The sequence below is a fragment of the Monodelphis domestica genome, chromosome 1, assembly GCF_027887165.1.
Source record: "Monodelphis domestica isolate mMonDom1 chromosome 1, mMonDom1.pri, whole genome shotgun sequence".
Taxonomy (NCBI): domain Eukaryota; kingdom Metazoa; phylum Chordata; class Mammalia; order Didelphimorphia; family Didelphidae; genus Monodelphis; species Monodelphis domestica.
In genome coordinates this window covers 448,067,093-448,211,271 of record NC_077227.1, presented here as the reverse complement: position 1 = coordinate 448,211,271, position 144,179 = coordinate 448,067,093, and the positions used below count along the sequence as shown (strand labels likewise).

Genomic DNA, 144,179 nt, shown 5'->3' with positions numbered 1-144,179 from the left:
TGATGTTCTCCCTCCATGGGGTTGGGGTGAGGATGGGGGTAGGGAAAGGAGGTCCATCATTAGCATTTCTCTGTGCATAATGCAGTGAATGATTCCCCCAAGCTCGGGGTGTCATCTGGTGGATACGGAAAAGGTTCTTTTGCCATAAAGACCTTGTATCTCAGTAGCTACCCCAAAAAGAGAGGTGAGATTCTCCAACTATAGCAAAATAACCACCAATTTTATTTTCAAAGCAGAACATGGAAGAATTGTAAACTAGGAAAAATGAAAGGGATTTATGAGTGTTTCTTTGGCTGAGCTTTCTGAATTTGACTGCTTATAATTGTGGAGAGACATGAAATGTAGCAGTGATATAAGTGGTTTTCACTCAAGGTGGAAAAAGAGAGATGGAGAGAGGAGAGAGACAGAGACAGACAGACAGACAGACAGAGAAAGAGACAGAGAGACAGAGACAGACAGACAGAGACAGAGAGACAGAGACAGAGAGAGAAACAGAGAGAGAGAGAGAGAGAGAGAGAGAGAGAGAGAGAGAGAGAGAGAGAGAGAGAGAGAGAGAGAGAGAGAGAGAGAGGGAGGGAGAGAGAGGGAGGGAGGGAGGGAGGGAGAGTAATGGTTTATGGACACAGTTAATGCTCTGTGACCCTATGACCACAGAAATTGTGCCTCAAGTAGGGGAATGTAGGAGAGGATGAAGTCCCAAAGGAGACCAGGTCTTGCAGAGAATACCTCCAATAAGACCCATAAATCACTCAAATCTGCTGAGGCTAAGATAAGTAAAGTAATTTAGATGTCATAAAACATCCATTGTAAAAATGTTTTCAAAATTCACTAAGAGGATAACAGTGAAAGGACCTATAGTTCAAACATCCCAACAGGAGTCTCCATAGACTCCAGGCTCTGCACTGTGGGTCAGAAGTAGAAAATGGGAGAGAATTTGACCTTCTGTGCAGAATGCTAGTTTTAGAGTCAGAGAACCTAGATTCAAATACTTGTTCTTCCACTTAACTACTTGAATATATTTGGGCAAGTGAGGATCTCTCTGGGCCTTGGACTGGCTATTGAGGCAGAGAATCTATGATCAAATCTTATCTCTGTGTGACCTTAGTCAAGTCTACTGACTTGACTTTAGTCTTTTAGCATTAGTTTCACATATAAATGGAGGATATTAGACTAGATGGCCTATGAGATCCCTCTCAACTATAGATATATGGTGCTATTAAAATTAAGGGTTTATATCTCTAAGATGCCATCCAATTCAAAGCTATGATGAAATTCCTAAAAAAGAGGCACATAGTTTCACTGTGATTCTTACTGCTTTCCCCATCAGTTCAATTAAATGTCTTTTTTTAATCTACTGTGTGAGAGGAAGGAGTGCTGGACTCAGTATAGAGAATACTGGGTTCAAATGTAGCTTCAGATACTTACAGGTTATACCATTTGAGCCCCTTTCCTTTGGAAAATAAGGATGAGAGTGCCTGTAGTACTCACCTCACAGGGTTATTGTGAAGAGCAAATGAAATAGTACATATAAAGAGGCAGCATGGTGCAGTTAATACATGAAGTCAGGAAGACCTGAATTCAAATCCTGCCTCAGATTTACTAGCCCTTTGAATCTGGGCTAGTTACTGGGTTTCTGGGTCTGAGTTTCTTCATCTACAAAATGGAGTAAGACTTCTAAGATCCTTTGCAGCCCTTAATTTTAATCCTATGATTGTTCTTATAAATATTTTTTAATTCCAGCTCTATATTATATGAGGTGATGTTCAAAGTTTGATACAGTTTTAAATTTATAAACGTATAAACTATGTATATACACACCCAGAACAGGGCTAGGTATTATAGGGTACTTGGAAGATTCCACTATATCCAAGTCTTCCAAAAGTTTACAGTCTATTTAGGCAGACAATAATAACAACCCATAATAATAGCTAGTAGTTTTAAGGTTTGCAAAGTACTTTGCAAAGAGTATCTCATTCAATCCTCACAATATACCTAAGGGGTAGATACTGTTATTATTTCATTTCACAGATAAGGAAGTGTAAACAGGTAGAGGTTAAGTGACTGATCTAGGGTCACACAGTAAGTGTATGAGGTAGGAAATGAACTCGGGTCTCCCTGACTCCAAGTCTAATGCTCTATCTACTGCATTACCTTGCTGTCTCTTTGAGGCAAGATGCACAGTCATGAACCAGTTCAAAATGAAAGAAAAAGAGGACAACATAAGAATATGTTAAATCAATTAGAATCAAGTATCAGTCTTCGGATACTGAGGAAATGAGAGAGGAAAATGGATGGACCAAGAAAGAAGGAAATACCAAGGAAGAAGGAAGGTTGTGATCTCAAAAAAAAAAAAAAAAGGAGCTCATGCTAATTTCTGAATTAGAATTTATCTTTGAAAAAGACACTCAGTGTTCTAGCCCTCACCTTCAGCTCTTTATACATGCCCAGGAGAGAGCAGCAGTAGTAACAGCATATCTATGTAGCACTTTAAGGTTTATTAGCTGTATTGTCTTATCTGATCTTCACAACAACCCTGTCAAGTAAATGTTATTATTCTTATTTTACATATTAGGAAACTGAGGCTAAGACAGTTTAAGTGATTTTTCAGGGGCATATAGCTAGAAAGTATCTGAAAGAAGAGGCAAACTTAGGTCTTTGTGACATTGAATCCAATACTCTATCCATTGTGCTGCCCAGCTATTTCAAAAGACACAGATGTCTACATAGAAAAAATGAGGTGGAGAGTGAAAACATCCCAATAAATGCTATTGAGGTAGGAGAGAGTTTGGAAACTTGGGCTAACAGGAAAGAAGTTAGTAAATTGTATGTGTGAATGAGAAGAGGGCTTGTTACTGTATTATTATTATTATTATTTTGCCATTGTTCTCTGCCATTTTCTGTTCACAAAAATGTATAAGCATGATTCTAATTTATAATGCTAGGAATAGGGGAATGAGTTTTATAAAATTGAGGTAAAATTCAGCCCTTTGAGAGGAAATCTGGAGTTTTTGCACAGAGAGATAGTTTCCCTATCTTGGTTTCAAAAGTCAGACAAGTCTCAGGGAGCTTAGTGAAGTTCATCTCTCCTCCATCATCTCTTAGTTGGGGGTCTTTAAGGACTATGTTTGCAATTTCCAATGAAGTGATCACATAATATTTTGTGTCAAAGCTATCTGTGCTCATAAAATACCTCCCTACTAATAAGCTCCATTAAAGGCAAGGACTTCATCTTACCCGATATTTATATTTCTCCCAACTGTGTGCAGTATATGGTTTGTTGAATGAATGAATGAATAATCCACAGGGATTTAGAGATGAGTCTGAAAAGGAACTTTAACTGGAGTTGTGTTTTGATGAGTTTCTCAGTGTGGAAATTCCCTCCCACTGCAGATCAATAACTTCTCTTCAACTAAGCATCTGACAGTATTTTTTGGAGGCAATAAATCAAGTCAAAGTGAATGAGCCTACTATGTGCCAAGCAATATTGCAAGCCCTGGGAAAGACAAAAAAAATACTCTTGTTCTCAATGACATCAGAGTCTTTTATAGGAAACATCTTGCAATTGACTATATAAAACAAGTTATATTCAGGATAAATTGGAGATCCGTTAGAAGTTTATTAGAGGATACATGACTTGTCCAATATCACAGGACCACTCTTTTTCAGTGACAGAACTTGAACCAAGTCTATTTAATCCAGGGATGACTCTGTCCACTAAAGTACACTTAGTATAATTTTAAAAAATCTAGTGGCATTCAGTAAATGCAGTTCTTAACTCTCCATTACCTTCCCTCCACTATCTAGTGGGGTTAGACATATCGCCTTTTGGATGTTGGGAGTTGTGAATAAAAGTTTTGGGGCAAGATCAGAGAATTATTTATTTTTTTCCCCACACTTATCCATATCACCAAAATAGATACAAAACTCTCCCTTACCTATTCTTAAGGTCATCAAACTTGTAGTTTGTTCCTTACCTTTCCTACTGGAAACTTTTCTATTAGTTTTTTGAAAGCAAAGAAAATAAGGAAATGATCCTTGAGATTTGAATTAAACTGATACACTAAAAACTAGTGATTTCCCTGGGAAAACAAAAGGTCTTGAATGCAGCCTTTGCCTCTTCCTTGCTCAGCTCTCTCCTCTAATGTGGACTTCATATTCCTTCAGGCATCTCTACCAATACCCATTTTTCAAGAGCTGACACATTCATGAGGACAGCCTCTAATGTTTCTTTAGGCACTTATTGTCTTTTTGTTTTGTTGTTCTTTTTTTCTCTGTACAACCTACCAAGTCACAGATACAACTCTTTGACACGCAAAGGTCTGAGTCACTTACTGCACTGGAAAATTCCACTGCAGACACAAATCCGGAAATTCAACCAAAGAATATTTCCATAATATGGAACTTCATTGTCCTTTGCTGGCAACATGCTGAAGTTACCCTCTTTTGCTTCCAATTAACCTGAGAAAGAACCGGGGTGGAGGAGGGGGGGGAAAGGAGAGAAGACAAAAGGCTGTAATAAATTCTAATGACATTGAATGGATTTTTAAAACATATATATTTTAAAAGGTTACAATAAATCCTTGTGAGGAAACCCACTTTCTCTCATAAGCTCAGGAATCCTAAACCTCCGGGTGGCAGGGATCTGGGGCAATTACACCTGAGGGCCAGATCTGCTATAATGCCCCAAATTACTTTCCGGAGGGTGAGGCCACCGGGGGTCCCATTATTTTAAAGGCAAGACTTCAAACTGAAGGTTTCTTTCTTTATTGATCTGCTTTCATCTCCCCTCACTGCATTTCCTGTTTGTGTTTTTTTTTCCTCCTTTTTTCTTCGTCTTGGTGGTGAATATCCTCAAATTGCTGATTGAAGCCCTTGAAGCTGTTGTTTTCAAGGGCTATTAATGCTCCCAAGTAATTTCCTGTTTGCTACCAACAAGTCTGACACAAACCCTCTTTGATAGATACTAAAATACTTTGAAAAGTAACTCACAATTCTTCACTTTACAGTGAAGGGTGATGTCTCAGGGGGAGAGAGGCCATAGCTCATTCTCCTTTCTGAATAAGCCAGTCCTAGTTGTGCCCTCTTTTTCTGGCACTCTTTGGACAGAATTTGGAAGAGAGAGGTTTCAGGAAAATGCTTGTCTTGCACTTTATAAATGAATAATCACAGTGGAAAGAAAGCTGCCTCGTGTCAGAGAGTCTGGATTCAAATCCTCATCTGACCCAATGCCTGTGTGACCTTGGACAAGCCATAAATATTCTGGCCTTCAGTTTCCTCATCTGTAAAATGAGGAGATAGATGTCCTCGATGGCCCTGGAGATCTCTCCCAAGTCTAGACCTATATCCCTATGAAAGACACTAGTATAAAGGGAAACACTGGAAATAAAAACATCTCTAGATTCAAATCCAAGGACCTAGATTCAAATCCTGATCTACTCACTGTTTATGACTACTCTGTGACCTTGAATTGGTTGCTTAATGTCTCTTGACTTCTTTGTTTCTCATCTGGTAGTGTGGAAGAGGCATTAAGGAAGAGAGAACTGGATTGACAGATGAGGTCCCCAGCTTTCTGTCTTGCATGCATGAAGTTCTCAATTCCTTCATGCCTCTTCCACAGTAGTTTGAAAAGAGCGAAATAAGTTCCCTTCCAGTTTGAAATCTAAGACGCTATTAATTCTAACCAACCAGGAGTAAGTTTTTAATCTCCCAGAATCTCCATTTCCTCTTTTGTAAAATGGGAATGACATAACTTAAAGTATTTACATCTCAGGGTTGTTGGGATCATCAAATAAAATTGGTTTTATATGTGTGTATGTATGTATGCATATTCATGTGTGTATAATACATATATAATTTGTTGTTCTGTCCATCGATGTTGTTTGAGTCTTAATGATCCCATTTGGGGTTTTCTTGTTTAGCCATTTCCTTCTCCAGCTCATTTTATAGAAGAGGAAACTGAGGCATAGGGAGTTAAGTGACTTGCCCAAGGTCATACAGCTAAGACATATCTGAGGCTTTATTTGAACTCAAGTCCTCCTCACTACAGGGCTAGTATTTTATTTACTACACCATATATATTATATCTACATTAAATACATATACACACATATATATGTCTATATGTATGTGTATATATGCATTAAAGAGCAGTTAACAACCAGGTATTCAAATATGTGTGTGTGTGTGTGTGTGTGTGTGTGTGTAAAGACAGGTGAGTTCTTGTAAATATTTAACAACCAGTTTTCAATTATGTGTGTATGTGCCCAATTCCTTCTTATGTTCAGACTTCATATTTATTATTTATTAAAGTCTATACTATCCAGAAAATAATAAAAGAAGCACTAATTAAGGTAGTTTATAATTTCTCATACTGAATATTTAACTATCTGGTCTCCTTATCCAGTTAGATTTGGCTCCAACATACTACTATATAGTAAATGTTTATATATACACATCCAAGCTATTTTCATTATTTGATATGCAAATGTGAAAATATATGTTATAGGGGCAAAACCAGAACTCAAGTATTAGAAATTTCCAAGCTTGAAAAAAAAAACAATTTGAGTACAAATAATTAGCTTGGCTACTTAAAATTACCTTGATCTACTTTAATAGAAACTACATGAGACCTTTGCCTCTTCATCCACATTGGGGTAGCTAGGAGGCATAATAGAGTGCCAAGTCTGGAGTTAGGAAGACCTGAGTTCAGATCTAACCTCAAATGTTACATACATAATTAGCTGTATGATGCTGAATAAGTCACTTAACCCTGTTTGCCTTAGTTTCTTCATTTGTAAAATAAGCTAGAGATGTAAATGGCAAAGCACCCCAATATCTTTGCCAAGAAAACACTAAATGGGGTCACAAAGAGTCAGATACAACCTAAAGGAATAAACAACAACCACACTGAAAGTGGGAAGGTGGAGAAGGAAGGTGCCCCTTATCCAACTTCAGAAGCATTTGGCCCTTGAACAGAGAAATGGACTGGATTCTTCCAAGTACCATCGGTCAGAGAACCCTGAAAAAGACTGAAGCTGCTTTCTGGGCTAAGGGAGTTTTGACTTAGAGGAGGATTTACATTCTGATGTTGGAATGGTGAGGCAGTTCTTGCAAGCTAAGTTTGTCATTCCATGTCTTTCAAAAAAGAGGAACTGTTTTAGAGACCTTTGAGGGTAAAGGAGTCACTTAGGATCAACTGGCCCAATTACCTAACCAATAACCTAAAATCAACCCTCAAACTGTCAGCTGTTCAGGTCAAACCAGGTGGCCATTCATGAGAGCACGTGAATTCCTATGAGCTATCTTACCAAGAGCAAGGCAGATAGTTCATGTGAGAGAGCTTCCTGATAATGCTGAAATCTATTTTTCTCTCCAGCTCTATTTCCTAGTCCATATCCAAAATGTTCAAATAACAACTTTTATCTTAGCTCCCCTATATATTCTTGAGAGGGAAATAAATGGTACAGTGGGCACACAGGTGGCACAGTCAACGGAGCACTTCTCTGAGAGTCAGAAAGACTCTTCTTCCTGAGTTCAAATCTAGTTTCAGATACTTCCTAGCTGTGTGATCCTGAGCAAGTCACTTAATGCTATTTGCCTCAGTTTCCTCATCTATAAGATGAACTGTTGAAGGAAATAGCAAAAACCCCAACACCTTTGGCAAGAAAACCCCAAATGAGGATATAAAGAGTTGGACACAATAGAAACAATTGAACAACAATAAGTGGTCTAGTGTATAGGGGATGGAAACTAAAGCTAGGAGAGACCTGAGTTCAAAACTAGCCTCAGATGCTAACTAACTTTGGGATCCTGGGCAAATCAGAGGTTAACCTCTGCCTGCCTCATTTTCCTGATCCATAAGTAAGTATTATAATAACAACTCCAAGAGTTGTTATGAGTATTAAATGAAATAATATTTATAAAATGGTTTGGAAATCTTAAAGTGCTATATAAATGCTAGTTATTTTATTCACCTATGAAACATTTAGTCAGTGGAGTAATAGATCCTAGTTACACACAACTTGTAACTTGTATTGCAGAAATTACCAGTGACCCATCTCTCTTTGTCTTGAAATAAATATCCTAAATAATTTCTATGTTATTATTAGATTCTTTTCATAAGATTATGAAGGACTTTTTATTTGCTTGTTTCTGGAGAGGATTCAGTTTATGAAAAACCATTATTAATAGGACTGCTTAGGGAATAACTAAATTGCATGTATCAGGTCTAGTTAAAGTGTTTTTCTGAGCAACTGAGGCTTTTGTTGTTGCTGTGTCAGCTGGTTCCAACTCTTCATTATTTCTTTTGAGACATTCTTGGCAGAGATACTGGAGTGGTTTGCCATTTCCTTTTCCAGCTCATTTTACAGATGAGGAAACCAAGGCAAAGAGGGTAAAGTGGCTTGCCTGGGGTCATAGCTAATAAGAATCTGAAACCAGATTGGAACAATTAAGGAACACAAGTCTCCAGGCCCAGCACTCTGTCCAATGTGCCACCTAATTGCCCAACTCAACTTTAACCTATTTTAATACCTGGGTCAGTTGAACTGCTTTGGTAAAGAAGAGTAGTGTGATATAGAGAGAGGAAAGCATGAGATTTTTCAATCCAGCAGATTAGGGTTCAAATGCTCTCTACTACTTTCTAATTATGTGACTTTGTCCTTGTTACTTAACTTTTTTCAATTTCAGTTTTTCCACTGGTAAAATTAAAGTAAAGATAATATCTAGCACAAAGGGTAGACAGCCTGTGGTGAATTTGTGTGAGACCACAGACAAGGGTTGGATAGGAGATAGGGGAACATAGATGAGGACATGCAAAGCAATGAGATTATAACTCATATGAGTCAAAATAAGAGCTCTGACTGATCTTTAAGATCTCTTTTAGCCCAAATTCCTATGGTAATCTAGTGAACATAATGGAATTTTCTTTTGCTTGAAAGAATCTTGTAGGGCCCCATGGACTCATTTTAAAGATGACTTATTGTTCATTGTTAAGATAATAAATCAATAACACAAAGGAGGTATACAGTTGTAGAAGACTACATTTAAAGCCTACTTCCCTAGGGAACTTTGGTTCATTTTTAAAAGAGTATTATTTAATCACTATATTTCTTTCCTTGTCATTGGCCACTTTCTCCTGTGGTATGTGAGTCTATTTGGTTTAGGCTCCTATTCCTCCATGTCAATATCTCTATTATGGCTTTTGTAGCAAAAGGTCTAGATTTGTTGGCTGGAGGGAAGTGGCAATTAGCAGGAGTGTGGCATGAAGGTTATGTTGGAAGTCTAAAAAATAGGTGGTTGGAAAGGGACATTAATGACATAATATCCTGATGGCCATGTCTCATTTGGACTTGGCTTGCAAATGTTGGGAGTATTATTGCTCTCCCTCTCTTGGACTCCGGAAAGATACTTGCCATTTTGCCTTTCCATTTCAGGAGGTCCTGGGAAATGTACAAAATTGGTAGAGACAGAGAAGACCTGTCCTGAGGATTTTTGCCCAGGAGCTGTGGCTAAAAGAATCACTGAAAATTTTGCTATGCAACTAAATTATCTTTTTAAAAATTATTTCTAAATTCTCTTTGTTCCTCCAGCCTATCCCCCACTTATTGAGAAAGAAAGAAATATAATGCCCATTATACATAAGAAGTCATGCAAAACATATTTTCACATGAGTTGTATTGCAAAAAAAAGGAAGCAAAAATGAAGAGGAAAAATGCTTTTATCTACTCTCAAAGTCTATCAATTCTCTATCTGCCATTGGATAGAATTTTTCTCCATGAGCCCTTTGGAATTGTTGTGGATTGTCATAGATCAAAATTGTTAAATTGTTATAATTAATTATCATTATAATATTGCTGTCACTTGGTACAATAGTCTCCTGGTTCTACTTTTATTTTACTTTCCATCAGTTAATATGTCTTCCCAGATTTCTGAAATTGCCTTCATTATTTCTTATAGAATAATAATCCATCACAACAATATATCATAGCTTTTTAGTCATTCCCCAATTGACTGGTTCCTCTCAGTTTTCACATCCTTGCTCCCACAAAAAGAGATACTGTAAATATTTCTGTAAATTTCAATTTTTCATTTCTCTTTGATATCTTTGGGATATTGACCTGGTAGCAGTATTGCTTGGTATGTGGGGTTTTTTTTTAGCATTTTGGGCATAGTTCATAATTGTCCTTCAGAATGATTGGATTAGTTCACAGCTCTATAAACAGCATTAATGTCTCTTTCCCCCCATATCTCCTCCAGCATTTGTCATTTTGCTTCTCTTTCATGTTAATCAGTCTGATGGGTATGAAGTGGTACCTTGGAGTTTCTGTAATTTGTATTTCTCTAATTATGAGTGATTTGGAGGATTTTTTCAGATGACCATTTATTACTTTCATTTCTTCTGAAAATTTCAAGTTCATAACTCTTTGACCTTTTATCAGTTGGGGAAAGGCTCTTACTTTTTTATATAAATTTGTGTCAGTTCCCCATATAGTTAAGAAATGAGACATTTAACAAAGAAACAATGTAAAAATTTACCTCCAGTTTCCTGTTTTCATTCTATTTTTGTTTGATTTAACTTTGTGCAAACCCTTTTTAGATTTAAAATAATCAAAATCATCCATTTTACTTCCCATAATCCTTTCTATCTTTTTTTTTTTTGGTCAAGAACTCTTCTCCTATCCATAGATTGAAAAGGTAATTTTTTCTGTGCTCTTCTTATTTGTTTATATCACCCTTTATGTCTAAATTATGTATCCACTTTGAGCTTATCTTGGTATATAGTGTGAGATGCTGATCTATGCCAGATTGTTTTCCAGTTTTCCTAATAGATTTTGTCAAAGACTAAGTTCTTGACTGACTAGTTGGAATCTTAGGGTTTGGGTTTTTTAAGCACTAAATTACTATGTTCAGTTGCTTCATTGTATTTGCATTCCTAATCTATTTCAATAATCATCTTTTTTTCTTCCTAAGTTCTTTTGCTTCTTCCTTGAGTGACTGAGATAAACTTTCTCCTCCCCTCAGAGAAGTTTAAATTCATCCATTCATCCAACAAAATTTCAGGCTTACCTTCCTATAACTTGTAATACTGGAGGGGAGAGACAGACAGACAGATAGAGAGACAGAGAGATAGAGAGAGAAAGAGAGAGAGAAATTGAGAGAGAGAAAGAGAAGAGAAGAGAGACAGAGACAGAGACAGAGAGAGAACTTCATTGGGGGAAAAGTATGTGTTGGAGAATAGAAGTGATTCAGAAGTTATGGTTTTCATGAAAAGACTGATGACATAGTTTATGTTAATCATTGAAGTTTTGTGATATTGCCTTGCTTTCCCTCTAATCTAATTAAGCTGCCTACTTGACTATCATCAGAGGCCCAGGTGAATTATAATGACTGAATCCAAACAGCAGATCTATTAGGTGACAACAAGACCATGAATGACAAGTAACCCTAGAACTCAAACGACATAATGAAGGCAGCACTAGATGCATTGCTGTCTGCCTTGCTCAGACTGAGAATCTGTCACCTGAGGGGGATTATCACCTTGCTGAGTCAACCATGGTGTAGTTCTATATTTATAATACAGAGAAATTTTTTTGTTAATTAGATTAGATACTAGTGAACTTGTGTATGTATATTTTTCTCTAAGAAGAAATCTCTCACATTTTAATTCAGAGAATTTAAAAGAATACTGGCTTATATTCAGGAAGAACTTGGTTCAATTCATGCTTAAGACACTAGCTTTATGACTATGGGTAAATCATTTAATCTCTCTGAGACTTGGTTTCCTCATCTGTAACAGGAAGGGTAAAATTAGATAATATTGAAGGGTCCTCCCTAAATCTCTGATTTTTTTAACCCTTAAGCTCTTCCACTCTAAATATGTAATCCTATTATCCTGAAATAGAGTTCTATTAAACTAAAAGAGTTCTGAATTTACCTCAATAAATAACTTTATTGAAATTTGGGAGAGCATCTGGTTCATCTACTCTAACCTGGATCTGACCAGGTATTCTTTCTATAACATTCTGACAAATGGATAGTTTTTTTACAGTGAATTATTTGCTATAAGGACACATGGATACTCCAAAAGGAGTTGAATCCCTGGAAATGCTGCTCAGCACTGGATTGCATCCTCCCATCCCTCTTTCTTATTCTCAAGCTTCAGTGCTTGGCCCACTTTCTTTGGTTTGTATTTACCCAGACTCTGATAATAGTTGTTCTCTTTCTTATGTACCTCAGAGAGAAATTAAACTTTGACAGGTTGATCCACTGGACATTATGTTCAGGCTTGTGTTCTCAGGGTTGGAAAATAAAGTTATCCCTGCTTCATCACCTGAGTCTGTTTCATTTAACTCCTAGGGGAGAAATACACCTGCTACACCTGCCCTGCAGTACTCCAAGGCATGTAGCCAATCTGTAAAGTTTAACAATAGCTCAGAAACTTCCAAGGAATAGAAGATTTGAGAAGCAACTTTCAAGGAGAAACTTGGAAGGGCTGCTATCTGAAAGAGAGATTGGGATGGTGCCTGCAGCACTGAGCTTTCTCTAATCTGTTGTTAGAGTGGGAGTGGAAACATGTGGAGGAAATAGGAATACCTATGAATGGATCACTGTAATTCCTCGACAAGGGGAGCTAATAGGCTGGATGTTCTGCAGTAGAATAAAAGTTTCAAGCCACTGATTAAAAGCCTTTTATACTTGACTTCAGTTTGGAGGTGGTTACACAATGGGAATGGTGGTGACACAATAGAAAACAATACAATAAAGATGACAACAATAAGAAACAACAAAAACCTATCATCATCCATGGAAAGCAGAGACCCTGAAAAGTAACAGCCAGCATTTATATACCTCTTTAACATTAACAAAGGGTTTTACACAGCCTATCTCATGAAAAACCCTATGAAGTAGGTACTACTTGCAGGTAGGTACTACTGGTATTATTTGCATTTTTATAGATGAGGGAAATGAAGTTCAAAGGAAGCAGGTAAATTCTCATGGTTACATAGCTAGTATCAGATTTGGAATTTGAACCCATACCTCCCTGACTCCAAGTCCAATAAGAGAAACAGTTAACAGTGATTCTGAAATGATTTTTGTAACCAGGGAATAATGTTCGAAATTGACCAAATAAAAAAATAAATATTAAAAAAAAAGACATTCAATAAAGTTAAACTGTATATAAAAAATAGTGATTCTGGCACAGAGAGGAAAGCTTCACTAAATTCACACAAGACATACAATACAAAATAGGTTCTCAAGTCAACTTATAAAGACAAATTTACTTTGTATGAAGAAGGGGCAGGGGTATTTGCCCCCATGATGCAAAGAGATACAGGGATATGATCCTGTGGAGAAGGGACAAAGACTCAAGAGGATGCCACTGAGTTATCTGCTATCAGAAAAAAGGGAAAACACAAGTTAGATTGAGGACAAACCCACTGCCATGGAAGGACTACAAATAATGTTAATTAACCACTAAATGTTGGTGCCCTGGGAAAAATAGAGATTTGCCCCATCATATTATTGGGTGTTTTGTTCAATATTCGATCTACTTTTCCACAATATTTGCTTTAATAAGTTAGCATTTAAATTATTGTGCCATTCTGGGTGGGGGAGGAAACAGAGGAGAGAAAGAAAATGAATCATGTAGATGTGGAAAATATTTTTAAAAGAAATAAATAAAAAAACTTTAAAATTATTGTGCCATAACTGTCTTATTTTAGGACCATTTGTCCAACAGGAGGACACTTTTTATCAAAGGACAATCACCAAAAACTAAGAAAAACTCCTGGAATTCGGCAGATGAGATTTCTAACCTCTTTCTGTAAATTCTTATTCACTCTCTCCATCTCCCCTTACCTCAATACTGCCCAAAAGTTCTTAAAACAAGATTATTTTTCATTTTCTTTTTTATTAAGGGCATAACATGCTGCCTTGGGCCTGGTGGTGGGAAGGGGATTGCAGAATCAGGCAGTAATAGTGATACCCTAAATCCCCTAAATCCTTCTCCTAGCATGTAGATTGTATTCTGTGTAAAACAAAGGAGAAGAGAGCATCTTTATCTGATATTTGGTAATGAGCCTGGTTCAAGGATGGTCACAAAAGTATACGTTAAGTATTAAGAGGCCAAAAAAAGTGTTCGCATGATGAGATCCTAAAAGCCTCCCAACGTGTGTGGAAACATTGCAACTTGATCTGAAGAGGGTTTGGGCTGGGACTACCATAAATTGTCTGGCTGGACTTTTGCATTCACTTAAGCTAATACCAAGTGTCTCATTTCTCCAAAGTAAATCACAGTGGCTTCGGTACTTTATTTTCCATCTTGTATATAAGTAAACTGCAGGATCAATTGGAAGGTAGAATCAATCTGCTATTTATTACCTTGAAATGTGACACCCTATTTTAAGTGCCCTATTCCCTTATGATTTCAGGGGAGTGCCACATTATGTCCAAACAATATAGAAACCAGCTTTACAGCTTGTGGGGTTTTCAATTGAGTCTGGATGGATTTACATTGCAAGAAACTTTCAGTATCTCAATATGTGACTCAGTGGACTTTGAAACAGTCACATAAAAAGAAGGAGCCATTTAATTTTCCTTAAAAAATTCTTAGCAGAACACACTACAGGTGAAGGCACTTCTATGATGACTCCTAACAGCCTGCCCCTTGTTGGTCCATTATTTGTAAAGTTTCTAATGTAAATTTTTAAAAAATCACATTTCCAGTTAATATATTCAGTCTTCATGAGAATTCTTTCATGTTTCTCTTACATATCCAATGGAGGTGACCAGCTCAGAGCCCAGGACTCTACATAAACTAATTTATGGTTTTCAGCAGGAATGCTTATTTGCCGAATGAAATACTGATCTTTTGGTCAAGAGGCCAGGGGATCTGATGTATTTTAGGAAGGAACCTCCTAGCCTTTGTGCCCCCATCCCACCCACCCACTTTCCCTGACAACAAGAGGTTTGGGGGCTGGGCAGTTGGCCAAATCATTATTCAGGGCCATCCATATCCCTGAACTGCAATTGTACTCCTTTGCTTATTTGAAAATATTCATTATTGAGTTCAGTGCTGACTACATAAAGCAACACTGCCAAACACGATAAAACGTTTAAAAAATCCCAAACTGAGTTAGATGAAATTGAAGGGAACCTAACAGTAATGAAAGGCTGGTAACAAGATGAGTCCTCATAAATTTGGGTTTTATTAGGGCTTGAACTTAAGTCTAACCAGAAAAACAGAGGGAAGGACAGGGATGGAGAGACAAAGAGAGTGACAGAGACAGACCCAGAGAGACACACAGAGAGAAAGAGAGACAAACAGATATAGAGGGACAGAGACAGAGAGAGGGGGGCATACAGAGATACAGAGAGCAAAACACAAAGGTACAGAGATAGAGAAAAGGGGGAGAGTGGGATCTTAGGGTCTTGGATTTAGAGTTAGAAATGATCTGAGAGACAATCAAGTTCAATCCTTTTACAGATGAAGAAACAGGAATGGAGAGATTAAGTTACTTGCTCAGGGTCAAATAAGTAATAAATGAATGAGATAGATTTTGAACTCAGGTCTTTCTGATTATGAGTAAAATACCAGAAATTAAGATAGAAATAGACCCACAGATAGAAACAAAGAAAGGAAGGGAGAGGAGGGGAAGAGAAAGGAGAAAAAGGGCAGAGATTAGAAGAAAAACCTTAAAAGTGATCTAAGAGAGCTCAGGGTTTCCTTACAGCTTCATGTTTCTCTCTGAATGAGATAATATTGGGAAAAGCTTTTTTTTTTTTAAAGGAAGAAAGACAAGAGGGAAGGAAGGCAGGGGAAAGGGGGGAAAAGGGAAAATAATTTATGTGCTTGCAACATACCAGTCACTGTGTATAGTACAAATATTATGTCATTGGAGTCTTGCAAAAACCTTGAGTATTGGTGCTATTATTATCCCCATTTTATATTTGAGGAGACTGTGATATTGAGAGGTTACATGACTTGCTCAAAGTCACATGACTAATAAGAATCTGAGGTAGGATTTGAACTCAAATCTTCCTGTATATTACATAGCTATTTCTACATTAAAAATAATAATAATAATTAAAAATGATTGCAAACTATATATACATATATATATATAAGAAATCTTATTTTGAACACTTCCAGAAAAGAAACAAATTATAGAGTTTCTTCCTTGAAAATCAGAATTGAAATGGAATGTCACCATCTAAAGTGTCATCTTAAAAATGTGGTTTTTATTATTCAATAAAGATTTTGTTTGGGGGCAGCCAGGTGGCAGAGTGGATAGAGAATAAGATCTAAAGATGGGAGGTCCTCGGTTCAAATTTGACCTCAGATCATTCCTGGTTATGTGACCCTGGGCAAGTCATTTAACCCCCATTACCTAGCCCTTACCACTCTCCTTCCTTGGAACCAATATGTATATTGATCCTAAGATAGAAAATAAAGATGTTAACAACCAACATACATATTATGAGCATGCATATGTGTATGTAAGTATATGTGTGCATGCATAAAAATGTACTAGGGAATATATATGTGTATATATATACTACAATATACACATATGCACATACTTATACTTTCACATGTGCTACATGAAAAGGACAGTTGTATTTAACGTGCATGTTATAATGTGTACATATGTATAATATTAAGTTCTTATTGAATGGAAAATGAATAGATAATCTTTAAGATATATATGTATATATGTTTGTCATCATTCCTCTATTGATAAGGGGCTAAAAGATAAGAATGAACAGTTCTTAAAAGAATCTCAAACTATTAATAAACATATAGAATAATGGTCTGAATCACTAACAATAAGAGAAATGCAAAGCAAAGAAACCCTGAGGTTTTACCTCATACCATGTGAATCAGCAAAGATAACAAAAAGATGGGAATAGTACATGATGTAGCGGTTGTAGGAAGATAGGTCCACTAGTGCATTATTGGTGGAGCTATGACGTAATGATTTGGAAAACAATCTGGAATTGTGGAAATAAATGAACAAAAAGTCCATTTACTTTGACCCAGAGATTCCACTATGACCCTTAGAACTGAAAGAAGTCTTTCTCAAGGAAAAAGTCTCAAGGAAAAATATTTATGGCAACACTTTTCAAAGTAGCAAATAATTGTAAACAAAGTAGATATTTATTGATTATTGCAATGGCTAAATAAATTGTAATGAAGGAGTCTAATGAGGGATCATTGTCCTGTAAGAAATGATGAAAATGAAGAATTCAGAAAAGCATAGATTTATATAATTGTATATAAAGTGAAGTAGATAGGGCAGAGAAAATAGCACATACAATGACTTCAACAATGTAAATTAAAATACCAACCACAAAGAAATCAAATGTGAGTATTAAAAAATTGTGGGTTATAAGCATGACCCCAAAGAGGAGATATGAGAAAATATCACCACTCTATTCCTTTGCAGGGCTGGGAGGCACGCGAGTGTTATACATTACATATATATATATTCAGATTCTGTCAATGTATTGATAAAGTTTACTGGGTTTTTTCCTCTTTTCTTTCTTTTTTGTCTTTAAATTTTTTTGGCTCTTTCAGTTGGTTCTCTGAGAGGATTAAGAAACAGAATACTGTGGAAAATTTTGGTGAAATAATAAAGCAAAATTTATGAATAAAATATATTTTAAAAAGTTTGTCCATTTAAGTTATCTCAGAATGAAAACACCCAAATGCTCCAAACTTAAGCTGTTTTTTAGGAGGACAAAAGACATATAAAATGCAGGAATAGCAATAGCTTCTCTGCTGCCAGAGAACTTAAATAAGGTCATCATCTATATGAGAAAAGGTGCTTCCTTTCCTATCCCCAGTCCCTCTAAAACTTGTATAAAACAACTGATATGTTCTGGAGTTTATATGAAAATTTATTATCTTAAAGATAAAATAAAATTTTATGTTGTAGATAGCCTAGAGCAGTCTTGGAGAAGAAATGTGATTCTTTAAATTATAAAGAACCATTACTTATGGGCAAGTTCTTGTACCTTTGCCATGTAACCTTCAGACAACCTGGAAAATACCAGGGACTTTTTGATTTGAAACAATAAAGTTAGAAGGATGGGTATCCAGAGAATCTAATTCATTGGCTAGCAGAGAGAGACAGATAAAGAGAGGCAGAGAGAGGCAAAGACACAGAGACTCAGATACAGAGATAGAGACAGAGGAAGAGAGACAGAGAAATAGAAGAGAAAAAGTGAAAGAAATATAGAGGGACAGACAGTAAGACTGAAAAGACAGAGACAGACAGAGGAATTCATTGTTTTATATTTCAGCTAAGCAAAGTTAAGTAAAACCTCATTACAAGGGTACATCAGCAGGGAAGCTTGTGCTGGTTTAGGGTGTCATTCCCTATAAAATCATAAAGAATGATATCTTGGTTATTTATCTACTGCTTGAGTCTTATACTTTTTCTCGACAGGCAGGATTTTTCTGGCCTGGTTTTATTACCGGCACACTGTATGTTACACTCTAAAGAGGAGGGAAGCATATGGCCCCCTGTTTGAACTCCTGTAATTAATCCTTCCAAATACTATTTCCTTCAAAAGTTATTTTTAATTTTATTGCAGTCTGTTCTTGTATTCTCCCACACAATCACTTGGGCAACATTTGTATTGATGAAAACCTGACATAAAGTGGCTCTTGTCTAAGAGGAGACCGCTGTTTTATGCAACATGTAAATGATAAGTGATAGATGTTTATGACTATTGGTGCTAGAAGTCCTCTCCCTCAAGCTTTCCCCTCTTCCCTGTATTTTAGGGAAATACAAATTTTTCCATCATTACCTCACATATTTCCAACCTAAAGGAAAATTCTTTTTTCTACTCTCTGGATTGAAGTGACAGTAACAAACAGCAAATAAATAATTCTGTAGATGAATGCCTTGAAAGGATTATTTATTGTTGATGTTTTATCTGCAGAAGGCTGGGAGAAGGGTACCTCCATACTTTTTTTCAATCCCAAATACCCTTTACAATAAAAAAGTTTTCATTTTGCATCATAAGTGTGTCTACTCCTGTATTTCCTTTTCTTCCTTTGATTTCCTGGGAGAATTTAAATGCTCATAGTTCCTAGAGATAATGTTGTTGTTCAGTCATTTTCAGTCATAATGGAGTGGTTCATCCTTCCCTTCTCCAACTCATTTTATAAATGAGGAAACTGAGTCAAAAAGAGTTAAATGACTTGCCCAGGGTCACCTAGCACCTCCAGACCTGGCACTTTTTCTACTTTGCCACTTTGATTCCCCTTAGAGATAATAGTAATTTCTAAAGAAATTTATTAGAATACTCAGAGTATTTTTTATTTTCATACTTTGCAATAAACCAACTAATGCCAAAGATATAAATGTTCCTTAGAATTTCACAATGGGATCCCCACCTTCCTTTGGCTTAAATGCCTTAGCAACAAACTCAACATTGAGATCTGATTCCACCTATTACAACAAGACTACTCATTCTGGTGATGAAGGGAAAATAATAGATCCTAATGGAAACAACATATTAAAGGAGAGGGAACTATGGACTAATCTATGATCTGAAAGGGAGCCAAAAGGTCACATCTCAGTCATGCTAGAGGTCTGAGGAGTAAACAAATTCAGAGAATAGGCAAGACTGGCATTGTGTAAGTCCAGTGGCATTATGCAATGACCTCTCTTTTTCAGGCAGTTTTTGGCCTGGATGCTACACAATTGATGATGGGTAACAGAGCAGACATAGCTCTATTTCCACAATGACATCATAGATAGAAATGAAAATTTAATTTTTAGGAGAATAATATTATTTATAAAGTAACAAAGTCTATCAGAGCAATCTGCTTCAAACAATAAGTAAAATGATGGGGGAGAAATCCCCCTGATCCATTCTATCAGTCAGGCTTATTAGCTGTCTTCATTTAGTGAATGGGGTTCCAAAACATGTATAAAATATAAACATTCTCATCAGAGTTATTCAGATGGAATAACTTTGTTTCTTTCCTCTTCTACTCCTTAAAAATAAAATAAAGCAGAAGATATTTCACTCATAGCAAAATGTGTCCAAATAGGCATTATTTTGTTGAAAATCTAATATAGGGCAAATTTATAAATTTACAAAATTTCCCAAAGATCTTGGAAAGGTTGATGTCATTGACAAATCAGATCATAAATAAAGTCCAAACTCCTCTGTTCTTTAATGCTCACTTTGGTTTGGTTTAACCCAACATTTCCAATCTCACTCATGTCTCCTTCCCTTTAGGTTCATTTTCCTCTCATTAGGTCTGCAATACACTCCATCCACACCATCTCAGGGCTTTTGCCCTGTTGATGATGATGTATATGGTTCACTTACTTATAGGCCAAAGATATTAATAAAAAATAAAGAAAAAAGTAAAAGTAAAGAAAAAGATAAATATAAGAGGAAATAAAAGAAATATCAACAAGAACATCTTAAATGAACTCTTAGGTTATCTAAATTTTCCATTACCTCATATTGCTGTTCAGTCATTTTTAGTCATGTCCAACTCTTCAGGAACCCAATTGGAATTTTCTTGGCAAAAATACTAGATTAGTTTGCCACCTCCTTCTCCAGCTTATTTTATAGATGAAGAAACTGAGGCCACAGAGTGAAGTGACTTGTCCAGGCTCACACAGCTATTGTCTTAAGGCCAGATTTGAACTCAATAAAACATCTTCTTGAGTCCAGACCAAAAACTCTAACCACTGATCCACCTAGCACCTACTAGAAGTGAAACTAGAGACACATGTAAAAATATTATGATAATCTCTTCTCTTGTATTTCCTATTTTGCTTCATTGTTATGGCACAGTGCTAATCTCAGAAGCCACATGTTTTATTCCCTTAAGGAAAGGTTACTTTAATTCAGAGAGAAAAGATGCTTTCTGTAGCTACAGATCAGATCTCTTACCTGGGACATCCATCTATTTCAAAAACATGCACTTTTTGTCTTGCTGTCAATCATAAGATGACAGAGTATGGATGACTCAGCTCTAAACACTACTGGAAAAAAACCAAATCAAAGAATGTTTACTCCCATATTGAGCTCTCTAAAAGACAGCATGATATAGTATAGTAGGAAGGCTATTTGAAGAAGAATCAGAGGATTTGAATTCAAATTCTTGCTTAGTCATATGAATCTTAAAAATGCTCAGACTCTACTTCAGAAGATTTGATTAAGCTATTCCCCATTTTTAACAATATTTGGTCAGGAATGTACTGAGAACTTTTAAAATTACTCCACCCTATTCAGACAGTGCCTTAGGGGAAGATAAAGTTGCAAACTCCTGATTGAACAATGACAAGCCTCTAACTCATACTTATAATAAAGCTAGCACCTTTTTGTATTAGATCTAAAAATAGACCTAGATTCAGGGGGGGCGGGTTCTGGGAAATTCCAAGGACTTCTGGGGATTGAAGTCCAGGGTTCAAATCTCCATTTTGCAGTCACTTTTTATTATTTGTGACCTTGGACAAGTCCCTTAGTGTCTCAAGACCTAGTTTTCTCATCTGTAAAAGGAATTGAATTGCTGTTAAGATGTTTTCCAGCTCTAAATTTTATGATCTTTAGACTATTTTCTATGTGATTTCCATTCTTTAAAAATCTTCTGGGACTCATAATTTTGTTCAACATACTTGGATTTCAAATGTCTCTATTAACTGACTATACATTTCCTCTGTGATTTTGGACAGACATGCCTGTGATGTAGCTACACAGTTGCTAGCATAATGACTTCAACACAACTGGTACATCATAGGACCATAGATTTAGAGCTAAAAAGCACATTGGAGGCCATTGAATCCAACACCCTAATTTTACAGATGAGACAACCAAGGCACACAGAGTTAAGTGATTACTAAGGAAACCTAGTTAGTTAAATGTCTGAGGCAAGATTTGAATACAGTTCTTCCTTACTCCAAGTTCAGTGCCCTTATCTATTATGCATGCTGTCTGTTTGAGCTGAGATGAACCTTGAGGAATAATAAGAGTACTAGATTTGGAATCAAAGGGTTTGAATTAAAATCTCCACTCTACCACTTTCAACCTGTGTACCCTTGAGGAAACTAGATGGCCTTTTGAGACTTGAGTTTCCCCACTGATAAAATGGGACAGTTGGACTTAATAGTCTCTAAGGTGATTTCAACTCAAAGATCCTATAATTCTTGTTTGCAACTTTTTTTCTTACTTTTTACCTTCCAACATAGAATCAATATTGTGTATTGGTTCCAGCCAGAAGAGCAGCAAGAGCTAGGAAATGGGGCTTAAGTGACCTGCCCAGGGTCACCTAGCAAGGAAGTGTCTGAAGCCAGATTTTAACCCAGGACCTCACCTCTCTAGACCTGGCTCTCAATTCACTGAGCTACCTAGCTGTCCCCCTTAGATTATGTTTTTTATCATAATCAGGAAAGTCTATATCTATTTCCTTGAGTGTACTATTCATAGGCTATCTGCTGGAGTTATAATAACTGAAAAACAGTGTGGCACCATAGATTAAAATGTTGGACTTGGAGTCATCTCTCTTCCCCTATAATTATCAGCTACGTGACCCTGGGCATTTAACTCAGCCTTTCTCAATCATAGTATTTGCAATTTTAAAATGAGAATGTTAATAACAACTACCAGTAGGATTTTTGTAAGGATCATATAAGATAACTCAAATTTGAAATGAGCTTTGCAAACATTAAAAGATGTGTGACTGTGAGGCATTGCTCCAATCCTCCTCTCTCAGAATTCTCATCCTCCTTTTCACCTATACAAATATCATTGGCATTTTTACATTTGTTTAATTATTGAGCTAGACTTTGAAATATGTATAATATCAATGTAAGAGTGACAGTTAGACTCCATGATTTGCTCAGCTGAGACCCTTGCTATAGGACCACTCATGCATTCTAGCTTTGCCAGGCTGGATCTGTGCTCTGACTCAGTGACCAATCTTCTTTGACACAGCTCCAATCACCTTGACTAATAAAAGATTGCTAGGCCATTCCAAAGCAGAAATTTTTGGGGGCAAAGTTCTAGCACAGGTCTATCCTCCCAGAACCAAGATGCTTACTTATCCCCTCAGAAAATTCCCCACTTTAGTAAATCAAAGGGGATCCTATTATTATCTCTCTTACACTAATATCTCCTAGTCTTAAAGGTCCAACTCTGCTCAAACAAGCAGCATGGCATAATGGTTAGAGTATTGAAGTTGAAGTTGGGAAGACCTGTGTTCAAATCCCACCAGGGACATTTAAATAGCTAAGCAACCCTGGGCAAGTCATTTAAACTCTTATGTGGCTCAGTTTCTTCATCTGTAAAATTTGGGATAAAGTTTGTATTCAATTGACTTCAAAGAGCCTTTCAACTCTAAATCTATGATCTTATGATGCACCAATTATATTGAATGCACTGTACTAAGAACTCTGTGATGCTCCATATTTCATAAACCCTGGAGACCTGGAGTATATAATCAAGGATGACAAAATATGAATTCCCCCTGGGGGAGGTGGTCCTGGAGCTGGGCTATGAACAAAGGAAAGGATTTCCAGAGGAGTTGGAAGAACAGGCTCCTATTCCAGTCAGGTAAGGGCTGGTGTTCACAAAACTCCAAGGTGAAAGAGCCCTGAACAAGCCTGAGGGACAGTCAGTAACTCAGTTTAACAAAAACAGAGGATGGGTGAAATGATACCACTTCCTTTAGGAAAAATTCCCTGACTCTTCAGGACCTCTTTGTTCTCCTGATTGTTGGCTATGGAGCACTGGAGAGCACATAAGCTTTGTGTCTCAATCCTGCTTGCTCTTATTGCTCTGAACAAGCTTCTTTTCTCTAGGTCTCAGGTGCCTCTTTGTTAAAATGAGCAAGTTGGAGTGGATTGTTGTTGTTCAATTGAGTCTGACTCTTCTGATTCCATTTGGGGTTTTCTTGGCAAAGATATAACAGTGGTTTGCTATTTCTGTTTCCAGGTCATTTTACAAATGAGGAAACTGATGGCAACAGGGTGAAGTGACTTACCCAGAGTCATAGAGCTACTCAGTGGTCGAGGCTGGGTTTAAATTCAGAAAGATAAGTCTTCTTGACTTTAGACCTAACTATAAGATTGACTTTTACAGTTTAGTCATCTGCACCACAGATCATAACCCTTAATTATATTCTATTTTTACATTGTTCAGTTATTTTACATGTGTTCATTTTATCTCTACAACTTGAATGTAATCTCCCCAAGGGCATAGGCTATGATTTATTCTTCTCTTATAATCCTCCAAAGCACTAAACACTGATTGGATGCCCAATAACATCTGCAAGTTCTCCATTTGATGGACTTTTGTCCTATTGTTAGTGGCTCAGAATATCTTCTTTGTATAGCAAGGAAAGGAGGCACATTTCTTTTTTTTTTTTGTTCTTTCTCTACTTTCAGTAACACCAAGCACCCAAACAAATGATACAGGCAACAGTTATTTATAGCTATTCAAAGTAAACCAAAAAATAATCTTCTTTCAACAGCATCTTTTAAAATCTCCAAGAGTCTAGGCTCTTTTACTGAGATATTATCACCTCCTAGGACTTACTGTGACATACCTCTTTCATAATTGTGCTATTGAGGTCAATAACACAGTTCCGGTTCATGAGCCTTGCCTAGAGGGGAGATTCTTAATCTCAGAAAGATGGAGAAAGGCCAGAATCCAGAGGCAGAACTCTAACCCTTATTTCTAGATCATGAGTGGAGGAAAGGAACATGAATTTTACCCCTTCCTCCAAAGGACTCAGACAGTTGATTTCCTTACTTGTTAAATGACAATTCTGAAATACGTGTTCTCTCCTTGCTACCTTTCTAGCACTAACTTCCCATGCCTCTCTTTGCCATGTCAATGATGTGCACTAGTTACAATGGAGTCCTATTTCTGTAGATTCAGTGAGACTTTGGAAAGACTGCCAGGCTATTACTTAGAGGATCTAAGGTCAAATCCCACTCCTGCCACTGAGATCTGTGTTATTTTGGGGAAGTCTTGGACCTCAGTCTCTGGGTGTCAGTTTCCTCAGTCATAAAAATGGGGCCTTTGGACCAAATCTTCTTTAAATTCCCTTCTTGGTATAAATATGATGATCTGATCTGTAAGCTATGATCAAGATAGAAGGAAAAAGTAATTGCAGAAGCAACTCATCTGACTTGCCTAGAGGGGATAAGGGCAGAGAGACAGTGAGACACAATGGTAGAAAGCTGGTTTTTCCTACTCTGTTCAGCAGCTGGTACCTTCTTTCCTAAACCAAGTCATCAGCTCACATTGACTAAGCATTTACTATGTGCCAAGCATTGTGCTAAATGCTGCAGATGCAAAGACAAAAATAGAGTCACTGCCCTCAAGTGGCCAGCATTCTAATGGGAAGGAACAAGCATTTTTAAGGACCCACTAAGTGTCAGGCACTATGCTTGGCACAATGGGGTATACCACATGCAAATAACTATGTACATGAGGGATCTATATACTGCATGCACAGAGGAGATAATCTCAGAGGCAAGGGCCTGGCAGTAGACAATACTCTAAAAGATCTTCTGCACAAGGTCCCATTGAGACCGAGTCCTTGAGGAACCCAGGGGGACTAGGAGGCATCTGTATCTCTTCTGAATGCTTCACCTCTATGTTATTGCTATCCCCTGGGTTCAGAGATGAATCCCTTCTGCCTTTGTGTCCCAGGGACCCAGAGCAGCCACAGAGGCAACACATGCCTGATCCATTCCATGAGTTATTACTTGAAAAACTTAGGTTCATGTTCTAGCTTTTGTCTGATGTGTCCATCCCATCAGTAAATCCCTCCAATTTTCTTCAAAATGAAGATAATGAGCCCTGTCAGACCTCTGGAGATGAAATGAGACCGTGTCTGCAAAATGCACTGCAAAATTTAAAGCACAATACAAATCTCTGCTGTTACCACCACCACCACCACTACTACTACTACTATTATTATTACTACCATTACTACTACCACCACTATTACCCCTATCACAACCACTATTATTACTACTACCACTACAACTAATACCACTATTGCTACTATTGCTACTATTCCCACAACCACCATTGCTACTACCACTACCACTACTACTATTACAACCACTATCATTACTACTACTAATACCACCACCACTACTAAACCTTGTGACGGTAGCCATCAGGTCATCGACCCCTGGTGAACTAAGGCTTTGCTCACCCAGCATGTGAAGACTGCTTCGGCCAAACAGATGGAAGAAACCAATAAGAAGGTTTCAAAGGCTGAGATGGCGACGCAGCAAAGCACTGTGGAGTGCTTAGGGCATGTTGGAGCACAAAAGACAACACAGCCATCCAATGCAGCTGAGGAAGTCTCCAGGTGTAATGACTTTTCTTGCCACTGGACCCAGGCTTCCAACATCGAGAGAGTGGGACTGTCTCTGTGCATCGACTCTTTCACTTAAATCTCCTTCATGCACAAGTGTCTTTGTGCACACTCATCTATCATGGAGGAAAACACACAAAGACAATCATCATCCTTGGTTCCTGAGAGACTACTACTAACTAACTAACTACTATTACTACTATTGCTACTACAAACACTACTATCATCATTGCTGCTGCTACTACTACTACTACTACTACTACTATTACCATCACTACTCCTACCATTTCTAATACTCACTACTATTTCCTACCTAGTACTAGTACTAGTTTTACTATACTAGGACTACTAGTACTAATATGACTACTATTGCCCTTTCTCCTTTTTTTCCTCTTCTTCCTCATCTTGGAAAAGAGAAGGCAGTGAGATACAATAGAAATATCCTGAAATCTTGAGAACCTGAGTTCAAATCCTTCCTCTATAGTTAAGTAAGTCACTTAACCTCTCATTGTTATAAGTAAGTCTCCCAGTTATAAAATTGATGCCCATTTGTATTGGCAGAGGGAATTCTTTAGATCAATGTAGTCATTGGTCTACTTCCTATCTTCTAGATTCAATAAAAAGGAAAAGGTCAGAAACAGAGCTCTGAGCCATATTTGGCTCACAGTCCTGTAAAGGAGCCTTTCCCTTTTGTTCAAAGTATTCAGACACTGAATCCATATAAAGAAAGGAGGTAAGTCTTCCTCTCTGCTCCACCAACTCCGCCCCCTCAAAATACACACTCTGAAGCCCAAGTATGCTCAGAGACCATGAAGGGGGGAATTTATTCTCAGGAAAAAACAAATCAAAAAGCCAGAAGTCAAAGACAGAACTTGGACTCATTTCTGTCTCTTAATTGGATGAAAGTGAAAAAGTATTGCTCCTCTCCTCCTAGGACTCAGGTATTGGATGGATAGAGAGGAAAGGAGATGCTCCTTACTCCCATCTGGTCCCTTCCCACACCCACTTCCCCCATTTGTAAAAGCAGTTTATCTACAATAGAGGTCAAGTCCAGTGGCAGTGAGTAGATGTACCTTTTAGGAGACTGGCTCTCCCTTAAAGTTCATCATTCTTCTTTAATATGTTACATACAGAAGCTTTTTTAAAAATTTCCTTCTGATGTATGGAGTGTGCAGAGCTTATGAAAGAAGCAATTAAGTGGGTGGAATCTGTAAATCAGACCGATATTTTAAAATATGCTCATTTACTGCAGTGGCTTGGTAATTGTTTGTCTCACCCCCCTCCTCCATGACTAGTTCCCTCCTAATCCCTTTATACTCTTCAGGAAGAGGACTTCTAGTTCTGTTATTACCCCTGATCTCTTCTGACACCCAAACACACCAATCCCTGACCCTTTAATCAGATCACTGGAGTCTAATGTTCCACCTTGGGTACTACATTTTAGAAAAGATATCCATGAATCAGGGAATATGCAAGAAATGGGATGCCACGCCATTATGTGGGTCATTTGGAGAATCTGGAGATATTTAGCTCAGAAAAAGGAAGACTTTTTTGAGGTGCAGGATATCTGTCTTCAGATATATAAAAAGTTGTTATGGGATATAGATATTATAAATGGATCTCTTTGGCCAAGAAATAAGAGTAAAGGATAAAATTTGCAAAGAGGCAAATTGGTTTTATGTAAGGGAAAAATATCCTCACAATTAGGGCTACCCAAAAGTGGAATGGTATACTGTAAGATTTAATCATGTCCCTATATTTTAGGTTTTCAAGTAGAAGTTTCATTGGATGAAGTAGGAAAAAGATTAGATTTATAATCCGAGAAAATGGGTTCAAATTGTAGATCAATTATTTATTCCTTGTGTGACCTTAGGCAAGTCCCTCAAACTCTGGGTCTAAGTTTATCTGTAAAATGAAGGGGTTGGATTAAATAACCTCTGAGATCTGTTGCAACTATTAGTGTGATTCTTTGGGAGAATCTGGTTAGATTAGTTAGATGCCTTTAGATGCCTGGTTAGACAGTTAGATGCCTTTGATTTCTCTATCCTCAATTACCTATGGGATTCCTCTAAGCCTCCTCCTCCATCTACTTCTACACACATGAATATACATACCCAGAGGATAGCCTAGTGATTTTCTGTAGCTACCTATTTAATCAGTTTCCCATATGATACCCTCTCTCAGCTTCTACAGCAAGGTAGTACAATGGAAATAGAAATGGATTTGACATGAAATTCAAATACTGAAATTCCATCTCAATTTACATTTGACTTATGTGACTTTGGGCAAGTCATTTCCTTTTTCTCTAAAAAATAAAATATAGAGACTAAATAAGATTAAAAATATTGAGGTCACCAAATAGCCTTTGTTTATGTGAGTTTTCTTGGCAAGGATACTGGAGTGGTTTGCCATTTCCTTTTCCAGCTCTTTTTACAGATAAGGAAACTGAGACCTAGTTAAGAGACTTGCTAGCTGTGTTTTGGTTCTAAGGCAGAAGAATGGCAAGGGTCAGGGGGTTAGGTGACGTGTACACAGTTAATAAGTGTCTGAGGTCAGATTTGAAGTCAGGAAGATGAGCCTTCCTGACTCTAAGACCTGGCTATCTATGCTACATGCCGCCAAGTATGTGGGTTGTAGTTATAGATATTTACCATATTAGAAATGCAAATGGATAAAGTTAAAAAACCTTAATTCGCTTAAAGTAACAACAACCTCATTACATATTACTAAAAATAATATAATTTATGAAAAGACAATACAATTTCTAAAAAAATACTAATGAAGTTTGTGATATTGTTTTACACATTTTTCCAAATATCATTAATGTCTGGATTAATTGGTTACAACTGGATTCTCATATCTATTTCTGTCTTCAATTTGCTGCAATGTATTATTTTGGTTGAAGTGTATGAAGAAAATCTGATTTTTATGCAGAAAAATAGTTGGGAAAGGGAGGAGTATTTTAATAAGCTAATAATATCTTAGTAGTATTATAAAAATCGCTTTAACCTTACAAATCCCCTGAAAGAGTTTTAAGGTCCTCTGCCATCGATTCCCTGGACTAGATGATCTCAAATTCCTGATATCCTACTGAGTACTCTGTACTCTGTTTCCACCCTTCAAAATCAAAGTTCTGCAATTCTGTATGAGCTTCCCTCAATTCCTCACTAGAATGATGATCCTATACCATACTCCATTGTTAATGACTCAGTGCCCAATGGTCAGTATGCAGTAAGTACTCAATAAATGAATACTGATGCTGATGCTATTTGCCCATCAAATGAATTAATAATTAGCCTTGAATGGCTTAAGTGTTCTTTATCTTCCAACAACTGCATTTTATTAGGAATTCTGAATGCTCCAATCTAAAAAGGGGAACTAAATCATAGGGATTTCAGAGAAAAAGGCAGGCTAATGGTGGAAGTATCTTTGAGCAGGAGGTGTTCATGGTGTCCCGGTTAAATCACTCCAAGGTGGTTGGTTACCTACTTTGTGGATGTTGGCTCTGCCTTGGAGCATATACCCTATGAGAGAATAGATCTGCTTGTTTCTCACACTTAGCACGTTTTGGCCTCTGGCACCATAGCAGGCATGTGGAAATCTACTTAGGCACTTCGATAGCAGACTGTTTCTGGGAACAGGCAAACAGTACTTTACAGGTGGCTTAATTGAAACCTTCCATTATGTGGAAGGAATAGACCACATAATGCCTCAGACATGGAACATGGGTCAGGGAAAAAACAATTGTCTTTATGCTCAGTTGTTTTTAATTACTTTCATTTCCAAATATAATATATCCCTCTCTCATCTCCCACCCAGACAGCAATCCCCTGGAACAAAGAATTTTTAAAATGGTGGTACGGAGCGGAGAGAATCAGGTTAGCAAAAACAACCAACTTGGCAACTGAATTTGCCAGTATTCCTCACCATTAGTCCCTCACCCATGAAAAGAAGGAAGGGAAGTACATTTTCTCAATTCTTTTTTGGCTAAATTTGGCCATTAGCCTTTTTTTTGTCTGCTTCATTGTTGATATTTACATTTACATTTTGTAATTTATATATATATATACAAATATATGTATATATTTGTATATATCTATATACACATATATAATATATATGTGTATGGGTGTACACACACACACACATACACACACACATATACACACACACACACATACACACACACACACACATGAGTTTTCCTGCTTCTCTTTGCTTCAATTTTTTTAAACCCTTATCTTCTGTCTTAGAATAAATACTAAGTATCTGTTCCAAGACAGAAGAGCAGTAAGGACTAGGCAAATGGGGTTAAGTGATTTGCCCAGGGTTACACAGCTAGGAAGTATCTGAGGTCATTAGAATACAAGACCTCCATTTTCTAGGTCTGGTACCCTATCCACTGAGCCATGCAACTGCCTCTCTATTAAATTTGTATCAGTTTGTATAAATCTTCTCATATTTCTAGCATTCTCTTTTTAAAATCAAACTCTATTTCACTTTATTAGCTTTACCAAACTATATAAATCATGTTAGTTTTCTGTGTCAGTAAAGTTCATTTAGAAGACAACGAGGTAGATTCCACAAGCTTTGCTTTGTACACATCCACATAGGAGAAAGAGAAACCTTGAAACCTTACATCTCACAGGTTTCAAAAATACATATTTTGTTTTACTCACTTTGAAGAGAATGACTTATGGATAGGAAAAGCTAAAACTCTAAATCCTGCTACTTTTCCTATAATTTCTCTTGCTAATCATTCTGTGATAAGCACATGTACACCCAGAAAATGTCTTCAAATTCATCATTTCTTACAGAATAGTTATATTCTCTTTCATCCATTTACCATAAATTGTTCAACCATTCTCCAATCAATGAACATCGATTTGTTTTCCAGTTCTTTGCTACTATAAAAAATACTGAATGTTGGTGTATATAGGGAATCTTTCCTTCTGTCTCTGTCCTCAGATTATGTTCCTAGCAAGAAGTTTTACACCATTTTCACATGGCTGAGTCTATCCCACAAGCCACTCTTTTTTTTGCCCCACCCAAGCAACTAGTTTATTAGAAAGTAGTTTCATTACAAAGAAAATGTTTATTAGATCCTAAATGATTCATTTAGAAGTTATTAAAACACCTAAATTCTTGCCCTATGGAACATTTACATGAATGAATCCTTAAAAGGACTACCAGTGGACATGTGGTTCAAGAGGACAATAATGCTTACTCACCCTTATATAGTCCTTTAAAATGTGCAAGCCTCTTTCCTATATTTTCTTCTTTGATCCTCACAATAACCCTATGATGGATGGAGGTGCTATTATTATCATCCCCATTTTAAGAAAATTTAAGAAATTTGTCCAAGGTCACTCATCTGGTAAAAGGCAGAGATAGCATCTGATCCCAAGCTTCCTCACCTCTAAGTCAAATGCTATTTCCATTAGGTCAAAACCAGGAGACAAAGGACAAATCCCTCACCTTTGAAAAGAAGGGAAAGAAGTATATTTTCTCAACTCTTTAGAGTTGAGAGTTAGAGTTGAGAATTAGAACTACTTCTGGTCATTATAACAGCAATTATTTAGAAGGTTTTATTATTTTTCCATTTTATATTCTTTCTCTATATATTTATGTATACATATAGAGATCTCACCTAGATGTATGTGCATTTTATATGTATAGAGGCATATATTTCTCTGTGTGTATGAAACCTGGTTAAAATTGGAGTATTGGTCATGGAAACCTTGAATGGCTATCCCTAAGAGACTATAATGGAAAGAGTATTCAATTAGGAATCAGATAGCTTGGACTCTAGTCTTAACTCTATTCTTGATTTCCTTTTTTCACCCTGGGTAGCTCAGTTAGCCTCTCTGGGTCTCAAATTAGTGTAAACAAAACTGAATCTGGAATCAGAGGACCTGAGTTCAAATTCCAGCTGTGCTACTAAATTTGTATATCATCCTGGACAAGTCACCTCAACTCTGTGTCTCAGTTTCTCTGTCCATAAAATGAGGGGTTTGGATTATACTACCTCTAAGGTCCTTCTACTTTGTTTGCCCCTGGTTTTCCTAATCTACAAAAAGAGTCAAAGGAAGTAATATATAAAGCACCTCCAGTTCTAAATCTTATTATCTAATGAGCTTTAGAGTGTGTAATCCTTGTCTTCCCATTTCTTGTTGGTATTGTGATGATCAGTTGAAGAGAGGGATGAATGTTGTTGAAAAAGTGTCAGGTATTACACAGGTGTAAAGGATTAAAGGGCTCAAAGCCAATCATCCAGCAAACTCTTTTTTGCCACTGTTTTTACCTCAAATAGTTTGGTACCAGATGGTACAGTCAGAAAATCTTATCATTTTATTTCCAATCCTCTTTGGAGTCAAGAGGGCAGATGGGATGAAAATGGTTTTCTCTTCTCCAAAAGACCTTTTCATTATCCTACTTTAAAATTTTCAGTGAATCCTTATTACACGTAGGATAAAATATAAATTCCTATTTGTCCTTAAAAGTCTTTCTTCAGGGGGCAGCTAGATTGAAAGCTAAGCCAAGAGAAGGGAGTCAGACCAGGAGAGAAGAGGTCCTGGGTTCAAATTAACCCCTGGCACTTCCTAGCCATGTGACCCTGGGCAAGTCATTCATCCCAATTGCCTAGCCCTTTCTGCTCTTCTGCCTTGGAACCAATAAACAATATTGATTCTAAGACAGAAGGTAAGGGCTTAAAAATGTACTTATCCGACTTTAGCCGCCTTAGGAGACTTATTGCCTACAACTCCTCTTTATACATATACTCTGGTCCATCAAACTGCCCTTCTTGTCATTCTACAAACTTGGCATTGCATCTCCCACCTTTGTGTCTTTACACAGGCTGTCCCCCATGCCTGTTGACCTCCCTTATCACTTCAACCTTTTAGACTATCCAACTTCCTTCATAATTGAGAGGATGTGCCACTTCCTATGAGAAGTCTTAGCTGATCTCCTAATTGTCAATTTTCTCTCAAATTATCACACATATATATATCTGTAGACATGTTATATAACCTTAAAAAAGAGCAAGTTCTCTCCTGGCAAAAAGCGCTGTGGATCCCTAGCATGGGTATGTGGAAAGGCTTGAGAAATTTGACTGGATTAAATTGGATTAGATTGGATAGTGAGATTGTTCATAGTACTTGTGAGCAGTACACAGTGGGTATGCTGGTAAAAGTTTAACAACTGGCTCTCTCATATGCATATCATATGTTAAACCTATAATATTTTTTCTATCACCTTATTAAGTGGAGACAACAAAACAATAAGCCAAGCTCTAATTTGTATTTGCCAGTTTCTGAGGTATAAATGTTCACACTGAACGTTTTAAAATCTTCTCACAAGCTGATACAAACAGATGCCAGCATACTCAAACCAATAAGAAAAAATGAAATTATTGACCCAAATTAATTTTCCTTGACATGAACCTCTACACAATTTAATATACAGTATATGAGGACACATGGAAAGGTATTTATAGTTGTACCATGAAACCATTACTCCCTTCTCCATCTCTCTCTCTTTTTTTTTTTAACTTTGAAGGTATTTGCCTTCTGTCTTAAGATCAATATTATGTTTTGGTTCCAAGAGAGAAGGGTAGCAAGGACGAAACAATGGGGGCTAAGTGAACTTACTCAGAGTCACACAGCTAGGAAATGTCCAGAGGCCAAATTTGAATCCAGGACTCTTCCATCTCTAGACCAGGCTCTCAATCCAGTGAGCTACTTAGTTGCCAACTCTCTCTCTTCTCAGATGACTTGACAAATCTAGAGATAATTGTTCAAAATAACTTCTGATTGCAAACTACTGATAGCTATGTGGAAGACTGAAATTGTTAATAATGAAAGAAATGCAAATCAAAACTATGAGATTTCACCTCACATTTAGCAAATTGGCTGTGATGAAAAAACAATTAAAGAAAGAGTTGATGCTGGATAGAGTCTGGAAGGACAGACATACTAGTACAAAATTGATGGAGCTATGAATGAGTCTAATAATTTTGAAGAGCAATTTGGAACTTTACTGAACAAAACAAATGTTATTTTACCCAAGGATTCCACTGCTAGCCATGTACCACAAGAAAGTTAATGAACGGAAATGAATATCCTATATACCCCAAAACAGAGAGCAACACTAGGTGCCAAATAATTAGAAAATTAATCATAAAAAGGGCATGGTATTGTGTGTCAATTTGGAACCAACGAATCTAGAATTGGAAGGGGCATTCAAGGTTATCTAGTTCAATACCCTCATTTTACATGTGAGGAAACTGTAGCCCAAGAATGTTAAATGACTTCCCTAAGGTCACGAATATATTACATCATAATAAACAATAAATGAAGAATTCACAGAAACTTTATATGAACTAGGTAGTTCAGTGGTGAAGGAAGAAGAACACTGGGCCTGAGGTCAAGAAGACCTAAGTTCAAATCTGAACTTATCATACCAGCTCTGTGACCTTCGTCAAGTTTCTTAACTCAATTTGCTTCAGTTTTCTCAACTATAAAATGGGAATCAGAATAGCCTCTAATGTTGTGGGGATCAAATGATAAATGTAAATTTGTTCTTAACACAGTGCCTCCTATGTAGCAGGTCCTTAATAAGTGATCGTTTCCTTCTTTCCTGATAGATAATGAAATAAGTAGGACCAGGAAAACAAAATATAAAATTACTTCAGCAATGTAAATGGACAGAATAAGAAGAAAGAATCTGAATGCTTTGCATTTATAATGACTTCGCTTGATCAAAAGAAGAGATATTCTCTCTCCATTCCTAAGCAGCAAGATGATACAATGGATAAAGTGCTGGACTGGAGTCAAGAGGTATGAAGTTGAAATGCAATCTCAGATACTAACTTGTGCAAGTCACTTAATTTCTGTCATCCTTCAATTTTCTCAACTGCAAAGTGGGAATTATAATAGGATTTACCTCATATGGTTGCTGTGAAGACTGAAATAAATATTACCTATAAAGCACTTATGTGCCCGGTACATAGTAGGCACTTAATAAATGTTTATTCCTTCCTTTCATTCTTTTTCAGATATAGCATGAAACCGAGAGCAGAACAACACATATACAATCAGAGTCAGTTGACATGTTAGCTGCTTTTAGTAACCTTGATTCTCTGTCTTTTTCTCTTTCTTTTATTCTTTTATACAGGTTGGATATCTGGTTAGGGAAGGGGAGGGGATGATTAATTGAAAAATGAAGGTCATATATAACCAGAAGATATCAATATATTTTTTAAATCTCTCTTAGTAAAGTGCACAATCAACCACTGGGGTGAATGAACTGGGTGCATGCCCCATGCCACATCCACAATTTAGTGATTTAATGAATTAAATGAATTTACATGTGAGGACCCATGTATTAATCAAGCATGGAATAATGGGAAAAATGATGAATTTTGGAAACAGAAATCTTATTATTTGAAAATTGAATTGGCTGTTAACTAGCTGTAAGATGTCAAGTAAGTATTTAAAATTCCCTAAACCTCAGTTTCTTCCTTTGTAAAATAACTGAGCTAGACAAGGTGATCTTTTCAGGTCTCTTCCAACTCCAAATTCTATGAATGACGGTATATAAGTAGAGATCCCTATGCCCTGACATTGTTCTCTAGGTGATAGCCAGGTTGATAGACAAGCCAAATAAAATGCTTCATTGTCTTTGTGTAGAACAATCTGACTGATATTATTATAACAGTATTTTATGCTCATATAATGCTTTTAACTTTCAAAGCACTTTCTCATGTATATATAATTTTCATATGTATATATGGCACATTATTGCTTATATATCTTTCCAAAGTATTTTATATTTATGAAAGCAATTTAATATAGGAATATAAAATGTAATAAAAACATATATGTGTATGTACATGCACACACACGCATATTCATGATTTTAATTTTAACAATCCCATTGTGCCATTGGTAGGACATTTTTTTTAATCCCCCATTTCTTAGATGAAGAAACTGATGCGCAGAGAGGTTCAGTGCCAGCCCCCACTCACTCCTGTCACCCTGAGAGTTAAGGTTCATGACTCTGTTGTGTCTCAGTACAGAGCTCCCAAACCCTAATAGCAGATAACCTTAGCCCGCTGCTAAGAATAAACCAATCGACTTCACACCCAACAACACTGTTTGTGGGGTCCAGTTAAGCTCCTTTCGCCAAAAGGGATTGGAAGTGATGACTTCATCCTTCCCTGACACACAATGGGCAGGCTAGTGGTGGGGGTGGGGACCAAAGCAGGGTCTGGCCTGTGCTCTTGGAGCCAGAAATCTTGCATCCACTCAATCTGGTGCCCCCCAGACTCTTTGCACCTCCAACTCTCCCCTCTGGCAAGGCTGTTCCCCTTCAGTTTTTCAGTCTGGCTTTAAAGTGCCCACCTCCGGGTCAGCTCCTAATCCCTCCTGTGGTAATTGGGCTAAACGAGGTGAGGGGTGGACAATTATATGGCAGCTATTCTACTGCCCTTCCATTGCCTAATGTGCCTTACAGAGCTAGCTTTTATTTTGTGTTTTACGGGATGCATTTATTGTTGGCCTACGGGTTACTAGTGTTTCCTATACCAGTATGGGGGTTTTATTTGGTTGCCCAGCTTGATTGCCCTTTGGAAATGCTCTGGTTTTAATTAAGTTTCTTTCCCCTTCTTTTTCTTGCAGCAGGGTTTTAGGGCACCTTGCTTTTCAGCACTTTAAAAATAAATATTTATTATCCATTTTTATGATCTTTTCATTATAAATTCATAATCGGACCCATATTTGTGACTGGACACTCCCCTCTGCAGCTGCCTTACTTGTGGAACAGGATGTTGGGCATGGTGCCCTGGTTATTCGCCCTTCAGTCTCTGGGAGGGCAGAGACCCACACTCAGGCATTACCACCCACTCTTTGTTGAGATTATGAACAGACGAGAAATGGGTGGTAGAAAGGGGGAGAACACTGGATGTGGAGTCAGAAAAGCTGGGGACTGGTCCTTGCTCCTCCATTTAATTGCTAGTGTTTTCTTCAAAGGCAAAATGCATTTACTCTTTCTTGAGCCTCAACTTCCTCCTTGGTCAAAATTAAGGGATTGGAATAGATTGTCTAAGTGCCACGATGCTTGACTCTGGCACTTCAGTGTTCCCTATTTTAATAATTGTTGAGCAGGATCCCTCTTCCTAATCAATTCAATTCAGTCCTTCTCTTCTCCTTTCCCTTCCTCCAGTAATCCATGGGGCCTCTCTGATTCTGTGAAATTCATATCAAAATTCCCTTCTTCCAGTAATCCTGTCCCATCCCACCATCAACTTGGGGTCAATGAACAACCAAACATTGAGCTTGTCGATATTGCTTTGTAGTTGTTCCTTGGTGGTGTGGCACCTCTATCTGAAAGCTTTGTCAATAACTAGAAAGTGAGCACTTGGGAGTCAGGGACTGAGTCTTTGCAATCATCCTTACTGGGAAGGCACTTTTCTGACTACAAGGGGGAAAAAAGCCCTTTCTTTGGGTTCTCCCTCCCTCATGTGAGAAGGTACTTCCTGAATACTTGCACAATGTATTTTCAGAGGCAGTTCTTAGCAAAATAAGTATTTAGATCCTGATGTCTAGGTGAAATATTCACTCTCTGTCCTTTAAAAGGAGGCTTTGCTTAACCCTGGCCATTTTCCTACTAAGATACCCTGAATCTTACAGTTGCAAAGGATCTGAAAAATCCTCTAATTTAACTCTACCTAAGCAGGAGTCCAGAAAATTGCATGTAGAATAAAATGATCTTGGTTCAGAACCCACTTCTATCATTTACTGCTTTGATCTTGGTCAAATATCTCAACCATTCTTAGCCCCAGGTTTCACAGTCAGTAAAATAATGGCATTAGATTAGTGACATTTAGGTCCCTTCTAGCTCTAAATGTATTGCTTTATGATCTTTGGCTAGTGATCATCCAATCTCCACTGGAAAGCTCTCCAGTAATAGGGAATCAACTTCTTCCTCCTGGTGAAATAGCTCATTCCTCTTCTGAACTGCTTGGATGATTAGGAAAGATTGAATTCAGATGCAAGATACATGCAAGCAAAGCATCATTTTCCTCACTATACTGTCTCCTCTACCCATCTCTGATCTTCTAGTATGGTCTCCTGTCAACTTGATAAAGCAAGACATACAAGGAACAAAAAAATAAATGAAAGAAGGAACCAGTGAATGAATAAATAAATGAATATTCCAGTGTTTGTATGGAACTGAAATAGACCTAAATCACTAATAATAAGAGAAATACAATTGTGCAAATTGACCATGCAATGGAAAAAAAAAAGAAATGGTTAATGTTGAAAGAGGCTGTGGGAAGACAGTCACATCAGTTACTCTATTGGTGAAGTTTGACCATATAAAAGAATAATAAAATTTGAGATGGTGGTTCAGTAATTCATATTAACAAACAAATATATGGAAATGCCAGAGGAAGATCTAAAATTAACTTTGAAAAGAGTTGTGTTCTGAAGATACTTCCCCCACCCCTAACACTTATTTTCTTTTTTAATTGATGTCTTTTTTTTTCTCTAAACCCCTCCCTCTGTTCCTCTCAGAGAGGAATCCCTAAAAACAAATGATATTTTAAGGGAACAAAAGACAGAGAAAATCAGCATAAGTAATCAATACATCAAAAAGTCTGAAAGATATACAATATAAAATATTTCTATTCCTCCCATCTATGAAAGGGTTTGGGTGAGAATATCTTCTCATATCTCTACCTTCCATGCTTTGTGATTCTTTACAATGTTGTAATATTCATGTTTGATTTTTTTTCCCTTGGTAATCATTCTGTCGTTTATTTTGTTGTAGTTATTGTGCATATATATTTTTGGCTCTGTATCAGTTCATGTAGAACTTTCCATATTTCTTTGGAATTGTCAAATAAAATTTCTTATAGCACAATAATCATCCATTTATTTAACAAAAATTGTTTAATTGTTTCCCAATCAATAACTGTATACTTTATTTAAATTTCTTTGCTATCTCAAAAAGTGTGGCTATAATGTTTATATGAAGATTTTTTTTAAAATCAATGACCTCCATGGGGTATAAACCTAGTGACATAATCTCTGGGTGAAGGAAATAAACATTTTTATCACTTTATTTGCATAATTCCAAGTTGCTTTCCAAAATGGTTATACTAATTCACAACTCTATCAACAATGTATTAGTGTATCTATCTTCCTACAATTCATGTAACATTGATTATATATGTCTTTTTTATCTCTGCAAATTTGCAAGGTATAAAGTGAAACCTTAGAGTTAGTTTGGCTAGTATTTCTCTTTTTATTTGTGGCTTAGAACTTTCTTTAATGTGTATGTATAAATATCTATACCTATATTTGTTAATTGTTTATATAACTTAGATACCAATCCCTTATTAGAGAAATCAAATTCAAAGGTTATTTCTTTCTCATTCGAGTATTATATTCTCATTCTAGCTGCTTTGATTTTGTGCAGAAGCTAGTCAGTTTCATATAATCAAAGTTATCTATTTTATTTCATGTAATTGTTCCTATCTCTAAGGAATGCCTCTGTTTCCCATAAGTAGTACATGAGAAGTATATGATCTGCTTTCTTCTACATTTTTTAATATACTATTTTTAAGATCAAGGGCTTGTATCCATTTTTAAAATGGATTATGGAAAATGGTGTAAGGTATTGCTCTAAGTCTAATTTCTGCCAGACCTTTTTCTTCTTTATCAAAGATTGTTCTTTCTTAAGTAATTTATATTTATGTTTATTTATATTTCTCTTTTTAAAAAGAAAACCTGGGTTATTGGCTTCCATTTTTCTCATTCTCCCATTTTTATTCTTTCCATTGATCTATCTCTTTTTTTAAAAACTAATGCCATATGGTTTTTATGACTGCTGCTTTATAACATAGTTCAAGGTCTGAAACTGCTGCTCCCTTTCTCTGTCTACCTCTTTCCATTATTCCCCTTGATACTATAGAGCCTTTCTTTTCCCTAAAGAATTTTGTTATCATTTTATTGAGCATGCCTTTGAAAATTTGAATAGTATAGCATTAAAAGTGTAAATTAACTTTGATAGTATTGTCATTCTATTGTATTGACCTGTCCCACTCATGAACACTGAATATCCTTCCAGTTATTAAATGTATTCTTTATTTCTTTAAGAAGCTCTTTGTAATTAGATCTTTCAAATATTGTATGTGCTTTGATATTTAGTCCCCAGATATTTTATATATTTAAACTTATTTGAAATGAGATTTCCTTTTCTATTATTGCTTCTTGACTTTTATTATTATATAGAAATGCTATTGGATTTGAGGGTTTATTTTATAGCTTACAACTTAGGTGAAACTGTTGACTCAATCAGCATCTATAAATAATCCATATTCTTTTTAGTTATTTTCACTAAAGCAATCCTATTCTCACTAGTTTGCTCCTCCTTGCCAAAGTGCCTCCCTCCCTTTTTTTCTTTTTGTTTGTTTGTTTTAAAACCCGTACCTTCCTCCTTGGAATCAATATTTTCTATTGGTTCTAAGGCAGAAGAGTGGTAAGGGCTAGGCAATGGGGGTCTGGGAAGTATCTGAGGCCAGATTTGAACCTAGGACCTCCCATCTCTATACCTGACTCTCAATCCACTGAGCTACCAGCTGTCCCCCTCTCCTTTTATTTCTTAAAGCATTCCCTAATTTTAAAGTTTAGCTTTTCTTTTTACCTATGTATCTAATTTCTCCCATTTTTTCTTCTAATATAAGTAGTCAAGTAACATACTCCTTATCCTTCCCTTCAATTATTTTTATTTGTTGGTCTTATAAATTTTATTTTCTGCACTTTCTTTCATAAAATATTTCTTTTCCTCCATTCTCTTCATTATTTATCTTTTATTTCTATCTAATCTGGACATTTATTCCTTGATTTATGGTCATTATACTTTAGCTCTTCTTTTTTCTCTGTTATTCTCAAGAAATTTAACCTTATAATGCAACTCATTTAATAATTTCCACGTTTTTGCCTTATAGATCTTGATCCATGAGCACCTTTTTTTTTCTTATATATTGTATTCTTATATCTACAAATTCCTGGAGGTGATAAAGAAGATGTTACTCTATGGTGAGAATTTTCCTATGTTCCTGAGCATGCAGTTCTTTATCAAGCTGTGTCCACCTTTTGGGCAACTTTCCTCATTCTCCATGAAATTCATACCCTGAATCCATATCTTCCCTCTCTTCTAGGTGTCATGTCCTGAGGCAAAATGAAAGATCCCTCTGATTTCCATGACTCTGTAGATTATGCCAGTTATACATTGAAAGGTCTACAATATCTCTCCCTTGGAAACAGTCATTGGTGGTGGCACCTCTCACTACTGGTAGAGTAAAATAAAGCATGATCTCCCAAAAAGCATAATGTACTAATCTCAGAGAGAGCATGACCCCTAAAGCTGCTTCAACCTCCTCATATATTGGACAATTCATTTTTTACTAGCTTTAGTTTCTGCCCCAAAAGATTCCTGGGCAACTGTGCAGAGGATAAGGTTAGCCCAATGTGATGCTCGGCTCTCTCTAAGGATTAGTGGAACTACACACACACACACACACACACACACACACACACACACACACACGGACACACACACACACACACACACACACACACACACACACTCACACACACATACCCTTCCCCAGTATCGGTTCTTTCTCAATTCTCTGGTTGAGCTACGTTGTAGCACAGAGCACTGCCATGCTGCTCTATCTACAAGTTGTTACCTTATTATAATTTTTGTTGTCCTAGATCATAGAGCCAGTGGAAATTTCTGTAATTCATGATCATAATTTCCTTGTTAGAGAGGTTTGAAAAGTCAGATAAAATCAGATATCAGATAAAATATCTAGTACTCCATTGTTTGTCATGTGATCTGGAAGAGTCTTACTACCAATTCCATTCTACCTCCCCCACAACAATTGAAAAGAAAAAAGAAAAAGAAAAACTTCATAACAATATGCCTCGTCAAGCAAATCAAAGTCCTTCACTGCTGGCTTTAGAATTTGACATTTAGAATATAGGCTTCTAGAGAGTAAGACTTGTATTTTTTGTTTTTTTTTTGTTTTTTTGTAGTTGTATCTTCAGCATTTAGCATGACTGGCACACATCAAGTCAATCAGTAAGCATTTGTTAAAGAAATCCAGGGCATAGCTTAAAGTGATACATAAAGAGAAAACATGGATGAAGGTTTCTAAATAACAGACTCCTAATGTGGGACTGAAATTTATTCCTCCATAGAAACTAGTTCTGGAGAGAATGACTCTGTTGACTTTCTTAAGTCCTTAAAATAAATCGCCTGGAAGTAATAGAATTCTTATAATTTACTGAGTTCATAGTCAGAAAATGTCATTTACCTTTCCTTGGGGATCATGTTATCCAAGATCCTCTCAGTGTCCAGGAATTTCTCTTAAGAATTCTATATATCCCAGTATTGATGTTTAAACACATCATAATTTTGGCCATCAAGTAGGTATGACAATTCTATATAATAGATGAGGAAACTGAAGTATAGAGATGCAAGTGACTCACCTAAGCTAACACAGTCATAATGGCAGATTAGATTCCAAGTTTTCCACATATGAAATATAATACTTTATTTTGAAAGAGATTTTGATGTATTCATTATGGCTGACTGGGAAGGAGTGGGGGTTAGAGACACTGAGGAAACCCATGAAAAACAAGGAATTCTGTTGTATTCAATGATCCAGAGATGGGAATGGGTGCATTATATGGACAACTAACTAAAGTACCAAGGAACTTGTAGAAGGTAAGTGAAAAAAAAATCATAGAATTAATACCTAATGTATCTTGTCTTTGGGGTTGGGGTAGTCACTGAGAAGCAAGCCATATCAATTCCCTTTGGCATCAAATGGACTTTACCAAGCCCCAGTTCTCAAAGTGAAACCAGTACCATGTGATGAAGCTTGCTTCCATACATGAAGGCAATCATCATCATATTAAGTGCTTACAGATTAAGGATCCCATGTTTTTAAAAGCTCTTTCTTCATAAGCTAAGATTTCTGATCAAATATGCCTACAAGGTAAGAGTGTCTGCTGCAAGCTGATTTAAATACAGTGTCTGGGAAGCTTTGGTCACAATCTGAGTTGCCTCCTATTGAGAGAGATAATGAGGCAGCACCAGGACTCTGACCTCCAGCTCCATAAACAATAATAAATTGCCCCCTTTGGCTGGGAAGAATATTTTTATTCATCGATTCCCTTTGCAATTCAATAATTTGGATCACCATTTGTATTTAATCTTTCACTTTACAAGGGCATGACTGTCCTCACAGATGGGGCCCTCCATGTATTTCTCAAACTTTGTACTCTATGGATGGCAATTCAAGGAGATAAATTCTTGTGCCCCCCCCCCAAGAAAAAAAAAACATGTTAGTCCCCAAATAATTAAACTCTGCAATGCTAACATTCACAAAAGAGTACATATGTAACTCCAGACAGGTAGATAGACAGGCAGGAGACTTGACATCAGGAAAACCTGGGATCAAATACTGCCTCTTACAAGAAATGTGACTTTGGGCAAGTCACTCAATTTAACAATTCAATTCAATAAGCATTTATAAGCCCATTCTTTGTGGAAAGCACTATGATAGGCCCTGAAGATACAAAGTCAAAAATTAAACAATCCCCTGTCATTAAGGAGTAAGCATTCAACTAGAGTGAGATAACATACATGTAGATTAAATAAATACCAAGTTATTTGGGGATAATTAAGAAAGTACTAATGAATAAGTGGCTCTGAAAAGGCCTCCTATAGGAGGTGGCATCTGAACATAGATTTTTTTTTTTTGAGAACCAGGGATTTCAAGAATCAGTGGTGAGATAGAGAGCATTCTAGGCATTAATCTTGCTGAACCTCACTTTCCTCGTGTGTGAAATGAAGATGTTCATCCTTGTAGTAGCTTTCATGTTATCTAGATATGGATTTAGATTCAAAGTATCTGAATTCAAGTATCTTCTCTGATACTAGCTAGCTATCTAAGCTGTAACAAGTTACTTCTCTCTGAGTCTCAATTCTTATTATCTCACAGGGTTTTTATGAAGTTTAAATGAGATAATGGTTATTGACTGCTTTGCAAACTTCAAAGCCTTATATTACTGCCATCTATTTTGCCTGGATTTCCTTTCTAAAATTCTTTCTAGGCTTATCTGGTAAATCAAAAAATTTGACTCACCCTTCTTGATATGGAACTCTAAGGTTATGAGAATGAAAACAAAAATTATTTTTCTTATCTAAGCAGAATAATAATCCCAAAATAAACATTGCAAAACAGCACTGATCATGGCATGGTTGTACTCAGAAAATGACTATTGGCAAGTATATATACACCAAACAAATTGAAATGATACAAGAGAAATTGGCTTGGCTTAAAGCTTACTATTGGGAAAGGTAGGTAACCCTGGTAAGGGTTGGGACTGGGAGGGGGTGGCTTATCACATCTCAGACATTGATTAAAGTCCCCATTAAACTTCCATTATGAGTTCCACAGATGTGTCATTAGATGTCACACAGTACTGAGCTCCCTTTTTGAAAGGACATTGTGTAATGGAAGCTGGATTACAGAGGAGAAAGTGAGAAATGATTCAAAGTATCTGAATTCAAGTATCTTTTCTGATACTAGCTATCTAAGCTGTGACAAGTTACTTCTCTCTGAGTCTCAGTTCTTATTACCTGGTTAAATAAGTAAATGAGTAGTTTAGACTACAAATAATTTTTTAAGGTTTCTTCCAGGTTTAAATCCCAACACCCTAAAAAATATCATACTCCTAGTGCCTGCCTTCTTGGATTGCAGGCTGTTTCTGTTCTGCAAATTCACAGCACCCAAGGGGTCAGATTAGACCTGGTTTCTGCCAGAGATACTACACTTTACGGTTTGAGAGGAAACTGATGCACCTGGTGGGAGCACTATGAAACAAGTCAAATGTACAAAACATGGATCTATCAGCAGTAGAGGAGATCAATGAGCAAATTTTAAAAATAAATTCCAGAGTTGGAAAGTTGTAAGGGTCTTAAGGGATCATCAGGTCCTAACTTTTCATTTGTCAAGTAAGGAAACTGAGGCCAGAGATTTAAAGTCATTTGTACCAGGCCAAAATGCACAAAAGAATGATGACATGAACTTTTATGGTGTTTTTCTTTTTTACCTATAACAATTAGTATTTCCTTGAATGCAGAGGACAAATTATGTAATAAAAACAACATAAAAACAAATAACTTAGAAGCCTTAAGATCAACCCAATGACTAACCAAATTTCCAAAACACTAAAGATGAAGCAAGGTGCCCACCTCCTAACAGAGAGGTGATGGACTTAGGGTGCAGATTGAGTCATGTATTTTTTACCAGGCCTAATAATGGAATTTGTTTTGCTTGACTATACAGATTTGTTACAAAGGGTTTGTCTTTCTTTCTTTTTTTTCAATGAGAAGTAGTAGTGAAAGGGAAAGAAAATTGATTTTTTTGTTAGTTAAAAATGAAAGTTAATTTAAAATTAATTTTTGAAAGATTACTAGCTGCTCAATCAACAAACAGTCCATCAATACTTGCTTGAAAGAATCAGCAATGATACCATTTTTCTTTCCATGACAATTCCAAGAATATAATTTTCAAAAATATTTTCATAATGATTATATTTAGATTTTGCTGCTTTAGAATTTAAATTTTGGTGGTGGCCAAAAATTGGAAAACGAGGGGACGCCCAACAATTGGGGAATGGCTGAACAAATTGTGGTATATGTTGGTGATGGAATACTATTGTGCTAAAAGGAATAATAAAGTAGAGGAATTCCATGGAGACTGGAACAACCTCCAGGAAGTGATGCAGAGTGAAAGGAGCAGAACCAGGAAAACATTGTACACAGAATCTGATACATTGTGGTACAATAGAAGGTGATGGACTTCTCCATTAGTGGCAATGCAATGTCCCTGAACAATCTGCAGAGATCTAAAAAATACTGTCCACAAGCAGAGGATAAACTGTGGGAGTAAAAACGGATGAAAAGCAACTGTTTGACTACAGGGGTTGAGGGGATATGACCGAGGAGAGACTCTAAATGAACACTCTAATGCAAATACCAACAACAGGGAAATGGGTTTGAGTCAAGAACACATGTGATAACCAGTGGAATCGTGCATCGGCTATGGGAGAGGGAAAGGTGGTGGGAGGCGGGGCAGGGAGGAAAAGAAAATGATCTTTGTTTCCAGTGAATAATGTTTGGAAATGAACAAATAAAATAATGTTTAAAATTAAAAGAAAAAAAAAAGTCAGAAGGTAGAAAGATGGAAGAAATTTCAGAGACCAGAGTTCAAATCCTTCCTTTTTACAGATGAGACAACTGAGGGATGAAGAGAAGTGATTTGTTCAAGGGGAACAGTAGAACCAGGATTTGAATAAATCATCCAATTCTAACCCCCCCCCAAAAAAAAGAATTAAAATTTTGATTTTTCTTATCTATTTTTCTTAACTATGATAGTAGAAAAAGCAATGATCTTAAGATTTAGCTTGACATTTTCAGGTTCTCTGATGCTGAATTAGTCACTTAGGTTTTTTAAAATAGTAATTTGCTCATTTCTAAAATGAGATACTTTCAGTATCTACATCATAAGATTTTTAGCTACCTGAAAGTATATATTTATATACATATGTGTACATGTGAATTTGTGATAGAGGCTGGCACTAAAGAAAAAGTGCCAGGCTGAAGAGTATGTGAAATTGATCACCTCAATGGGGCCCTACTCTAGTGCCAGCCTCTATCACAAATTATTGTTATAATTGAAATAATAGCATTTTGACATTTTTCTAAAATTATTTATCATAAATCTTCTATACACATAGTGCTTTTAACCAACAAACTCAAAGAATCTTTCAGCAGTACAATTTATTCTTTTACATCTTAAGAATTTTATTGAAGTTTGAACTTCATAAAAATGAGTTGGTCAGTCAAATAAATAGTGTAAATATGCCTAACCTACTGTTCCTGTGAGAACTATGATCATTTAATTATTTCTTTGCATTCTGCTTTCTATGCCAGCCACCTTGAATTATATAGAATGTGTATATTATTAAAGTAGATTATTTTTTCCATTACATTCTTGTCAATTTTCTTCTACTTTTAGGTTGTTTAGTTATAAATTATCCTTTTTTAAAAAAAAATCTCAATGGTTTTGGAGAGAATCTCCAACCTATGTACTACATTTCCTGCTTTCTTGGTTATTTGCCTTTTTAATTTATTTTTAGAATATTTAGTCATCCCTTATTCCCTACTCTTATTGCTTCTTTTCATATTCTCTTAATTCTTATTTTTAGTCTGAAAAATCTTGAAGTTTCTTGCCATTGTTGCATTATTGTTTGGGGTGTGCTTTATAGATTTGATTATTATAGCTTTTCCTTTCATTGGGAATTTTCTCCACTAGATCTGAGATACAGTGGAAAGAGATTTGACTCTAGTCAGAAGACCTATGTTCAAATCTGCCTCTGGAATTTATTGCTTATGTGATTACCCTGAACATGTCCCTAAATCTTCCTGTGCTTTAGTTTTCTTATGTGTAAAATGAAAGAGTTGGATTATATGACCTCTGAAGTCTTGTCCAGCTCCAGATCTACAATCTACTTCCTTGTATTCTAATCTATTCTTCATTGGTTACTGAATTTTTCTTCTCTACTTGTCTTAGAGCTATTTTATGTGGTTGAGAGCTGGTCTTATACCCAACCTGGGATCAGATTCTGACTTGCCATATTAGAAACATAAATATTGTGGTTAATCCAATAGAAGATCCTTTATAGAACTTAGATTCTTGTATGCTAAGTTAATTTATTCACATGGTTACAGCATGATTGTCATAAAGTATTTAGCAAATAATAGTACTAATGATGATAGTTGTAATAATAATAAGAATTATTATTATAACATATGCTTACCAATCACTTTAAGCTTTACAAATAATTTTCCCCACATCTATCCTATGTTTTTCCCATTAAAAAGATGATAAAATTGAATTGAAAAGGTTAAAGAGATTTACCTATTGTTCCACAGATACTAGACACCAGAGCTGATATTGGAACCTAATTCTCTTGACTCCAAGTCCAGAAATCCCTTCTATTATACTTGATTTCAAAACATGGCATTATTCCTATTCCCCTAAATATTCCCTGACCCCCACCCAAGAACTGGAGACAAAGAGCCCTTAATCTTGTTTGGAAAGGTGACCATATTTGGCATATTGCTTATAGGTCCACTAATGATGAAGAAAGAGAAATGCATGGTAGATATTTTTCCCTTTATAGCTACAATTTAGGGAAATGGGAGGTTTGAGCTGAGGCAAGCAAGGAATTATGATAGAATGAACTATCTGAAAAGATACTCAGTTTGTGGACAGGGTGATAGTAGAAGGAGCATGAAAATGGGTGAGGGCTAGTGAGGTAGAGAGAAAACATGTAAATAAGAAATTACTCCCACCTACTTTACCATGTGGCATTCTAACAGAGAGTCAGAGAGTGAGGAATGTGAGTAGGCTAAATAAACTTCCAACCTCCAGGCACCAAGTCACCCTATCTGCCAAATTCCCAATCTGATTTAGTTGATTGGGAAAAGGAAGGCTCAGAGCTGCAGACGTGAGCAGTCTTAAGGGACAATGTGCCAATAATGACTGTCATGCTTGTAAATAGTCTGCTCCTAGGAAACAGTATGATCAGTGGAAAAGTCAGAGTAAAGGGTTGGAATTCCTCCTAAGCAGGGAGGAGAAACTCACCATTTTGTGTAAGAGAACAAAGTGGAAATGGGTTAAGTTAGCTCAAAAGAGGCTAAAGTCCCTCCTCCACTAATTGCATTTCAGTATTGAGAAAGAGATGAGATTTTGTGACTCTCTGTTGGCTTCCACCATTAACTGAAAAAGAACTGGAGGGTTTTTTTTTTTTAAATGAAGGCTCTCCTGTAAAGAAAGTAGGAAACAATAGCTGCTGTCACCACTAGCTGATATCTACCTTTGATCAGCCAAATGAATGTTGCAGGCATTTCTTATAGAAAGGAGATTGCTTATCGATCTATATCAAAATATGCATGCTAATCCCAGACAGCAGAGAGTATTTTCAAGTGGAGTTAATAATCTGATTGCTGTCCTGTCTGGAGCAATTCTCTGAACTCGGAGCTCTAATCAGTCTCGGGTCTTGCAGTCAAATGTACTTTGCTGTTTAAATTTGGATTTGTGACATTGATTGAGGAGCCCTTGTAAAGGTGTTGACAAATCAAATTGTTTGTTCCAGTAGTGTTTTGCCAGAGATCAAGTCCAAAGTAATACACAGTGAATTTGTTCATTACTAGTTGGGTGAAAGGAATGATAAAATTCACCTGCATCATTATCACAGACACAAGCCCAATAAAAGATATGTCCTCTCTGAAGAAAATGTAGTTTTGTGGGAGCTTCCTGTAAGTATGCAGGGAAGATTGCTAGATCAGACTCTAAGGATATTAAATATACACAAATATATATGTGTATGTATGTAAATATGTATATATGAAAGATAGTAAATATATATATATATTCAATATTTGAAACACAAACACTTTGGTGATTTGCTTGAAAAAAACAAAGAAATAATGGATTCCAGAAGAGTTTTCAGAAACCAGCCCTTCGTCCGGCATCCAGATGTGTGAGATTCTGGTCCTGTAACAGAAGTAGGAAAAAAAAAGTAGACAGAAGTCAAAAAGCTTATTTACTACTTAAGGGTTTATTCTGACATTTATTCTTAAAACTTTATATGAGATCAGCATACGGTGTACAATACTTATGGGTTGCGTAGGCACTAACATTTGACATCTCTTTTTGGTCTTGAGATTTGTGGACCTTCTCTTATACTCACCATTCACACACACAATCTGTGGGCACACTGGGTTGAAGCAACTTTGATTATTCTGAGGATTTAATGACATTCTCTCAGCTACATGGATTACTTGGTGTGTATCTCAGGAATAAATAAAGCATTAAGGGACCTCACTCTCCCTCCGTATATTTCTTATTACTCAACTAAGTTCTAATCTCTGTGGAGCCTCCTCAAATGAGCAGAACTTGTGCGTATGTTTGTGTTTGTGTATCTGTGTGTGTGTGTGTGTGTTGGGGGGTAGGATTGTGGCCTCATTATCACAAAAGGAATTCTTGTTCTAAACTAAAACGTGACTCAACAGAAGTCACTTGAAACTACAAGAGCATTTTTTGCATCTATTAGAAATTATTATTCAGACAAGAGGGGAAGTAGGGGGAGTAATGAGAGAAAAATATATCAGATGAATTCCATGGAACACTTCCACTTGAAAGAGTTGACTATAATCATTGTCTAACTTGCTTTTATGGGTCATTCTTCATGACAGGAAGCAACCAAGAAATAAACAAGCATTTATTAAGCATTTATGTTTTTAACTTTATGTTAAGCACTTTGCTAGGTACTGAGGTACCATGGTCGGTAGTGAAATTCCTTGGTCATACTGAACAGAAAAGACAGATGTTAATGATTTCAGAATTTTAAAAAACTTGAAGGATTATCTAGTGTATTTTCTCATTTTCTAGATGAAGAAACTGAGACTCAGGGATCATAAATTGCCCAAGATCGCATGGGTAACTAAGCAAAAATATTTAAATCCAGGTCTTCAAAAGACTCCAAATCTAGGAAAGGTTTTACTATATTATATTCATTTATCTTTGTATCTTCTCTAGTACTTGGTATATAGTTGGAAACTATTGTTGAAATGGATTGAATTAGAAGACTACACTCTCTTTACTATAGAAAATTGGTTTTCAAGGGCTTACTCTATTAATGCACATCTTCTTACCCAAGAGAGCCCCCAGCTTCAGCTTTTCTAAGTATTTGGCTAAATGAAATTTCCATTCTTCTTTAATTCTTTCTAGTTTCATACAAACAATTTAAGGTTGAAATCTTGAAGTAAGTGCCAACTTACTTTTGTAGGTTTAATTTCATACTATTCTATACCTCAGCTAAATGGAATGATTCATTGTCTCGATGCTTTACCTTATACTTTCCTTCCTTATGCCTTTTGGAAATAGCTTTCCTTCCATATGGAATGCCCTTACCCCTAATCTCTCTGTTGAAATTCTCCTTCCCATTAAGGCCCAAACCAATTGTCTCTGACTTTATATAGTCTACTCTGATGATTTTTGTTCAATAGTGATGCTTAACTCCAAGATCTTTGATTGAACTTGGGTCAGAGTTTTCTTATAAGCTTAAGGTATATCTTCTTATCTAATCCTAAACTTCTCCTAGACAGGGAGATCCATAAGCAATAAGGACTATGTTTTATTTAGTTTCCCCTTTTATCTACCTCTGTATAGTGGAGTAGCCTGGCTAGTATAGTGCTTCTCCCACAGGATGAATGAATGAATGAAAAAGTATTTATCAGATTAAATGATGGAGATATAAATACAGAAAGGAGATAGTCCATGCCCTCAAGCATCTTACATTCTAACAGCAATCACATGTCCAAGGATTTTAATTGGAACAAAGAGGAGTTGATTGATCTCATTCCAGAAGTAATAGGAATATTGATTGCAAGAGCAATAAAGGGAGTAGTTTGGGTGAGAGAGATATGCATAGAGGAGAAGACTAGAATATGGTCTAGTGAAGACAAATAGTTTGGTTTTACACTGGCCAGAAATAGAGGACTCTTGCCAATCTGGATAATATAGCCCCATGGCAGGAGTTGTCCTGGGGTAGGGTAGATTTGAGCTACCATGGCAACAGCAGCAGGAGAAGCAGCAATAGGATCACACTAAATAACTAAGGAATACTTGTGGAAGTATAAAAGTATAAGGCATGCACAGTTTCAACCCTCAAAAGACTTAAAATCTAGTTAAAAAGATAGGATGTATAATCTATCATATAAGTGGCCAATGATCAATACATATAACAAATGCTATATGAGTTCAAGAAAAGAGAGAGAGTAGGTTACAAATTGGAGAAGGCTTCATGGTGTAGTTGGAACTCAGCCAATCTTGAAAGACATCATAGATTTTGTGGTTTTCTCCCTCTTCCCCCTGTCATATTTTGCATTTCTCTCTTAAATATTTTACTTTTTTATGTCTAACTCAAAGCAACTCTTCTAGATTTTGTATAGAATTCCTTCCCCACCACTCCACCCAAACCCCCAACCCTCTAAGTGACTCTGACATAGCCCACCATCCTACACAGTTCTTTATGTCTATAAGAAATATAAGACACATAACTCTCCCAGAGACCAAATTTCGGAGCTACAGTGACCATCTGTCCCTCCAGAAGGCCTGCTGTTCTCTGAATGTTTGCAAGAAGAGTTTGATAACAAACTCATCTCATATAGAATTGGAAGACAACAAAGCAGCCCTCCTTGGCATTATGACATTTTGATGTTTTCCTAATTTATAACATTACAAATGGTTAAAGCAGATGGGCTTGAATATATTCCCAGATACAAACATGTGGCTTCAGTTGTATACAGTATCAGTTCCTGGGGTTCTGTAAACTCCATAGGAGGTAATTCTGTCTATTTTTTCTCAGTCTGCACACATGGACAAGTTTTAACTATTCACAGAGTTCGAGAGGCATACAGGACAGGCCCTATGCATAAGCAGTTTAGGAAGCCACCAAGGCAATGTGATTTGCAAACCAATAATGAATTACAACCAGTTGCAAAATTGGTTCAAAATAAATTAATGAATGAGAAAATAATTTATTGAGCACTTATTATATGTTGCTCACTTGAGGTAAATATTAGTATTAGGAGGAAGTTATTAGTCCAATGCCCTCATTTTGTAGATGAGGTAGCTAAAACCCAGAGAGAAGTGACTTGTTCAAGGACACAGAGTTAATAAGTGGCAGGGATGGAATTAGATCTTAGGTCTTTAGATCCCCAAGTCCAGGGATCTTTCCACAACACCAAACTTAATCCCCTGCTGAGCTGTCAATATGAAAGTTACTAATGGATTAAACCAAAGAGAGAGGACACTCTCTTTACAGGGAACCCATTAAAATACATGTGTTATGCTATCCACCTCCTGAGAAAGAAGGGATGGACTCAAGATGCATCCTAAGACATACATTTTTGGTCAAAGTCAATGTGGGAGTTTGTTTTGCTTGACACTGAGTATTTGTAACAAAGGCTTTGTTCTATTCCCCCCTTTTTCTTTTTTTACCAGTTGGGGTTGGCGTGAGAGAGATGGGGGATGAATGAGAGAAATGAAGGAAAGAAGGAAGGAAGGAAGGAAGGAAGGAAGGAAGGAAGGAAGGAAGGAAGGAAGGAAGGAAGGAAGGAAGGAAGGAAGGAAGGAAGGAAGGAAGGAAGGAAGGAAATGTCAGGCTCTGTGCTAAGCATTTTTTACAAACATTATGTCTAACCATAAGTAAATCAGGGGAACATAGAATCGTTTACCTGGCAGATCTATGAAGATGGGAAGAATTTATGACCAAACAGGAAACAAAGAACATTATAAGATATAAAATGAGTCATTTTGATTCTATTAAATTAAAAGGCTTTTGTACAAACAAAACCAATGTAATTAAAATTAGAAAGGAAACAACTGGAGAAAATTATAACAAATTTCTCTGACAAAGGTCTAATTTCTCAAATTTATAGAGAACGAAGTCAAATGTATAAGAATAAAAGCCATTCCCCAGTTGGCAAATTTGAACAAACAATTTTCAGATAAAGAAGTAAAAAATCAAAGCTATAAATAATCATATGAAAAAGTGTTCTAAATCACTCTTGGGTACAGAAATGCAAATTAAAAAAAACTTTTTTAAATTTATTTTTAAGTTGAAAAATTGCATTTAATTAATTGCTTTAGAATATTTTACATGATTACATGATTCATGTTCTTTCCCACTCTTCCTCTCATCCCCCTCCCATAGCCAACAAGCAGTTCCACTGTGTTTTACATGTGTCATTGATCAAGACCTACTTTCATATTATTAATATTTGCATTAGCATGATTGTTTAGAGTCTATCTCTGGATGTAGATAGCATTCTTTCTCATGGGTCCCTCAGAAATGTTTTGGATCATTACAATACTGCTAATAGAGAAGTCCATTACATTCAATTGTGCCACAGTGTATCCATCCCTGTGTATAAGGTTCTTCTGGTTCTGCTCCTTTAATTCTGCATCAATTCCTGGAAGTTGTTTCAATTCATATGAAATTCCTCCAGTTCATTATTTCTTTGAGCACAATAGTATTCCATCACCAACATATACCACAATTTGTTTAGCCATTCCCCAATTGGAGGGCATCCCCTCGTTTTCCAATTTTCTGCTACCACAAAGAGCACAGCTATGAATATTCTTGTTCAGGTCTTTTTCCTTATTGTCTCTTTGGGGTACAAACCCAGCAGTGATATTGCTGTATCAAAGAGCAGACAGTCTTTTAGCCCTCTTAAGGCATAGTTCCAAATCACCTTCCAGAATGGTTGGATTAGTTCACAACTCCACCAGCAATTTTACCATGTCCCCTCCAACATTTATTACTTTCCTTTGCTATCATGTTAGCCAAACTGTAAGACGTGAGGTGATACCTCAAAGTTGTTTTGACTTGCATCTCTCTGATTGTAAGAGATTTAGAACACTTTTTATGTGTTTTTAATAGTTTTGATTTCTTTATCTGGAAAATGCCTATTCATGTCCCTTGCCCATTTATCAAGTGGGTAAGGGCTTGATTTTTTTTTTGTACAATTGATTTAGGTTCATATAAATTTAAGTAATTAGACCTTTGTCTGAGGTTTTTGTTATAAAATTTTTTCCCAATTTTTTGCTTCTCTTCTAATTTTGGTTGCATTCATTTTGTTTGTATAAAACCTTTTTAATTTAATGTAATAAAGATTATTTTCCATTTCTAATATTTTTCTAACTCTTACTTGGTCTTAAAAATCTTTCTTTTCCCAAAGATCTGACAGGTATACTATTCTGTGTTCACCTAGTTTACTTAAAGTTTCCTTCTTTATTTTCAAGTCATTCACCCAGTCTGAATTTATCTTGGTGTAGTGTATGAGGTGTTGATCTAAACCTAATCTCTTCCATACTGTTTTCCAATTTTTCCCAGCAGTTTTGGTCAAATAGTGGATTTTTGCCCCAAAATCAGGGATCTTTGGGTTTATCATATATTGTCTTGCTAAGGTCATTTACCCTAAATCTATTCCACTGATCATCCCTTATGTCTCTTAATCAGTACCATATTGCCTTGATGACCACTGCTTTATAGTACAGTTTAAGATTTGGCACTGCTAGGCCCCCATCCTTCACTTTTTGTTTCATCATTTCCCTTGATATTCTTGATCTTTTATTCTTTCAAATGAACTTCATTATAGTTTTTTTTTTCTAATTCAGTAAAAAAGTTTCTTGGTAGTTTGACAGGTATGTCACTAAATAAGTAAACTAATTTGGGTAATATTGTCATTTTTATTATGTTAGCTTATCCTACCCATGAACAATTAATGTTTTTCCAATTGTGTAGATCTAGTTTTAATTGTGTGGACAGTGTTTTGTAGATGTGTTCATATAATTCCTGAGTTTTTCTTGTCAGAGAGATACCTAAATATTTTATATTGTCTAGGGTGATTTTAAATGGAATTTCTCTTTCTAACTCTTGCTGTTGGGATGTGTTAGAAATATATAGAAATGCTAATGATTTATGTGGGTTTATTTTGTACCCTGCAACTTTGCTAAAGTTGTTGATTATTTTGACTAGCTTTTTAGTTATTCTCTAGGATTCTTTAAGTAGACCATCATGTTGGCTGCAAAGAGTGATAGCTTGGTCTCCTCATTGCCTATTTTAATACCTACAATTTTTTATTTTTCTTCTTTAATTGCTACTGGTAGTGCTTCTAGTACCATGTTAAATAATAAAGATGATAATGGGATTTTTGTTTCACTCCTGATCTTATTGGGAAAGCTTCTAATTTATTCCCATTGCAGATGATGCTTGCTGATGGTTTTAAACATATACTGTTTACTATTTTTAGGAAAGACCATTCTATTCCTCTACTTTCTAGTGTTTTTAATAGGAATGATTGTTGTATTTTGTCAAAGGCTTTTTCTGAATCTATTGAGATAATCATGTGATTTTTGTTGGTTTGCTTGTTGATATGGTAAATTATGTGGATGACTTTCCTAATATTGAACCATACTTGCATTCCTGTCATAAAACTCAGCTGATCATAATGAATCACCCTCATGATCACTTGCTGAGGTCTTTTTGCTAGTATTCTATTATGATTTTTAAAATTATTCTGTAATTTTCTTTCTGTTTTTGATCTGACTAGCTTTAGAATTCGTAGCATATTTGTATCATGAAAGGAATTTTGTAGAACTTCTTTCCTTATTATGTCAAATAGTTTGTATAATATTGGGATTAGTTGTTCTTTGAATGTTTGATAGAATTCACTTGTGAATCCATCAGGCCCTGGTGATTTTCTTTTCTCAGAGAATTCTCTGATGACTTGTTCAATTTATTTTTCTGATATTGACTTATTTAAGTATTCTATTTTTTTCTGTTAATCTAGGCAATTTGTATTTTTGTACATATTCATCCATAGCACCTAGACTGTCATATTTATTGCCATATAATTGGGCAATATAGTTTTTAATGATTGCTTCGATATCCTCTTCATTAGAGGGGAGGTCTCCCTTTTCATCTTTGACACTTTTAATTTGGTCTTCTTTTGCTTTTTTTTATTAGATTAACCATTACTTTATTTTATTTGTTTTTTTCCAAAGTGCCAGCTTCTAGTCTTATTTATTAATTTAATAGTTATTTCACTTTTAATTTTAATTTTATTAATTTTCCTTTAATTTTTAGTATTTCTAGTTTAGGGTTTATCTGGGAATTTTTAATTTGTTCTCTTTCTTGTTTTTTAATTTGCAAGCCCAATTCATTGATCTTTGCCCTCCCTAATTTGTTAATATATGCACTCAAGGATATAAATTTTACCCTGAGTACTGCTTTGGCTACATCCCATAGATTCTGACATGATGTCTCATCATTGTCATTCTCTTCAGTGCAATTATTAATTGTTTAATTATGATTATTAATTATGATTTGTTCTTTAACTAACCAATTTTGTAGAATCATATCATTTAATTTCCATTTAATTTTTGATTTGGCTCTCCACGTACCCTTAATAATTATTATTTTTATTGCATTATGATCTAAAAGACCCATTTATTATTTCTGCTCTTTTGGGCTTATTTGCCATGTTTTTATGCCCTAGTACATGGTCTGTCTTTGTGAATGTACCATGTGCTACTGAGAAGAAAGTAAATTCTTTTTTATCCATATTCAGTTTTTTGGGGATATCTATTAACTCTAATTTTTCTGAGATTTCATTCACATCTTTTACCTCTTTCTTGTTCATTTTTTGATTTATCTAGATCCAATAGAGTTAGGTTCAGTTCTCCCACTAATATAATTTTACTATCTATTTCCCCTTTAAGTTCCAATAGTTTCTCCTTAAAAAATTTGAATGCTAAACCATTTGATGCATACATGTTGAGTACCGATATTTCCTCATTGTCTATACTGCCATTTTTTAGGATGTAATTACTTACCCTATCTGTTTTAATTGGATCTATATTTTACTTTGGCTTTTTCAGATATCATGATTGAGACTCCTGCCTTCTTTTTCTCGGTTGATGCCCAATTGATTTTGCTCCAGACTTTTACCTTTAACCTATGTGTGTCTTCCTGCCTCATGTGTATTTCTTATAGACAATAGATGGTGGGATTTTGGTTTCTAATCCACTCTATTTGCTTCCTTTATGTGGGTGGTTCATCCCATTCACATTCAGAGTTATTATTACCACCTGTGTATTCCTCATCATTTTTATTTCTTCTCTTAGTCCTGCCCTTTCTTCTTTCCCTATTTCCTTATATACCAGAGTTTTGCTTTTAATCAGTGCCCCTAATCCCCATCCTTATTTAACTTTCATTTCCACCCCTCCCTTCTTATTCCCCTCTTATTTTTCTTCATGGTATACTAAATTTCCTTCCCCCTCTCTTTCCCTCCCTTGTGGTACTCCCAGTGCCCCATTGGCTCTTGCCTCTCAACTTTCCTTTAGGGTATGATAGATTTTGATACCCCAATGTATCTAGATGCTCTTCCCTCTTAGAATTTATTTCACTGAGAGTAAGGTTTAAGTATTACCTATTAGCACTCTCTTCTTTTCCTTCTAATACTATTCTTCCCCTCCCCCTCCCATGTGCCTCTTTATATGGCATACATTATCCTATTTTTCTTATTCCTTCCAGTTCCTCTTGATGTCAGCTTCTATACCCCCTTTTCCTTTCTTGTATATCAACTTAAACCATTTAGTATCCCAATCTTTACCTATGAAAAATTCTTCTAACTACTATAATAATAAATATAATTTTGATAATTACAAATAACATTTTCCATATAGGAATATAAACAATTTAATCTTATTGAAGCCCTTAAAAAAATAGAAAAAAAACTTCTCTCTTCCTTCTTTACCTTTTCATGTTTCTTTTGATATTTCTATTTGGACATCAAATTTTCCATTTAGCTCTGGTCTTTCCTTTACAAATACTTGGAACTCTTCTATTTTGTTAAATTCCCATTCTTTCCCCTGGAAGTATATAGTCAATTTTGATGGGTAGGTGATCTTTGGTTGTAGACCCAATTCTCTTACCTTTCTGAATATCATATTCCAAGCCTTGAAGTCCTGTACTATGGAGGCTGACAGATGTTGTATAATCCTGATTAGTGCTCCATTATATCTGAATTGTCTCTTTCTGGCTTCTTGTAATATTTTCTCTTTAGCTGGGAAGCTCTTGAATTTGACAATTACATTTCTGGGGGTTGTCTTTTGAGGATTTAATGCAGAGGGTGATCTATGCATTCTTTCAAGGTCTATTTTGTGCTTTTGTCATGACAATTTTCTTGGATAATTTCTTGTAGTATGATATCAATGTTTCTGTTTATTTCTAGGTTTTCACGTAGACCTATGATTCTCAAACTGTATCTTCTAGACCAATTTTCTAGGTCAGTTGTTTTTTCAATGAGCTATTTCATGTTTACTTATATTTTTTTCATTCTTTTGACTTTGCTTCATTAATTCTTGCTGTCTTGTGAGATCATTGGCTTCTACATGCCCAAATCTGGCCTTTAAAGACTAGTTTTAAGCTATGATCTTTTGATTTTGATTTTCATTTTGGTCTATCCTGCTTTTCAATGCTTTCAGCTGTTCAATTCTGGTCTCCAATTTGCTTATCATTTCAATTGATTTCTAGGCTTCTTTTTCTAACTGGGAGTTTCTGTACTTTAAACTGTTATGTTCTTTTTGAACTATTTCCCACTTTTCTTGCCAAGTTTCTCCTACCTTTATAATTTGGTTCAAAATCTCAAATCTGAGCTCCTCGTGACCTTGTGACCAATTTCAATTTTGGGGGGGGAAGGTTTTGAATGCGTTTACTTGTTTGTCATGTTTGTCATCTTTTGTTGTCTCCTCTGTGGTCTGGAATTTTATGCATAAAAATTATCAAGGGTCAAGTCTTTTTTCTTGGGTTTTTTTTTTTTAGTTGTGGATTGTAGTTCTTGGTTGTTGTTGGCCATTGCTTTTTTCTTTCCTGGTCAGAAGTCTGAGTGAAGAAGGTGGGTGATCTTTGTATTTAGCTCCAGAGAAGTTTTTGCCCTGTGGCTATTTTTTGTGTCTTTTCATTGTCTGCTGTGTGCTGCCCCTTTCTGGCCAATATCTGCACTCAATCTCTGTTTTCCTCAGCCTCCTGGGATCCCAAGTCTTGCTGCTCTTAGGGGTAAGTCTGTTGTGTCCTCAGCCAGCCCCAGAGAGCCTAGTGATTGCCCTGCAGAAGTCTGGGTGAGAAGGGTAGGAAAGTCTCTATATTAAGCTCCAGAGAGGTTTTTTTCCCTGAGGCTATTTTTCAAGTTTCCACAGTGTCTGCTGTGAGAAGCCCCTCTCTGACCAATCTCTATGCCCAATCTCCAAGTTTTTTCAGCCTCTTGTGGTCCTAAGTCTCACTACTCTCAGAGGTATGTCTGTGGTGTCTTCAGCTAGCCCCTCCCTACCACCAAGAACCCAGAGGTTGCCCTATGTTTGCTTTGACTCTGGCACCTTAGGTGGAGTGGGGAGGGATAATGAGCTTGCACTTTGGTGGGAGTAATTTTGCCTCCTTTTAGCATGAAAATGCCCAAACTGTCTATCTTCAGTGTTGTACCCTATGGTGGAACCCCTGTGCTCATCTGATCTTAGTTATTGTCCTTCTGAAGCACTTTATAGTAAAGAGGAGAGGAAGAGCCTTGATTCTACTCTGGGGTCATCTTAACCTGGAAGTCACTGTGCTGACTGTTCATCAGTCTCTGGAATCTTAGAGAGAGGTCTCAAGCCTAAAGGGAGTGCCTTGCTGCCACAGCTGTGCCAGGCTCAGTGTTCTGACCACACCTGGCAGGGAGGCAGTTAGAGGAGAGGAGGGAAGGGGAGGGCAGCCTGGTCCCAGCTACCACTCTCCATCTTGGGCCTCCACTTCTTCAGGTTTTGGCCTCAAGGCACATCCAGCTCACCAGATCAGCTACACCCACAAATTTAAAAAATTCTGAGCCACCACCTCACACCAATCCAAATTGACCAATATATAGTAGAGGAAAGTGATAAATGTTGAAGGGGATGTGGTAAAATTGGGACACTCAAAAATTATTAATGGAATTGTAAATTGATCCAACCATTCAAGAAGGCAATTTGGAAGTATGTCCAAAGGGCATAAATTGAGCATACTCTGTGATCTGGTAATGCTATTACTAGGTCTGTATCCCAAAGAAAATTTTTTTAAAGGGGGAAAGGACCTACTTGTATAAAAACATTTATAGAAGTCCTTTTTATGGCATCAAAGAATTGGAAATTGAGATGTCTTTCAGTTGGGAAATGGCTGAGCAAATTATAGAATATGATGGTGATGGAATATTGTTATGCTGTAAAAAATGATGAACAAGATGCTTTCAGAAAGAATTAGAAAGACCTACCTGAACTGATGCAGAGCAAAATAAGCAAAAGTGAAAGAACATTGTATGCAATAACAGCAATACTTTATTATGATAAACTGTAAAAGACTTAGCTAACTCTCAACAGTACAACTATCTAGGACAATTCTGAAGGACTTATGACAATGAATGCTATTCACCTCCAGAGAAAGACCTATTGGAATTGGATGCAGATCAAAACATACTATCTTCTAAATTAATTTATTTATGGTTTTATTTTGGGGTTTGTGTTTTATGTGAGTATTCTCTTACAAAAATAACCAATATGGAAGTATGTTTTGCATGATAACATATGTATGATCATGATCAAATTACTTATCATCTTGGAGGGGGAAAAGGGTGGAAAGTAGAAAATTTGAATCTTATTATTTTGGGGAAATGTATGTGGGAAATTGTTACTGCATATAATTGGAGAAATAAAATATCTTTGAATAAAAACATTTAAAAAAACTAATATATATCTAATTTGTAAAGGGTGAATACTATGGTTGAGACTGAAAAAATCTAAATTTAAATGGTCGCCAAGGGAAATCCCAAATAATAAAATACCCAAGTCAGCTGCTAAATTTTTATGGTGATTTAATTACAACAGGAGAAAGAAAATATTAGAGGGAGAGAGAGAGAGAGAGAGAGAAGGAAAGAGGGAGTGAAGGAAATAGGGAGAGAAGGAAAGGAGTTTAACTCAGAACCAAGCTGGCTCAGGCTGAGCCAAAGAGGGCATTAAGGACTTGGAAAGCCAAGGCAGAGAAAGGGGTCAGTCCTTATCACTCATGTGACTGGTCTGAAGGAAAGCTGCCTGCGGGGCTCCTCCAAGCTCAAGCTCCAGGATCAAACTGTACTCTAGCCCTCTCCACAGTAAGTTACGAGAACTCCAGAGGCTGTTCTCTACCTCACTTCCTGTGTCTCACATGTGCCAATGGTGGCTCAAGCTTGACTTAGGACCACCCAGAGGTTTGTCCTTTTTTTGCACATGCCTGTTGAAGGCCATCTCCTCAGATAATTAAACCTTGAGTTTAATGCAGACTTTCCTAATCTTGTTAAACTATGAAGGGAGGAGAAATGTAGTTTCGAAGACCTGATTCTGCTATTCCAAGTATCTCTATTGTTATTGATCAGAAAATAGCTAAATCAGATCTTCTAAAGAATGGTCTGATTAGGATGGAATAGTTTTTGAAATTCACAAATTCAATTCTTACAATAACCCTATGAGGTATATACTATAATTATTATCAGTTTTGGGGAGTTGAGGAAAATGAAACAAACAGAGGCTGTGTCTTGACAAGGATCATACAATTGTAAATATCTGAGACTAGATTTTAACTTAGGTCTTCCTGACAGAAAATGGAGAAGGAAAGGAAAAGAAAAAAAAAGGAAGAAAGTTAGAAAGGAGGAAAATTTTTTAAAAAAGAAAATGAAAAAAGTAATTAAGACTTTTTTTTTCCAGTAAAGAGAACCAAAAGAAGACCAGAAAGAAGCTGAGGCATATAGGTCCATTTTGATAGCTATTGGTTGAACTTTTAATATACTTAAGAAAGGAGAGCTATATTGAATAGAGATCTGAAATTCCAAACACAATCTTCTAATTCTGTTGTAATATGTATCAATGAATGCTCATGTATTTATTGTTTAATTACAGGGGAGAAGTAAAATGTAAAAAAAAAATTAAAATGTGTGTTTCCTTTCAATCATATCCTTTTCATGTATTTCTAGATTAAATTATTAATTTATATTCCAAAATGGAAAGGAAGAACTTCACTAGGGCTTCAGAATACCAGCTGTAAGATAAGTATGGGATTAGTTCTTTAATTCATGCAATTTCATTTAGTCTATTTATTGATCCTCACCTCCCCTGTATGACCAGAATTTTAAGATTTCTTGGTTATGCAGTTGGTACTTAATAAGTGCTTGTCAAATTGTAATCTTGACCTGGTTTTTTAAATTAACCCTTATTTTACATCTTGGAATCAGTAGTATGTATTGGTACAAAGGCATAAGAGTGAAAAGGGTTAAGCAGTGGGGGTTAAAGGACTTGCCCAGGGTTACCCATCTAGGAAATGTTTGAGGCTGGATTTGAACCCAGTCTCTAGATTTAGCTCTCAATCCACTGAGCCACCTAGTTGCCTCTTCTTTTGATTCCTAATCCTATTTTTGGTGAAAAATAATTAAAAATATTTGTGAAAATGTATGCTTTTGAAGGAAATCCTTTGTGATAGGGCCATTATCTACAAAATTTTCTCACTTCCTCCTCCCACCTAACTCTACCTCTCCCATATGTTAGATAGAATAATTTTCACTAAAAAGTTACAAAGTCAAGATTGGATTGACCAAGAAGCCCACAATCAAATTGACTCTTCCATGAACCAGATTCCTGGTAGCCTTTGATTTTGTTGATTTGGTCATATAATGTCAATAAAAAGTGGAACTCACAAGGGATCTGTGCTTATTCCTGCCTTGCTGACCAGACCCATTTATTTCCCTATGCAGAAAAGGCCAGGTCTACTGATGCTAAATGCTACACTCTTTTAAATAGTCTTACTTGTTCAATAAGCAATGAATCCTTCATCTCATCCTAACATCAAAACCTAAGTTAACAGTGTGCTGGTGTCAAGTTTGCCCCTAAGAAACCTCACATCTTTAGACATTTGAGTATATGTTTATTGTTTTCTAATTTATTAAATGCTACACTTGGATTTTTATTCCCCCCCCCCCCTGACTTTTAGAGGACATTTTCTTCTCCTTTTGTTATGGGTATTTCTTTTGAAGGATATATGAATATGTTTGCAAGTCTGTTTGTGTATTTCTTTTTTTTCAAACTAGACTTACTATTCTGTGGTATTTGAATATCTCATTGGGAAAACTTCCTTCATCAAAACAAAGCAATAAGCACTCTATAACTTGTAGTCTTAGAGAATTGCCAAGAGGCATTGAGAGGATAAAAGGATTAGCCTCACAAAGGAAAAAAAAGAGAGAGAGAGAGAGAGAGAGAGAGAGAGAGAGAGAGAGAGAGAGAGAGAGAGAGAGAGAGAGAGAGAGAGAGAGAGAGAGAGAGAGAGAGAGAGAAGTATCTGGGTCAGAACCCTGAAAGCAGGACTTGAAACCAAGACTTCCTGACTCAAAATTGTCTTTCAACACTATATGACATACTGCCTCCTATTTAACCATATTATTGCATAGATGCATTTTCTTTTTTATCTGGATTTTTGTGTACATATCTCTCTCTATGCACATATGTATATGGGTGTGTAATTTTTTTCTTCCCCTTTTTTCCTATATCTCTATTCATTAATTACTGGCTACTTATTTTATTGAATACTTACTACAATTCTGCCTTCTCCAAACACATATACACATACATACACACACACACACACACACACACACACAAGCAGAGAGAGAGAGAGAGAGAGAGAGAGAGAGAGAGAGAGAGAGAGAGAGAGAGAGAGAAAGAGGGAGAGACAGAGATACCCAAATATTGTTATATTACAAAGGAAAGTCTATCTGTAAATCTTTAACATCATTTTGTTTATTTTTAGGCAATAAACAAAGGATCAGCAAATATATTCCCGAGGAATGACATGTAGAGTATTCTTCAAAAACAGGACTATTTTCCATTTTTCTTGTAAGCCAGAGCTTTTTGTGTGGATGGTGAAACACTCAAGAGTTCAAAAAATCTCAAGCTTCATGTCAAGATGAGGAAGGTACAGAGAAAGATGGGTTCTGAAGGGAAGGAACATCAGAAACATGAATTAGGTATCAAGTGAACATAACTAGAAAAACAGAAGCAAAGAACAAGTTGGAAATTAAGTGGATACATTTGAAGAGAAGATTTTAAAATAATAATCATGTCCCCCTTTCTCAAAAGCTACCTGTCAAAAGGAAATGAAAACCATTGTTGCTGAGATGCAGAATTTTTTTTTTTAGTTTAGCTTGAATGAAGAAAGTAAAAACATAGGGCTCTTTTTGAAATCACTTGGGGATTTAGCATATAAATATCAAAAATATACTGTCCTTGGAGGTGGTGTCCTTCACAGCCGGGTCTACAAGCAGACTCCATGGCATTTAGACAAAACTTTGATTACCTTCATGGTACCACTGAAGACATCTTAGGTCTTGAGGGAGTCATGGGAGTAACATTTAATGTTTTCCCAGGTCTGAATGTTTAGATGATCACAAGTTGCTTTTAAACCAATAAGTATCAACCTAGTATTTAATATCTGCCCTCCTATACCCCCATAATTTCCATCCTTGGTACTGTGGAAGACATAGAAAGAAGAAAAAGATACTTCTTTGGTCCTAAGAACTTATAATTCAGAACTACACATAAAATATCTCTTTGTTGATCACTTTGTCACACCTTTGCTGCCTTGACTCAGCACATTCTGATGTAGGCAGAATCCTGGGATAATAGTTTAGTGGCTGGAAGGGACCTGAGACATCATGTGGTAAACCTTTTATTTAGTAATAATTGTAATGGCTAAAATTTATAAGCTATTTTAAGGATTATAGAGTGCTTTACATATATTATCACACTTGATCAAATGGAGAAACTGAGACCCAGAGAGGTTCTGAGTGGCTCAAAATCTCCATTTCCCAAGTGTGGTAGGAAAGCATTTTCCTGATACAAACTCCCTTATCCTGAAATAGCTTTCTTCAAACACCCCTACTCCCAACCCCAATTCCTCATCCTCCCCAACCCCAACCCCTACTGCACAATTTCTTCCAACCTAGTGTTGCTTCCTTCCTACACAAAACTCAATTGGTCCAATCTTCTCTGACATCTGCCCTAAGGCCAACAAAAAAGTTGAAGCCATGAAGACTCAGGGCTTTTTACACTTGATGGGTGTCATTAATTATACCCTGACCCATTTCCAGATGAAGGCATGTTCAGAGAAACTAAATGCCACTGTATCCTCATTGCATATCCTTGCTTTATTAAGACAAAGTAAACTTCTTCCTTTGTTAAATATTTAGTGATTTGCCAGAATTTCATTTAATTCCAACATGGAAACTGAACTAAGATGACCCTTGCTTTAGAGCCACACCTATAAAAGCAAGTAGTAAAGAGTCAAATGCAAGACTTCTGCCCCAACACCAATGATTTTCCAACTTCTCTGCTTCCCTCTCCTCATTGCCACTGAATTATTTTCTTTTGCTATCCTAGTAATGTTTCCTATTTTGAAATCCTTGGCACCTTCGGGTCATTCTCAACTTTCTCATTGCTTTTACTACAGTCCTTCTCTACAACTCTTTTTCTGTCACCATCTTCAGGAACTTCAATATGTACTTTGATTATCTTTTCTACAGTATAAATAGCATGATTCCTCACCTTGTTTATTCCAACAACTTTTTTCACATTCTTGCATGGCCATATCTTAATCATAGCCACCTAATGAAACTGAGACCACTATGTAAGAATTAAAATTAATCTCAAATAATAAATATATATTTTAAGATATTTATTAATGATCATTAGAAATAAAGAAATAAAAGGGATACAAAATAAAAACCACATGCCCATGGCTAATCACTCTGTTCAAAAAACCCCATGCTTACCACCACCAAGACAGGAAGCCAAAGAGGCTGGGACCCTCCACATTACTGCCTAATATCCCCTGTCTATAAGAAGTACATAATGACAGGAAGTCAGTGGGCTACCCGGAAATGTAGTTTTTTAGGGTAACACATTTTCAATTACACACCTACCAGATGCAGGAATTTAAAATTCTGGTCCTTGACTATAACATCTTAAGACTCTTCCTTCACTGTCACACTAAACTAAAAGCTTTTCTTATTGAGACTTTCAGTCCTTTGACCCACTGCAAGGTCATCTCCCTTATTCTGTCTTTAGTTACACTTTTAGAACCTATGTGCTCAACCCTTTAGTTTGCCCCAGAAATGCTCTAGTAGTTACTATCCTAGAATTCCATGCTGTTCAGATTTTCTGCTGCATTAGGTCTACTGTTCTTTTCCCATCAACTCTAACATCAATGTAATAGAGCTGAGGGAAAATCAAAATGATTATGTTGAGACGTTGTGGATTTTCTATTTTATGAAGCCTTCTAACAAATAACTGGATGGCCACTTCTAAGGAATGTGGTAGTGAGCATTCCCATTAAGGTACAGGCTGGGCTATATGGGATCTGAGCATTCTTCTAACATTAAGATTCTATGATGTTTTCACCTCTGCTTCCAAACTACTACCTGCCACTGGGGAAAATCACAAAATTAAGTTGATAAGAACCTCTTCAAAATCACAGAATTTCAGAGTTGGAAAGTCTACCTAGCCTAAGGGTGTGCTGGAACCAACTCATGCCAACTTCCAATTGTTAAATTTTTCCTGTAATCATTTACACCTCAGTAATCAGGAAATGCTATACATCACAGTGCACTACAATTCTACATATTGATTTGTTATTATTTTTTAATTTTCTGGAGTTAAGAAAGTGATATTGAAAATGTCAATAATACAAATTAAATTTAAAAGCAGGTTGTGTGGGGGCAGGTAGGTGGCTCGGGGGAGAGAAAGTCAGGCCTAGAGAAAAGAGGTCCCAGGTTCAAATCTGAACTCAAACATTTCCCAGATATGTAACCTGGGCAAGTCACTTAACCCCTGTTGTCAAGCCTTTATACCCCTTCTGCTTTAGAACTAATACATAGTATGGATTCTAAGACAGAAGGTAAGGGTTTTTTTAAAAAGTGCGTTGTACTCTGAGGTACTACCTCTCACCTAGTAGATTGGCTAACATGAAAGCAAAGGAAAGTAATAAATGTTGGAGAGGAGTGGAAAAATTGGGACATTAATACATTGCTGATGGAGTTGTGAATTGATCCAAACATTCTGGATAGCAATTTGGAACTATGCCCAAAGGGCTTTAAAAGACTGCCTGCCCTTTGATCCAGTCATACTACTGCTGGGTTTACACCCCAAAGAGAACATAAGGGAAAAGACCTGTACAAAAATATTTATAGCTGCGTTCTTTGTGGTGGCAAAAAATTGGAAAATGAGGCGATACCCTTCAATTGGGGAATGGCTAATCTAATTATGGTATCTGTTGGTGATGGAATATTATTGCGCTAAAAGGAATAATGAACTGGAGGAATTCCACGTGAACTGGATCAACCTCCAGGAATTGATGCAGAGTGAGAGGAGAATAACCAGAAGAACCTTATGCACAGAGACAGATATACGAACTATTGCAAGAGACTTCTCTACTTGCAGCAAGGCAAAGATCCAAAACATTTCTGAGGGACTTATGAGAAAGAACCCTATCCACATCCATAGGAAGAACTGTGGGAGTAGAAACACAGAAGAAAAACAACTGCTTGATTGCATGGATTGATGGGGATATAATTGGAGATATAGACTCTAAATGATCAACCTAGTGCAAATATCAATAATAGGGAAATAGGTCTTGATCAATGACACATGTAAAACCCAGTGGAACTGTTTGTTGGCTACAGGAGTGGGGTGGGAGGAAGGGAGGGAAAGAACATAAATCATGTAACCATGAAAAAATATTCTAAATTAATTAAATAACATTTTTCAAATAAAAAATAGGTTGTATATATTTTTCCAGAAAGCCCAGTTGCCAAACATTTATACCTTTGTTCTTTTCTCATTCATTCCTGAAAAAAGAATTCACTTTATATCATTGTCAAGTAGTCATACCACATCTAAATGATGCACTCCATTGAGGAGAAAGCCTATACCTCCTAAGGAAGTCCTTTCTTCTTTTGGACAACTTTAATAGTTAGGAGGTTTTTCTTTTAGTTTTAGTTTTTATTATTATTTTCTAACATCAAGCCTAAATCAATCTGTCTGCAATTTCTATCTGATGTTATTAATCTGTCTTCTGATTGCAAAAAGAACAAATTTAATCCATCTTCTACATTGTTCTTGAAATACTTGAAAAGAGGTATCATGCCTCTTCTAAATGTCCTCTTCTCCAGGTTAAATACCTATAAACACCCATCTTCATATGACACAGGGTTCAGTGCTTTCCCCATCCTATTTGACTTCTTCTGAAAACTCTTCAGCTTGTCAATTTCTCTCTAACTCAGAGAACCTAGAGCATAATATTCCATATGTGATGTGATAAGGGCAGTCAGTATACAGTGGGAATATCACTTTCCTTTTTCTCAGCCCTATGTCCCAAATGAAGTAATCTAAAATTATATTAGATTTTTGAATTTCTTTATCATATGTTTTGAGCCTTCAGACAAAATCTCCATTTATTTTCCAAAGGAACTATGGCTAAATTACAGGTCCCCGATCCTGGACTTATGAAATCTCTTTTCTGAACTTTTACATTTTTCCATGTCGAGAATATAGAATTCAGGACTTGGAGTCTTGAAAAAAATATAAATCCTACTTCAGATATCAACAAGATGTATAACCTGGAAAAAATCACTTAACTTTTCCTAAACCCCATTGTCTCCTCTCTCTGCAAACTGAGAGTAGTAATAGCATCTATCTTTATGGTTGTTATGAGAATCAGGTAATATAATATGTGTTAAAGGGTTTGTAAATTTTGAAGCATTGTGCAAATATTAGTAGTAGCAGTAGCTTCACTAAAGTCTAACTTATTTGATATGGCCAGTCATTCTAGCCTCTCAAGATTTTTATTAAACATTAACTCCATCAAGCAAAGTATTAGAAGTCTCTCCAAATATTGTATCATCTTCAAACCACCAAAATATTGACTTTCTCAAGTCCTAAGATTGGATTGGATACTAAGGCAAAGAATTCCCTGTAAATTGACACTGACCCTTTAATATCTGCTCTTTGGAGTTAATTATTTAACCAAATATGAACTTATCTAATGTTATAGTCATCTAGACTACAGATTCCACCTCATGTAATATAATGTAGCTTTTCTCAGCTACGCTATATTTGATAGTGAGGGTTACAGTCAAAAGAAATTATTTATCTTTCTTGCTTCTAATAAACTTTCTGAGAAAATATAGACCTATTTTACCTATCACCAAATTATTAACTGAAAAACTGATGAAACCCCATTATGCCTACTGTTCATGGACTATGAAAAAAATTTCATTTGATTAATCAGATCAAAATACTATATAAAAATTCACTTCCCACAAGGTGTCTCCCATGGATATGATAAAATTATACAAGATTCCTTGAAAGATAAAACAGATAACTTTGCTTAATTTTTTTCTGGTCATTTATATTGAATAAAGTATAAAATAAGCAGGTATAACATTCATCAAAGATGTTGGTTACTGTCATGTATGAGAATCAGCGCATTGTCCACATCCAAAAAGAATTCTCTAAAGATGATGAGGTCCTCTAGATTTTCCTCTTTGCAGATGACCTTGCACACCAGTTATATTAAGCCCTAGAACACTGAAGGGCCTCTGGGATGAAATAGATATCAACTCAAAAGAGCTTGACCTTAGCCATTTTCAGGGGGTGGGAGGTGGGGGGAGAAAGAGAAGAAGAATGATTATAGGGTAAATTATGACAGTGATATGGATAGCCTGTATATGTGTGTATGTATATATACATATATATAGAGAGAGACAATCTCTATACATATTATTCATATACAACTATTTAAATGCATGTATATACTGTTATAGGGAAATTTACAGGAGCAAGAGCAATACTGCAAGGCAGAAGCAGGAAGGTTCCAGAACTCTGGAGAAGTGGCAGGGCTGTTGCTGCTACTCAGAGTTAAGCAGGCAGGAGGAGTATTTTCTATATAGTCTCCTGGGATGGATCTAGAGAGCTAGATATTCTCTCTCCTGTGGCTCTCCTTGTGATCCATCCTGTTCCTGTGTATCCTGTGGACTGTCTGAGATATTCCTGAAGAGCTGCTTGAGACATCTAAGCCATTTGTCAGTGAGACCTTTCCTTTGAGCCCTGTTCCAGCTACCTTCAATTCCTTACCACTTTTATATATTAACTTAGGGGGGTTAATTTAGCTAGTAGTAGGGATTAGATTTGTAGGTAGAAAAGTATTAAATAGTGTAGGTTATCAATTTGATTTTGGGGGGAAAGGTTATTTATAGTTTTTAGATAGACCATCCCAATTCCCTTTCCCTCCTTCCCTTATCTTAAAATAAATTATTATTTTAGTTATATATATATACAATTTCAGTATAGTATTTCAATACCTATACACATTCTGGTAGGTATATGGGCTTGCTGTCTCTCTTAATTATAAACAGAGAAAATGTTATGTGTGTACACATATTTGGTGTATCAATATATTTGCATATATATATATATATGTCTGCATATATATATTCTGCCCAGAAATTCTGAGATTTTGTCAATGTAAAGAGTTCCCTGTGAAGAATTTTCCTTAACAAAGCAATTCAGCATACTCCTTATAACCTCAAGAATTAGAAGATTTACTGTAATACTAAATTTAAATGATTTATTCAGGTTTACCCAGACAGTATATGTCAGAGGTGGCAGCTGGACTTACATTTCCTTAGTATCAGGTGGATTCTTGATTTACTCTTCCACAGATATGATTCCCCATCCCTGTTCTCTTTTCGGTGTGTCTATCTCTGTGTGTGTTTTTCTTTCTCTCCTCTTCATCTTGATGTTTAGTTTTGGATCCATTTGTAAGATTTTACACTTAATTCCTTCAAATTTTATCTTCCATTTCAATCAGTGTTCTAGCCTGCCAGATAATTTTTCATCTTGATTGTGTATACCAAATAGAGTAGAAGGCTTGCTGAGCAATACAGAGAGTCTATATATAAGGTTATATACTATAAAAACAAATTGTGAGGAGCAAATGAGGTGATACATATAATCACTTTGTAAATTTTTAAAGTGTTATCTATATAAATGCCAATTAAGTGTTGTTGTTGTTGTTCCTATTAAATAATTATAGAATTTGGATTGGGAGAAGAAAAAAGGGAGAGTACTTGTATTCACCTATTTTCCCAAATAGATTTTAAACTTCTTAAATACAAAACTTTGTGGGGTTTTTTTGTTTTTTTTTTCTCCTTATCCACACTCCATGCCTAATCAGGCTCAGGTCCAAAGCTTTGCATATAGGGAACCTTTGGTATTAATCACATAGGAAGCCACTTGCTATACCGGGTAAATTAATGGCCCCCATGTTAGAAGTCCTTTAAGGAAGAGTCTATGGGAGCCTTGACTCAACCCTAGCAGAGGCTCAATCCTTGCACTTGACACTGGTTCTTCCCAAATCTGGAGCTCTTAAACATCTGTCTCCAGTGTGATTTATTCTATTTTAAAATGAGGTTTTCAAACAACTTGCTATCTTAATTTTAGCAGTTCAGCTCCTTTGTATGCTAACAATACCCAACATGCAAATGAGCTACCACTTCGCTTTCTAGCAAAAATGTTTCTGTGCAAACACTTGATTTTATAACGCACTTCACAGCTTTTTTCCTGTAATTAGTTGCTAAGTCTATATTTGACTTTGACTAAATTGTTGTATTGCAAGCCTGTTTTTGTTGCTTCTCCATTTTGTCTGGTCCCACTTACACCTCCAAGTGGACCTACTTAGGCAGCCTCATGGTTTCCTTTCTTACTTTTGGATAGAAAGAAGCTTGTCAGGCTATTGGGGGAGGGGGGGGAGAGAGGAGGGTGTTACATTTCTAGGATAAAAGTCATCAGGACGATGAAACAAGGACCAACTTTGTCATTCCTTGGTCTTCTACAGCACCTGCTGCATTTGCCCTCAAGTGTTCTCTTCTGTTATGATATACTAATGATCCATTTTCCAAAATTTGGAGATTCATAATAATTCAGTTCAATTAAAATCAGAAATGGCCTACTATGTGCTAAATATTATGCTACGAACTTGAAGTAAAAAGGCAAAAATGAAAACACCTCTTGCCTTCAAGGAGGTTTTTTGAATGATTTTGCATCATATTTTGGAGGCTCTACAGTTTCCTGAGGCTTGATTTAAGAGGAAAAATATTATCTGCAAATGGGAACAGCTACATAACCTCACCACTTAGAAAGATTCCCTTTTTCATTTGAACTCTACACTGGATGACCTTTATTAGTGTGACAACAACCTTTAATGACCATATGTCTGCGACTTTTATGATTTTATTTTATTGATAGCAATAATCACCAGTCTTCAAATTTATCTCAGCTGTTGGATCTATCAAAGAAACTTATTCAAGTTCAGCTTTTACAAGGAAGACATCTTGGAGAAAAGCCTTTGAGAATGTACTTTGCACTAATGAATGGAATGCTTTTTCATAGGCTCTAAGTGATAAGTACAGTAGCCTCTTAAATTTTCTTCACCTATTAGTCAAATGTTTGATGATAAAGATGTGATCTGATATGATTCAACCTTTTTTCTGAAATCTCATTCATTCTTTTTTCCCCTAATTTCTTGAAGGATTGTTATACATGTAAAATATTTTTTATATTTTTGTTATTTAGTCATTTCACCCTTGTCCAACTTTTCATGACTCTATTTGGAATTTTCTTGGAAAAGATATGAGAGTGGTTTGCCATTTCCTTCTCCAGCTCTTTATAAAAGGAAACTGAGACAAATTGGGTGTAGTAACTTACCCAGGGTCACACAGGAAGCATCTAAGACCAGATTTGAACTCAGACAGATGGGTTTTCCTGACTCCAGGTCCAGCACCCTATTCACTGACCCACCGAGCTGCCCCTATGTATATCCACATATGCATGCACACAAATATGCCCATAATAAAGTAAATAGGTGGGTCAGGAGTTATTTTTATAAGGAAGGACATCAATACTTTGCTTCTGTGTTTTTTGGTGTCTTCCTCTCTTCTGGTAATCTTGATAACTGTTCTTTCAGCTCCCTCAAAATTGTGTCACTTCAAGCAGGGACCTAAATACTTGGTCTGACCTATCTGCTCTTATTAACTTTGTTTCTCTTGGAATCATTCTGAGTCTTTATGCTGCATATTAGAGACTATGGTATTAGAGTTATAAATGTAGTGATTCTACTGTCATTGATGGATAAAATTGTTTGTTATAGAAATTTTGACAGATCTTTTCTTTTTTAACTGCTTATTATCCTCCTTCCAATTTCATCCTTAAATGCACTCTGGAAAACCTGATTTAATTGAGACTCACCAAGTTTTCTATAAACTTGTTTTATCTTCTCCTGTTTCCTTCTGTTTTATGAGTCAATCCCACTCATAACCTTCCTTTATGCTTCAAAATAAGATTTTACTAATTAATTTACATTCAAAACCAAATTTTTCCATAACTACCACAACTATGTTTGACAAAGAGATTTAATATTTGCTGACTCAATAGTCTTTTCTTTTTTCCACCTCCTTTTTGGTGTAATTGTTTTTTTTTTACTAGTTAACTTGTGTTGGAAATGGCAAAAATGCTTATTGTTGTCTGTTCCCTTAATTTTCATAAATGACAAAACAAATAAGTATATGCCACAGAGTTTCCCGACACTGAAAACATCATAAAGAATAATTTTCCATTCTCATTCTTCCTTGAAGCCCTATCAGGTTGTAGAAGTAATGCTAGGTCCTTACAAAACAATTACAGTAGAGAACAAGATTTTTGAGTATGGGCCCAAACTGGAAAGTATTTTAAACATGAGACTGTGTGATCCTGCAGTACAGTGAAGAAGCTAGTGTGGTGGCCTTGGGAATCAGGAGACCTGGGTTTCATTCATTGTCTTCCTCCAATATATAGTAAGCTCCTTCAGGGCAGGGTCTATCTTTTTCTTCTGTGTATTCCTCCACTTTAGCCTAGTGCCAAGCCAGATGGGTGGATGAGACCATTTCTTCCAGTGGTCAGGAAGGCAGCTGAAGCAGGCACTGTGGAGAGGTTAGAGCTTGGTCAACCATCAAAGACACCAGAAGTCATCCACTGCATCCCAGGCCATTGCCAGTAGTCCTTTCTTCTGTCTTACCACTGGACTTCAAATGAAGCTGATAACTTTGTATAACGCTACCTCACTTAAATCCAATTTTTGAACAAGTCAAAACACCACCCTATGATGTCATTGATCCTCTTTGAAAATGAAGGACAAAAAACAAAATCCCTAGAACTTGCACTGTTGGGTTAAAATTAATATCTCCAAGTTCTTATTTTCTGTGAAGTTTATTAATAATCACTTGAAATAAAAAGCAGATTAGCATAGATTTAAAGTCTCTTACTTAGTTTAAGTCTGACCACATACAGCTCATCCTGCAGGATTCTCCCTTCCCTCCCACCTGCCTGCTCAGGGAAGTAGAGACCCAGGTGGGGTCCACCCACACCCTTTTATTTATGTTCATGGACTCAGCACTGGCATGTAAAAAATGGGATAGTGGCATGGATAGAATTCCTGGAGTCAGGAAGACCTGAATGCAAATTCAGCCTCAGCTACTTCCTACTTGTGTGATCCTGAGCAAGTCACATAACTTTGCTTGAGTTTCCTTATCTGTCAAATGAGCTAGAGTAGGAAATAGCAAACCTACTCCAGTATCTTTGCCAAGAAAACCTTAAATAGGGTCGCAAAAAATCAGAACATGATTAGTATAGTATAAATAGTACATCACTGAATAGTACACATGCTGCCTAGTATTGTTATCTTTTTGTTTGAGTATGCCTGTTTCTCCAACTCGGATGCAAGTTCTTTTTAGGGAGGGGATAATTTCTTTCTTTCTTTTTAAAATTCTCTTGATCCCATTCAGATTCTAACATGAGACCTTGCAGTTGAAAAGAGATACATGGGATAGGGACCTGACCTGTGATTTATTTAGTACAGGAAACTCCCAGATGACAAAACTCCCTCTACCAATACAGGTTAGTATCTTAAGAAAATAAGAACTAAAGTTGTACAATGGAATAGGATAATAGGCTTGAAAGGTAGGAGGGAACCCTGGGGAGCATCTATTCCAAACCCTTCATTTTAGAGAGGAGAAGTACAAAGGAGGACAAGAAAAGACAATTGACTTGGCTATTATCACATGTATAGGAAGTTACACAGCCAGAATGTAAACCCCTGAACTATTGTATGATGTTGAATTCACTAAATTTTCTGCTCTGCCACTGCATATAGCTGTCAGAAATCAACTTCAGCCATTATAACCTGGCATATTTAGATGGGCAAGTGTGGCTATTCATATCAAGACTCATCTCCTAAAACAAAAATATGTTCCATACTGTAACATAACCTATAAAGCTTTAGTGTGATCTCCTGACATCAGGGTTATAAAATGTGTCTACCAATATTATTTTTTAAAAGCAAGTGCATATGAGGTTAAGTTTAAATCCTAGACTCCCATTTCAAAAGTTGCCCAAATCCTTTTGAGCTGCCTGGTTCCACAAGGAAAAAAAAAATAAAACCTCCCAAGGTCCCCCTGGGGGCTTGGCAAAAACCAGGAAAGCAATGTGGGTCCAGCTAGACTTATGTGCATAAATTCCACAAAAATTCCACAGGCAGCTGGCCCTTCTCTCCTTTGTAGAATTCTATCTCATGAATCAACAAAAGTGGTGGCTGGTTTTCCCAAAATCTGTGCTGATTGGTACTTGCCCTGTGAATAGTATTCACCTTGCCAGGCATATTCTGTGACCCAAGTTAGAACTTCTAGATATTGGGATGCAGCATGGACACACTGTTCTTCTCAGCCTGAGGAAGGCACAAACAAGTTCCTGTCATTGGTAGGGAGGGCCGACCTGCAAACCTGCAGCCAACACCTTCAGGTTTATATTCCAGACCACCAGCCACTCTAATTGTATATTACCATGTTACCGAATGGCCCAATATATCTGCTCTCAGTCAGGGTCCCCTATTGTAAAAGGCTATGGTATTGGTTGGTTATTAACTATACTGTATGAAACCTCATAAACACCTTTTTACACATACAGTGCACACTTCAATGCAACAATCAAATGCTTTTCTAGAAATTACAATCTCATAGAAAAGAGAACTGTTGATTGCAGCCTGGGAATGAGTGGGCTGAAACCTCAGATTGGCCTCATTAGAAGTCTAGTACTTTAAAAGTTTGGTTGGGCTTTAACCTGAGAGGACAGGTCTTTGGCAGTTTTATCTGCAAGTAGGTGAGACAGCATGATCAAGGTTGAAAGTGCTGAATCTAGAGTCAGGGAATCCCAGTTATTATCCTGGCTCTGTATCTTATAACCCATGAGACTGTGGATAAATCATTTCACTTCCTTAAGACTTAGTTCCTTTTCTGAAAAATAAGAAAATTGGAAGGAATAACTCACACAGTCCTTTCCAGATCTAAGTCTTTGATCAAATGATCCAGGCACAGATATAGAAGAAATCAGACAAACAGAGAAAGAAGGCAGTGGGACTAAAGAAACTGAAAGATCTTTAGGGCTCCTTTCAATTTAAAACGGAGTTGTACCAGGGAAGGATTTTGAGTGAATGGATCAGACATAATAGAAAGGGAATGAAGAGCTTCTTATGTAAATGACAACTGTAGTAGCTTACATGGGCTACAGTAGGGAGTGGATGGTGTTCATTGGGCAGGAGGTACAGAGGTACAGAGGAAAGGGAGAAAGCATGTTAGATTTGGAGTCAAAGGACTTGGGTTCAGGGGGCAGCTGGGTAGCTCAGTGGATTGAGAACCAGCCCTAGAGATGGGAGGTCCTAGGTTCAAATCTGGTCTCAGACACTTCCCCGCTGTGTGACCCTGGGCAAGTCACTTGACCCCCATTGCCTAGCCCTTACCACTCTTCTGCCTTGGAGCCAATACACAGTATTGATTCTAAGACAGAAGGTAAGGGTTTAAAAAAAAAAAAAGGACTTGGGTTCAAATGTTGACTCTGCTATTTACTACATTTGTAAACTTGGCAACCTTCTCCTTGCTGGTCCTCAGTTCCCTCATCTGTAAAAATTAAAATTCAATTAAAATTAAAATTCCAGCTCTAAATGCAGCACCTGTTCTACTGTGCTCAAACTAGTTTGCAAAATTGTTTTTTGGGTGGCATTTGCCATGGACCATATCACCAAGAAAGTCTCTCTTTATCAGTTACTTTAGTATCATCTCAAGTATATTTTTGTAACTTTAGTCATCCAGGCAAATATTTCAATTGGACATTTTTTTTCAAAAACATGAAATAAAGAAAAGATAACAAAGAATCCCCCACTATCTAGGCAGACAGCTCTTCTAATGTATTCCTAAGCATAAAGAGAACACCATCAAAATAAAAAATAAAAAGTTCATCTTCGAAGGAGAATGTAGTTGATTTACAAGGGGGCAGTTGAGTCATAAGGTGGGATAGGAGAAGGGATGCTTGCATTCAAGGTGCTATCTGATAAAAGCTAGCCTTGAACAGATTGTCAGAATGCCCTTCCTCCTTGCCTCTCTGTGACATGGGCACTGTACCCCCAGAAACTCAGGCAAACTATTATGGATAGAGAGATGCACCTCCAGGCTACACCTCAATCCTATCAGGCTACATCTCAAGATATCTGTTTGTTAAGGAATGTTTATGCCTCCAGGAAGACCCAGTCAAATGACCACCCCATCCCACCAAATGCCTGAGGGACTAACACTCTCTGTAGTAAAAAGTGTAAAATCCCCAGAACTAATGAACAGTCTTTCCATGCATGCTGTCCTCCCAAGGAACTGCTCCCCATCTTGCTGTTCCACCTTGTTATCCTACTGGTCATTTTCAACATTACCTCCTAAATTAATAAATTTCTCTTTTTGTTTTTAAGCTAAGTTTTGGAGTCTTGCATTCTTGCAAAAGGTATCCTTCCCAAACCCCAGAGGTACACATCTGCACCCCCATAACATCTGTTCCTGATTGGCATTTGTCATGGGGCACAATTTCTCTGGATCCTAGTTTATGTCTGTAAAACAAGGCAAATGATGCCAAGCTTAAGAGAAAATGTGGAAATAATAAATTATATCTGTAAAAGTCTTGAGTTATTTTATTTATTTCTTTATTTCTTAAATCCTTTACTTTCTATCTTAGAATCAATGCTGGATATCAGTTCAAAGGTAGAAGAGAAGTAAGGACTAGGCAACTGAGGTTCAGTGACTTAGCCAGGGTCACACAGATAGGAAGTATCTGAGGTCACATTTAACCCAAGGACCTCTTTTCTCCAGGACTGGTTTTTTTATTCCCTGAGCTAACTAGCTCTCCCAATCAGGACCTTTCTAAAGGAATGATAATATGTAAAGTCATTATGCCATGTTTTTCTCAATTCAAACCTAGAACCTTTTTCTTCAATGAAGAGAAGCATATCTGTGTGTGTATGTGTGTATGTGTGTGTGTGTGCATAGTTCTAAATCTAACCAAAGGTACTTCCTAGTTGCAATACTCTGTACAGATCACATAACCTCTCTGAGCCTCAATTTCCTCATCTGTAAAGTGGGAATAACAATACTTTACAACTTTATGCTGAGGCCTTTGGACTTCAAAGCCATATGAGGGTACACTGTAGATGAAAATGCACAAAGACAATTGTCATTCTCAGTTACTGAGAGACTACCACTAGTACTTTACAAGTTGTTATGAACGTCAAAAGAGATAATGTATATAAAGTACTTTGCAGACCTTAAGGTGCTATATAAAGTTAGGCTATTATTTTATTAGTCAATGAAAATGAAATGCTCAGTTCAGATGTGGCTGGGATTTAGAATTGGGGTAACACATGCCTCCTCTTCATTTGCCTGTTTTGTCTCCTCCTCATTTAGGAAACTGGATAAAAAGAAAGTCAGGAAAAGGAAAGGAAAGAGAAAAAGGATTTGCCTGACTGGGAGAATATCCTAAGTGACAAAAGGGTTGAATGGCGTGCATTGCAGGTCCTCCCACACTTTGGGTTTCTGAATAATTGCCTGACCTAAACCAAGCTGGAACAGCCAGAGTTTCTTCCTTCTCCTCAGTACCACCTCTGATTTTAGGAAAATGATAGTGAATATGATAGAATGGACATAGAGCCAAACCAAGATGTCCTACACCTTCTTGGCTTTATGGTCTGAAGGATGACAATGGATATTTGGAGTGACAGTATTTGGGCAGGGCAAGATTATCAACCAGTCTAGAAAGATAGAATTTTCTTCACTAAAACAGACTCTGAATCAAGAAAAATAGATCCTAATATTGGGATTTTTAACAGGAGTTGAAACTAAAGGTAACTCTTGTATAAAGACTATGGAATTGGGACTTAGGGGTCCTGATTTCAAAACCTGATTCTCTGTCTATGAGACTTTGAACAAGTCCCTTTTCTTCTTCTGGGCCTCAGTTTCCCCCTCATCTTGATCTCTAATGTGTGCCCCAGCTCTAGTTCCTGTGCTGCCCGCTAGTAAAATGTAACCTTGATCCTTATCTAGTCTACTCAGTCAGATCTGAGGCAAGTCCCCCAGAATTGTCCTTGGCAGTCACATCAAAGTATATGAGCATAGTAGGTGCCCCATAAGAATTTCCTGGATGAAAAAAAAGGAGAGTATTTTCCTGGCTAATCCCCAAATAGTCCAGCCCACCCCCTGAATGTCCCAACTAATAGGGGTTTTGTTATACACACACACACACATATATATATACATATGTACATATATATAATGAATAAAGAACATGAATAAATGTTATAGACTGACTGAGAGACTGACAGACTAAATGAATGAACACAACATTGGCGTGAGAGCGTGGCTCCTGAGAACAGCCTTTCCTAAAACAAAACAAAAATCGTGGTGGAGGTAGGGGGTGGGGAAGGCTGGAGACAGAAAGAATTTCAGACTTTCCAGAGCTTTTTCATTTATGCTCAGATTTTAAAACTCCACGAGACAACAAGGATACTCTAATTGCAGCCTGGAAGGAGGTACAGAATAGCTCCTTGCTAGTAAAAACCTAAAGTATTTATTTATTATTTAATTTGTTTGCTCAAGAGACTTCACCTCTGAGGTAGCATCTGTTTTCCATTGAAACCTGACTTTTACCTAATTGTACAGCTGGGGAGATTAAGGCACAAGGGGTTAAGTGAGTTTCCCAAGGTCACTGGCTTTTAGCCTATGTTAGGACCCAGGCCCTGCAAGGGTTCTGCTCTCTGCTTTAGGTAGGGGACCACACATTGCCTCTGGTGCTCCGGTGGAGACCTATAAATATGAAGTGAATTATTCTTTCATGTCCTCACTCTCCCTGCTTCTGATTCTCATTAATGGGGGCGAAGGGGGGGCTGTGGGAGGCTGCAGGCTGTGGAGCAGGGAGAGGGAGAGGAGGGAAAGAGGGAGGGAAGCTGTTATTCTGCAGGGCCTTTGTTTAGGCCTGTTTTTTCTCTCCACAAATCTGCTGTGAGGAGGTAGGCTGGAATGGAGCTGGCATGTTGGGCTACTTGTTGGTTCCCAGTATTTCGTTCTCATCTGGGGATCCAAGCTTCCTTGTCTCCATTAAATAGCAGAGAAGAGGCAGACGCAAGCTACCTAAGGGCAAGGGTTGAGCCCTAAGAAGGAACTTTCTGAGCAGAGGGTGGCATTCCCTAGGCTTCTGCTGGCCCGGGATGTTATGGATGATTCATTTCACTCTATTTTCTAGACATTTCCTAGACAGTCTGAACAATTTTCTTGCCATTCCCCAAATGCTCTCTCCTCCTTTCTCCAATTCTTGTACTTCCGGATCTATGATCAAATCAACTGTACCGTGGCTCTTGGATGGAGCGTGTCAATCCCCCCCCTCACCAGGACCAAGTTCTCTGACCCAGTTGCAGGGCTCTCATCACTAGTCTCCAATGTGCGTTGTTTCCTCTGGCGTAAACGTAAGCTGTTTGAAGTCAGAGACGCGGCTTTTATATCATCACAGCTGAGCACAGGACTTGGCACATAACATGCCTTTAATAAATGCTTTTCCACTCATCCCTTCCCTGGTGAGCTCTAAGACCAAAATAGGCATTGATCTGTCTGAACTGTTAGTTGATTGATAGAGGCAATCACAATCAGAGGAAGAAAGGCAGACCAGTAGCTTCTGAAGGCTCTTTCTCACATTGTCATCTTTATCATGGTGATCTTAATCATTTAATATCATGAGAAAAGAAAGTAGTAAAGACCCATTCCATAAAGTAACTGAGGAATGCCTGCTTTGCTTCTGAAAAATGCCTGGTTCTCCCCAAGAGCTGATTTTATTGTACTGGAATTGGAGTCAGGAAAGAGACTGGAATTCAAATTCTGCCTCTGAGGATCATTTGTTGAGTGACTTTGAACAAAGTAATTAATCTGTCTGAGACTTAGTGTCTTCATATGCCAAATGAGTATCATAAGGCATTTAGTACCACCCTTCATAGTGAGAAAATGTCCATGGCTCATAGCTGGATGTTCTTCAGCAGTTCTATGGGGGAGTTAGCTGTAACAGAGGCCAGTCACTACTTCATTGCCTCAGAAAACCAAATTTAGTCAGCCTATTATCTACAGCTGAGATAATTTCTCATGTGCTTGGGGAGGGGGGGAATAATTTATCTCTAGTTAAAGTTGAAAGTAAGGTGGTCACAGGGATGTCTTTCATTCTCCTTTACAAAACTTCCAAATCTCTATTATTGAGGGGCAGGTGTGACTGGGTCATTCCTCTGCTCAGAAAGATTTTTTTAACTCTTATCTTTCAACTTCAAAACAATACTAAATATTTATTCCAAAGCAGAATGGTGGTAAGGGTTAGGAAACGGGGGTTAAGTGACTTGCCCAGGGTCAATTGTCTGCTGGGAAGTGTCTGAGGCTAGATTTGAATCTGGAACCTTCTGGCTCTAGGCCTGGCTCTCTATCCATTGAGTCACCTAGCTGCCCCTCAGTCAGTTTTAGTGGCTCCCTATTATCTCTAGGATAAGATACAAACTCTTCTGTGTCATGTAAAGCTCTTCCCAGTCTAAATCCTACCTATATTTACAGGATACTGCCCACCCCTTACTATACATCCCAGTCAAAATGGTTCTCTTGCTTCTCTCATCTCTGGTATCTTTGTAGTCTGATGCTCATGCTAGCAATGCCTTCTCTCTTTCCCTCTGCCTCTTGAAATTCTTAGCTGCCTACAAGGATCAGTTCAAATGAAACCTTCTTCCAGAAACTGCTGATTTCTCCAATTTTTTTTTTACTTCTGTTTTCTTATTTTGGTTTTGTATGTGGTACTTACATGCAACCATTTGTATTCCTCTCAGTAGAACAAAAGCTTCTTGGGGACAAAAACGATTTCACTTTTGTATTTGTGTCTTTATTGCATTGCATCCTGGGCCATCATCAGCCACCTAGCTGCCCCACCCTTAACATTTACTTCTGGAGTACCTATCCAGCACAATGCTAACTGCCTTAGATGATGAAGTTCTTATCCATTAGTGTGGCATAGTGGGTAGAGCCCCTGATCTAAACTCAGAGGACCCTGATTCAAGTCCCACCTCTGATATTTATTAATTTTGTGATCTTGGCAAGTCATCTAATATCCCTAAGCTTCCATTTCTTCATAAAATGGGTGGAATAGACAGTTTCTGAGGTCTTTTTCAGCTCAGAAACTGAAATGCTAAGATCTGAAGCTTCAAGTCTATTTGGAAGAGACAATGTCACAGATAGAAGTTCAAGAACAAGCCTTGCGTAGTATAGGAATGACAAAAGATTTTTAAATGCAATCTGACTTCAAAGCTAAGAGAACTTATCATACGCTAAAGCAGTGAGAAGGTCTTTCAGGGATGAGTGTGACATGCCGGAGGAAAGGATGCCTAGCACTGAATATTCCCAGGACAGAGAGAAGGACCTTTCTGGAGTCTACATGGCAGGAGGGAGAGGAGCACTATAGATGGGCATAATGGATCTTCACCTAGCCCAGTAACTAGCAGATGGTTGGTGGTTGTCCTTCCATACCAAAATGACATCCCTGGTGATGTTTTTTGACTGGAGCATAAACTGGATTTAAGTGAGGCAGAGCTGTACAGTCATCAGCTTTACTCTCACTTCCAGAGTCATCAGTGACAAAACAGAAGTCAAGAAGACTGCTGATGGCTAAGGATGCAGTGGATGACCTTGATGCCTTCAATGGGTGACCAAGCACAGTACCCTTCTGCCATCTTCATGACCCTCAAAAATGTTTTCATCTACCCCTTCCTGCCAGGGGAACTCTTCATATGGTGGACACTTAATTCATGATAGGTTTGAGACCTGCTAATTACTCTTAACCTAGTTTAACTCACCTGCTAATATGGTTGGGAGCTATGTGGCCACTGTGCATGCTACCATTTCTCTGAGCTGGGTGGCAAGTAGACACCAAAGGAGCAAAGCATCTCTGAAAAGGGCTCTGCAAGCCCTCACAGCAGAGGTACTAGTAGCTACTTAATAAATGCTTATTTGGGAGTGTTGACTGTCCAATTAGTTAAGGAGGGCCTTGAAAGATATACTGAGATGTTTGTACCTCATCCTGCAGGCAGAAGGGAATAATTTTTGCTAATTGCTTTTATTGCCAACATTGCTTAAACAGGGATGAAATCCTAGTTTAAAAACTAATGAAACTGGGACTTTAGTAATATTCATGGGTTAGCTGTGAGATAGATGTGCCAGAGAAGAATTTGGAGGTAAGAATGAATAGTCAGAAGGATAGATAGAACCAGTGTTTCTGGAAGAGCACACTTGCCCCACTCATAAAACTTTCTCCTAGTAGACAATGCCTTGGAATTGTATATCACCTCTGGCCAGGTGGTATTTCTTGATACATCTTGACTGGAATGTGTGAAAACAGGTGAGTCATTCATGAGCAATCCATTTGTTGGATTGAACTGAGCGGAACTGAACCAAGAGACAGTGCATAATACCAGGTTCAACTATACCCTGCTTGTAACTCAGCCCCTGGCTGCTTTGAGGGGGTCTTGATTCATCAGTCAGATAGGGTTGTTTAGACAATAAGACTATATTGTGGGGGAAAAATCAGGTCAGGAACTAGATATTCTCTTCAACAACATGCACATCCGCTGTGTCAGATTACACTTTAAGGTAAGAGATAAATCCACAGCTGGCACAGAAGAAATTGGGAGGAGAAGGAATTCTTAGGTTTCTAGGATGAATCAGTGTGTATATAGGGCATGGGACACTGATTATGATGAAGAGGCTCTCTTTCCTCCTGTTTAGAAATAACTCAATGCTTCTCACTAAAGTACCTGACTTCTGGACTCTGTCAGGAGCTCTGTTGATGTGTTAACTGCTCCCTAAAATGTCTATTCCCCCCTTCTATTCCTTTCTTAAAAGAATTGTCCTAAATTGGTGATAGAATGAAAATAGCACCAAACTAAGGGATGAAAGGTCTGACTTTTTTATCCTTTGTTCTGTTGTTCTTTAACTCTGAGATCTTAATCTCTCAGAAATTCAATTTATTCATCTCTAGAATGAGATTGATAATTTCTCTATTTACCCCCAGAAACTTTTTTCCAATTAAATTGAACAGATACTTATTAAATTTAAATATTGTTCTATTTAAGGCATGGTACTAAGGCACTGGGCATACCCTAAATCTTCTGTTCTATGTGAACTGGTATTCTACTGAAGGAAATGTAGTATATGTACTAATAGGAAACTACTAGGTAATATGAGGGGGAAAAGGCCATTAATAATTGGGAAGGCTTCACATTGTAGGTGTTGCTGAACCGTCTTAAGGAATGATGGATACAGAGACTTGGAAAAATTTTGGAGGAAACTGAAGCAGGAGTATGCTGAAGCCAGCTTGGAGTCTTGAAAGAGGAAATTGTTAAATTTTCAATACAAATATTAAGAAATCAGAAAATGCTATAAATCACCATCTGAGTTATTTTATTAATTTTGGAGGGGTTTTGATTGTCTACACTTGTTAAAAATTTTAATTAAAAAAATCTTTACCTTCCATCTTAGAATCAATACTGTGTTGGTTATAAGGAAAAAGAATGGTAAAGTCTAGGCAATGAGGGTTAAATGCCTTAATCAGGGTCATACAGCTAACTGAGGCAAGGTATGAACCTAGAACCTCCTGTATCCAGGTCTGGTTATCAATACACTGAGCCCCCTAGCTGCCCCTAATTGTCTAAGCTTAAGAAAGGGATAGAGAAAATGTTAACAATTATAGATTAAACGTTAACAGTGTGCCATGCATGCTTTTTTTTCAGAGTCAATTGTCAAACACTTACAGTACATCTTAGGGTTCATATTAGGTCTAGGGATCAGCTTCTTTGAAAATAGGCACAAGCTGGAAGGCTGAGTTCAGGGAAAAGCTAATCCTAAACTTTGGCTGGAACATAAAGTTCAAAGGAAATAAGAAAGGCAAAAGTACGAAAGTGCCTTGAAAAATATAGGCAGTCAGGTGGTGCCATAGTGCAAAGAATACTCAGCCTGAAGTCAGGAAGGCTTGAATTCAGAACTAGCCCAGGATTCTTTACTAGCCTGTGTGACCCCAGTCAAGTTACTAGCTATCTCAGTTTCCTCAAATTTAAAATGGAGGTAATAATAGCATCTACCTCCCAGAGTTGTTGACAATCAAATAAGATGATATTTGTAAAATGCTGAGCAGAGTACTTGGCACATGGCTTAGTAACTCTTCTTTTACTTATTACCATTACAAAAAAAAAAAGGAAAGCTTAGTCATAGAACCTATGGCCTTCCACCAAAGTTCTAAGCTTTTATAAACCAAGTTCTCTCTGGAGGAGTTTTTGCATAATTATAAACTCAGAATGAGACTGATCATCATCCTTAGAAAAGCCAAAGAAATTCTGCAAGGTCACACAGACAATAAAGACTCAGTACTGAAACTCTAACTCAAAATTCAATGTTATTATGCACTCTATAGCAATGTTTCTCCACTCTTTGTTTCATGATCCACCTAAGGTTTCCCTTGAGGAAAAAAAATCTTGTTAATAGCTAAGCTTCCATAATAATAATAATAATGATAAGTTCCTCTGTTCTCATGCAAGCATCTGGGCTGATATAACATCAAATGAAGGACAAGCTATATTTAACCCAACAAAAAATACAAAAGGCCTCACACCCAAGTCAATAAACAGCCAGGAAAACTCTGCATCCCTCATGAATGCACCTCAACTTCCTTCATTGACCTATGTTATCCTCTCAACTTGTGGGACTACCTTGAAGTTCACAGATACACACACAGAAAGTAATTTAGGTTTGCTAGAGCAGAGGTGTCAAACACAGGGGCTCATAACATTCCCAAGTGAACTGGAACTAGATTAGACGTGAGAACTACTTAATGAAATAAATAAAAAAGCAACATAATATAGATAATGTTAATATGTGGTTTTCTAAGTCAATCTAGAGTCCTCAAGGGAACCTTATGTTTGTTTTTGTGCCCCGGTTTCTATTTGAGTTTGATACCACCAGAGAAACCAAAAATCCTCCTCTCTGGTAAGTCATTGACATCAATTCAAGCATCCAAGAATGAGCTGCACCAACCTCCTAGTCCCAGAAGGGAAAAGCTCTTAGCATCACAAAATTTCTTTTCTCTGGGTTTGAACAATCTGACACTCATGGTATCTTTGAAGAACAAAGTCCAGGTTTACCCTTATGGTTCTATTTCTTGTTGCTCCTATACTCAAGCTCCTGCTTGAGAAACAAATTTGCTTGACCTAAAATAAATTTACAATGGCCAGTAATTCCTCCTTTGTGTATAGGGATTCCTTTTCTCATCCAGGAACTTTTCCATCATTCTACTGCTAAGGCGCACTATGGCTAGTTTGTGTTCCTACAACTCCTGGCTTGACCCAGGAATTATTTACTTCTTCACCACTGCTTGTTATTCCATGAGAGTTGTTTTTCATGAGATGGATCCAAAATGTGAGTTTTGTCCATTTCTTGTAAGGCTAAATAACGCCTAGCCTACATGGATGTTATGTTAACATGAACGCTTGCATGGATAAGGGGATGAGGGGGAGTTCCTATTATTTTGTTTGGAGAACTAGACAGCAGGCAAATTCTTATATTCCCATGGGAAATTCTGGTTGGAAGAATGAACCAAATACCAAGGTCAAATAAGATACTATTCAGTTTGAACCCAATGAATCCAAAGTTTCAATCCTCGGTCACAAGTTATAGTTGATTTTAGCCTCAATATTCCCCTGATAATACAGAACTTATCACAGCAAATACCTCATAATGACTTTTTGATTGATTAATCAACCAAAGCCATTTTGAAGTAAGGAAACTAATTTCTACACTTTCAGCATGCACTTTGCCAAGCTTCCTAATCTCTCCCCAATATTCTAGGCTGGGGTTGTCAGCAGCACAAAACTAGATGAAATTCTTTACTGTTGATTCTCTCTCTTACTTACAAATTATGAAAATTCTTGGCCTCTTGCACATAGGCCCACACAGCTTTGTAGGAGCTGCCTTGCTTAACAAGAGATGCCAAGAGATCAACAATTGCCACTGATGTTTCCACATTACACCACCTGAGTCACCAATTATCTCAGGATGTTTTAAGAGTTTCAAACTAAAACCAGTTCTAATTTAATCTAGATTTTAAAATAAAACCTAAATTCAGACATAGGGACACATTCCTGGATCTTTGACAATGAGGGAGGCTGAGACTGATGGTTTTCTTTGAATTCAGGAATAGCTGCAAGGAGAATTAAAGAGTCTCTATGATGAGCCCCTGGGAGCAGAGACCCAACAGATGCATGGAAAAGGGAAAACTAGCTCAAGCTGGATAAATGGAGCATGTTAAAACTTTTATACCTGTATTGGGTTCAGGTCCCTGAGTGGCCACAGAACTTTCAGCCTTGGGAGAGACAGAGAGATCATATATATATATATACATAAACTCAAGCCTATTTCATGTAGCATTTTCTCTTCTGAGTTATTTCAAATTTATAAGTACTATCAAACATAGACAATATTGTTGTTCTCAGTTATGAAAATTATAAAAATTAGGTTGTAAATAAGCACAGCAAACAACATCTGAAAAGTTTGGGAACTCTTCCAATAATAACAATAACAATAAATGGCATTTATATAGCACTTTAAAGTTTGCAAAGTTTTGGACAGATGTTATCTTATGTAATAATCCTCACAGCAAATCTATGAGATAAGTGCTATTACTATCTCCATCTTATAGGTGACAAAATTCAAGTAGATGGCGGTTAGGTTATTTGCATAGTCACACAACTAGCAAGTGCCTGGGGAGAGATCTGAACTCATATCTTCCTGATTCCAAATCCAGTACTCTTGTCCACTATTTGACCAACATGCCTCAGAATTAATCACCATCTGAACTCTGGGTAGGACATCCCTATGATAACTATGTACATCTTTGAACAGTATCCTGCTATGTCCTTCATCATTTGCTTCCCTCACTTCACTCCAATCAGTAAACAATAAAAGACACCTGAACCTCTATAAGGTTCAGATATTTGTACGACTCTAAAGATATAGAAAATTATTTGGAAGATCATATTTTCCCCTCTCATATTCCTATTAATATATCATCTAAATATGTACAGATCTTTCACATAAAATTTTTATATAGATGAAAAAGCAGGCATATGGGTCAGTAGTTGCTGATTTCCTTGTTGTTGACATTTTATTTTTTGTAATAATAACTGCACTGATTGCATTAATCACTAGGATGTTATATGAAGTCCTTTCTATAAGACCCAGCCACTCAAAAAAGACACACACACACACACACACACACACACATGAAACACAAAGTGGATGAACTATGGAATAGCACCTCTTTTTTTAAATTCATATTATCAGTTCATCTGTTAAGGGAACTAAGGAAATTCGCTAAATTAATGGAGATTAATACTCCATATCTTATAGTATTAAAGAATTGTCAGGGCCAATGAAAGGTTTCTCATATTGTCCAGATGTAGGAATAGCTTATTAAATGAATGACTTGAGCATAGGTCTTCCCAAATAAAGGTTGGACCTCTCTCCACTATGCCAAACTGCTACTCATAAAGAAGGTTTGTTGCCAAGAATGTAACATATGAGTAATTCCATCAGTATTTAGACATGGGATAGTTACTGCAAATAGAAAATGACATGGGGCCCAGAATTGAATAAGGGAACAAAAGCATTGGTATTTGCATCTGGGTAACTGTATCATATTTTCAACCATCTCAGTCTGATATAAAAACTCATCATTTCTATACCTATATCGGCCTTCCTATTGATGTGATGGACTTTGAATTATGGAATACTATTACTGTCAAAGAATCAAAATTCTCATTGACCCAAAGGACAATGGATAGTTGCATGGTAAAGATAAAATCTTGCTTCCAGTAAAGAGGTATAAAAGAAATCATCCAGGAAATCTATTATTAGAAGAAAAAAAAAAGATGTGAGTCAATTTTAGAGTAAGGCAAGGAAAAAGAAATTAATTGCAAATAAAATAATTATTTTATTTTTATATTTTAAATAATTGCAAAGAAAATAATTAATATCCATAAAATATCAAATATCTAAAAGAAAGCCTTTAGAATCAGAATTCTTAGTCTTTTTTTGTACCATGGACTCCTTTGGAAGTGTAGAAAAATGAATAGATCCCTTCTCATAATGTCTTGAAATGCTATATGCATATAATATATATACATATATATATATATATGTGTGTGTGTGTGTGTGTAGGTAGGTAGGAAAAGGAAACCAATTATATTGAAATACAATTATAAAAATAAGTTCACAGATTTCCTGAAATCTCTTCATGGACCCTTTTGGCATCTATTCCTCAAGTTAACCACCCCTTTGATAAAATATACTGGATAAATCCTGTAAAAGAAATTTGTCATATGTTTTAAACAAGAATTACACATGAAAAATCAATCAGTCAACATTCATTTATTAAAGTGCCTACTATGTGCCAAGGCCAAGTGCAAGGAATACAAAAAGAAGCAAAAGATAGTACCTGCTTTCCAAGAATTTACAATATAATGGGAAAGACAGCATGCAAACAAATATATAGAGAACAAGCTAAGTCCAGGCTAAATAGAAAGTAAGAATGAAAGTTCTGGAATTAGGAGTACCTAGGGTAATATTTTAGTTGAGAATTATAGAAAGCCAGGGATGTTAACCATCAGAACAGGAGTGTTTCAGGCATGGGAGGAGAGTGAGAGAAAATGCCCAGAGCCAAGACAGACGAAATGTCTTGTACATGGAATAGCCAGGAAGCCTGTATCAAAGGATCAAAGAGTGCATGTTAGCAAGGTATAAGAAAATTGGAAAGGGAGGTGTGGGCTGGGCAATGAAGGGCTTTGAATGTCAAATAGAGCATTTTGTACTTGCGCCTGGAGATAATAGGAAGCCACTGAAGTTTATTGAATGGGGATAGGGGCATAGGGGTGACACAGTTGAATCTTTGCTTGAGGGAAAATACTTTAGTGATGATGGATTGAAGTGAGAAAAGACTTGAGTTGGAAAGATCCATCAACAGGCAATTGCAATAATCCAGACATGAGATGATGAGGGCCCACACTGGAGAGGTAGCAGTGTTTGAGGATGGAAGGGGACTTTGGAGAGATGTCGTGAAGGTGAAATTGGCAGACCTTCACAACAGATTAGATATGGAGAATAAGAAAAAGTGAGGGATACAGGATGACTGCAATCTACTCTAACAGAGGGAGCATCCCAGGTGATAACACAGATTTTTCAGAGTATCAAAGCATTGAAATAGTAACAGCTAGAATTTATATTGTGCTTTAATGATTGCAAACCATTATACATACCTTATCTTATTTGATCCTCACAACCACCCAAAAGGTACTTGTTATTATTATCCCCACTTTGAAGGTAAAGAAACTGTGACTGATGACTAAATGAAATCCCAAGAATCATATAACTAGTAAGTGTGTGAGGCAGGATTCAAACTCTAAATGCAGTACTCTACATAACTAGCATCCTAGGGTGCAATAAAGGCCACCAGATGTATTGCCTGCAACAGAAGACATTGAATTTAGAATATCACAGCCGGAGAGAATATTAAAGACACTCCCTGCTTTGATAGTAGAGGACACTGAGACCCAGAGAGCCCTCACACAGTCCTGAACTTTAAGTCTTTTACAATGGTTTTTCTAGACCCAAATGATATGTTTAAGCTACTCCAATGCATCAACCCAAGCCATGAGGAAAAGATAGAGGAAGTTTGGGATAAAAATAAGAACAATTCAATTTAACATTTTTACTAAAGGTTTGTTATGAACAAGACACATAGAGCTATCAATACCTCACCACATCTTATCATAAGGAGTAAGAGATGAAAGTGAGCTCAGAGATCATGTTCTCCAGTCCTCCTTATATTTTACAGATGAAGATGCTGAGGCACAGAGGTTTTCAATGACCCAATTATGACCATTAAGAACAAAGATTTGAACTAAGCTCCTTCTTCAAAGGAAAACTATTTCCTTCATCTAGTCAGGTATCTGCCCTTATCCTGATTTTTAAATGTGCCAATGTGTAAAGCAAGAATGCTGCCATGAATGCCATAGTTTCATCTTCCATATCCTGTGTCTACTCTGGGAACCAACAACAAAGATCCAGGTCAGAAGGACAGAATTTCCCCCTCAAAATCCTAAGTATTGATTGGGAAGGAGGGTGGCAGAAATGCAAGTTCCTGTATTAAATATTTGATGAGGTTTAGAATGGCAAGGAGAAAGGTTAGACTGCATTTGAACCCTGCTCCCAGCAGAGCAATGGGTCTTATTAAATACATCCATTACAGTGGACAAATGAGGTTTGTGGCTTGGAAGTTTGGGCCATAGTTCTACTCAGCTGGGACCTCTAGACCTCTGAGACCTCTCCTTGGAAATCTTTGTGGTCATCTTAACTGGTTCTTCTCCTTACTATCCTCTCCCTGTTTCAACCAGGTTTGAGTGCATTCTCTCTGAGTTAAGAAAGACACAAAATCTCTCTTCAATATTTCGTAGTTTGGGTCCCTGGAAGCACTTGCGGAAACACAAAAAATGCCTTCTTCAATAGAACATCTCTTAAGATTTTCTCTGGACTGTTTATATTGTCATGTGGAGCAATCCCGAGTTTAAGGAAAACTCTGTCTAAAAAGAATATTGTTTTAATTAGATGGAAAACTCTCAAAGATTCAAGATTACGTCTCCTCCTTCCACTGTATCTTCCTACCACTTCCAGGAAACATTCTTTCTTACTGCAATGTTCTCTTTCTTCCTCTCTGCTAATCTATAATCTGTTCATCCTTCAAGTCACAACTCAATTTCCTCTTATTCATGAAAACTCTTTTCCTATTCAAGCTCAGAACATCTCCTGTTCCTCTCAATTTCTGCTTTAATTAGAGCCAGTATCATTACTTACCAGTACTATTTCTAAGATTTATAGGCTGAATGGCCCTAAGTAAGTCACTTAACCTCCTAGTGGTATAGGCAACTCTTTAAGATAAAACAAGTAGAGAGAAGGTGCCTATCTGTTTAGTTGGAGATTTCCTTGTCTAAGAGTTCCCTATGTCCGTGAAATCTCAGGTTCAGGCTTTATCCCTATCAGTACTTGTTTTCTGCTTTTTCAGTCATACCTTTTAAATTTGTCTGCTCAGCTAGACTGTAAGCAACTTGAGGGCTGAGAGTCTGTGTTAGATTTGTGTCCTCCACATCATCTAGCTCAGCACGAGGGATCTCATATTAAGAAATTGCTTAGTTATTGATTAATTGATTGTCTATAGGGAGTGGAATATTGAGTCATTGCAACCAGTCTTCCTTCAGCTATAATCCAATATGTACAAGCATATCACAGAAATCTTAAACTGGGAGAAATCAAAAGAGGTCATCCAAAATGTTCCTTATTTGATTAAAAAATCCCTAGATAAAGAGAACTTCCTACACAAACACACACACACATACACACACATACACATGCCCACATGCACATGCATACACAAACAGCTAAACTAAGAAATAGAAGCAGTCATTTTTATACTTTGCAAATATCACTCTCTCAGATACTGGCACTTTTGATTTCATAATGGAGCCAGAGAATGGGTAACTCATCTCTAGTTGGTATTGATATTCCTTTGGGAGAAAAACAAGGGAAAAATCACCCACCAAGGGGAAAAGAGTTAGATATTTTAGATTTTTAAAAAAGCACCAAATTTTGTATTTTAAACATCTTTTCTGAGTGATGGAATTTTTTTTAAAACACACCAAATCATTAGTCCTTTCATTATTTTTGACATTGATTTACCATTAGGAAAATTTATTAGACTCTAAATTAAATTGATTTGGAGAATCATTAATTCATGGGACAGAGTCATTAGAGATGTTTGTCCTTCCCATACTGAAATAGGGTGATATCAATAAAACAAAGGAAAATGGTAGAAAGTATTTTAAAATTCTTCTCCACATCATCCATTGCCAGAGTTATATTTTGTATGTCATTTCTTGTAACATTTGGATATTTAACCTAAACAACTTCTCCCTGGAATTCTCTTGGTACCTATTTAATCAAGGTCAAATCACTTAGTTTCTCTGAGTCTCAGTACCTTTATCTATAAAATGGGAATAATAAAAAACTTGTACTCCCTACCTAACCAAATGAGAGAAAGTTCATAAATTACATAAATGAGTTGGTGTTTTTTTGAAGAATTCAATTTTAATGGCAAAAGGAAATGTTACTTTGAACAATTTGAGAAAAAGACAGCAACATGTGAACGGAATTAAGAACAGGCCTTATTTTATATCCTGCCTCCCATCCTTAGTAGACATGAAATAAATCTTTCTTTACTCTGACTATGCTATACCCAGCAAGTCATCATCTAAATCATGGCAGAAATAGCCAAGGTATCCCCAAAGACATATCCCAAACTCCCAAATTTATGGATCTTCAATATGTTCTGACTGTTCAATTTCTTGGTTGTCCTCTAGTTACCCCCATTTGCATCCTCTATAGGTGGTACAGAGAGGATAGAGTACTAGACCATGAGACAGGAAAACCTGACTTCAAATCCAGTATCACACACTTATTAGCTGTGTGATCCAAGATAAGTCACTTGCAAATGAACACTTTACTGATTTTTCCCATCTGTCATTTGATCACTACTGACTTTTATTTTTCCACTATATTAAAGAAGGATCTCAAAGAGCCTTAATACATTTCCTCAGGGTCTTTTTGTAATGTCCCCAGACTTCCAGGCACAGATATTTTTAGAGCAAGATACTGTGGAATTAAGAAATGATAGGGTCTCATTGGCCTGCTATGAAGAAATTCTTCTAGAAATTCTGGGCAAGCCTAGCCCCAACCTTCGATCATCAGGCCCACAGTATAGATGTGCACATCGTCGATCAGTGCCGTTATTCATCAATATGGTGCTCCAGGCTCATAGATGATCAATAGTGATGCAGTTGCCACAGATTCTCTTGCACCAAGGCAGGAATGTAGCTTCTTCCTGTGTTTTTCCACAGTATGCACAGTATGCTGTGTGGCTAATTTCTGGTCTGGCCAGTAAAAACCTCCGGGAGCCTTCCTTTAGGTCTTTAATTATGAACTGTAGGGGACACCACAAAATAAATACTTAAAATGTCTAGACAACCAGTCATCAGAGTAGGATAATTAACTTCAAACATGTTAAATTGTTTGAAGAGTCGTTATTCACCTTCTGCAGTTCCTTTCTGTATCCTTTTCTAGCCAAAATGTTAAAAGTGAAACAAGAGTGTGGAGTTAGACAGAGTCTTCTCCTGGTACTGAGCCTTTTCTTTTCCCAGCTGTCAAATCGAAACGATACCAAGACTAATAAAGCCTATGGCATAGACTGAGGAAGTCCCAGTTCTGCTACCTTCTCCTTATAAAAACAAGGAGGCAAGAGAGGAGAAATATGTAAGAGGAAAGAAAACATAACTCTCAACCTCTCCTTCCTTTATTATTTGTTGCTACTAGGAAAAAAAATAATAAAACACTCCTGGCTGCCTGATAACTTATCATGGAATAGGCCTCCTGGTGTCTTACTTCTGATTAAGTCTTTGTTGATATTAGGGTGTTTCTCCCTAGAGCCCTCTTCACCTCTCACAAACTTCCTCCAAGGAAACATTTTTAGTATACAAGGCACATTAATTTTGTCTCAAGCTAAAACAAAACACATCCATGAAAAAGAGAAAACTTGTGAGGGAAGCCTGCTGGTGTGAGATCCTTAATCCTCCCTCTCTCCCCCTAATTTGAAGGGCCTTACAGTAGACTAGATTGATGTCCATTGGCTTCACTGCAAGTAATTCTTGGATCTTAACTCTATCATTTAGAATTATAGTAGGTTAGAGCTAGAAGAGACCTTTATGTCAGGTAGTCCAATGGCCTAACTATGTGGATGAGGACACTGAGGCCCACACAAGGAGTCCACACAAACTGAACTATTACTGCTTCCCAGGAGACTTTATATCTCACACTCCCATACATTCTCATGAGCTATCTTCTATATCTAGAATTCACTTACCCATCAGCTCTCTCTGTTAACTCTTATTCTTCAATGTTGAGCCCAAATTCTACCTCTTTAAAGACTTCTCTGATTTTCTCTCCCTACTCCAAGTTATTAGTGTTTTCTGCTTCCTCAAATGATCAAATTCCTTTTTTTGAATGTTGCACGTACAACACCTCCCCCAACTCTGTCCCAAGAGTCTTGAGGGCAGAAGCTGATTTTGTTTTATTTTTATAGCCCTGATGCCTGACACATAGTAGGAACTTAATAAATGCTTCATGTGTCATATTATATTCATATATTGGATTCTATTAAAACAACTTGTGTACATTTGATGGGAAAAATAAGTTCTGCCTGTAGGGAGGAGAAACTCAGGGAGAAAGGGAGTAAACGTGTTTAGAACATCAGATACTTTCTAACCACCCCTCAAATAATTTAAGCAGACAATCTTATAAGACGCCAAATAATTAATAAAAATCTCATTGTTTGATTCCAATGTCACCTACTTTTAAATCAAAGATATGTCAGAAAAATCTGTTATTTAATGAATATTTTATAATATACCATTTATAATGACCATATTTAATTGCCATAGCTCTAATTAAAGGTGATATCTGATTGCATGCATGTATTTTTTAAAACCATAATTGTCTTGTGCAATCTGCTGAATAGATTTGAAAATCTTCAATAACAAAATTACATTAATAGCATATGCTATTAAATATGATTGATGGCAAAATTGGACCCCTCCTGGTTCCCTACCACACAAAAGCATACACTGCTTCTGAAGATGGTACAGTAAGTGTCAACAATAGAGAAGAGAAGAAAAACAGATTGGCAGCATGGAGGTCTTCCTTTCCCTGCAGAAAGGATATTTGTGCCTGGGCAAGCAATAGTACTTCTAATTTCGAACAAAAGGAACTTTTTGTATTTTGTCTCTGATCCATATAATCTAATGGAAAATCAACACACCAGTATTTTGTCTCTGTTCTGTGCAAACTAACAGAAAATCAATTCAGAAGGGACCTTAGAGGCTATTGAGACCCATTCCCTTAATGTTATAGATAGATGAGGTAAAAGAAGCTGAGGAAATTTATGTGACTTGCCCACAGTCACTCATTATTTGAGACAAGATTTGAATTTAGGTTTTCTTAACTCCTAGCCTAGCAATCTATCTACCACTACACCTGGTAGAAAGGGTTCATTCTTTCTAGTTGGTGTTTGCATTAGCCATGACTTGGAGTCATGCTATTGAGCAAGAAGAGGTTTGTTCAGGGATTCCAATCTATCCACCACCTTTGAAGATGAATGACGTTGACGTCTTGCCCCTACGTGTGAATGCCGACACCAGGCCACAACCGCACCTCCCTGTAACAACTGGCGTCCCATGCCCCATGTGCCACAAACTCTGTGCCTCAACCTTTGGACTTTAAAGCCATATGAGGGTACACCATAGATGAAAACGCACAAAGACAATTGTCATTCTCAGTCACCGAGAGACTACTACTACCAAACTATCCATTCTCTGTAGCCTCATGAATTTTTTGTCTATGATTCCCTCAGCATATGAGAATTCTTTCCACCAATGAAAACCCAAGATTTATTCATATATTACTAGCTATGTGACAAAATATTATTTGCAGCATATGGAAATGAAGTGCTTCTCTGGATCATAGAGCCAGGAAATATCAAAGGTAGGAATTGAATTCTCTTCTTCCTATGGTTCTCTACTCTAGAATTAAAGGTAAACTTCTCCATCTGGCATTAGAAGCCTCTCTCAACTTGGTCCAATCCTACCTTTCTGGATGTGTTACACAATGCTACCTTTTTTATACTCTAGGATGCAGTCAAAATTACCTTGCTGTTTTTCACACTCTGCCATGTCCCATGACTGAAATTCCTTCCTTCCTCACTTCTGACTCACTTCTTAGAAAATGACTTGTTTTTGTGAATAGCTCATCTAGAGGGCCATCTTTTTTATTTTAGCCCTTATCTTCTATCTCAGAATCAATACTAGGTGTTGGTTCCAAGGCAGGACAGTAAGAGCTAGGCAATTGGGATCAAGTGACTTGCCCAGGGTTACATAGCTAGGAATTATCTGAGGTCAAATTTGAATCCAGGTCCTTCTAATTCCATGCCTACCTCTGATCAGTTGTGAGACCAGCTGCCCCTCAAGTACCGTATTCTAAATAAGTTCTTCCCAAGTTTCTAGTTTATCCTCTCCCCTCCAAATATGTTTCACATATATTTATATATGCATATCTTATCTCCCCAATAAAATGCAAGCACTTTGAGAAAAGAGTTTCATTTTTGTCTTTGAATCTCAATACCTAGCAAAGTGCCTGGTTGTAGGTGCTTAGTAAATGCTTAATGATCCATTCATTCATTCCTGATGCCAAGCATGGTGAATGTGGACAAAAGGGAAAGAACACTGGGTTTGGAATTAAAGGCTCTAGGTTCAAGTCCCCACTCTGTTACTTACTCACTCTGACTTCCAGGATTCCAATTTCTTATTTGTTACATGAGGGATTGAATCTGAAGAACCATAAAGTCCTTTCCAGTTCTAAATTTATGCTATTATGGCCACTCTGACTCTGTGCCTGTCCACACTCCCAATTGTCCTGATCCCTATCTTCCAGCATAATGGCACTTAAGCTACCTCTTTAGCATTTCTAGTGGAAAATGATGTATATTCTCCCTTGTTAACCTCTTTTAAAAGCCGGAGAGTTAGCAAGTTCTTACCATGTCTAACTTCAATCCCTTCCCCCTCTCCATTGTAATGCATGGCTATTTCCTGAGGTTTTATCTTTAATGGGGATGAAGACCAGATGGCTGCTGATCTTTATGAGGGCCCTCCACTGACCAAGAGATTGTTATTGAAGCAAAGCTGAGTTACCTCTTGAGGGCATCTTCTCTTCCATTGGGACCAATTGGCTTTGTCACCTTAGTGGTTTTCCCAAGTGCTTCCATGTGGCTAATGGCTTAATGGTCGTAGAAGCTATCATCTTCACTCTCCATCTGTGGATGGGAAAAGCCAGAAGAACTGAAGATTCAATACAATGATCACTTCTCCTATTCCTCTCATGATTCTACTTTAGGTTAGGGTAAAATTTTACTTTCAAAGGTACGCATGAGAGGAAGCTTCCCCTTTTAATCATCCTAAACTAAGGAAAAGACTTCAAAGTCATTATTATTCCCCAAATATCCCCTTACCTTCTTCCCTAACCAGACTAGGAGCAGTTTATTTAGATTCCCTAAAATGAAAATGGTAAGAGGGAAAGTCTGATTTCACAATTGTGAAACTATCAGTAAGGTCTTTATGTTATGGCTCTTAAAATACTATAAAATAGTCAGTTATCAGTTGAATATAGAGCTACATGCCTATTGTCTATTCTGCTGGGGAGGCTGAAACCAGTCAATCATTTGGCAGGCTAAAGCTGATTAAATGTTTGCTCTAACTCAAGCACCCACATGTTGAGCCCATGGAAGATCAGAGTCATCAGGTTGTCTAAGGATGAACAAATAAATCCATGCTGAAAAAAAACAGAGCATGTTAAAGCTACTGTTCTGATCAATATTCAGATCATTCCTATAACTAGTCATTGCATTTTCAGGCTAAGCTAAAGGAGAACCAGTCTCTTTAAAAAACAAACAAACATATTCTCTCTGGAATCATTCGGAGACCTATGATATTTTTAGAGTGACTATTCCTACAGAGAACAATCACGACTTCTCTACTACTTAAAACAGTGATTCTCAAAACTTTTTGCTCTCAGGACTTCTTTATAATTTTAGAAATTATTGAGGTTCCCCAAAAAGAGATTTTATTTCTAAGAGTTAGATCTATTAGATTTACCTTATTAGAAACTGAGCTATCTCAATATTATTATGAAAATAATTGTGACTACTATCTTAGGAGATGATCTTTTGTTTGGACAAAAAATTCATTACCATATATTCAAGTGGGTGGTAAGATTCTCTGATCTTACAAGCTGATCTGAGATATCTTAAGATTCTATGGTTCTGCTCTGGGCTAGATGCCATGTCCATATTGATTTCACACCTGATAATCACTTATGCTAAATATAGTTTGGCCTTGGGAAAATATTCATATTAAAAAGAATACATTCATTCACTCTACAAACTTTTAGTAAATACCTACAATATCTAAAACCCAAAGGCAGATGAAGAGACCAATGAGACATAACCTTTGACCTTATCTAGCATACAATTTAGTTGGTGAAATAAGACATGCACCCAAAGCAACTGAAATTTAGAATAGAAAGCAAGCATTAATTCAATTTAGCAAACATATGTTAAATACCGACTGTGTACCAAGCATTGTAAGAGGACTGGTATTGAGTATTGTAAAAGTTTCAGGAAAGGAAGATAATATCATTCTGGTGGATAAAAAGGGAATTTTTCTCAAGTCCTCTTGAGAGTGTCTTGATAGCCGATTCTTTAGAGGTAAACTTGGGGAATTTTTATGAAAAATGCTTTAAGCTGTAGGTCAGGGAGATAGATCATGTTTCCACAAAACTGAGCTAGATAGGTATAATAATATATGCTTTTGCATAGAGCTAGCGCAGACCCTGAACAAGGAAATGTGATATAGATTTTCTCCTCCATTGCACCTGGTTTCTTTCTCCTCTTTACGTGATAGTTCCTTGGAAAATCTACTGGGCCCATTGCCACTGACCTATTTATTTTTCCCTGTGGAGTCAGGTCATTTGTACCAGTAGGACTTTTAGACAAACTATAGAAGCCTAGTTTAACTTTACATGAGGACAGTGTAGATGGTTGCCTAAACAATATAACTGGAGGGATACTATCACTACCAGTCTAATATATGCTTAAAATTCCTTGTCTTAACCTCGTTTATCAATGGATATATTAATAAGCCAGGTATTTTAACTGTGTTCAGATACTTTGTTCCTTTGGATGGCTTTACATTAGCTGAGTTGAACCTCATTTAATTCTTTCACCCACAAACACTAATTGTCCCTGGAAGGGAAGAGAGAAGATAGGATATAACATATCTTCCTGGACAAGAGACAAACAATATGGAAGTGGGACCATAGTAAGGAAAGGATCATTGAAAAGAGAGATGGGCAGAAATGATGGATAAAATAGAATAATCCAATAGTTATCCCAGGGGCGGTTCCTGGTTCCTTTATCTTGTACTGGGATGGATAAAGGGGAGAAGAAAGCCAACATAAGTGTCCAGTTCAAACGAGCCTTTCAGAATTGAGCTGTGGAATGCCAGATGTTACTGATGAGAGAAAGATGGCTGAGAATTTCAAAAGAGGGACTGGTTTCCTTGGCCTGGCAGGTGGATGGACACTGCCTGGAGGGCCTATTTTGCCAGCATGAAACTGGCCCCATAAATGTTTATTGATACAAGCTCATTACTCTTCATTGTATTGGTTCTGAGCTGAGTCAGAAGGGCTGTTCTCAGCATAAAGAATAGTCTCTAGCTCCTACTGCAATGGGTTCAGTGACCTCATCCCGGGAGGGGGTTCCCAATAAATACCAACAAATGATGCCATGTGGTCTATCCATCCCCAAGTGTGTGGGAAGGCAGGTAGCAATCCCTTTAAAAGAACTCTGAGCAATTCCTCTCCTAAATGTTTGGTGAAACTAGTTAAGGCACCATTGCTGGAAAAAAAAAAAGGAGGGGAGGGTAAGAATCTGTGAGGTAATAACTTGCCAGGAAAGGGAAAAGTAGGAGAATTCAGTGTTTTCATTTCTGTTTCTCACTTATTGGAATCCTGTCTTCTTTTTTTCAGAAAGGTCTTAGGTCCAATACTGTCAAGCCCTCTAATGAATTTTAAGATTTAATTTAGAGGAAGGAGAACCTCTTAATAAATCTCTCTCCATTAAGAGGGAAATTAGTAGCTTCATTTTCATCTCTAGTCAGTGTAAAGAAATCCACTTCACATTCACCATGTCTAAAGCAACTTATTCTCTTGTCCACTGACTACTTCTTTATCAAATGATGAAGATGTTGGTTTCAGAAAAACCTGAAAAGACTTGTATAAACTGATGCAGAGTGACATGAGCAATAGGATAATTTATAAAATAGCAATATAATAGAAAAAAAAACCTTTGAGACACATAAGAAACTCCAGTCAAAATGATGACCAATGATTTTAAAGGATTGATGATGATATAACCTACTCACCTCTTGACATAGATGTGATAGATTCAGGGTATAGAATTAGACTTATGTTTATTGAAAATGGCCGATGTAAGAACTTGTTTTATTTGACTACAAATATTTGTTAGTGTGGTTTTGTTTACTTTCCAATGGAGGGATAAGAAGAAGAGAAAATGGAATTTTGTTTTTTGAAAAAAATTGAAATGTATACATAATTATGTATGTAGGAGAAAGAGGGAGGGAGGGAGAGAGAGAGAGACAGAGACAGAGACAGAGAGACAGAGACAGAGACAGAGAGACAGAGACAGAGACAGAGACAGAGACAGAGACAGAGAGACAGAGAGATTTCTTCTAAGTTCTCTATTTCTCCCCATGGTGCCTCCATTCCCCAAGTCACTCAGTTTTATAATCACTGAGTCATCTCTGATTCTTTCCTCTTTCTTCATTCCCTACTTTTATCACATTATCATCCATTCAGTTCTTTCTTTAAGTCTTATCTCCATTCCCACTGTAATCACATCCTTCTCTTTTTGTCTAGACTGTTGTTTTAGCCTCTTAATTCATCTTCCAACCTCTATTTTATGCTCTCTTTAATGTATCCTTTATGCCATTGCCCATTTAATGTTCTTAATGCATTCCTCTGATTACATTTAAAAAATCTCTGAGCAGTTAGGAGGATCAGTGGATAGAGATCCAGGCCTGTTGACAGGAGGTCCAGGGTTTAAACCTGGTCTCAGACACTTCATAGCTGTGCAACCCTGGGCAAATCACTTAACTCCAATTGCCTACCACTTAAACTGCTCTTCTGCCTTGGAACAATACTTAGTAGCAATTATAAGATGGAAAGTAAGGGTTAAAAAAGAAGTTTTTAGTGTCTCCTTCCCTTTTGTCTATTGAACAAAATATAAACTCCTAATCCTGGCAAAATTTAGTTTCAACTTGCCTTCCCAGCTATATTATTCTTATAGTATCACAGGCTTGCCTTCCCATATGTTCATGGCAGCCAAACCTGGCTACTTACTCTCTGTCCTAGAGTCTCATTATGTCCTCTATTAAACCCATGCCTTTTGCTCATGTCAGTCTCTGTGATTGGATTGGACTCTTGTTGAGTTCTATATGTCAATACCTTTGCTTTCCTTTAAGTCGCAATATAAGCCCCGCCTCCTCCATGAAACCTTTTCTGGTTCTTCACACATTTCTCCTAGGACTTTGTATGAGCTTGAACTGATTTTCTTGTTTGCTTTTTTTGTTTGTTTATTTGGGGTTAAAAAAAAACCCAACATTTTGTCCTTCCCTACTTGATTATAAGCTCTTTGAGAACAACATCTTCATTGTTCTTCTGTTCTTCTGAGCCTGGTGCATACTGCCAGTACAACACTCAGAATGCAGTACACTAGAAATCATCCTATACTTTGAGTCATGGGACAAAAGCTCAAATCCTGGTTCTGTCAGTTACTCCTGTGGCCTCAAGAAAATCACTGAACCAATTTGGTCTCAGTTTCCTCATTTGTAAAATAAGGAAGTTAGACTATAGGATTTCTTAGTTCCCTTCTCATTTTAAATGTATCACTTCTGAATATATAAATTTATATTCATCTGAACAACTCATATATTTACATATTCTCTGAATAGATCACTCTAAATGGATAGCCAGCCATGAGTTCGCCATCTCCTCAGATTTTCAAACATTGTATAGTAAAATCACAGTAATACCAGCTAATGGTATGTATTAGAATTAGTGACAAGTCTGATTCATTGAATGATTTTAAAATTGTATCGTTATTATCGCTTTCAAGTACATTTAAGAATTCAAATTAGGTTAAAAGCATTGATAAATTGAGGTCTTTGGGGATCTACTTTAACAAAGTACTAAATAAAATTTCATAATTAACATATCAAGTTTGGTATGTAAATATGAGGACCTAGGGATCTAGAGCTAGGAAGGACTTTGATGGGCCATCTTGTCCAACTCCTTCACATTACAAATGAAGAAACTGATGCTCAGTTAATTTTAGCGACTTGCCCCAAATCATACAGAAAACCAAAGATAATATTTGAGGCCAGGTCCTCTGAATCAAATTAAATACTCTTTCCACTGTACCATACTGAAGTGCTTTTGATTAAGTTAAATAAGTATGTATTGAGTATCCTCAGGGTTCTAGTAATGTACTAGGTACTATAAAAATTACAAAAGTAACAATTTATATATATGTAGTTGTGTATGTATATATGTATATATGTATATATATTATGAAACCTGGGAAAATTACAATTAAGAAGATAACATTTACACACATAAAATGACCATGTTATATATGAAAACATTTATTTCTGAAATAAATGAAAATGTTATATTATGAATATGTTAGATAGGACTGAAAAAACTTAAACATAGATGTCAAATATCCTGGTTTACTCTATCCATTTCCTTAATAAGCCCTATCATTTTTTATAAAGAAAAATTAACTTCAGCCCAACCTCTTTCCAAATAATCTTAAATGTTGAATTAGGATAATATAGAATATTTAGATTTTTTCATATAATTAGGCAAAGGCAGGGCTTATTTGCCACTCTTCTGAACCTCTCTAGTTAACATTTCTCTGAGTGCAACGGATGCAGTTATCAACTTTGAGGAAATATCCCTTCAGGTGGTGTGGTGTTTGTTCATTAAATGTGTAAGCTTGTCAGAACTCCACAGCATTAAGGGTTTTTTACAGCAGTGTGGTGAGAAAAGTACCTTTATAATAGTAACTTGCTGACAACATTTAAAGTGAAAATTGCCAGCATTCTCGAATCTTTACACGTTTCCGTGACTGATCATCATTTCCTTAGAATGCCAGAGATTTGTGTGAATCATGCCTAGAGGCTACATATGTTAAAAGTTAACAAGAAAATGCGTACCAGAAATCAAATCTAAGATGCTCAAAGAGAGCTTTTAAAGTATACCTACACATAAAGTTAGACTCAAGGTTTAAACCTGGAAAGAGGAAGAAATGAATTTACCTTATAGTTGTTAACAACACATGCATTAATGAGGTTGAGGCAGGGAGGGGGTACAGCATGGTCTAATGCAAATTTGGCTTTGCCTTTGGAGGCAGCAGACCTGTATTTGAATCCAGGCTTTGTCCCTAACCTTGACCTCGGCCAGATGAATCTCTAGGATGAGGTATGTATGTTTCCATATATACTTTTATGTGTATATTTGTATATTTCACATCTATATAATACTTGAAGTACTTCTCATTTATCTAATATACATATAATGTTTTTGAAGTATTTTATATACATTATCTCACTTGATTCTCATAATATTCCTGGAAAACATTATTCTCCCCATGAATCACATACAAGAATTTGGGGCTCAGAAAATTTGAGAATTCCTTAGGATCACACACAATAAGTGTATGAGGTGAAATCTGAACCCAGGTCTTCTTGATTCTATATCTAGTATTCTATCCAATGCAAACTGCTGCTCTATATGCATATATAAACAGAAATATTTGGAGCTAGATTGCATTACAAAAAATACAACTGAAAATTATCTTTATGGCCAAGAGAGTGTCAAGGTCCAACTGATGGCCCATTTATTCTGAACAGTATTTGATTTGTGCTATATAAATGTAAAACCAAATCCTTGGCCATTTATTGTAAGGGATTTTGACCTGTATGACACTTCTTTAATCACTGATACTCCACATGGACACTTTAATTTAAGCAAGTCCAAGATGAGAGGCCAATGATAGTGACACAGAATTCTAGACAGTCACTTATTGGGCAGAAAGACAAATAGGGAAAAAAAAAAGAAAAGCCTCCAATCCTCTAATATCTCAAAAAGAGAAGGGAAATAAAAGTTGCTTGAAAGTAACAGAGCCAAGATTTAGCTTAAATTTCAAACTGCTCTGCATATATACAGAGCCAGCTCAAAGTCCATTGCTATCATATATATTTCAGCTAACTCTGTGATTTCAAGGCACAGTATACCCTTGAAGAAGAGAAAAGGAATCATGCCAATAAATACCTGTGTGGCCATCTCTTCAGGTCAGCGGAGAAGGGGTCTGCTGAAATGTGAGGAGAGCTTTGGCCCACTGCGCCCTCCTTCCCAGGTAGCCCTTAGCCTTTGAGCCTCATCCAAGGTATGAGCCATTAATATTCATGACTTTCTTGCTGTTGTTTGTAACTAGACAATGGATTTAGACGTTCCCATTGATAGAACAGAAATAGTGCACAGTCTGTAAGCATGCAAAGGCTGGCAAAGAGAATCCAGAATGCCGGATATACAGAAGGCCATCTGCTGGCCTGGGAATCTTCCAAACCCAAGTGTCTCCATCTTGCCAAACTGTCACGAGTACAAACACTACACTAGCCCGGGACACAAATAAAGTATGCCAATGTCGGGTGCGCTGCCTCTGTTGCAATCTCAGGTCATTTAAAAAACAAAACAAAACAGCTTCACTGTTTGTTATTAAAATCCAGTGTAAAGACATAATGATTTCATTTCAGAATTTTACTGCAAGATATTATCAGTCATCAATCATTTAGTGCCTAGTCTGAGCCAACGGCTGTGCTAGATTCTAGGGCTGAAAGACCAAGACTTATCAATTCCTTTTATTGAGAAGGCTACATTCTATCACAGGGAAATGATCTCCAGCAAATGATAGTAAATACAAAGTCATTTCAAGAAGTGGGGAAGGGAGGCTTGGGAGCTACAGTCACCAGGAAAGGCTTTGTGTAGAAAGTAGCACTTGAACTGAACCTCGAAAGGAGGAAGGGATTCTAAAAGGTAGAGGTGAAGGCAGAGAACATGCCAGGTGTGGGAGACAGCTTTTGTAAAAGCCAAAGCACTGGAAATGGAAGAAAGAACAAACAGGCTGATTTGCTTGAACTGTAGAATGTGTGAAGGAAAGTTTGTTATAAGCCTGGAAGGCAGGCTAGAGTCAGACTGTGAAGGACAATATCCCAATGGCAACAGGAACCCACAGGAGCTTCTTGAGCAGCAGGTAACATGGTCACATCTAGGTTTCTAGAATATCACTTCAGCATAGCCATGTGGAGGAGAGATAGGAGAGGAGAGATAGTGGCAGCCTGGAAACCATTTAGGAGGTTGCATGCAACACTAGAAGCATCATCACTAATAACTTTATGTCTCACTCACACAATATCAATAAAGAAAACTTACATTTTGTAAAATGCTTTAAGGTTTGGGAACATACTTTATATATATTACTTCATTTTGACCATCACAGCAAATCTAATGAGGCAAGTACTATAATTACTCCCATTTTACAAATAAAGTAATACATTCATAAAAATTCAGTGACTCACACATAGATAGTATCTGAGGCAGAATTTGCTCTCAGATCTAGAATCCTGGGGAAGCTAAGTGGTGCAGTGGGTAGAGTTCTGGGTCTGAAGTCAAGAAGACACACCTTCATGAATTCAAATTTGACCTCAGACATTTATTAGCTTGACCCTGAGGAAGTCGCTTCACCTGTTTGCCTCAGTTCCTCATCTGTAAAATTATCTGGAGAAGGAAATGGCAAACTACCACAGTATATTTGCTAAGGAAGCCCCAAGAAAGGTGATGAAGAGTTGGACACAACTGAAAACAACTAAACAACAACAACATTGAACCCAGATCTAACACTATAACAATAATACTTATTTGAAGGATGATCAATACATCTTTTTATAGATCATAAATGTTCAACATATAATCATATGGAAGAGGGAGATGGTTCATTCTATGTGGTTTCAGAAGACAGAACTAGGATGAATGAATAGAAGTTAGAGGAAAAAAACATCTTGACTGATTGTAAGAAATAATTTCCTAGCAATTTGAACCTCCCTGAAAAAGAGTGGCTCACCTCTTAACATAATGACCTCCTTTACATTGAGAGTATTATCTAAGACTGGAAAACTGGACTAGATAACCTCTGAGGTTCCTCTTAACTTCAGACTCACTGGTGATTTTAGGGAGGATTCTTTAATTTAAGGCTCTCTACAATCAGACTCCCATCTACCTTTCTAAGTTTGTTGTCTATTATTATTTCCTTTCATACATTCTACATTCCAATGAAATTGACCTTCTTGCATTGCCCACACTTGGCATTCCACCTCCCTTCCATCTCCCTGTACAATACCCCAATCATCCTCATGGCTGGGATGCATCACACCTTACCTCAGCCTCTTGGAATCCCTAGATGCCTTCAAAGGCTAGCTCATATGCCATTTCCTATGAGAAGGTTTTCCTCATTCCTTTAGACTTTAATGTTTAATTAACTCTCTTCTCCACAAGTGATTACATACATACTTCTCTGTATACATATTATATCCTCTCATCCTAGTAAAAAATAAATCTCTTGAAGACAGAAATTATTTTCCCTCTTTTTTTATGCCTCACACCTAACATAGTACCTTATAAAAAGTTTGCTCCATTAGATTGGATTGAATTAGAAGCTGTACTTGGGATAAGAGAATAAATTCATTTGTGAGAGGCAATGTGGTATTGTTAAAAAATTAAAATGTTTATTAAAATAATATTGATAACAATACAATCAACTAAATTTATTTGATAATATATTTATGTATTTTAATGATATTGCATATTTTAAAATTTATTCATTTATCTGGGAGTGATGCCACACATCTGCATTCCAAACAACTGAGAAAATGAGGCTGATAGAAGTTCTGAGCTGCGGTAGGGCTACCCCTAATAAGATGCTATATACACTATGCCCAGCACCAATAGCAGGGAACCACCAGACTGCTTAAGAAGGTCCCAAGTCAAAGATTACATTCTAATAACCAGTGTGATCAGGCTTGTGGATGACAGATGCACTTCCAGCCTGAGGGAGGTAGAAAGATCCACTCTTATTATTAGAATCATCATAATCATTATCATTCATTCATTCATTCATTATTTTATTCACTCACTTAAACACATAAAATATCTTTTTTTAACAAAATTCATTTCCTCTAAGTTTCCTTATCAAGATTCTTTATCCCTTAACTCATTTACTTTCCCTCCATATATAGTTATGGCTAATAGATACTCTTTTCTAATTATTATTTTTTTCACTTGATATTATTTCATAATGATCTTCTAAGATATATTTTCTATGTCTATTTTTTCTATATCTCTATATCTATAATAACTATATATTTCTCATAATTGAATAGCCTTAATTAAATTATGACATTCTATTATATTAATGTATCAACATTTATTTATTCATCCTCTCTCATTTTAAATTCGATTACATACAAGTTTTTTCACTTAAATATAATTCTGCTATGTCAATCCTTGAACAGATTCTTCTTATTGTCATTTTTCTTAGTATATTCACGATATTCTCAACCCATGGAATTAAGGGATTAGAGGATCTGTTTATTTTTATGATTTTTACAATGAAAATCAGGGGGATTTCCAAAAATATTTTACAAGTTTGCAATTCCACCAACAGTGAATGAAAAATGTATCTGTTCTTCCACCTTCCCATCAGCCTTGACTGCCATAGATTTTATGTTTGCCAATCTTGTGGGCATGAGAGTTTAGAACCTCAAGGTTGCTTTTATTATCATCTTTTATTATTAACAAAAATGAGCATATTTTCAAGTGATTATTAACAATTTGTGCATTTTCTCTCACAGAATTGTGGGAGGAGAAGCACTTTTAAAAGTTTTAAGTGTTATAGAAACATGACATTTTGGAGGGTGTGAATTTTCCAACCACTTCTGCTTGACCACCAGGTAATAATATACCTTTCAGCATCCATTATCTAAGACCAAGCCACATATTTCTTTTCCATAACCATCCCATGGTAAATTAGACAAGTCAATACTGCATTGTTTGACATACTTTATAATATGGAAGCAAAGAAGGAGGGAAAGAAGCATTAAGCACCTGTTACATGCCAGGCATTGTGCTAAAGTTTTTATAAACATTATCTCACTTGATTCTCCCAGGGAAATAAGTAGTAACCCTGTTTTACATGTAAATAAACCAAAGCTGACAGAAGTTAAGTGACTTGCCCAGGGTCTCACAAATATCAAGTATCTGAGGCTGGGTTTGAACTCAGGTCTTCTTGACTCCAACTCAGCTCTCTATCCACTGTGGCTCCTAGCTGCCCCTCAATCTAACCTAGCTGCTAAGGGCATTCATATGGAGAGAAGGAGGTAATGATGTTAGTCTTTGTTCTTTCCAGGCTTGCTAACAGGCAAGTGTCCTCATATGCAAGAGACTGGGGACATCACCTTGAGATTATATTTCTAACATATAAAATCTTCTGGAAATGGAAATAGATTTGTTTTGCTGAATCAAACTTTCCTGTGCCTGAAAATTAGATACAACTTGTACCAGAAAGGAGCATCCTTTGTGTTGTCTGGGAGTAAGGAGGGGATCTCAGGAGATGAGGAGAGCATCATTCCATAGAAATCTTGAGGGAGTCTGGGATGCTAAAAATCAAGGAGTACAATATATGAAGATTACATTTAATCTGAGAAAATGTCCCACATGGGATGCTATTTCTCACAGTTCAGAATGTCTTCTTGCCTCTCTACCATCCAAACTATCTTCTAAGAGTCAGGTTCCGCTCTCTAAACAGAACCTTGACAAAGTACCCATGCTCTGTCATCTCTTCCATCTTCAGTTCCTATTGCATAGATTATTTATGCCACTAAATTGACCATTCTTACATTTAGGCTTTTATTTATTTATTTATCTGTTTGTTTATTTATTTATTTACTTACTTACTTGTTCAGTTAGTTAGTTATTAGAAACCCTTACCTCCCATCTTAAAATCAATACTATGTATTGGTTCTAAGGCAGAAGAGTGGTAAGGGCTAGACAATGGGGGTTAAGTGACTTGCCCAGGGTCACACAGCTAGGAAGCATCTCAGGTCAGATTTGAACCCAAAACCTCCCATCTCTGGGCCTGGCTCTCAATCCACTGAGCCACCCAGCTAACCCCACCCCCACATTTAGTCTTGTATTGAAGATTTTGTTTTTATGTGTATTACTCTGATCATTTTCTGCATAAAGCTTTGCCTTTGTAGCTTGATATAAGCTCCTTGTGCTCAGCAAACATATTAATATATTCATTTGAATCCCCCAATAGTACTTAGTACAGAACCTGGCTGAGTGACTAAAGCATTGAACTTGGAGTCAGAAAAACTAAGATTCAAATCTGGCCATCACATACAAGCTATGTGATCTTGAGCAAGTCATTTAACATCCCTAAGCTTCACTCTACTGTAAGTTGGGAATAATAGCTTCTCGTTCACAGGGTCATTGTGAGGTAATGAGATAAATGAGATGAGATAAAACATGGAAGCTTTAAAATGTTTTATGATGATACATAAATGTGCAATTGAAGACATTAGAGGTGGATTCTGGTCCCCAAGCACAAGTGCTCTTTTCCATCATTTGGAAGGGCTCAGTCTTCTATGGACAAAGCTCTTTTTCACTCCCCTTCTTCCCCCACCACGGAAGAAGCTCCCTCAAGGCTAATGGAAATAATACAATGAAAACACTAGTGACTTTGGAGTCAGATATCTTGGGTCTGAAAGCCGTCTGTGTTACTACCTGGTGACCTTAGACCGCTAAGTTTCCTCATCTGTAAGATGAGGGAGTTGGCCAAGAAGAACTCTGAGCTTTCTAATATCTTTAGGACTGCGAGGATACAATGAACTCACCCTTTCCCAGGCTTTTCCCTAATGGTCCAATGTAGGCTGAGGTGACATCTCTGAGCTGCCACAAGGTGGCAACATGCTAGAGTGTTCCCTGGTGGGCCAGCCCCTTCCTTTCCTCCAGAGGCTTTCCCTCTGGGATCTAGCAGGTGAAGAGGGACCAAAGCTTGTGGCCAGAAGCAGAGCAAAGAAAGAGACTGCTGTGGGTGGCAGCCCCAGGCCAGAGACTGTCATCACTCCTGAACGCTCAGTCTCAACAGCTACTGTCCAAGGAACACTCTGTCTCAATTCTCTCTCTTTTCATCATCCCTGATTCTATCTGTAGGCAAAAGACCTGCTCTAGTGGAGGTCCTGAGAGGGAGCTTCAAAAACATGAGATTCTCTTGTTAGAGCTGGAAGGGGCCTTCAAGGCCATCTTGTCCAAAGCCCATTGGTGCCAGTTTCAAAGAGAGGGGGGAACGGTATATAACTTTGGGGAGATCATGTCGCTTGGCCAAGATTACCCAGAGATTCAGTAGCAGAGATAGGATTTGAACCTAGGTCCTCCGATGCCATGAGGTTGGTATGCAGTCCAAAAGAATATGCAACAAGTAAAAGATTAGAGGCAAAACAGTTAAATGCTGAGGATATAACAGGCAAGAGGAACACAGGCTGCTTGGGAGAATCTAACATTATTTATGAGTCTCAGAACCTTTAGTTTCCTATAGAGTTTAGCAAAGGCAACCTCCTTCAAGGGTCCTTTTTTGTTCCCCAAGCTGCTAGTATCCCCCATATTATCTTGACTGTCTTTACACATAAAATATGCTATCTCAAGCTAGAATAGCTCCCTAGTGTTTATATAGCACTTAGATTTTAAAACTATTTCATATATTTTATTTGATCGTCACAACAACCATAAGAGATAGGTGCTGTTACTTTTACAGATGAAGAAACTGAGTCTTATCAAGGTTAAATGACTTATTCAGGGATTTGGCTTTAAGTCTCTCTGACTCTAAGTATAATGCTCTATCTATTACACCATAACCATGGAGAATGGCAACTGTCTGAGTGAAGAGATTACTCTATTTTTGTCTTGGTATCCTCTAACACTTAATACAGTGCATGGAACATAGTAGGCAATTCATAAATCGTTATTTACTAATGATTGGTTGAATACAGTGTCCTTGTTGACAGAGAGCACATCCAACATATGTTATCAATGAATAGTCCTAATGAGCCTCCTTGGGAAACTTTTTTTAAGAAGGTGACAGCAGCATGGCTTACTGTTGGCCCTGTCTTAAGTAGAGACTTAAGTAGAAACTAGTCTTAAGTAGAGAGCATATCCTGCTTCTTACAATTCCTGGCATTGGGGCCACGAGGCAAATCCAATAATTCCCTTGAGTCTCAATTTCCTCATCTGTAAAATGGGACTAAGACCAATTATGTAAAGTGGTATTGAAATGTGAACTACTATATAGATTCTTGCTCTTGTTGTGAACAAAAGAAAAGGCAAGAACGCCCTCTACTCAGTTGTGAAAAGGATGTGGCGTGAGTTCTTAAGAATCATCATCATCATCATTATCATTCTCAATTAGTTTTTGCTGAGTTTCTTGGTGGATCTTAGTGAAGAATGATTCTTTTCCCCCTAGGAATATTTGACTTCTCAGAGGGCCAAGGCATGGGCTACCATCAGGTGTTTTTTAAGTGCCTGGGAATAGTGGAAAGTAGATTCTCTGGCTACAGAATGAAATGACAACCAATTCTGCCTCCTCATGTTGGTTCAGTGGTATTCCCCATTTGCCCAGGCACTGAAAGCAGGTCCAGTAACCATCACCTAACTGGAAACACATGAGCAAAATTAAGTCCCAACCTCCCTTAAGAGTGTTTAAAAACAAATTTATTACTGATATATATATATATATATATATATATATATATTTTGGTTTTGTGTTATCTATGTCTCTCAATGTGTCCCTCCTGCCTTGTACTTCCAGAAAGCTTCCCCTTGGAGGAATGGGGACACAGTTAGGTGTCTGAGGCCAGATCTGAACTCAGGAAGATGAATCTTCCTGATTCTAAGCCTACTACCTAGTGTTAAATTTAAATGGTGGTTGGACTCTGAATATTTATATAGGCCAGTTAGAAATTCTAAGCCCCCGCCAGGAGAAGAGAGTCTCAAGAGGATGGGCCTTTCCTGGAGACTTCACACCTCCAGAAAGATAGGGTCTCTAAGTCAGCCTTTCACTCACCAAAGGTGACCATCTAAATGGAAAGAAGTCTGGGTGTCTGTCTTCCAGTTGCTCCTCAAGTGTCTGTCTTCCAGTCTCTCCTCAGAGTCAGAGAGGTCCTCCATCTTCTCAAATCAAATATCAAATTGAATATCTCTTGTTCTGACCACTGACACTCTTTTTTTAAAGATCTTTTTCTCTTGTGTCACCTCCCCTAAATTTCACGTCTACCAGTCACAGCAGACGCTCCTCTCCAGGACTGCCCACTCTTTAGTTCACACCTTCTTTGGTTAAATTATACGTTTTGGGGTTACTTAACACCTTTTTTGGTTAGTTCACCTTTTGTAGTTACTTAACACCTTTTTGTAGTTAGAATGGGTAGATCAAAAATACTGAGTTATCATCTTTTGGGGATTAAAATCTAAAAATAGATTGTGGATTACAATTCAATCTTCCCAATAAGGGAAGAGCTAAGTATCTTCATCAGGAGATAGCTAAATCCAGTCTTCACAATAGCTACCCCCATAATCATTATCAAGAGTATTTTTAAAAAGTATAGAGTATGTTTATGGTCTCCCTCACTTCTATTTCTTTCCTATGCTGGATTCTGAGATGAATTGGGAAAGTATGTCTTTAATGAGGGGAAATCAGAAGTTCTAGCCCCATTTCTGCCACTAACTTCATATGTTTTCTCGATGTGCCTTTGTTTCTCAGTTTCCTCATTTGTCAGATGGTAATATCTAAGGTTCCTTTCAATACTGAAATGAGAAGAAAAGTAGGATAGAAAATGCTGCAATTGACTTTCAGTACACAACTGGGTAACTAGGTGGTATAATGAATGCAGTACTTGGCCTGGAGTCGGGGAAATCTGAATTTGAAACCTGCTTCAGACATTTACTAGCTGTGTGACTACAGGCAAATTACTCTATAGCTGTTTGCCTCAGTTTTGCCATCTGTAAAATAGAGATAATAGTTGTATCTATCTCCCAGAGTTATTATGTGGATCAAGTAATATAATATTTGTAAAGCATTTTGCAAACGTTAAAATGCTATATAAATGCTACTTATTATCATTACTGAAGATGAGTTTGAATTCAGCCTTTCACATTACTCTGTCACCATGAATTAGCTAGTAATTTGTAAAATCTGAACCTTCATCTCCTCATCTATAAAATGGACTTAATATTTCTAGTATCAACCTCACAGCTCAGCCAAGCTTTGTATACTTTGAAGTTCTATATAAAATATTATTATAAAATTTGATGAGAATTTGTTCTTTTCTCTAAGGGGGAGTAAATGTACCAAAACTTTGCCCATGTATGAAAATTCCTGCCTCTATACTATAGAGCTGAGTCACTAGTTATCTCAAGGAGGTAGTCAATAGAGGAACCATTAGGCTTTCCTGTCCTGGTATATTCAGACAACCCAGATTTCCTCCCACCCACCCCCACTGCCCCAAGCTGTTTTAAACCAGCCTAATTCATCTCTGGCAGGTTTCCTCTGCAGGGAGGAAGAAAGACACCCATTATCTGCAAGGCTGGTCTCTGTAGTCCTGTGACAAGAAGCATCTGTTGCTGCTCCGCATTGTTTGAGTTGTGTTTGTGCTGTGCAAATGCTAATTGTCCCCGAAAAAGTTGGATCATATTCTCATGCCAGCGGAAAATTACGGACCCTTGTTCTGTGTGTTCTGTCCCCTGGGCAGCTGTCAGCTGAATTGCACCAGGAGGTGCAGGGCTGATTGGGAGGATGGAGACTGCTCCTTGAAGCCTTCCCGGCATCGAAAGGAAAGAGGAACCCAGCCTTGTAAATACCCGCCTGTGATATCCCTTCAATGGGGGCAGGCTGAGGATAAGAATATCTTTCATTTGTGTCCAGGGGGTGCTTACCTGGCTTGAGGTGTCATTGATCATAAAGGGGAAATGCTCATGGAATGAGATGTAGAGAGAGCATTCTTCCACATTACACAGTTAGTCTGTCAGTCAAAAATCAGTTATTCATCCCAAATTATATGCTAGCCACTGACTTAAGCATTGGGGATATAAAGAAGAGCATAACCACGCTTCTGCCCTCAGAGAGCTCATATTCTAGTGGTAAGACAATATTTCAATAACAAGGTTCCGAATTTAACAAATACTATAAAGCAAGCACTACTCAAAGTGCTGGGTGGAGGAAAAGACAGCCAGACAAAGACCGAAAGATAGACATAGATAAGGGGGGAGAGAGGGAAGGAGAGGAGAAGGTAGAGGGAGAGATTGAGGAGGAAGAAGGAGACAGAGAGAGAGAGAGAATTTCTCTGCTCTTAAGAAAAGTATATTTTACTGAGTGGAGACAGAGAGATCATGGTATAAGAGAAGTGTACAGGGAAAAATTAAGAGGGATAAATATCCAGAGCTATCTGGAGAAATTATCATATGGTTTGGTAGATAGGGTTTTTTTAAACTATAATTCAACTCAATTCTGATCCCTTTGTTATAAGACATATCATGACAATCCTCCATGTTATAGGTCATAGGATGCTAGCAATCATAAGGTTACAAAGTACTTTATCAGTACACTTTTATAGGCATCATTTCATCTTTGCAACCCTGTGAGGTAATATAGATGGGTATGATTACCTTCCTTTAACACATGGGGAAAATGAAGCTCAGAGAAAGGATGTACTTGACTTGCCAAAGATCACATAGAGAAGAAATAGATAAAATAAGGCTCAAATGCAGGGCTTCTGACTCCCAGTTGAGTAGTTTTTCCAAGAAAAAATATAGTTCAGTATTTTCCTGGTTCCTCCCAACAAGAAGAGTTTGGTTTGTTTTTAACTTGATGCTTCACATTTGCAAGAACACTACTTTTGAAGTTAGAAAACCTGTATTTGATTCCTATCTCTGAGATTAATAGCTGTATGACTCTGAGTAAATGACTTCCCTTCTCTGAACCTCTATTTCCTCATCAGTAAAACAGATTTTTAAGGTAATAGAATTTGGAGTTAAAATGTAATCATTTTACTAATGAAAACTAAGTCTCAGAAGAGTTAAATGGCTTGTTCAAAGTCACACAGCTAAGAAATGGCAGAGCCAAGATTCAAATTCAGATCATCTGCCTCCAAATACAGGGTTCTTTTCATGATGCCACTCAATTATGGTGGTAATAATACTTTGAAGCAAGCACATTGAGAGAAATGTAGGTCTTGTGGGGAGTTGTTCTGAGTTGAGAAGACTACAAGAGAGGTTGTCTGTTCCTAGCTAAAGTGGCGTCAGGCCTTCACAAAAGTTCCAAAAGTCCAAAAGATAATATGTGTTGGAAGTCCAGGAGCCTGGGAGGGGAATGAGAAGAACATAATAATAAAAATAGCTGGAATTTTGGGAGTGCTTTTAGTGACTTCGACAAAGTTCTTTATATTTGAAATCATATTAAGCTCATAATGACTCTTTGAAGAAGATAGTACATGTAGTATTTTTGTTTTATAGATAAAGAAACTGAGGATCAGAAAAGGGAGCAATGAGACTTGCCCATGGTCACATCCCTGGTATCAGAAGTAGAATTGTAAATCACATCTTCCTTACTCCAAGGCATGTCTCTTGGCATGCTCTCCTCCGGACCACACTGCCCTTCCATCCTGTCACAGTCTATCAAAGCTAGGAAGCATCACAGAGATCTCCTCTTTTAACCTCATTACTTCACAGATGAAGAAAGAATCCCAGAAAAATGGACTGACTTCTCCAACATCATTTCACCCCAGTCCCATCTCATATTCATTCCCTTTCAGGGTCATTAGCTGATGTTGAGTTCTTTCCTGAAGTTAGACTGTGATAGTTTACTATAGAGGAAAGGTTGTTAACCTTCCTTGTGTAATCTATTACAGATTCTCTGGACAGTCCGCTGGAGTCTCATGCTATGGTGGCTCATTGCCTGCAGTTATAATTAGAGGGGATTCTAAATTTCAATTAGAAATCTAGATATAGATATATAGATATATGCATATAGATTTCCCCCCTCCATTCCAAATTCACAGATGCTGCCCCTCAAAGAGGTCTGTAGACCCCAAGTTAAGAACTTTCCACTTTGGAACAATCATAAAGTCTCAGGGCTGTAGGGGACATTTGAGCTCATTGAATCTAACCTCATTAAACAGATCAAGAAAAGAGTCCTAAAGTTGTATGCTCATTTACTTCTGCCACGGCTCCAAGCTTTTAACTGGTACTATAAGCCAGGCAGAAAGACTCCAAAAAACAGCCACAAGGAAATTCTCCAATATAAGTCTCCTCCTTTAAGCTTGACTTTGGAAGTGTTCAGAGGGACCATAATTGGCAGCAACTCCTGGAGGAGGTTAAAGTTGAAAAAAAAAAAGGCATCATTTAAACACATCCAATGAAATTAGATAAAATTATCTGCAAGTCTTTATGAAAAAGATCTAATGCCCTCATTTACAATAAAGACTCTATATGGCTCACAAGATACAGTAAAATTAATTTTATACTGGGCTGCCAGACACACAATAGCCTGTTTATATAAGGAGTCCTAGTGCTTCGAGTGTTGAGTCGTAAAGGCGGAGACAGTATATGTGACTTGTGGGGAAGAGGCCCAGGACTCAAGCATGAAGCCTCATGTAGCACCCCCCACCCCACCAAGGTGAGAGCTGGGAGATCTTTATGACTCTACACCCTGTTGTGTGTTTTTCCTTAAACACTCTCTTATGACAACACCTGGCAGAGTCTCAGGACTTTATGGCCTAGTATGTCTCCTGGTTTCAGTTCCATGAAAAAGTTAAAAGGAAATGGAAGCAACTGGGTCTATTCACAGAACAGAGAGAAGGACATTCCTCTTGTAAGTGGTGCATGGACTAATTGAAATCTACATCCTAGAAATGAAGGATTAAGTTTATTAATAAGCTAAAGAAATTAATGACCCTTTAGCTGAGTGAAGCAGAGGGTCCAGAGTGGTGGATGCCATGCTCAATGTCTCGATCAATTAATGAACCACCATTTACTAAGCACCAACTTTGTTCTAGGCACTGTGCTGAGTTCTGAGAATACAAAGAAAGACAGAACAATACCTGCCTTTATTAAGAAGCTTATCTTCTAATAGACAAGTTGGTATATAAAAATGAGGACGTATATACAATATATACACAGAATAGATGGAAGGTAACCTTAGATGAGGTAAGTGCTCTAAACACTGTGGGGAGGGGGGGTATGTAAGGATCCATATGCTTCTTATTCTTTTCTAACTGGATCATCATTTTGCTTCAGGAAAATGTATTCAGTAAAATAAAGAAGCAACCATCCCTCTGAAGACTGAATAAATATCTTACACAGATCTGTTTTAATGTTTCTCAAATATATGAAGGTACTCTTGATTAATAAAATGTATATTCCTTTAAAATATAATGAAAATAGTAGTTTTGTTTTTTAATATTTTATTTTCCCAATTACATATAGTAATAGTATTCAACATACATTTCCCAAAATTATAAGATAAATTGTCCCTCTCACTCCCTTCCCTCCCCACCTTCTAGAAATGGGAGGCAGTTTGATCTGGGTTATATGTGTATGATCATGCAAAACATATTTCCGTATTGGTTATTGTTATGAGAGAATCCTTATATAAATGCAAAACCTCAAAATAAAAACACAAATAAAATAAAGTGGAAAATGGTATGGTTTGATCTACACTCAGACTCCAACATTTCTTTCTCTGGAAGAATTGTCTTGAAAGACTACTTTTTTTTTTTTTGAAACCCTCACTTTCCGTCTTGGAGTCAATACTATGTATTGGCTCCCAGGCAGAAGAGTGGTAAGGGCTAGACAATGGGGATCAAGTGACTTGCCCAGGGTCACACAGCTGGGAAGTGTCTGAGGCCAGATTTAAACCTAGGACCTCCTGTCTCTAGGCCTGGCTCTCAATCCACTGAGCTACCCATCTGCCCCCTGAAATACTCCTTCTTGAGGAAAGAAGATATTCCGTTTATGTCTTTGTATCCCTAGCACCCAGAACAGTGTCTTGCATATATTATATGTTCTCTGAGGTATTTAATAAATGTTCTTTGACTGATATGGGGTGGGTTCTTTTTCAGGTATGTTTTAGCACTGGATGCTAAATTTAACTTTTTTTAATGAAAAATTTTATTTAATTAATTAATTTAGAATACTTTTCCATGTTTATAGGATTCATGTTTTTTTCCCTCCTCTCCCCCCCCCCATAGCAAACACGTAATTCCACTGGGTTTTACATGTGTCATTGATCAAGACCTATTTCCATATGATTCATAATTGCACTAGGGTGATAGTTTAGGTTCTACATCCCTAACCATATCCTCATCAATCCATTTGAATTAAGCACTTGTTTTGCTTCTGTGTTCCTACTCCCACAGTTATTCCTCTGAATGTGGATAGCGTTCTTTCTTATAAGCCCCTCAGAATTATCCTGGGTCATTGCATTGCTGCTAGTAGAGAAGTCCATTACATTTGATAGTACCACGGTGTATCAGACTGCATATAATGTTCTCCTGGTTCTGCTCATTTCAATTCCTGGAGCTCATTTCAGTCACATGAGATTCCTACAGTTTATTATTCCTTTCAGCACATTAGTATTCCATCACCTACATATACCACAATTTGTTCAGTTATTCCCCAACTGAAGGGCATTCCCTCATGTACCAATTTATTTTTGCCACCACAAAGAGTGTGGCTATAAATATTCTTGTACAAATCATTTTCCCTATGATCTTTTTGGGGTATAAACCCAGCAGTGGTATGACTGGATAAAAGGGCAGGCAGCCTTTTAAAGCCCTTGGGGCATAGTTACAAATTGCCATTCAGAATGGTTGGATCACAACTCCACCAGCACTACATAAACCTCAGAGTTGTTTTGATTTGCATTTCTGTAATTATAAGAGATTTAGAACACTTTTTCATGTGTTTCTTGATAGTTTTGATTTCTTTATCTGAAAATTGCCTATTCATGTCCCTTGCCCATTTATCAATTGGGGAGTGGCTTGATTTTTTTGTATAACTGATTTAGTTTCATATAAATTTAAGTAATTAGACCATTGTCTGAGGTTTCTGTTATAAAGATTTTTCCTAATTTGTTGCTTCTCTTCTAATTTTGGTTGCATTGGTTTTATTTGTATATATTTTTTTAAATTTAATGTAATCAAAATTATTTATTTTACATTTTGTAATTTTTTCTAACTTTCTTGGTCTTAAAATTTTTCCTTTCCCAAAGATCTAATGAGTATACTATTCTATGTTCACCTAATTTGATTACAGTTTCTTTCTTTATATTCAAGTTATTCACCCATTCTCAATTTATCTTGAGGTAGGGTATGAGATGTTGACCTAAACCTAATCTCTCCCATAATGTTTTCCAATTTTCTCAGCAGTTTTTGTCAAATAGTGGATTTTTGTGCCAAAAGCTGGGATCTTTGGGCTTATCATAGACTGTCTTGCTGAGGCCACTTACTCCAAGTCTGTTCCACTGATCCTCCCTTCTGTCTCTTCTAACTTTAACGTTTAACAACTACATTTCTGGGTCTCAGTTAATAGATGCTAATTCTCCAAACTCCTCCTGGAAACAGAGGCCCATTATACAAGTACCATATTCTACTTCTCCAGTTGTGCAGTTGGGAATTAGGTGAAATACCTGCAACCTCCAAGGAGATAAAGAACTCTTGCACCAGGCAATGGAGAAGAGCATGGTGGGTATAATTAGGGTAGCATTGGTGGCAAAGGATTTTAACAAGGATAAGAATACTTAAAAGAAATATAGGAGCAAAAGAGAAGATGGTGACAGAGACAACAAATGAACTGCCTGAATCCTACACTGGCATCTTCTCAATGTCAGAAGAAATCCTTGAAGGTACCTGATAAGTTGGATGGCCCACTTGAGGTGAATTGATGGGAGGATATGGACATGGGTTATATAGGTTTGCTGTGATTAGATGGCATGAAATTTCTCTCATCAAAACATACAAACTGATGAAGTCACATTACATTTGAGAATTTGAACACTACCATTGTAGAAACAACCTGGCCCAGTCGAGTAGCATGCCATTGATGGAGTCGAGAAAACCTGGGTTCAAATTCTATCTCCAACTGCTAACTGCATGGCACTGGCAGATCACTTAACATCTAGGAGTTTTAATCAATTCCCTAGTGCTTGGCCTTTAAGATATTGTCAGATTAGGATATGTTGGTAGAAGGAGTTACAATATCAAAAATTCTGTACCCTGATGGAAATAACAGACCCTTCTTGTATTTTTGAAATAGTACTAAACTCAATCATGTCAAAGTATCGATTTTTTTCCATTAAAAAGGGGTCTTCATTATTACAAAGACTGGGAATTATTGACTAATGTTAACACTCTGACTGTGTATGTCAATAATCTACAGGAATAGAAAACTGAACATTCTAATCTATAAAGATTATTTTCTGACTCTCCTTTCAACTCTGTCTCTGTTTCTCTTTGTGTTTCTGTTTCCCTGCCTCTTATTCTTTCTCTTTCTCTCTGTGTTTCTTTGTCTCTTCCTCTCTGTCTTTCCATCCCTCTCTTTTTTCCTTCTTTCCATAGGGCTACACTAACTAATGGAAGTAAGGAGTTAAGGCTCCAGTTAGCTCAAGTTCAGAATTTGCATCTGAAAAAAGAGGGATTTGAGGCCCAAATGACCAAAGTTATTAGTTATTAGTCTACCATAAATCTACCAGTTAAATTCTGAATCTCCCTTTATTTTCCTTATGTAGTCATAGTGGAGCCATTTGGGTCCTTTCTGGATTGCATGTGTGTTTGAAAGGAATTCTAAACAAGTTAGCAATATCTATGATGACTGAAGTCACAAAGCTATCTAACCAAGAATTCCTTCCTTTGGTGACAGAGAAATGGATTCTATTGGGAGAGGAACTTAGGGACAAAATGGGCTTGAATTCTCTTTGAGTCCATTAAAATTATTAACATTTAATTGAAGAATATCCAATAGTAAATCATCATCATCATCTATACCATTTGTATTGCTTTTAATGATGTTTAAAGTATCTTTTGTTCATTATCACATATGATCTTCCCATTAACCTTCCCTATTTCCAATGCCAGTGCTCCATATGCTTTGCTGCCATGATGCTTTTCAATGTAGACATGATATGGTTTAGGGTACTGTTCCTAAAGTGAGGAAGACTTGCTAGGGTTTAAATGACTCCTCTGACACTTACTAGATATCTGACAAGAAGCAAGTTATAACTATATTACTGTCTCAGTTTCCTTGCCTGAAAATTGAGGGAGTGGAACAGAGGAACTATAAGGTCGCTTACAGCTCTGAATTCTGTGAACCTACTAGAAATCCATGTTAGGCGTGCCCAGGCATATATACTAATATTTTTAACAATATTTGGTCGCACATTTTTGTTTATACCTTAAAGTAGTTTATATTTTTTTAATTAAGTTTAGTTAAGTTTTATATTCCTTTGTTTGGGGAATAAAAATAATGCTCTTTATGACTGAGTATTCAATAAATGTTCACCTTAAAAAATAAATGAAATTCCCTGGGTACACAATCTAATGAAATATGCTGCTTACATCTGGGAGGAATATGTGAACACATGAACCTATATTTGTAAATCCACGTAGCTTCCTCTTGCTATGTCCCCACATGCAAACGTTGAGGACTTTGATAGCCTAGGATCCACATGAGCAAGGCTTTCTGATATAGGAGATATAATGAGAAAGAGCATTTAGCTCCAGCCCTGTGTACCCATCACAGGTGGATGGTTTGGGAGGAAATATTGAAATTATCTGAGCATGGGAATGGAACTAGTATATAAGGACATAGAAGGTTGTCAATAGCTCTCTTGCCTTGACCTTCAGATTTAGTTTAAGGGAAGTAACTTTCAGTAATGGATACAAGTCCATAAACACCATAAATCCAGCTTTCCTACTACAAATCATAATATTGTCTGAAATAATCATGGCCTAAACTTGTTTGGAGCCACACAAGTATTTTTGGATATGTAGTTTGTATCCAAAGAGTTGTTTCTCTTCTGAGTCATTCTCCATAACCAAGAATGAAGCTTGGAAATATACTTCCTAAAGTAGGCATAGAAACAACTGAATTTCTTTTTGATTTTTTTAAAATTTACCTTCTGTCTTAGAATTAATGCTGTGTATTAGTTCCAAGGCAGAAGAGCAGTAAGGTCTAAGCAATTGGGGTTAAGTGACTTGCCCAGGGTCACAAAGTGTCTGAGGCCAGTTTTGAACCCAGGACCTCCCATCTCCAGGCCTAGCTCTTGATCCACTGAGCCACTTAGCTGCCCCCTAGAATCACTGAATTTCAAATGAGATATCATCTTAGAAAGTATCTGGTCCACTACTGGGTCTATATCCCAAAGAGATAATAAAAGGGGGGAAAGGACCTACTTGTACAAAAATATTTATAGTTGCTCTTATTGTGATGGTAAAGAATTGGAAAATGAGGGGATTCCCATTAATTGGGGATTGGCTGAACAAATTGTGGTACATGTTGGCAATGGAATACCATTGTACAATAAGAAATGATATGCAAGATGATTTTAGAAAAAGCTGTAAAGATCTGTGGTAACTGATAGAGTGAAAACAAGCAGAACTGAGAGAACATTGTGCACAGTAATAGCAATATTGGATGAATTATCTGTGAAAACTTGGCTATTTTCAGCAATGCAATGACATGGGACAATCCTGAAAGATTTATGACAGGGAATGCTATCTACCTCCAGAGAAAGAACTGCTGGACTTGTCTGTCACATCAGTGTATTTTTGTTTTTATTTGGGGGTTTTGGTTATGTATGAATGTGCTCTTACAGCAATGACCAATATGGAAGTGTATATTGCGTTACAATGAAAAATGAAAAACAAACAAAAGAAAGAAATCATCTGGTCCAACCCCTTTATTTTACAGGTAAGGAAACTGAAAGCATTTTGCACACCTTCAAAATGTGATCTAAATGCAAGCTATTATAATTAGTAGTGGTAATTATAAATAGTTTTGCTAGGATCTGAACCCAAGTGTTCAGATACTGAAGCCAGAGATTTTTTTACTATATTTTTTCAGTGACTACTGACAATGATCAAAAGTGTCCTTGCCTTCAGAAGAACAAGCTAACAGCCCAATGATCGAGATTATTCATTTTGGACAGTGTTAGGCTCTAGATCAATACTTTTTGACTGATTACAGACCCTAAGGGGGGAATGGAACCCTTCTGATTCAACAACACCGGCCCTGGAAATGAGGCTCAAAGAAATGAAAAATTATGTATTATCAACGAATAAGGTTTTAGAGATCTTAGAAACATGTTCAGAACAGCAAGAGAGGAGGACAGAGAAAGATATCCTCAGAAATCTTGATTTTAAACCACCTATAAATTAATTCCACCTTCTTTCTCAGCCTTATTCCCCACTCTTTACATACACACACATACACACATGCATAGAGCACTATCCTTGAAACCAGGATGACCTGCCACAAAACATACATCCCCTTACACAAGTTACTACACTTTTCAGTTAAGCTTACTAAGTCTGTAAGATGAAAAGATGCTATTGTCCTCCACTGGCAAGAAATTTTCTCTCCTGAGAAATCTCTTGTCCAATAAAGACTCAAATTCAGTTTCTATCCTTTCAACTCATATCCTCTTCCCAAGTTAATCCAGTTTCCTCAATGTTCACCTAATATGCCATACCCATTTTTACACATATAACTCACACTGATTTCTCCATGTGAAATGCAGTCTCCCTGTATATTTAAATTCTGCTTATCCTTTAAGATCCATCTGTGACCATATACTCCTTTAATGCCTTCCTTAACATTTCCAGTCCACAAGGAAGTTGACGTTTCTGCTCTGTTACAGTATAAACAATCAGCAATGCACAATTTAGCACAATATGAGTATTTGTGGCTCTATAACTGCTTTGGGTCAAGTTAAATCAATAACCATTTATTAAGCATTTACTAAGGGCCAGACATAAGTAGAAAGAGAAATAGTCCCTGTTTTCAAGGAACTAACATCCAAATGGAAAAAGACAATGCAAAAAAAAAAGATGAAGCTGAAAAGGTGTGGTGGGGAGGGGATGAGGCAGGGTATTTATAGACTATGGTAGAGAGAGTCCAAAGAATCAGAGAAATAAAGACATAGTTGGCCTGGACATTTTCCTTAAAATGGAGGTTCTGAGTGGAACCAGACAATCTAAAAAAGGTTCCACAGATGCAGAAAGTATTTCCATTTTGAGAAATACCAATATCATCCCCCACCCCCAAATGATACTCATTCTCCACCCTAAGGAAAACCAAAATGCGCCTTGTGTCATTTACCGTACAATGAAGATAAAAACTATGCAGTGATACTTACTCATTGGTTTTATTGAAGCCAAGGAAAAGGCAAAATTGGTTTCTCATGGAAGAAATTAAATATGATAAAGGACAGACCTAAATTTCTGACCTATTTTTGTGCCTAAGTGAATTTTCCTATCCCCTATTTAGCTTTGTACTACCTCTTCACCTGGGTCTCTCCGAATCCCTAGTTTTCTCTAAGATTCAGCTCAAGCATGTATAGCTTGAAAACCTTTCCTGAATCCCCTGGCTACCCTCCCCAAATCACCTAGTATCTCTTGTATATACAGTTGTAAAGCAGAGGCTGAGAGCTCTTTTACCTAAGATTGTCTTCACTGGTAGAAACTGATTATTCATTGATTCACACCTGCATATATGCCTGAAGGGAAGGATTGGAACTTAAAACTTCCAGAAGTTTTCAGATTCCAGAAAGAAAAGGGTCCAGATTCTCTTCAGGTCCCCGATGGGACTGTAAAGATACTGGCATGTAAAGGAGCCAGCATTTCTCTCAAGTTTGCTTCTTCCCAGAGTCTCTTGCTTCAGGAACTTGAAGAAAATCTGTAACCACACATCTTCTTTCTTGAAGTGGTAAATTAGAAGACCAGAATCTCTTCTCTTAGTTCTCACTAGCTTCACTCCTCACTCGGATGTGGACTTTTGAGTAATCCATTTTCACCAATAAGGAGATTCTTGAACAAGTGGAATGACAAATGAGTCAGGTTACACCGTGTATTTATATAGTTCAATAGGTACATACTCTCTCCCCCAGCTAAGCTGTAACATCCTTTAAGGTAAAGACTGTTTTCACTTTTGTCTTTGTAACCTCATCAATAGCACAGTACTTAGCATAGAAGAGGCATTTATTAATGGTGTGTTGATTCAGTGATCCTAATGTATATGATTATTTGAATTCAACACTACTTAACAACCGTTTATTAAGTGTCTAGGCACTGGGGACACAAAACCAAAAACAAAGCAGTCTCTAACCTCTTGAGTGTCATCTTTCTCTGGAGGAGACTTTTCACTTACAAAATTCAAAGGGCAGATTTGAGGAATACAGCCAATGTGTGAAGATAACCAAATGTAAGAGAGAACATATAAGGTTTGACAGTGGGTGGTACATTTGCCTGAAAAATCCACCAACTTGTGAAAAGGATCAGAATCCATCAGATCCCATTTCTATTACATTCTGGGCTGTCTCTGAGACACAGGCAGGCCTCCAATATTAAAATCAACAAGCTTGATCTTGGCCACAGTTTGTTCTCCCCCCTCCAAAAGAGGATTTCCGTGCCAACACCATATGCTGAAAGGACCCAAGCACAGTCCTATTACCATTGCAGGAGGCATTAAATAATTACATTAATTTACCTAAATATGGAAAAAATCTTAACAAATCAGGGACACTTGGCAGATTTTTCAGTTGCACATTTGTTCCTTGGCATAGCACACTGTCCTGTTGAATTCCCATTGCTACTTAGAGTGTTTTCTTTCATTGTGGAGCACATGGCTCCTCTTGTTCTGTTTAATTTTCTCGGAGCTGGTCCCACATTTTGGCTACAAACATATTATAGGAAAAAATGCCCACAAAAGTATGGATTGTGCTTGACTGCACCCTAAGGGAGAGTGCATAAAAATAGTAATTTATTGTATATGAAACCTTCCATTGGACAAGCTTTCATGAGACTGCTATTAAAAAAAAACAGAAAGAAAAAAGAAAAGAAAAAAGGCAGGGTGGAAGGGAGAGAAGGAAAGGATAGGAGAGAGAAGGGAGGTACATGTTCTGTTTTCATGACTGGGCATCTAAGTTTTATGCAGAAGTTAGGTTAGTTTTAATCTTCATTTTCATTGCAAAGGTCCATTATTTTCTCAATTATATTCAAGTGCAATGGACTTGAGTGAGATTTGAGACCTGTAGCTTATAAGATGTATACCTTATGGAATCTGATCCATATGCTTGAAAAACCTGGGATCTGGGGAGCCAAGATGATAGTGTAGTAACAGGAGCCTTCTGAATCTCCTTCCAAAAGATCATTTCAAGGCAGCTCAAGAGGACAGAAATCAAAACCAAATGAGGAAAGGGGTTCTCCCACTGGACACAGCCTTAAAGGCAAGAAGAGTTTAGGGATTCCCACACTATAAGGGGGTAAAACTGCACTAATCAAAGCTCAAGCTAATCACCCAATCCCCACACTAACTACCACACCAGAGTCAGAATGAGGGCAAAATAGAAATTGAAATAATTCACAGATCACCCCCTATATTAAATTCCCCAAAACAACCCCCAGAAATGTTATAGCCAAATTTAAAAGCTTCCAGGACAAGGAGGAAATACTGCAAGCTGCCATAAAGAGATAATTCAGATATGAAGGAGCCCTAGTCAGGATTTCACAGGATCTGGCTGCCTCCACACTAAAAGACCTCAAGACGTGGAATATGATATTCAGAAAGGCAAGATAATTGGGTCTGCAACCAAGAATCACCTACCAATCAAAAATGACTATATATTTTCAGGGGAAAATATGGGCATTTAACAAAACAGAGATTTCCAAGCATTCCTAAAGAAAAGACCAGAAATAACTGAAAAATTTGATGTCCAAATACAAAATTCAAGAGAACCATAAAAAGGGAAACAAGAAAGAAGGGGGAAATTTTTAAGCGCTTTAGTAAGGTTAAATTGATTACATTTTTATATGAAAAAAATTATATCTATAACTCTTAAAATTGTTTTCTTTATCCTAGTAGATAGAAGAATTATTCATAGGCAGAGGTTGTGTTACTAAGTTGTTTAATATGATATGTAAAAAGGGTGGCAGATAGAGGATGGCACTAAGAGAAACTTGAAGGATTAAGAAAAAAGAAAAATAGGATAAATTATACCACATAAAGAGGTGTGTGAGATGGGAGGAGAATACTATTATAAGAAGGAGAGGAAGAGAGTTGTAATAAGTAATACTTAAACATTACTCTCAGTGGAATCAGTTCTGAGAGTAAGAGTAACCAGATCTATTGGAGTACAGAATTCTATCTTACCCTACAGGGAAGTTGAGAGGAAAAAATGAATGGGGGAGTGGGGCAGGGAGTATTAAAAGGGTAAGAAAAAGTTGGGAGGGTGATTAATAGACTTTAAAAAGAAATAAGAGGATAATAAGAAGGGAGGCAATGGGAAGAAACGTAAAGGAAAAGGGGGACTGATTAAAAGTAAAACACTGGTGTAGGAGGAAATAGAGAAAGAAAAAAGGACAGGACTAAAAGAGGAAGTCAAAATGATAGGGAATACACAAGTGGTAATCATAACTGAATATAAATGGGATGGAATCATCCATAAAACAGAAGCAGATACCAGAATGGATTAAAAAAACAAAATATTTCCATATGTTGTTTACAAGAAACATATATGAGGCAGGCAGACACACACAGAGGATAAAGGCAAGAGGCTGGGGCAGATTTTATTGGGCATCAACAGAGAAAAAGAAGTCAGGAGTCACAATCTTATTATCTGACAAAGCCAAAGTAAAAATAGATCTGTTTAAAAGATATACAGAAGGTAATTACATCCTGATAAAATGCAGTATAGGTAATGAAGAGATATCAGTACTCAACATGTATGCACCAAATGGCATAGCATCCAGATTTTTAAAGGAGAAACCATTGGAGTTTAAGGAGAAAATAGATACTAAAGTTATACTAGTGGGAGACCTTAAACTTCCTCTATCAGATTAAGATAAATCAAATCGAAAAATAAATAAGAAAGATGTAAGAGATGTGAATGAAATCTTAGAAAAATTAGAGTTAATAGATATATGGATAAAAGTAAATAGGGAAAAAATGAATATGCCTTCTTTTCAGCAGCACATGGTACATTCATAAAGATTGAACATGTACTAACACATAAAAACATTGCAAACAAATGCAGAAAAGTAGAAATAATAAATGCAACTTTTTGAGATCATAATGCAATAAAAATTATAATTAGTAAGGGCATGTGGAGAAACAAATAAAAAATTAATTGGAAATTCAATAATCTGATTCTCTAAAACTGGTTGATTAAAGAACAAATCATAGAAACAATTAAGATTTCATTGACGAGAATGATAATGAGGAAATAGCGTATCTAAACTTTTGGGATAAACAAAAGCAGTACTTTTTATATCCCAGAGTGCCCATATTAATAAAAAGAGAAAGAGGAGATTAACAAATTGGTCAGTCACCTAAAAAAAATAACTAGAAAAAGAACAAATCAAAAAACCTCAGATAAAGACCAAATAGGAAATACTAAAAATCAAAGGAGAAATTAATAAAATTGAAAGTAAAAGAACTATTGAACTAATAAGTAAGACTAGGAGCTGGTACTTAAAGAAAAAACAAATAAAATAGATCAAGTATTATTTAATCTAATTAAGGAAAAGAAAGAAGAGAACCAAATTAACAGTACCATGAATGAAAAGGGTGATCTCACCTCTAAGGGGAAATCAAGGTAGTTATTAAGAACTATTTTGTCCAATTATATTGCAATAAATATGGCAACCTAGGTGAAATGGATGAACATTTATGAAAATATAAATTGCCTCAATTAACAGAAGAGGAAATAGAATACTTAAACAATCCCATATCAGAAAAAGAAATTGAATAATCCATCAAAGAACTCCCCAAGAAAAATATCACCAGGGTCAGATGGATTCACAAGTGAATTCTATCAAATGTATAAAGATCAATTAATCCCAATATTTTTACAAACTATTTGACAAAATAGACAAAGAAGGAGTCTTATCAAATTATTTTTATGATGCAAATATGGTACTGATTCCGAAGCCAGTACTACCAAAAACAGAGAATGAAAACTATAGACCAATATATTTAATGAACATAGATAGAAAAATATTAAATAAAATACTAACTAAAAGGCTACAATATGTTATCAAAAAGATTATTCATTATGGCATTTATACCAGGAATGCAAGGATGGTTTAATATTAGGAAAACCATCCACATAATAATGTTGACCATATCAACAACCAAACTAATAGCAATCACATGATTATCTCAGTAGATGCAGAAAAATCCTGTGACAAAATACAACATCCATTCCTATTAAAATCACTAGAAAATATAGGAATAAAAGGGGATTTCCTCAAAATAATAAACAGCATTTATTTAAAACCATCAACAAGTATCATCTGCAATGAAGATAAGCTATATGCCTTCACAATAAGATCAAGAGTGAAGCAGAGATGCCCATTATTGCCACTGCTATTTAATATTGTCCACAAAATGATAGTAATAACAATTAGAGAAGAAAAAGAAATTGAAGGGATCAAAGTAGGCAATGAGAAAACTAAATTATCAGTCTTTGAAGAGAACATATACCTAGAGAATTCAAGAAAATCAACCAGAAACTAGTAGAAACAATCAGTAACTTTAGCAAATTTGCGGGATACAAAATAAACCCACAGAGGTCATCAACATTCCTATGTTTCCAAAAAAACCCAGCAGCAAGAGTTAGAAAGAGAAACTCCTTTTAAAATCACTCTAGAGAAGATAAAATACTTGTGAATCTATTTTCCAAGACAAATTCAGGAATTATATGAACATGACTACAATACACTTCACACAAATAAAACTAGTTCTAAACATTTAGAAAAACATCAATTGCTCATGGTAGGATGAGCTAATATAATAAAAATGACAATCCTACCTAAATTAATTTACTTATTCGGTGCTATACCCATGAAACAACCAAAACACTTTTTTACAGAATTAGAAAAATTATTATAAAGTTCATCTGGAAGAATAAAAGATCAAGAATATCAAGAGAAATGATGAAAACAAATATGAAAAATCTCAAACTATACTATAAATCAGTAAGTGATCATCATAACTATATGGTACTGGCTTAGAGATAGAAGAATGTATCAGTGGAATAGACTTGGAGTAAATGACAGTAGCAAGATTGAGTATGATAAACCCAAAGCTCCCAGCTTTTGGGACAAGAACCCATGATTTGACAAAAATTTCTGCAAGAATTGGAAAACAGTATAGGAGGAATTAGGCTTAGATCAACATTTTACACCCTACACCAAGATTATCTCAGTGGTTAAATGATTTGAATATAAAGAGGGAAATTATAAACAAATTAGATGAACATAGAATAGCATATCTGTCAGCTCTATGGGAAAGCAAGGAATTTAAGACCAAGAAGAAGATAGAGAACACTACGAAATGTAAAATGAATAATTTTGATTATATTAAGTTAAAAAGTTTCTGTGCAAACAAAACTAATGCCACCAAAATTAGAAGGGAAGCAAAAAATTGGGAAAAAATTTTATAACAAAAACCTCTGACAAAGGTCTCATTTCTCAAAGTTATAAGGAGTTAAGTCAATTGTACAAAAAATCAAGCCATTCCCCAATTGATAAATTGTCAAGGGATATGAATAGGCAGTTTTCTGCTAAAGAAATCAAAATTATCAATAAACCCATGAAAAAATGTCCTAAATCTCTCATAATTAGAGAAATGCAAATCCAAACAATATTGAGGTACCACCTCACACCTAGCAGATTGGCCAATATGACTGTAAAGGAATATAATAAATGTTTGAGGTGTTGTAGCAAAATTGGGACACTAATGCATTGCTGGTGGAGTTGTGAATTAATCCAACCATTCTGGAAGGCAATTTGGAATTATGCACAAAGGGTTTTAAAAGAATAGATACCCTTTGATCCAGCAATAACACTGCTGGGTTTGTACCCCAAAGAGATAATAAGGAAAAATATTTGTACAACAATATTCATAGCTGCACTCTTTGGGGTGGCAAAAAATTAGGAAATGAAGGGTTGTTCATCAATTGGGGAATGGCTGAATAAATTATGGTATATGATGGTTATGGAATATTATTGTGCTGTAAAGATTGATGGTCTGGAGACTTTCCATATGAACTGGGACAACCTCAGTGAACTGATGCAGAGTGAAATGAGCAGAACCAGAAGAAAATTGTACACTAAAACATTGTGGAAAAAAATCCAATGTAATGGACTTTGCTACTAGTAGCAATGCTACAAGCCAGGACACTCCTTAAGGATTTATGTAAAAGAATGCTATCCACATTGAGAGAAAGAAGTATGGGAGCAGAAATGCAAAAACAAATCATATGAGATTTGGGATTTAAGCTTTAAAAATTGCTATATAGCAAAAATGAATAATATGGAAATGGGTATCAAGTGATAACATTGATACAACCCAGTGGAATTGCTTGTCAGCTCTTGGAGGGGGAGGAAAAGAGAATGAGTCTTGTAAACATGGGAAAATATTTTTAAATTAAAATTAAAAATAAAACCCTGGGATCTGACCAGCTTGCTAGATAGGAAAAGAAAAGTCAAGCTCTTGTCTGGTGAGATTTCTGAGGCAAAGGGAGTCAGAATCTCCCATAATAAAATGCCTCCCCAATCTGCTGTTGGGCATGGAATTCTCTTAAAGGTACATGATGTCTTCTCCATTTGAATACAAGCTTCCTGAAGGGAAGCACTAGTTTTCTCTTTGTATATTCACTATACTTTGCCCCCACCCCAGTTTTTTCTCTTCTATTGCTTTCTCTTTCTTTGCTCTCTCTAAGTGATTCTCATCAGTGTCCATTACTTTAACCTTGACTTCCCTCAGATCTCTTTCTCCAGCTCTAAACTGTCTCCTAAGCTCTAGACCCACATCTACAAATCGCCTGCTGGACAGCAATGTGGATAACATTCTTTTACATAATAGTCCAGATCAATGTGACCTCAAACTTGTTATGTCTAAAGCTGCGTTAATACGCTTCTCCCCACCTATCAGTTCCAACTCCCTAGCTCTGAGTTTCTACTCATAAAATCAACTTTCTATTAGTCATCCAGGTTCTTAAGTTAGACTTTACCCTTGACTTATTCCTCTTTGTGACTCTAGTACCAAATGGACAATAAGCTCTAATGCTAAGTCTGTATTGCTGCAGCCTAACAAATGGTCTCCCTCCCCTTTCATTAATCTATCGTATGTACTTCCATTAAATTAAATTTTCTTTAAATATCACCTTACACATGTCATTTCCCCATCTCTTTATTTTAACAATATTTGATTTTTCCCTACTTACATGTAAAAACAATTTTAACATTCATTTTAAAATTCTGAGTTCCAAGTTTTCCCCTTTCCCACCATCTATCTTTCTTTCACTTTCTCCCTCCCTATTCCCCTTTCTCAGACAGTAAGCAATATGATATAAATTTTACATATACAATCCTGTAAAACATTTTCCCATATTGGTCATTTTATTAAGAAGAAGGGGAAGAAGAAGAGGAAGGATGAGGATGAGGACAAAGATGAGAAGGAGGAACAGCAGCAGAAGGAGGAGGAGGATGAAGAGGAAGAGGAAAAGGAGGCAGGGGGAGGAGGAGGAACAAAGAATGAAAATGATATACAGCATATTTCATTCTGCATTCAGACTGCATCAGTTCTTTCTGGGAGGCCTGATAGTATTTTTCATCATGAATCTCTGGGATTGTCTTTGGTCACTACATTGCTGAGAATAACTAGGTCATTCACAGTTGTACATCAAAAAATATTGCTTTTACTGTATATAGTGTTCTTCTGGTTTTGTTCATTTCATTGTGCATCAGTTCATGTAAGTCTTTCCAGATTTTTCAGAAGTCATCCTTTTTGTCAGTTCTTGTAGCACAATAGTATTTCATCACAATCATAATACCACATTTTGTTCAGCCATTATACAATCCATGGACAACCCTCCAATTTCCAATTCTTTGATACCATTAAGATAGCCACCATAAATATTTTGTATAAGTAGGCCCTTTCCCCATTTTTAAATTTCTTTGGGATACAAACTTAGTAATGGTATTGCTGGATGAACTGTTTTAGAGTTCTTTGGGCATAGTTCAAAATTTCTCTCCAAAATAGCTGAATCAGATCACAACTCCAACTGAGCTGTGTCCCAATTTCCCTGTACCACTTCTAACATATTGGCCAATTTAATTGGTGTGAAGAAGTAACTCAGAATTCTTTTAACTTGTATTCTCTAAGAATGGCTGAACAAGTTGTGGTATATGATTGTAATGGAATACTATTGTGCCATTAAAAATGGCAAATAAGATGATCACAAAAATCCTGGAAAGAAATGATGCAAAGTAAAGTGAGCAGAACCGGGACACTGTAACAACAATAATTTATGATGGTCAACTATGAATTACAACTCTTCTCAACAGGGCAAGAACCCAGGACAACTCCAAGGGATCATGATGAACAGGGATATCCACCACCATAGAAAGACCAGATAGAAACTGAACGAAAACATGCCATTCTTCACTTTATTTCCCCCATTAATTTTTTTAGTGTAAGCAATATATGTCTTGTTTCACAATATGATTAATAGGGAAATATATATATTATGTAATAATATATATTCAATCTATCTACAAGTCTGCCGTCTTGGGGAGGGAGAAGTGAAATTGAGAGAGGGAAGAGTAAGAAAATTTTTTATTAGTTTCTCATTAAATAAGGAGGTTTGGGGGAAGAAATGCAGTTAACAATCATCATATCAGAACAGAGAGAAAGAAAAGAAATAGATGAATCATTTAAAATATAAGAGAGCAAAAGAAAATGCAAAATGGGATTCAGAGTTTGACTCAGTTTGAACTACCATGATAAATTTGAAATATATATATATATATATATATACACAAATATACACATTTTAAAAGTTGTATATAATGGCAATTCACAATTCATGTGATCCTCTTTTTTTGGTCTTTGAACATAGAAATGTTAATATCTGTTAATGTTTAATAAGTTAATAGTAATAAAAGAAAAAATGATATGAACCATGGCAAGGAAGAGAGAAAACTTCCCTCCTTCATAGGAAATTTTTGGTTTGCAATGTCTCCAGTTCTCTATCAACTATTAGATAGTATCTCTCTCTGGGAAAATCATTCATGGATTCCACACATGATGTGGGGGGGGGGCAAGAAAAATCCCTTCTATCCCTGCAGGGTATCACCTGGACAACTATTCCAACCTTTAACTACATATGACTCATTTTGTTGTTGCTATTGTTGTTTAGTCATATCTGAATTTTCATGACCCATGGACGAAAGCATGCCAAACTCTTATCCTCTACCATCTCCCACAGTCTGTTGAAGCTCATGTTAGCTGGTTTCATGACACTATCCATCCTCATCCTCCTCTATCACCTCTCCTTTCATCTTCAGTCTTTCCCATCAATCTTTTCCAGTGAGTCATGTCTTTTTATTATGTATCTTCAGTATATAAGCTTCAGTTTCAGTCTCTGACCTTCCAATAAATATTCTGAATAAATTTCTTTAGGTATAGACTGTTTTGATCTCCTTGCTGTCCAAGGAGTTTTCTTCAGAACCACAATTTGAAAGTTTTTGTTTTGAAGCATTCAATTTTCCTTATAGTTCAACTCTCACTGTCATATGTCACTACTGGAAAAAAAAAAAAACAGTTTTGACTATGTGGACCTTTTTTAGCAGGGTAATGTTTCTTGCTTTTTAGTATGCTGTTCAGATTTCCCATAGCATGTCTTCCAAGGAGGAAGTATCTTTTAATTTTGTGCCTATGTTTGCTATTTTCTGGAATTCTTCATTCAGTTGTGTATATCTTTCCCTTTCTCCTTTATCATTTACTTTCCTTTTGTCAGCTATTTGTAAAGTCTCATCAGACAACCATTTTGTTTTCTCGCTCCACTTTTTCTTCCAGTTGTTTTTTTTTTCTTTTGGTTGCTTACCATACAATATTGCAAACCTCTGTCCATAGTTCTTCAAGTACTCCATCTACCAGATAATCTCTTAACCCTATTCATCACTTCTACTTCATATTCATCAGGGATATTATTTAGTTCATACCTATGTGGTCTGATGATTTTCCCCTACTTTATTCAGTTCATGTCTAAATTCTGCAATAAGAAGTTAATAATTTGAAAAAATTACAAAATGTAAAATAATTTTGATTACATCAAATTAAAAAGCTATTGTACAAACAAAACCAATGCAACCAAAATTAGAAGGGAGGCAACAAATAAGGAAACAATCTTCATAACAAAAACCTCTGACAAAGGTCTAATTACTCAAATTTATAAAGAGCTAAATCAATTATACAAAAAAATCAAGCCGTTCTCTAATTGATAAATGGGCAAGGGATGTGAACAGGCAATATTCAATTAAAGAAATCAAAACTATTAATAAGCACATGAAAAATTGTTCTAAATCTCTTATAATCAGAGAGATGCAAATCAAAACAACTCTGAGGTATTGCCTCATATCTAGCAGATTGGCTAACCTGATAGCAAAGAAAAGTAATGGATGCTGGAGGGGATGTGGCAAAATTTGGACATTAATGCATTGCTGGTGGAGTTGTGAATTAATCCAACCATTCTGGAGGCAATTTGGAACTATGCCCAAAGGGTGATAAAAGACTGTCTGCCCTTTGATCCAGCCATAGCACTGCTGGGTTTGTACCCCAAAGAGATAATAAGGAAAAAGACTTGTACAAGAATATTCATCGCTGCACTCTTTGTGGTGGCAAAAAATTGGAAAATGAGGGAATGCCCTTCAATTGGGGAATGGCTGAACAAATTGTGGTATATGTTGGTGATGGAATACTATTGTGCTCAAAGGAATAATAAAGTGGAGGAATTCCATGGGAACTGGAACAACCCTCAAGAATTGATGCAGAATGAAAGGAGCAAAACCAGTAGAACATTGTACACAGAGACTTATACACTGTGGTACAACCAATTGTAATGGACTTCTCCATTAGTGGCAATGCAGTGATCCTGAACAACCAGGAAGAATCTATGAAAAAGAACACTATCCACATTCAGATGAAAACTGTGGGATTAGAAACACCTGTGGGAGTAGAAACATCGAAGAAAAACAAGTGCTTGATTACATGGGTCGAGGGGGATATGATTGGGGATGTAGACTCTAAATGATCATCCTAGTGCAAACATCAACAACATGGAAATAGGTTCTGATCAAGGACACATATAATACCCAGTGAAATTGTGTGTCGGTTATGGGAAAGGTGGGAGAGGGGAGGGAGGGACAGAATTTGATTCCTATAACCAAGGAATAATGTTCAAAATTGGCTAAACAATTTAAAAAGAGTTAATAATTTGAGCCATTGGTCAGCTCAAGTTTTTTTTTTTCAACTGACTATATAGAGTTTCTCCATCTTTGGGCCCCAAGTATATAATCAATCTGATATTGATATTGACCATCTGGAGGTGTCCATGTGTAGAGCTGCCTTTTGGGTTGTTGAAAAAGAGTGTTTGCTATGACCAGTGAGTTATTTTGACAAAATTCTAATAGTCTCTGCCTTCTGTAATTTTATACTCCAGGGCAAACTTATCAGTTATTCCAATTATCTTTTGATTTCCTATTTTATCATTCTAATTCCTTATGATGAATTTGACATCCTTTGTTGTTGCTTCTAGGAGATATAGTAGGTCTTCATAGAACTGATCAACTTTGGCCTCTTTTGCATCAGTGGTTGGGACATAAACTTGTATTACTGTGATACTAAAGGGTTTGCCTTAGATTCAAAGAAATATCATTTTCTCATTGTTGCATTATATCCCAGGATTGCCTTTCTTACACTTTTGCTAACTAGGAGGACTATTCCATTTCTTCTAAGATATATTTTCCCTCTGTAGTATATGTAATGTTCATCTGAGTTAAATTCACCCATTAACAGCCATTTAAGGTCATTGATATCCAAGATGTCAACATAAAATCTTTCCCAGAACTCCTTAGAAATTGGTTATTTAAAACCCTGAGGTATGGCTAATTTGGTTTTTTTCCCCATCAGTCATGCTGGACCCTTGTTGTCTCAAACAAAGAGGGATATGAACCTCATAAAGGTATGAAGGCATAAATACACTTTATTTATACTGCATGTGTGACTATATTTTTTAACTACATGAACCGAGATAGGGTAGGAATCAGTCATCCCCACTTACATTACAATATAACAGAAACAACATTCTGCCTAATGCAGCTTTATGCCAGGGCATTCTTTTCCAGGCATGGACTTTGCTGAGCACATAAAACAAAATTTAAATTAGAAAATAAATAAATAAAGGGTCATCATTCCTTTGTACCACCCATCTGGGACTCTAGACTCATAATGAGATTCATATGTCTGAAATGAGGGTCAGTAGGCTCCAAGAGGACAATGTTATTACAGTTCCTACTAGTCATGAATCTGAATCAATGAGTAAAGTACTAATTTGCAATTCTTAAGAATATAAAAAGTCTTATAGGATCATCTAGTCAAATGCCATCATTTTATTGATAAGAAAACTGAGGTCCATAGAGGCCCAGACTTGACTAAGGTCACATAGCAGAATTGAGATTTGAATCCAAGTCTCTTTCCAGGATCCTTTCCTCTTGGCTAGGTTCAATTGAAGATCAACAGAGAATCCTTTCACCTTCTATTGTTTCTATCTTTTACCCTAGTGGATGCCAGAATACTCTGATTTCTGCAATAGGTGTACTTGCAAATGCCCCTATTCCTCATTCATCTACTCAGTCAACACTCACAAGTATCTCTTATGCTGGTTAGGTGGCAGGCTTTCATCTTTGACCCTACACAGACACTGAAGAGAGTAATGAGGCAGAAGAATCTGGATTTGATGAAAAGCAGATGAAGGGCTGAGTATTGTTGGCAGACTGGAGGAGACACAGAGATGGTTAGTGGGGGGTGGGGTGCCCCTGAGGCTGACATAAATGAAACAAAGCTTATTTGGTGCTGATGGTGCCGGGGTTGGGATTGATTCTGATCCTTGATATGGGGCTCCAAAGAAAAAGTTAGTCCCATGCCCATACAGCCAACATGTCTACACTCAATTTTAATTTTTGCTTCATATCATTGGCTCCCTTCCCAGAAGGAGAGTTGACCAGGAAGACATTCTTCACCAAAAAGTCCCATCCTACAAAGTCAAATACATTGTTAGACCTCTTACTGCTATTTACCAAGATGCTGCTTTTATTGATAGCAGAATCATATAGCTAGAAGGTATTTAATCTAATTTAAATACTACACTTTGTAGTTGAGGAAACCAAGGCAGGGGAAGTTAAATGTTTATTGAATGAAGTTCCCCTAGATCATACTTTACTCGTATTGGCAGAGATGGGATTAGTGCTCAGATGCCCTTCCTCCCAGGCTGCTCCTCTGTTCTTTCTGAGACTAAGGCCAAATAAAGTTTCTGATGAGCTCTGGGGTATTTGGGGGGGGGGAGGCAATGGGGGCAAGGTGAGGAGGGAGTGTATGTAATGAACATGAAATTGTGTTCCCAGGGATGGACAAATCCAAAGATTTACCAGATGAACTAAGGTGAAATTAATCTGAAACAATCAGCTTATCCCTTCTCCTTTGGCACCTCCCAAATACTTAGGGAGCAATAGGAAGAAAAGCTCGACCCACTTGACAGGGTATTATGAATCTCAACTGAAGCATATTGTCATTAGATTAATTTTCAAATGCTCCTCGTCCAACCACAAAGTCCTGAGAGAACGAGTGTCAAATACGCTTAATAATTGCATAATTATGACATCTGTTACTCTCCAGCACCTCTTAGTGGAAAATTAACTGAAGAAATAGCAGGTTCAAAGATGTGTTAACACTCTGATAGCAGATTTAATTGAAATATGACGGGGGAGTATAATGGAGATTAAATTAAGCTCTCAGATAATCATCTGACACAAAGATAATTGAGCTGCTCTCTGCCATGCTGATGAACACTCAGGAGCAAGCTACACGGGGTGGCATTTCGAGTATCTTATCCTTCAGGCAAAATAGAAATCTTTTCCCCCACCCCTCTTGTCATTCAGCATTTGTATTCACCAAATCGATAGCATGAACAGCCGCATAATTGGAAATAAAAGATGATCTGAAATCTACAGAAAATTAGATGGAGGATGACTGAGGAAACACTGAGTTTCCCTGTTTTCATGGAAAAGGGTCTTATCAGTCACGTTTTCTGGAGGACTAAACCTCCTCCCATCCAGCTCTTGGAATGTCTGTCTCAACCCTTTCTGCCCTTTAAGGAGGAAACTTCAGGAAGAGGCAGAAAAAGACTAGGCAGGGAATTGAGGAAGAAACAAGCTTTTTTGAGCATCTCTTTTCCCATCTTTGCTGTTCCTTCTTTCCTCTGGGGATAGAACATTCCCATTTTCTTTAGTGTATATCAAGAACATGAGTATTCTTGAATAATCCCTGAGGGCATTAAGCCTTTTCTCTGGGAAGAAAAAGAAACCTAGTCAATGAGAACAGAAAAATAATATTCCAGTTTTAAAACAAAAGAAATCAGAATAGTGGAATGAGCATTGGCCTAGGGACTAGGAGATATGGGTTCTCTTCCAAATTCCAATACTAACCCACTGGATGACTTTGGAAAGATCACTTAACCACTCTGGCAAAATTTGTTCACCTATAAAATGAAGATAGAGGTTCTTTGTAGATCACACAATGTTGTGAAGGTCCAGTGAGGTATTATGATGGGCAGTGTTTAAAAAAACAAAACAAAACATGTTCTGCATAAAATATGAGAAATGAAAATTTAAAGAATTCTGAGGAAAAGTTCAGTAAATTGCAAAGATAAGGAAAAAATGGAAATGGTTAAAGTTGGAAGGGAGAACAGACAATAATTCAATGATGATAAAATTTTGAATTGGAAAGAAATTTGGAATGATACCTTTTTTTTAGAAAAGTGACTAAAATATCCATGCTTTGTGACCCAGAGATCCCAATCCTAGACCTATACCCAGAGGAGATCAGAGATAGAAAGAAAAACCCAAGACCCCAAAATATTCATAGAGTACTTTTTTATTCATGATAATAAAAAACTGGAAGCAAAATAAATGTTTATCAATTGAAAGCTGGCTAAACAAATATTGTACATCAATGTAATTGATTATTGTCATGCCATAAGGAATACTGATATGAGGATATCAAAGGAATATAAGAAGACTGACATGAACAGATATAAAGGAAAGTTAGTAGAATGAGGAAAAGATTATACACAATAACTATAACAATGCAAAGGGAAAGAACAATAAAACAAAACTGAACAAAAACATTCTGTAATATCAGGTATTCTCAGATGTTATGAATATGATGCCAGAAGAGTAAAAGATGGGAATTGCATCTGCAAGCTGAAAAGAAATCAAACTCGAGTCAGTTATATAAATGACTCTCTCAAGTATGTTTAGATCAAGTTTCTTCTGTCTTTTCTTCTAACTAGCAAATAGTATATTTTAGAAGATTTGTAGGGAGAGAAATCAAATTTAGAAAACAAGGAAGCTTCATTACCTCAAATTAGAGTTTCTCCCTCTTATGACTCATCCTGTTCTGGATTCAGTCTTAGATTTTTCAGCCTAGACCATGGAGACATGGAAAGAATCTACCCTTCTCATGATCTTAAAGTAATAACTGATAGATTCATGCAACAGAAAGCCTTCTAACCAGAAGGAATGTTGAGAGGTCAATCGGGTCAACCCTCTGCCCCCTAAGGAAAATGAATCAAATATTTTCCCCAAAAGTAGGTTTCTCTCTTTTTAAGAAAACCATACTCTATGGTGCCTTCTTCTTCATCCTCTATTCAATCTCCAGCCTGCCATAACTGATATGTGCTCTCTTGTGTAAACTAATCTGACCTTCCTCTAGTTTTAAGTCTCTGATATCATTTTGCTCCAGAAAAGAGACTCCTCTTGAAAAAAGCATCAGAGGTTCTCAGAGTGTTCCCAAGTGTGACATGATTTGGTTGCTTTTAATCTTCCAAAGAATTTCTTCAGTTCCTCTGGAAAGTTGATTATTTTTAAAATCTCAGATCATCTTGCCTTCCTGGGTAAATTACACAATCAATATGGCATGTTTCACTGAGTATGTTAATCCTCTTTATATATTTCAGAATAATATCTAATTAAAATGTCAAGGTTACAGCTCTTGCGGCTGGACTGGACAGGACTCCACCTCC

At 36.8% G+C, this 144,179-nt stretch overlaps 1 long non-coding RNA gene across 2 annotated transcripts; it reads right to left on the bottom strand.

Moving 5' to 3' along the window:
- Positions 1–47,406: 47,406 nt before the first annotated feature.
- LOC103103497 (uncharacterized) lies at positions 47,407–107,085 on the bottom strand. 2 transcript variants are annotated; one of them, XR_008915302.1, is made up of 3 exons: positions 106,937–107,085; positions 99,655–99,776; positions 47,407–50,099 (listed from the first exon to the last, which is right to left on the bottom strand). It is a non-coding gene; the product is annotated as an uncharacterized LOC103103497 (long non-coding RNA). The 2 variants fall into 2 exon arrangements; XR_001626987.2 differs by lacking the exon at positions 47,407–50,099 and adding an exon at positions 65,041–65,188.
- Positions 107,086–144,179: the final 37,094 nt, after the last annotated feature.